The following is a 144,179-nucleotide window of genomic DNA, read 5'->3' as shown; positions in this document are numbered from 1 at the left end:
ATGCTTTTTGCTTTTCTTTCACATCTACACCAAGATTAAAAGATCACCTCCTGTTTCCCCAGTTATAACTTCAAAATTAAAAGCTCATCTGAGCCCAAATAGCCTTAAAGCACTTGGGATCTTAACCTGTTACTCAACCTTGAGCCAATAAGGAAGTATTCTAGCCCCATACGCTTATGCCCCTCAGCTAATTACTATACTCGAAGATCTCAAAGAATAGATCTGGAAGTAGAAGGAGCTGGTTCCCCAGAAAACACAATCATGAAACTCCTAACAAGTGGTCCCTCTGTTGACAGCCCATTCATGGTACCTATATTGTCCATTCCTTCTTAAAAATTTGCTACAGAGGATCTATCCAACAGGCTGGAGACTTGCCTCCAATTTTTCTCACCATCAGGAACTTCAGCACCATTACATTTGGTTGTAGTTTTGTATGTTCTGCTCTCTGCCACCACTTCAATAAATTTTTAAAGAATATCTTCTAATAAAAGTCTTTAGGGGGAAGGAAGTCTTGTGGACAGGTTTCCTCCTTTTCTTCTCAAGAGCACAGATGCTGAGTTACCACAGTTGCTTATTTGGAGAGACATTTGCCACCAAATGCAGTAATTGAAAGGAATAAGAGAAAGTAATCATTTCTACATTAAACAAACAAACGAAAACAAAAGAAAAACCTCCCCAAAGCCCTCATTCCAATTGCTTCAGTGACTCTAATTTTTATGTGGTCATATAGCAGGGTCCAGTGACCAAAGTGTTATCTCCCTCTATAATTCTTTCCTGACCACCAAAGGCCAAAAGTGATCTCTTGCTCCCTCCTCTGAACTCCTATAGTACTTTGGTTGCAGCAACCATATGGTATTTATGATTATAAGATAATTAATTGTTAGAGATGGAAGGAACCTAAGAGACCATCTGGCTCAATCTCTCTTTTTTCAAAGTTGCAGAAATTGAGACCCATCTAGAGAACAAGTCAGTGGCTTGTATTGTAGATATTTTTGTATGTGAGTAGTGAGTACATTCTGGCCCACTATCCAAAGGCAAGATGGCCACAATCTGCTCTGAGGGTTCTATATTACCCTGGGGCTTTAGTATAGTGTACTGGTCTCTTCCTTAATGCCATCGGCTCAAGCCCCCATTGGCTGGGTTCCTTCCATTGTTAGGGGGTCAATGACCAGCACTGTGTTTCATTTAATTATTTAACAACGGGTCACTTTTATAAATGGATATCTTCTGACTGTATGGAGATGTTTTACACGATTGCATATGTATAACCTATATCTGGTTGCTTACTGTCTCACTGATGGGGGAGTGAAGCAGGGATAGAATTTGGAACTCAAAAGTTTATTTAAAACGTTAAAAATTGTTTTAATATGTAATTGGGGAAAAATAAAATATATTAAATTTTTAATGGATATTTTCTTCAAAGATATAGCAAGCACAAAGTTCAGATATTTTCCCTCCAATACTGTGGGGGCCTACTCTCCCCTATATCACTTCAGTTTCTGGGAGAGAAAACTCAGCTTAATTCAGTTCCTACACAGCACTGATCCCACAAGCTCATGTCCATATGCACTTATCTGAATGAGTCCATAATTCAGTTCCTACTATTAGCCTGGGTCTCAAATGTCACTCCATTAGTCATTCCCTGCTTCTCATATCATCAACATTATACACCCTGGGATGCCAGGATGCAGAGTTGCCCTCTGGACCCTTGTAAATTCTCAAGGTTCTCTCTCTATTCACCTAGAACAGTGAAGAGCAATAAAGGCATTGTGAACTCACAGTCAAGGCATTTTCACTCACTAGATGCCTTAAGTGGAGTCACTGAGATCCAGGAAAAATCAACCACTTACTGTGTGACCCTGGGCAAGGCACTTAACCTCTGCCTCAGTTTCCTCATAGCACCTATCTTCCAGGGTTATCATGAAGACCAAATGAGCTCATATTTGCAAACCTTAAAGCACTACATAAATGCGAGCTATCATCATCATATGAATGTAAGATGATTATAGTACAAAAGAATTATGACGGTTTGTGGGATTCAGATGAAGAAAAATGTGAATTGACAATATGTCACTTTTCTAGATAAAATTGCTACCAGTCGTAAATAGCATGGGGAGGGGGCCAAGTTCTCCCTAACAGTTCACATACTTAAAGTTAATAACCAAGAACCGCTCACCCTCCTTCTCTCTCAGTGAGTTTGCCTCCTTCTTACAGGGGCACAAAGCTGTTATTGATGGCTTTCTTTTATAGGTCATGGCTCCCTGTGACTGCCTCAGTGTGTTTGTCCCTGAAGCCTTGGAAGCTGAAACAGTGAAAAAGAGTTTGGCAGGGTGAGTGGGGATGTGACAAAAGCATTTCGCCCTTGTTTCAAGCTTTATTTTGCTGTTACTTCCTTCTCCCCATCCTTCAAAGAAGCTGGAAGGCTGAGTATGCTAGCACAGTCTTGAGGCCAAAGAACTCTCCCAAGGTTTGATCCCATCCTACCCCCTATCCCTATCATCAAATACAGTTCAAGGATGGATGGAATCCTCCCATCTGCTGAATTCTACAGGAGGGAAAGCAGGAGCTGTTTCTGCCTATGATCTGGGAAGGGCATGTCCCTGGCATAAGTCTGGAACTGGAACCGGAACTGGAACTGGAAAAGGAAAAGTCTAGCTGCCTAGAATGGTTGTTTATTCCTACCTGAAAAAACATACGCGCGTGTGTGTGTGTGTGTGTGTGTGTGTGTGTGTGTGTGTGTGTGTGTATTCCTACAAGGGAGTCACTGAGTGAGTGAAAGTGGCTTTGAATCAGGCTTCTGAAATTTACTAGTTGATATGTTTTTTGGACAGTGAAATCACATGTTGCAATGGAAATCTCGAGTCAGAAAACTTGGGTTCAAATCTTACCTCTGATGCCTACTACTTGTGTAACCATGGAGAAATCACCTTCTCTCTCAGGACCTGTTTCCTCATCTGTAATATGACACGGTGGGGCTGGGCTGTCTCTGAGGGACCTCTCTAGCTCTAGACCAGTGATCTCACCCAGCCTCTGATTCCCCATTAGTACCTACTTCATGGTGTTATTGCAGGCTTCAAATGAGATAAAGCTTGTCAAGCACTTCAACCTGTATAAATATCAGTCAGCCAACCCAGCCGTGATGTGGTGGGAAGAGAGGGAGGGTTTATTATTATTGAATTCTTTACCCAGGAAGTTGTTTGGCAGAACAAACTTGCAAGCTGACCTCGTTCCAAAAGGCGAGGTAGCTAGGTCAGATGGGAACTTGAAGCCAAGACTTTGGTTTCAAAAAAATTAATCTGGGAGAAACTGTCAGGCTGCTGTAAAGCTGTCTTTTGGAGCCGATGCTAATGTTTGCTAAGCGGCTTAGTTCTATTATGCTTGATCTCCTTCCCCTCTTCCTCTCTCAGCTCCCTGGTCTATCCTCATGACAAACCCTCCTCCCATAACGATGCCGATGCCAAGATATTTCTAATCAAACTGCTAACATCTGAGCTTTGGGAATGAGACACTCATGGAGAAGGCTGGTGGTGGAGAATTTATGAATGGAACACACCTCATTCTGAACCATGTGCTTAACACAAGGGAGATGCTATTTACTATTCTTCCTTTCCTCTTCTTTTTGTTGTTCACTTGTGTCCAACTCTTCATGACCCTGTGGAACATACTGTCCATGGGGTTTTCTTGGAAAAAATACTGGAGTGGCTTGCCATTTCTTTCTCCTGTGGACTAAGGCAAACAGAGGTTAAATGACTTGCCCAGGGATACACAGCTAGTAAATATCTGCAGGATTTAAAGTCAGGTCGTCCTGACTCCAAACCTGGTGCTCAATCCACTGAACTACCTAGTTGCCTCCTAGGCAAACAGAGGTTAAGTGACTTGCCCAAGGTCACACAGCTAGTAAGTCTCTGAGGGATTTGAATTCAGGTCTTCCTGACTCCAGATACAGTGCCCTATCCACTGAGCCACCTAGCTGCCTCCTGGGCAAACAGATGTTAGATGACTTGCCCAGGGTCACAAGCTAGTAAGAGTCTGAGCCAGATCTGATCTCAGGTCCTCCTGACTCCAAGTCCAGTGCTCTATCCACTGAAACACCTAGCTTCCTCTAGTTCTCTCATCCTAGCTGTTGGCATTAGCTTTCCTGAAAAGCTCTAAGTTTAGGACATTGATGTATTCCTGCTCATTGTGTTTGCTCAGACAGGTCAGGGGGAAGTCAGACAAGTGATAAGGAAATTGATGTCTCTTTGACCAAGACTTGGGTGATCCAAGTCACCTACCCCAAGATGCTCATTATAATATAATCTCGATTCTCATTGTAATCTTCATTTTCTCATTAATTGCTAGCCAAGAAGAGTTGATTGCCACCTTCAGGAACATCTACTCTTCCAGGGGTATATAAACTGTGAGCCCACCACGATGAGGGATCTTTGCTGTAAGAGAGACAGCCAGATGACCTCTTTTATTAATAAACATGCTAGCCTTATTAATTAAATTATTAAACTACCCAGAAACTATGTCTCTTGTACTTTTTAAACACCACATGTTAGCACTGGAAGGGACATTAGGGACCATTTAGTATAAGCTTTTCATTTTACAGATGAGATAGCTAAAGCCTAGAGAGGGGAACGTCATTCTTCTACTCAAAAATCTTCAGTGTCTATAGGAAAAAAACAAACAAACAAACAAACTTTACTTGACTTCTACAATCTGGTTTACCCTCTGGCTTCTTGGCCAAATTTGATACTCCTTCCTTTTAGAAATGCTACATTGAAGTCTAAGTAAACTTTAATTCCTTGACAAAACTTGATTCTCCATCCCATATCTTCCTACATTTGCACTAACCATTCCCCATTATCCAGAACTCTGCCTTTCAGAGCCCTTGATTTCTTAAAGGGTCTGCTGAGGGTCTACCTCCTATGCAAAGACTTCTTTTATTTTTCCAGTTGTTGGTACTCTCAATCACTTCAATTTTTTTTGTACTATATTCATATACATTTTCGGTGTGTCGTTGTAGAGCTTGTCTCAGAGCCAGGAAGATCTGGGTTCAAATCTCACCTCTGACACATACTGGGTCTGTGACCTTGAACAAGCCTCAGTTGATCTAAGCAACTTCCTAAGACTATATAGTTGCAGTAAAGGTGCTGACCTGCTTTGGTAGAGGAAGTTTCTTTATCCAGGAATGACTAATGAAGTCATTGGTCCAATATGTTTATATTGAATAAATAGGTTCACCAACAAAGGATAATTGTTCATAGTGAGTGGAGATCCAAGACCTCATGGAAAGTGGTACTAAAGAAAACGGGGAATCCTTTTCTACTCACTTCAGATTCCATTATAAAAGCTGGAGAAAGAGGCAGTGACTAAGTTAGGATTGTAAGTAGTAGGGCTGAGTCCCAGGGGTTGTGGTAGTTGCGAGGGGAAGCCTAGCATAGCTTACCCAGCTATACAACCAATGTCCCTAAGGCAGGAATATGGAAGACTCTCATGGGAAAATCCTGTGAAAGACTGCCATTATGCTGTGACTTAGGGGCTAATGCAATAGCTTCCTTTAAATCCTTCTGAATGAAGAATGATGGGTTATTTCAGTAGAAACTAAAATAACCTAATTTTGTAGTTGTCTCTGATGCGATTGATTTTCTCCGTTACCTATAGTTTATCTAGTCAGGGAAAAACAGAGGGTAACGTAGTTTTTCTCAAGTCACCAAGGTATAGGGCTTTGGACAAAAAGCGAGGAGACCTAAGTTCTATTGCCTGCTGCCATTGAATCACTGTATGACCTTAGGCAAATCAGATTTTATGAACCTCCGTTTCCTTATCTGGCAAATATATAAATGTATATGTACATAAATATATATATATATACTACATATATGTGTATAGATATGTAAATCTCGTTTTGTTTCATTTTGTTCTAACCTATGAAATTCTCTATGTATATATGTGTGTGTAAATATGTGTGTGTATGTGTGTGTATGTATGTATCCCACCTGCATACCTTGCAGGGATATTCTGAAGATCAAATGAAATAATAGTTGTGAAAGTGTTTGAAAATGAATTAAAAGCCCTATACAACTCAAAGCTATTATTATTATAATTATAGGCACAGCCAGCATTAGGCTATTAGTTGAAAGGTTAGTGGTTAGAGACCGCCCAGGGACAGAAATAAGATATAACAGGTATTTAAAATAGGTGATTAATAGATATTTGCATAATATGAATTATTTAATTTAACCAAAGAGGAAGCATTGTAATAGAATATCTATATGAAATGAAATAAAGCATATGGAATATGCAATGAAACTTTAGAACCACGCCCACTTACAACTGAAATTAAGTAAGGCTGTCCACACTCACTATTATTTGTCTTAGAAAAACTAGCCTTGATAATAAGAAATTAAAGGAATACACATTGATAAGGAGTTTAAATATCTTCATTTGCAGAAAATATTAACTAGAAAACCAAAAAGAATCAACAAAAACATTAACAAAGCTAAATATCAGAAGCCTTTCATAGAATCTCAAAGTTAAAAGGGACATCATGATTATTGTTGTTCAGATGTTTTTCAGTTGTGTACAACTCTTTGTGACCCCATTTGGGGGTTTTCTTGGCAAAGATACTGGAGTGGTTGGCCATTTCCTTCCCCAACTCATTTTTATAGATGAGGAGCTAAGGCAGATAGGATTAAATGACTTGCCCAAGGCCACTCAGCTGGAAAGCATCTGAGGCCAGATTGAAACTCAGGAAGAGGAGTCTTTCTGACTCTAGGTCTGGCACTCTAACCATTTGCACCACCTATCTATCCCTAAAAAGGACATTAGACAACCCCAAACTGAACAAAAAAAAAATCTCCCCTAGGACATATTTAACAAATAGTCCTCTAGACTTAGCTTGGGGAACCTAGAGTAGGGACAAATTTATAGTAGTATTCATTACTACTAGCCCATTCCACTTTTTAGTAACTGCTAGAAAATTCTTTCTTATTCAAATACCCAAATGGATTTGTGCAGTCATGTCAATGCTGATCATTAGTGTTCATAGCATTCTATCTTTTCTACAACCTTCTATTCTATAAGTGTGAGGGGTGGGGTGGGGGTACAGAAGGCAAAAAGATGCAAGGAAATGCACAGTTAACAGTCTTGACTATAAAATGTGAATGGAATGACCTCTTCATAAAACAGAAAAGAAGAATGGATTAGAAAACAGAATCCAACAATATTTTTGTTTACAGGGAACATGCTTGAAACAGTTAAAATGAGGGGGTAAAGTAGAATTTATTATGCCTTAAGTGAACTCAGAAAAACAGGGGTGGCAATCATGATCTCCAGCAAGACTACAGTAAAAATAGGCATAGTTAAAAGGGATAAATAATAAAATAGGATTATGCTTAAAGGCATTATAGCCAATTTATAGTATCAGTTTATATATGTGTACACATATATAAACATGTATACATATTCATGCAATAAATAGCATAGCATTTAAGAACTTAAAGGAAAAGTTAATCAATCTACAGGTATTTATTAAGTTCCTAATACGATCCAGACACTGTGATAGGTACTTGGGATACAAATACAAGGAATGAAACAATCCCTACTCACAAAGAACATACAGAGAGAAATAGACAGCAGAATTATAATTGTCAGGAATCTCAATATACCCCTTTTAGATCTATATCTAACCAATCTAATAAAAAGATAAAAAAAAGAAGTTAAAAACCAGAACATAATTTTGGAAAAATTAGCTATAATAGTTTGCTGAATGGGAATAGGGAGGAGTACACATTATTCTCAATTGTGCAAAGATCCATTATAAAATTGACCACATTCAAGGGTATTGTAATCTCATAAATTCATTCACGAAATTAGAAACATTAAACATATGATTTCTGGCAGCAATGCAATAAAAATTATCAACCATAAAGAGCCTTGAAGAAATCATTCAAAATTCTAAAATAAATAATTTAATCTTAAGGAAGTGGTGGACCGAGCATGGTGGTGCATGCTGTAGTCCCTGCTGTTGGGAAGATTGACGCTGGTAGGTGGCTTGAGTATGGGAGTTCTGAGCTGCAAAAGGGCTAAAATAAATTTTGTGACTGCACTGAATACAAAATTATGTGATGAGGCCCCTGGAGTAGAAAACCAGTAGTTTGCTTAAGGAAGGGCAAACAAGCCTAGGTTGGAAAAATGAGCAGATTAAAATTTCTATATTGACTCAGTATTGTGACTGAGGCCATGGGTGGGCATTGAACTTTTAGCCTGGGTGAGATAGGGAGATCTAGTCTAAGAAAGGTAGACAAACAAATCATAGAAGCAAGAGATAATTTAGTGGTCCTTCTACTGGAGCTATATCCCACAGAGACTTTTGAAAGGAACAAAAGACATATCTTTGCAAAAATATTTGTAGCAGAACTATTGATAATAATATAAAACTAGAAACAAATCAAGTGTCAATTAAAAAAGGAATGGCTGAAGAAATAATGGTATATAAACGTCAGGGAATATTATTGTCCTTTAAGAAACAATAAATATAAAGAATTTAAAGGAACATGGGAAGATTCATATGAATTGGCATAACGAGAGAACCAAATGAAAAATATATAAGTATGTTGATGAAAAATAACAGCAAAAATTCATGTATACGTATACAGCAGATATATGTATATATGAATATATGTATATATTTAATTTTAAAAGTAAAAAAGAACAGGAAAGCAAGGGGAGCACAGATGCTACTGTGTTAAAGCCAAGATACAAACGTCTTTTGGGGGTAGTATTTTCTTGGTCCAGATCACGAGTTCAGTGATATATAGGACTTCCATTGTGGAAATTTTCTCTGGCATAGATATAGAAATATAGATATAGATAGATATATATACACACATACATGTGTGTGTACACACATATATGCACATATATTTGCAACTCATTTATAATTTATAGTCTTAGAGAATTCCTATGGCATTGAGAAGTTAAGTGTCTTGCCCAGGATCACACCAACAGCATATAGCAGGCCCTGAACCCAGGCCTTTGTATCTTAAGTAAACCTTTTTATCCACAACCCCACACTGCACCTTGTGGGAAGGGGGGATGTTAATTGCTAGTAAATAATGGAAGTCAGACAAATTCATAATCACTCATGATCTTTTATTACTTTTTATTTCAGCTTATTTGCTCGTTTTACTAATTTTCTTTTGTTCTCACTCATATATTTAAATAGCTGTATTTGTCAAAGAAAGTTGTGATGAAATTTAAATTTAAAAACACATTTGATGAATAAATGGGAAGTGGGCTAATAATCATTTAAAACCCTTGATATGCTTGTGAAATCCTCCAAACCATAATGTAACTGAAGCTAAATGATGCAAATATCTGTCTGAGGATGACAGAACTTTTTAAAAGGGATTCCCCTATGAAAAGAATATTCTTGGTGTGATGAAACAAAATTTATTTTTCGACAAGATAGCTCTATACAAAAACTGTTGGTTCATCAAATCCCAGGACCCTGCCATATCAATAAGCATTGTGTGGGAAGGAAAAGGGGTGGAAAAATACCAGTGATCTCATTGTGTGCCAAGAGGTGAGAGCCAACACAGCTGCAGAGAACCCAGCCAGACTGGGACTATCAGAGAAAATAAGCCACCAGTCCCTTTCACAGGACAATTGATGACAATTTTCCATCAATAGGCACTCATACTTATTTTTTATACTGAAGCTGTCATCGGAGTGAAAGGGGCCAAGAATACAGTCAAAGCCAAAAAGCTTAACTCCCAGTTCTGACAAGGCTGATGAGTACTACAGTAGTCTGCTTCCTCTGTGGGCTGCCAAAGCAAAGGAATAAGGTTCTGAAGAAAGATAAGCTAATCATCCTCATGCCTTTCATAGTAGAATGTGAAAGTATGTTTTATTATTATGGCCTAGAAACTGAGATTATACTTAATTACATAAATTATCACTGGTAGCTGATGGAGATGGCATAAGGAATTGCTAGCATAGATAATCAAAAGACACAAGACAATGCCTGAAATCCTTCTCATCGAGGTCTAATACAGCACCAAATGCCTAGATCCACAAACTGAATCATTGAGAATTGAGTAACAGAGCTATGGGACATGAGAGCATGTGGGGCCACGTGTATGCTTAGGCTCTGTGAGTACTCCCTTCAGCCCCTATCATACTGACTTCATAGATTTATAGGGTTTTAGAGGCAGAAAGGAGTTTAGAGGTCATCTACCTAGTCTAAACCTCTCATTTTACAAATGAGGAAACTAAAGCCCAGAGAGGTAAAATGATTGACCCAAACACAGAAGATATTAAACAAATATTTGTCAAATGAAAGATTATTTTGTGATGATGATCAACCCTTCAGGACTACAAATGAATTCTCTATTGTCCTCAGTTGAAGAAATTCATGGACATGTTCAGTAATGTGTCCCCACAAATATAACTTTTAAAGTATTCTGTAATATAGTATAGGTTTAATGCATCCCCTGCATGGAGTTGAAATGTAACAGCTATCCCATTCATCGCTAGAATTACATGTTATACAGGTTCCCATATGGGAGAGATATATGGTTTAAACCTCCATCCTGCACCTACTTTACTAATAGACCACTCAAAAACCATATATCAGACATAGAGTGTTTAACTAGAACAGAATAAAAAAGGAAATAGTTGGAAAAAATCATAAAGTAGGAACATTTTCAGCTTCTATTCACAAATGAATATAATCTCCCATATATATGTATATGTATATGTACATATATGAACATATATATATGTGTGTGTGTGTATTTGGGAAATTATATTCATTATGTAATAATGATCATATAAAATACTCTGGTGGGAAAGGTGAAAAAAAGCCCCTGGAAAACTTGTGCTCTGTGGTAAGGAAGGACTTCAATACTATCTGCCTTGTGTCATAGCTAGAGAAAAAAAAACAAAAACCAAAATAATAATTAAAAAAAAACCCTCTACTCTCTACTAAGTCTGTCTCCTGACAACCAGATATATTACCCTGCATCTGCTGCCTCTGCCTACCACAACTCCTTAGCATGATCATGAAATTCCCTTGTCACTGTTACTTCAGTAGTTATCTACTGAAGTTCTGCCTCCTGTTTCATTCTGCTATCTAAGTTTCTACTTATTAGTTCACCAGTGTGCCATTACTGCTTTTTCACAGAGATGTTATTTCTCTTTGGAGTGAGACCACCCTGGCCAGTATGTCTTTGGGCTAGTCAACACGTGTTCAACTCTATTATTGTTCAATCTCAAAGCTCTTCCATAGCTATCTACTCAAGAAGTTGTAATAATTCTTAGCCAGCCTTCTCAATAAGAGATCCCTATATTTTTTAGCTAAATTAAACATTTTGTGCTGCTTAGGAGTTATGTAGTTTTCACCTGGGGTTGCCAGTACCTCCCTCTGGATCTTTCTGAACCTAAAAATAAATACTCATATCCTTTTTCACTTGTGTTCTAAATTCCTGCCATATCTTCCATTACCTAAATATGCAAATTGTGTTGATGACCCTCAAGCAGGAATTAGAAAAATTAGGGGGAAAGGGAGTAAACAAGTAGCCTCTATTGTACTCCTGCAATAAATGAGAAGATGAACTCCCTCTAATGGAAAGAATGCTGATGTAAGCGTCTTTATGCCATTTCACTTTCACAACAAGAGCAGCAAGATAATCTGAATTTAAATCTATAATCTTGAATAAAGGGGGCATTTGAATAGCCTATATTCTGATCCTCTAAAGAACAGCTTCTCCCACAGTCTGCCTTCCTGTCTTTTCCTTTGATTCATATGAGAAATCATAATGACTCTCAGAATTCCTGTCTTTCCTTGCATCCAAAAACACACACCTTGCCCTCCTAGTGATCCCCTCCAGTTAAATAAACATAAGGTATCTTAATCTTCAATAGAAATGGCAGGTACCTAAGGGGAAACAAAAAGTAATTACATTCAGAGCTATACCTAGGAATTATAGCACCTAGAGCAAATTCAGGGGATAAAAGGAAGTACTATTTAAAGTATTACCTGTATTCTCACATGTACTACTCTAATAGCCTCCAAATGCATCTCCCTGCATCCAGCCTCTCTCTCCTCTACTTTATCTTTCACATACCTATGAAAATAGTCTTCCTAAGGCACATGTTAGACCATAACCGTCCCCAGCTCATGACGCTTCAGTAACTCCCTGTTACCATTGAGATAAAATAAAAACTTTTTTGTTTCTCTGTCATTTGAAGCTCTTCTGTATCTGGCTTCAACCTCTCTTTCAGGGCTGATTCCATATTACTTCACTACAAGTACTGTATGTTCAAAACAAACTGCCCTCCCCATTTGCTGGTCTTTGTATATGACATTCCATTTCCATATCACTGTTTTTGTTTTATCTGTCAGTCTCTTTTTTAAAAATTTTATTTTATTATGCATCCTATGTGTCTTAGAAATGCCAGTATTTAAAAAATACAGATAGTGTCCACTTTAAATCTTGTGCACTTAAATTATTTTTAAATACTCCCCATTCATTTCCAGTAATAGTAATATCAATAGCAATCCTACCTCATTAAGGCAGTGTATTAAAATATTTCTCTTTTTTAGCAGCAAGACGATGAAACATATTTTCTTTATCAGGGTGATTTAGTACCTACGTTTAATTCAGATCAACATCACTGCATAGCAAAGTTATACTGAAATATATGTAGCCCAAACATATTGTGGTTGTTGTGTTTTTTTAATTAATCTGTCTCTCACACTTAACCTTTCCCCTTTGAGTAGATGTTTTTAAAAAGAAAAAGAAAATCCTCTTTATATAACTGCATAGTCTGGCAAAACAAATTTCCACTCTGGTAATATTCAAAAATATATGCATCTTTCTGCATTTTAAGTTCATCACCTCTCAGTCAGGTGATGCATGGCAAGGCTCATCTTCATTCTTTTGGATTGTTAATTTATCACTGCATTGATTAGAGTTCTAAAGTCTTTCAAAATTATCTTTTAACATTGTTATCATTGTATAAATTGTTTTGGTTCTGCTCAGTTTGCTTCACAACAATTCATAAAGGTCTTCTCAATTTCCTCTGAAATTATTAATTTCATCATTTCTCACAACACAATATTCCATCATATACATACACTACAATCCACTCAGATGTTCCTCAATAGAACACCCCTTAGTTTCTAATCTCTGATCATCACAAGAAGAGGTGCTATAAATATCCCTGCAATATAGGTCCACTTCCTCTCTCCCTGACCCCCTTCAGGTATAGACCCAGCAGTGGTGCAGCTGAGTCAAAGGATATGTACAAGTCAAGTCAATAAGCATTTATTAAGCACCTACCTTGTGCCAGGCACTGTGCTAAGCTCTAGTGATGCAAGGGCAAACAACTATCCCTGCTCTCAAGGAGCTCATTCTAATAAGGGAGAAAACATGCAAACAAACAACTCTATACATCATGCGTACAGGAAAAACTGAAGATAATATCAGGGGAAAGGCACTAACACTAAAGTGGACCAGGAAAGACTTCTTGCAGAAGGTGGGGCTTTAGCTGAGACTCGAAGAAGCTAGAGGAGCCAGGAAGCAGAGATGAGGACAAAAAGATTACCAGACAGGGCAGAGAGCAGATGAAAATGCCCAGTCGGTAAATAGAGTTTTGAAAAACATCAAGGAGGCCAGTGTCACTGAATCTCAGAGTATGGGGAAAAGAGCAAGGTGTAAGAAGACTGGAATGGAAGGAAACAACAGTGCAGCAACCTTTTGGACACAGTTCCAAATTACTTTCCTGAACGGTTGGACCAATTTACAGCTCCACCAACAATGTACTCTTTTCCATTTTCCTGAAGCCCTCCAACATTTGTCATTCTCCCTTTTTGTCAGCCCAGTTAGGCTGCTGGATATGGGGCAAGATTTGAGCTCAAGTCCTCCTAACTCCAGGACCTGTGCTCTATCCACTACATCACCCAGCTCCGCACTGGGGCAGAACTTTAAGTTGCTCCAATTTGCATTTCTCCAGTCACTAGTGATTTAGCATTTGCCCATTTGGCCTAAATCATAACCCAAATCTCTTCTGCTGAAAACTGACCTCGTGTACCTTCTGACCATCAATCCATTGGGGAATGACTCTCAGGGACTCCCAGTGTAGGGAATCAATTCCCTACATATCTCGGACACAATACCCCCATTAGAGACACTTGCTGCAAGGATTCCCTCCAAGTTACCTGTTTCTTTTTCAATTTTTATTACATTCAATTTATTTGTGCAAAAGCTTATAAATTTAATATAATCAAAATGGTTCATTTTATTTTGTGTGATTCTTTATTGCTTGTTAAGTCATGAACTCTTTCTCCATGGATCCAAAAGGTAATTTCCTCCTTGATCATCTAAATTTGTTTATGATGTGACTTTCTAAATCTAGGTCAGGTTTCCACTTAAAGGTTATCTTTGAGCATGAGGTGTTGGTCCAAATCTAATTACTACCAGATTGTTGTCCTGTTTCATCAGCAGTTTTTGTCACGTAGTATACTTCCACGTCTTTGTGCCCAGTGTTCCCCATGCCCGTACATACTCTTCTTCATCATTTCCACCTCTTACAATCCCTAGCTCCCTTCAAGGTCCAGCTACCTCCTTCAAAAGACCTTTTCTGATTCCCCCAGACATTAGTGTCTAACACTTCAATATTTGTATTTATTTTAGTTTGTGTAATGGTTCTTAAACTCTCTCCTTGATTTGTATTTCAGGAGTTGTTTTTTATATGAGATAAATTACCTTTTTTAAAAGTCTTTTGACTTTCTTTTAATATTTTTTATTGCCTCATTAATTTCTGTTAGGTCCATTTTAATTTTCAAGGAACCTGTTGTATGGATAAGTTTTTGTATCTCTTGTGATAATCTCTTGTGATAAGCTGTTAATTCTCCTTCCTAATTTTTCTTCCATAGCTCTGATTTATTTTTTATTTTTATTTTTATCATGAAAACTCACCTTCTCCCTCTCCTACCTCATCCCACCTTTGTTCCCTAATTGAGAAAGAAAGAAAAACAAAACTCAAGTTACAAACTTGTATATTCAAGCAAAACTGATACTCCAATTGACCATACCCAAAAAGGAGTCTCAATCTGCATTCTGAGTCCATTACCTCTCTGTCAGGAGATGGGTAGTGTGTTTCATCATGAGTCCTTTGGAGTCATGGTTGTTCATTGTGTTGATCAAAGTTCTAAAATCTTTTGAAGTTCTTCACAGTGGATAGAGCATGCCCATTCCTTTTCCATTCTTCTTACACATTACACCCCACCCCACACCCAATGTACCCTGTGATCCTGTGATAGGATCATTTTTCCCTTACTAAGATGCTCCATTTCCTCACTCTGGGCACTTTCACTGGCTATCCCCATACCTGGAAAGCTCTCCATCCTTATCTTCATGTCCTGATTTCCCTGGTTTCCTTCAGGTCCCAGATAAAATCTTCCCTTCTACAGGAAGCCCCATTAATTCTAGTGCCTTCCCTCTGTTGATCATTTCCAATTTATTCTATATATATCTTATTTGTACATAGTTATTTGTATGTTGTCTCCCCATTAGACTAAGTTTCTTGAAATCAGGGACTATGTTTGCTTTAATTGCATCCCCATTGCTTAGTACAATGGCTAGCCCATAGTAGGTTCTTAATACCAGTTGATTCCCGGACATGTTTGTCGAGCCCTAGTTTTTTCCCCTGAACTTCAGTTGTACATCACCAACTACCTGTATGCCCTCTAGGCATCTAAAACTCAAACATGTACAAAACAGAGCTCATTATCTTTCCCCCCAAAATCCTCCCCTCTTTGAACTTCCCTATTGCTGTTGAGGGTACCAACATGCTTTCAGTTATCTGGGTTTGTAGCTTTGTTGTCCTCCTTAACTCTTCTCTGTCTCGCTCATTCCATCACTTAACATAGTGCCTGGGACATAGGAGGCACTTAATCAACATTTATTGATTGATTGATATCTAATCTCTAATTGGGATATTGCCAAATCTTGTGATTTCTTTCTCTGTAAGGTTCTTCTCATACATCTCCTTCTTTCTACTCACTCAAATGCTACTCTTGTATACACCTTCATTACCTCAGGACTAAACTATCGTAACAATCTTCTGAGTGGTATCCCAAACTTGTCTCTCCTCCCTCCAGCCATCTTCCACATAGCTACTAAAGGGATATTCTAAAAATATAGGACTGACCATGCCACACACTTCCCTCCTCTCCTCAATAAACTCCAGTGGCTCCCCATTACCTCCAGGTTCAAATATAAAGTCCTTTGTCATTGAAAATGCTTCACAACCTGGCCCCATCTTATCTTTACAGTTTTCTTATAGTCCCCTCTCCACCATGTATGCTACAACCTAGTCATACTGGCCCATTTGCTATTCTTTGCGCATGGGCTCTATCTCCCATCCAGATGCCTAGGCATTGGCTCTCCCACAGGGTCAGAATGCTCTCCTCAATCTCCAACTCTTGGAATCTCTAACTTTCAGCTAAAGTGTCACCTTCAGGAGGTCTTTCTTGGTCCCCTGATGGGGGCTACCAGTGCCATCTCCTCTAAAATCACCTTCCATCTGTTCTGTATTTAGCCTGATTATATATGTTGTCTCTCCCATCAGAATGTAAGCTTTTTGAGGGAAAGAATGGTGTTTACCTGAACTTAGCGCAAGTCTTATACATGCTTATGTATGTATGCTTAATACATGCCTTTTAAGTGATTGTTGATTCCAATACTATTTCATCTAATGTCTAGGACAGTCGCTTTTCCTGTTCACTTTAAATAAAAACTCTGAGTTCAGGAACTTCGTGGTTATTGCTGTTTTCTCTCTCTTAGCACAGTGGCTGACACAAAGAAAAGAGGGACCAGACCTGTGATCTTGGTCTAGGGAATTCTCGGCATGGAGAAAAATACCAATACCAGTGTAGGTAGGCATATTCTCTGTAACTTATGGTTTTAGAGAAGTGTCTAGCTGAGCCTTACTAGGGAGCGCTGTACCAGTCCTTGATAGCCAAAAGGTGAGGTGACTTGCTTAGGGTCACACAGCTAGTATGTGTGAGAAGACTTGAACACAGGTTTTTCCTAGATCCAAAGCATATACTAAGCACTTAATAAATGTTTACAGACTAATCTTTGCAACTAATTCACCTATCTTCCTTACTTGGAAGAAGATAATGGGAGCTTCCAAGCCAGCACAGTTTGTATTAGTTACAAGGTGAGGGATGTTTCATCACTCTGATGAGCCCACTTCTCCAAAGGTGATAAACGGGAATAAGGCACTTTCTTTCATTAAGTAACAGCAGTCTTTAAGAGCTAACCCAGCTGCTCCATCTCTTTGGAGCAGGGAGAAGAAGCCATTTGACTTAACTACATATCGCTGAAAAAAGCCGGTACAATAATTACAGTTTGTTTTCAATTCTCTCAGAGAGACAACATGGTCTGCTAAATAAAAGCTGGCCTTGAAGCCAAGAAAATCTGGGTTCAAGTCTTGCTTCTGACACAAACTGGCTATGTGACGTTAAGCAAATCACTTGGTCTCTCAGTGCTTTTAGCCACTCTAAGTTCTAGGGAAGGTGCCAACCTGCATTGGTGAAGAGACATTCCTCACCTGGGAGTTACCTATGCCAATTAAATCATAGGTCCAGTCCCCATCCCTTTAATTTATCCAATTAAAAAATAAAATTTGTACTTTCTTGATTCATTTTCCAAGTTTAGGAATAATTTGGGGTCTTGGGCACAGGCAAATCTGTCCACTCTACTTCCTTCTCCCTTCTCCCCCACCTGCAACTCAGGCCTGAAACATTCCCTTGTGAGCAGAAACAAAGGCCTTCCTGAGAGAGCATATTGAAAACTCTCCTCTTGAATCTTATAGCTCTCAAGGGCAGCGGAGGACACTTAGCCAATTCCCTAAATAGCTGGTGGGTTTGGGTCTATTTAAATCTCACAGTGCGGTTATCAAAACACAGAGATCATTTGCTTTCCTTTTGAAAACTGCTCACCACAATGGTTTCACCAAGATCTTTTCAGGTAAGGGGGCACACATGTCAGCTTGGAGTCCCAAGAGGTTCAGAATGAAGATGGATGGCTCCTGTCCTAACACCCTCCATAAATATAAACTCCCTCCATCACTCCCTCTCCCCTCCCCTGAGGGTAGAGAGGGAGATGTCAGATCATACACAGAGCTGGGTTGGATGGATGCTTGCTCATTTTTCCCACCTGATTACTGGAGAGACAAGCAGAATGGTGGTGAATTTTCACATTGGGGTCCTGAACAGCCCAGGGTCGCAGTGTGCATGGCTTCCGAGACAAAGTGCCCTGCAGCTGACGGGTGCTACACCTGCTCTTTCAGCTATACCCAGGTGCTAGATCCTGTTTAATTTACAAGGTAGTAATTACTTCAGGCACAGGGTTGTCTTCAGTCACATGGGGCTGGGAACATAGTATCGGCTGTATTCAACAATTAAGTTGTCTCAGTGGTTTCTTCTAGAAAAAGGTGACCTTGGACAAGGACTATTGATTTTCCATTCTTAATGTGGGGAGATCTGCTTCTTGAGTATGTAACTAACTTGACTGTATTCCTGACTGTAGAGGCTTATGCCAGGAAGATGGCTGTTGTCTACCCTCACACGATGGCACTTTGCCTCTAATAAGAAACAAAAAACACAGAAAGCTTGAAGAGTGTGCAAAGCACTTAGGCTCATTAGATCATTTGTCGAGAGTTCAGGGATCTCAAAGGCCTCATACCAAGCCTGTGAAGAAGGTACTAAAGCTATTATGATTCCCATTATAAATGGTACCAAAAAACCCCCCAAAACTGTGGCAGCTAGGTTTGGGGAAGCAAATAGAGCACCAGTCTTGGAGTCAGGAGGACCTGAGTTCTAATTTGACATCAGGTACTCACTAGCTGTATGACCCTAGGCAAGTCACTTAACCTCAGTTGTCTCAAAAAAAAAAAAAGACAAAAGAAAAAAACTGAGGCTTAGAGAGTTTCACAGAATCCTAGGACTATAGATCAAGAATTAGAAGGGACTTTAGAATCACAGATGAAGCCTGAGGTGGTTATGTGAATTGTGCAAATAGCAAGGCCAAGATTTGAACACAGGTCCTTTAATACCACATCCAGGAATCTTTTCACTGTTCAGGATTAACTGACTTGTCCATGGTTATGCAATACCAGAGGGGAGGATTCAAACCTTCCTGAGATCCAACCTCCCTGTGATTCAGTGATATTGGCTTCTTTGCTGCTGCTCACACAAAACATTTCCCAACTCTGCACTTTCACATCTGTTGTCTCCATGCTCCAAATGCTCTCCCTCTTCATCCCCATCTTCTGACTTTCTTTAGATCCCAGATAAAAACCTCACCTTCTGCAAGAAGCCTTTCTGGGTTCACTTTAGTGTTAGTGTCTTCCCTTTGTGAATTTCCCTCCATCTGTCCTGTATATATTTCATTTGTATATAGTGTCTCCCCATTAGACTGTGAGCTCCTTGAGAGCTCCAACTGTCTTCTGTCCTTTTTTGTATTCATAGTGGTCAGTACAGTGGTCAGAACACAGTGCCAAATTGTATTAAATGTGTTTCTTTGACTTCTTGACTCCAAGACCACTAAGCCATCCACTGCACCAAGCCATCTTTGTATCAAAGAGATCTGGATTCAGAGGGCTCTGTGTTGCCCGGGTCCACTGTCTTATGTTGGATGCATGAGTTCCTCCCACATTTTGCTACTAACTAGCTACATGAATGCCCTTCAGCATGATTTCCTCTTTCTGGAGCTTTTCATTTTTAATCTATAAAATGAAGAGTTGGACAGGATGCTTTCCAGAGCCCCTTTTGGCTCTATGATCCTGTTTCCCTTTTGGATTATTCAACACTACCTCTCAACCAAATATGTTTTTAAATGTTATCTCTTGCTATGGAATTGCTGAAACACTAAAACCAGGTACGACTGGGCCTTTTGTCTTTCTTGCTTCCCTTCCTCCATCAGTTTTCTTTAATATATCCCCAATTGCTCCTTACTGCAAAATTCCATCTAATACTGACATTCTTCATGTCACATAGTAGGAACTTAATAAATGCTAATTGGCTGTGAAGGGAATAATGTGATTTCAGAAGAATCAAAATATCAGGTAGTCCAAAAGGTAATATAGGCGCATGGGTAGGGCACAGATATCATACAGAATGAGACATCATGGATGGATTGCATTCTGTATGCTTGGAAGAACTATTCACATACATTTAAAGACTCACTGAAGGATTGAAAAATAGGACCAAGCATTAAGTATTCTCACTCATCTGCTGTGCAATCATGATCAAGTCTCCTAGCCACTCCCAGGTTTCATCTCATTTGTAAAAGGGAATTATATTTGCCTTACATTCTTCATAGAGTTCTTGTGGGAAATGCTCAGGTGACTGATATAGAAATCTGTTGTAGGGGAGATTCGTGTTTTAGATAAGGGTTAGATTACATGACCTCGAGAATCTCTTCTAACTCAAGAGATTACATTGCTCTATGGAGCATGAATTTCTTTGAAAACTACCCCCAGCAGGTGGACATTCCAACCTCAGCTTGAATATCTCTGTAGACCAGAACTTAATGCCTTTAGAAGAATCTGGCTCTACTCGACCTGCCCTTGGGAAGTTTTCTTAAACTGGGGCATTTGCATCTTCTGTGGGCTGTTTTTCCCTTTGCCATCTGGCAGCCTTCATGCAATCCCTCTTCCACATGCAGTGCTCGAGCAGTATGCACTGTGCTGCAGACATTTTATGCCACAAGTCCCATTCAGCCCCTATGATGTGCCATATAGTCCCCAGCCCCTGTTCTACCAAATGAAATATTGGCTCAAAAGAGAATTGTTTTCAGAATGAAGTCATCCATATATTAATGGTCCTCAGTTGCTTCAGCAGAACAGCAATGGAAATAGATGCCAACAGGATTTGAGGTGAAAACAATTGATTTTTGTCCCTTGTTATTCCAAAGTGCCATTCCCTCCCATGGGTAAGTGCTATTTCTGTCCATGAGCACCTCATTTAAAGGCAAATAGAATGCCTCTTCTAAAGGAGTTTGCCATTCACAAAATTGGGGTGGGGGGTTGGGGTTCAGCTTGCCACCTGGCAAGCCCTCAGCCCAGATGGGGTACGGTAATGATTTCTACAAGGTGTTTAATCAGCTCCTAGTGGAACACATGACTGCCATGTTTAATTATTCCAACTTAATGGAGCATTTAGTTAGACACTGCTTGGTATGCCATGATTGTGGTCATGGCTAAGCAGGGCAAGGATACAGAACATCTACACTCAATTTATTTTTATAAATAATGATAGAAGAAACCTTTGCCAAGGACTTAAATCTCCATCTGTAGATGCTTATTTATACAATTGCTCCTTCAGAGCCAGTAGTAATTTGGGAGCAGCAGATATTTATGAAAACGCCAGGATTGGATTTGACCCCTGCTCTTCCACACGCCCCTTCCCTCTTCAGTGATTTCACTAGACAGAAAGCTGTGATACCCAATACCAGTGCCAAAAACTTGATGGGTATTGATGGATGGGTCCATGGTTGTCTAACCTTTGAATCTGTTTCATTAACAACTGACACTCAGCCTTGCTGCCACATGGCATTTGCATGCCAAGGGGGCTCATTAGCCCCATTTACATTTGTTTCATAAAACAACAACAAAAAAACCCCCACCAAAATGGCTCTTTACAGATTTCAGGCAGTATGTGCTATAGTGAATGAAAACCAGACATCAACTTATACTCGGAGAACACAGATGTTAACAGCTGTATCGATGCTTTGATTACTCAGATCTCAAGAGCAGTAAAGTTTCTGACCTTAAAATAAATTCTGAAAAAAAACATGGTGAGGATCTGGAGTCCTTTTTATATGACTGGTGGGGCAGGGGTTGTTCAGTGTTTGGAACTCCAATGCAGGAATGTGACCTTCTGGGGCAGCTGTGCCCAGTCACTTGAGAACTCAATAGGATGCAACTGTCTTTTGTTTCTCAGTGTGCATCCAAGTCCTGTGATAAGAGGGCAAGAAGCTTGTCCTATGGAGTTGCTTGGATGTCAGCGGTCAGGAACTATATGGTGTTTATGCCATGGACTTTGGTAAATCATTTACTGTTCCCCTACCTGAGGACCACAAATGGATGTTTATCCCTTCCCTTATCTCTACATAGACCTTGAAGACAGTTGGGAGGCTCAGTAGCCATACCTAATTAGGCCAATTAAGTGCTTTTGGTCCCCCACAGTATGAGTTTGCAGCTCTGACCATACTAGAGATAATAATAATAGCTGGAATGTATACAGCTCTTTTATGTTTGCAAAGTGATTTTTGAATCTCATTTTATCCTCACAAAAGCCCTGCAAAGTGGCTGATATTATCACCCCCATTTTACAAATGAGGGAACTGAGGCGAAGAGAAGTTAAGGGACTTGCCCAGAGTCACACAGCTAGGAATTATTTCAGGTCATATTTGAATTCAGATTTTCCTGACCCCGGTCTAGTGCTCTGCCCGCTCCACTGCCTTTTTCATGTTGAAACTCCCAAGTGTTTTTTAAACTTGCTCTAGGCCTTTCCTGATTTCCCCCCAATGCCTCTCTGCTGAAATTACCTTCTATTTGTTTTCTCTGTCTCTATTTATCTGGCAACATGCTATCTTCCCTAGTACAACCTTAGCTTCTTGAAGACAGGGGATGTCTTCATTTCTGCATTGGTATTCCCAGCGCTAGGTGGATGGGAAGCACAGAGATGCTTTTTCATTCATGTGTTCATTAGCTTTTTATTTTCTCAGGATTGAGGAGATAGAATCAGGCAACAAGCCTCTCTAAGTCAGTCCATGACCAAGAACACTGGATCCTCTAGCAACACTACCTTGGTGGGCATGTCTCAAACGAAGAAACTAATGATCTCATCGGTCCTGGAAAGACTTACGTGAACTGATGCAAAGTGAAGTAAGCAGAACCAGGAGAACATTGTACACAGTAATAGCAATATTGTACAATGGACATCTGAGAATGACTTAGCTATTCTCAGAAATACAATGATCCAAGACAATTCCATGATGAAAAATACTACCAACCTCCAGAGAAAGAACTGATGGAGCCCCCTTAGGTCACTTCACCCTGCTTGCCTCAGTTTCTTCATCTGTCAAATTAGCTGGAGAAGGAAATGGCAACCCACTCTAGTATCTTTGCCAAGAAAACTCTGAATGGGGTCACAAAGAGTCGGACATGACTGAAATGACACCACCACCATCACCACAACAACAATAACAATAAAAAACAAGATGTCTGAGGAATAGACAATTCTGGCCCGAACGGGAAAATTAAAAAGTCAAGAGTCTGCACCCACTTGGGCATATTCATTTGTTGATTTTTTAAAACATTTATTAAAAAAGCAAAAGGTATGTTCCTCTCAAATAAAACAATTAAAAATGGTAAAGCAGTAACAAACAAATTGTATACTAGCAGCATCCAATTGTTAGAATTTTCTCTCAACTCCTCAAGTCGTCTTAGCAAGTTCAGTGATTTTCGAGCTTGCTGCTAACTGCCCTCATCATCATAGTGCAGATAAAATCAAACTTTATAAAATTAACATTTTAAGGTTAAATAAGCTTAAATAAGGATGTTAAATACAAGACACTTGATCAAAGCTTCTGTACAAAGATAAACAAATTTTGGCATTGGACAAGGGAATCTCACTGGCTCACACCATACATGAGTTTTTCATAAGTAAGTGGTATTGTACTTGTCTTTGTCCCCCCAGTGAAGCAATTATACAAAAGTGAGCTAAGAGCTGAAGCAGACTACCCAGTGAGCCATTTACAAGGCGTGTGTAGCTTTAAAAAAAAAAATCAAAACACTGTTAATATTCAGGCACCGTTTGTTCCTGCAAATAAATAAATCTCTAAATGTAACTGCATCCAACCTAGCGTTAAACACGTCAGTGCTAACTTCTGATTTTTCAACACAGCTTTTGTGACTATTCACTATACCTCCATTCTTATTGCTATGACAATGTGATTGTGGAAATTGAACTACTGTACAGCCAAAAAAATAGAGCACCTTTTAACTTTAAAGTATATGTCTGGTTATTTGTTTTTAATCTTTATCTTACAATACTGAAGCCCAAGTTACTGTAGATTGCTTTAACTTCTCCACCAGGTCATCTGAAATATAGTAAATCAAACCTAAACTGTCGTCCCTCTTGAGGTAAGCCCAAGCACCGTATTAGTAAATTTAAATGAGAGGTCTAAACTGACATCGGGAATTACATTCATCTTCAAGCCAGGAATTACATTCATCTCCACACTCATGTCTGCTGCTTTCTGTTGTCCTAAGATGGCTACCACGAACAAAGTCCATCCCTGCCCGCCCCCTCCCACCCCACCCCCATCCCCAAACTTTGCCTGGATGAATGGTGTTGGACAGAGCGGAAATAGCGGAAACATCTAAAAACTGATTGTAAGCACAGTTAAAAATCAGATTTTTGCTACTTCAATGGATAGGAGCGCCAACAGCGGTTCCTGGCTAGATATCTGGAAGTTAAGATTTCTTATCGATGGTGTTAAAAAACCATTCCGTAAATTTTCTCAGTTGAGCTGCTGCTGTTTGGGATTCTTCCTGAAGTCTCATGTTGTCCTGTCTCAAGTGCTGAACTTCGGCCTGGAGAACAGCTTTGTCCTGTTTTTCCTGTTGGTGGTAGAAAAGCAATCAAGTCAGCTGAAATAGCCAATAAGCCCAATATCCTGCTCTAGAGACTGCATTTGTGATGAATTATGGACCAAAGATTCGTCTTTCAAACTTCTGCTGGGAGGTGGCCTGACTCTTCCTGAAGACTGCACCAGCAAACAAGAAGAAGGAAGGGGGAAAGCCATTCTATTTCCTATAGTCTGCTTTGTCCATAGGAGTGGGGGGATATTTATGTATTTGGATTACTTTAAAAAATATTTGATTTTTGTTAAATTCCTTGAGGAGTAAAATGAGACTGTAATTAGAAGATTAAAGTATATATAATCTTAAAACTGTATGAGACTTTTTATACTGTGAATTATCTATTTAAACCTACAAAACTAGTAGCAATATAATTAGAATGATAGAATAGCTGGGCATTTCATTCCCGCTTTGCTAACTGGTTATACTTTGTTTTCATAATGACCTTACTAAAAGCATACAAACATACACACACACACACACACACACACACACACACACACACACAGAGGACTAAAACATTCAGGGTTTCAGAAGCTTCACCTTTAACCCTTTAAAAGCTGGTGTGTCAAGCAACACAAAGTGCCAACTGGCAACATTCTTTTTTTATACAGGAAACGGGATTAAGTCTTGACCTGGGGTGAGGCCCTTGGGAAGTGTGGGGAGGGGGTGGGACAAGACGTGGAGACACCAGCTGGTCCTAACCATGACCAAAAGAAATGAGTTCTAACTCTAATGTTAACATTTCCTTTATTTATATACAGGGGAAGGTAACTGCACACAGGGTGAAGCTCGAGGTGGGAGTGTTGAGGTTCTCAAAGATGCCAGCTGAGCATTCTCAAGCAGGCACCAGTGTATCTTCTGCCAGCTGACAAAAAGCAATCTCAATAAATACTTGTTGAATTGAGATGAAAAGTACTGGATGGGTGAAGAGGGTTGACTCATGCGCTGCTTTACTTATTCTCTTATGGAGGGGCCTTGGCTATACTCAGGTACTATCCCTATTTGGAGTCAAAGCCTCTAAGATTTAACCTTTATCTCCCTAAAAATAAATACTGGATGCCCTCTCCCTACCACCCTCAGAAATCCATCCACTCCCAAGGGAAAAAAATCTTAGTGTTGTGGTACACTTGGATATTGATCACTGCCGAGAATGAAAGGGGTTGCAGGAAAACCTAAAATATGAATTAATCCAATCCATGAAATGCTTATTGAGTATATGGCATGCACACTATACTATATACGTATTACAATCAGCATCACTGAGGATAACATGGGAGCTGACGAGAGAGATTGTTTTACCTTCCGGAGGTCAGTCTGAAGTTGTCGAAGAATCAGTTCTAGCTGATTAACCTTTCCAGTCAAAGTTGATGGAGAACGCTCCCTATCAAATGATACAATAGAGTAAGGAAGGATGAAGTCAAGTGTTAATATTCAATCTCTATTTTTTCTTTTCTTTAAAGCTTAATTGAAAATAATTTCTATGATTATAGTGCAGGTCAAAAAGAAAGAAAAAAAAGTGATTCTGAGCCAACCAGGCTGGTAAAGGAGAAACATACTGTTATTTTTTTTTTCCCCTAAAACTCTGCCCTGAGTTTCTATCTACTGAAGAAGCATTCATATTTTCTGCAGGTAGCATGTGTTTGGGAAGGAAGCTGAGAACTCAGTCAACTCTTAGCAGACTTAGAGGGGCCACTGAAGTTAGCCCTCTCTTTCTACAGAGGAAAATACTGAGATACAGAGAGGTGATTAATGTGACTTGCCCAGGGTCCCAAAGCTATTCAGTGTCTGAGGTAGGATTTGAACACAGACCTTCCTCCCTCCAAGTCCAGTCCCCTCTCCATTATGTCACTAAGGTCTCTCTGCCAAAGGATTTAAAGCAACACATTGCTAGACAGTTGTTTAAAAAAAAAAAAAGCTGCCCTGGGAACCAGACAATGGACTCAGCTCTTGTGACTCATCTCCTTTTTCACAGGAATACTCTGAGGACTCAGTAAGTTAAAAAAAATGCATATTCAGCTTGCCAGTGGCTCGAGTTCCCAGGAGACAGTATTAGGAGGGAGTGATGATAGCTGTCTTGGAGTATTTGAAAGACTGTCAAGCAGAAGAGGAGCCAGTATTATTCTTTTCGGCCCCTGGAGGGCAGAACCAGGACCAATGGCTAGAAGATGCAAATGAGAACTGCCCAGGAGCGAAATGGGTTTGCCTCAGAAAGTAGTGGATCCCTCTCACTGGGATCTGTCTGCTTGTTTATTCATTTAGCCTGACCAGGAATGATGTCAAAGGACTCCTGTCTGGGTGAGGGTCCGAGAAGATGACTTTCAGGTAATTGCGTGATAAGGAGGTAACGGATTTTTCCATGTGCCACAAACGCGGCTGGGGAAATGAGGAGGCTGGCTCTCCCACCCCAGTGCAGATTACACAATATAGAGTCATTAGGATCACAGGCTAAGGGTTATGGGAGGGAACTGGAGCCCTGGCTGGATTCGCCTACTCAGCAGTGAAGCCAGATGGAGAGCAGGCAAGTGAATGACTGAGACAGCAAGGCATTCGTTTCTGCCTGGTGCTAGGACGGTGATTTAGGCGGCAGGCTGACTCTCAGTGACGTCACTTGTCTCTGTCACTGAAGTTCTTCCCTTCAAAGACAGCCTACCAGAGGCGCCTCCTTAAATTCCCTGTACAAGTATATGCATCTCAGCAAGCAGTGGGCCTGCCGGCAGGGTGCGGCCAGGTGAGGAAGTAAACACTTATATGGCACCTGCCTGCTACGTCCCAGGTCCTGGGCTAAGCCTTTTAACAAACGGTATCTCACTGGATCCTCACGACAACCCTGTGAGGCACATGCTACCATTATTAATTATTATCATTATTATTCCCTCTTTAATTGAGGAAGCAGAGGAAAACAGGGGTTAGGTGACTTGCCCAAGGTAAAACCCATCTAAAAGTCACAATGTCAGGTGCTGGGTTAACCTAATTTGGTCTCTTATTTGGGTTCTTAAAGCCAGACAAATGGTATCTGTGTGAAAACTATCCTCTCTCCTGGACTGAGGTGCTTTATATCTATCCCAAACACTGGTTCCATCGATAGGAACTTAATGTCAATTCATTGGCAAAGGGATTCCACACACCTTCTGCATCGTGGACTCTCAGCTGTTTAAACTGGAACCTAGTGGAAGATGCTGAAGCCTTTCCAGGGGAACTTTTGAAGCAGTTGTTGCTGAGATGTTCTGTTCCTAAAGTCTAGCTGAAGTCTGTTGCTGGAAGATTTCCTATGCCAATGGGATGGGAGAAGGGGTGGCTTCCTAAACACTTAATAACTGGTTGGGGGGGGGGGCGCACACTTTTAAGTTTAATCTGCATTATTAACATTTTATCCAGCACTTTCTTAAGTTTAGACAACCAACAAAATAATACAATTAACAATAATAAAATAAATATAAATATAATAATAAAAATAAGAAAATCAAGCTCTGGTTTGTAACGTTTGTTGATTTCTGAGAGTTTTACCTCACTATGAAAATTTTAAAGGTGGCTCTCATGCACTGGTTCAAACTGGCTCCAGCAAATCCCTGGAGGGCGGAACACTCAGTATTGGTGTCTACTCCCCTGCTTTACTCAGGGACTTTATTGCCAGCGCTGTCCTCTTCCTTTCGGAGGATCTTGTGTATTATTTTGTAAATGAAAATTAGCTCTTCCTTATGGAAAGACTTGAGGACTCTTTTTTTGAATGAAAACTTTCCTCACTCTAGGAGATTTTGTTAAAAGAAGAAAATAAATTTACACCCAATGTTCTTTTTAGGCTACTGCTTTGCAAAGGGAATGTTCCAATATTTCCTTTAAGAATAGGAGGAGAAAACCAGCTGGGCTTACTTTAATTTAAAAAAAAAAATATGCTACCATGACTTCTAAACCAAAACAAAAATGGACCAACAACATAATAAAAGGATGCAGCTTCTCTCTCCCCTCTCCTCTTCCACCTAGTCCCTATTCCCTACAAAAGGTTACTTACCCTGGGGCAGCTAGGTGGACCAGTGTGCATTTAGGGTTAGTAGAGCACCAGCCCTGGAGTCAGGAGGACCTGAGTTCAAATCCTGGCTCAGACACTTGACACGCTTACTTGCTGTGTGACCTTGGGCAAGTCACTTAACCCCAATTGCCCTGCCTCCCCCACTCAAAAAACAACAACAACAAAAAAGGTTACTTACCCATCTGTATCCAGGAAATCTTTCCCATTGGCTGGGTCTACACATAAAGATAACTCCTGGGTTCCCTCCAAGCCCTGCATATGCTGCATATCTGTCAGGGTGCAGAAGGATGCTACTCTCTGATCTAGAGAGGGAAAGCACACACGCAAGGCTTTTAGTTAGCTACAATTAAATTAGGCAACATTTCCTATTGAAAATGAATCCACAGGCTAATGTTCAAACAGTTGGCCTTAAAAAAAAATAAAGCCCACAAACTAGTTCTGGTTAAACCCTGTTTTGGTTTTAACCAGGCAAGCCATCACACATCCTGAAAACATTATGGTTGGTTGTCCTTGCCAGCCAGGGCAGCATATGCATATCAGAGCTATGAGGACAGGGCTATTGCAGCCAAAATGCTTTCTTAAATCCCGAGTGCCCAAAGTGTTCAATTTTTCATGGAATGAGTCTGTTTGCTAATTTGTTCATGCTAATTTAAAAACTAGAAGATTGGTCTTCTTGAAATGCCTGATCCTATCTCTCCCCTCCCCTTCCCTGAAAAAAAAAAAAAACCAAAACCAAAAACCAAACCAACTGGAAGGAACATTTGAGCCACAAACGACAGGGCCCACCTTCCCTTTTGCTTCCCCAGCCCTCAGAGCTCGGATAACCATGCAGACGTGCAGACATAAGCAATACAAAGGAAAGTTTACGAAACATCATGAGCCAACGATCAACCCCAAACCATCACCTAGATAGGCCGTGTGGTGACAGACCAGACCAAGCTCTTCATCTGAGTCAAGACCTGTAATAAGATTTAGAATTTTCCTATGAACAAGATCTCTCTAAACTCAAGAATCTCTGGAGCCCATATGAGGCTCAGATAATTGTCACATCAATGCAAATTATGCTCATTAAAAAAAATCCAAGAAGACTTCAGTGCTTTCAAAGCCAACTTTTATGTAATGCTAACCATGGTGGTTATATCCCACATTTTGTACCTGGCTGCTCTGCTCTAGATATATGGTATAACACATACACACATAAAAGACAGTGGGAACACATACCACACTGTAAGGTTTATTTAAATGACTCACTTGGACATCTCACTCTATCAACATAGGAATTAGGATGATTGAGAGACAAGCTGTGCGATCCATATACTAAAATTTTAAAGAAATATCAAAGTGAATGAAATTTCCAATATTCAATATCTGTAACTGCTTTTATAGTATAATTTGATCACAAAACCCAATTTGTACTGACAAGTTATAAGATAACTCAGAGAAGCTAAAGTACATGGGGGAATATGATAAATATGACAACAGACGCTGGCACACCTGATGAGGACATTCATGGAAGGAGATTACCCTGAGGATACTGGAATGGTACGCAGAAAAGGGTGCACTTATGTGGAGAGGTAGGGGAAAAAGGCAGACAAGTAACTACTTAAGCCATTTTCCTTTTCTTACTTACTGATAATGCCTTTTCTTCTAGTCACCGCGTGCGCGCGCGTGTGTGTGTGCGCGCGTGTGTGTGCGTGCGCACAGACACACACACATTTTTACACAGGATTCAGGGAGAAGAAAGCAGGTGTATTTATGCTGCTGCAAATTTTCTTAGGTGATTTGATTAATGACCAAGAAAAGATATTTGGTTGCATGTCAGTAGTTCTCTGCTCTTAATTTATTCCCACTTCTACTTTCCTCCCTGGCTGCTGAATGAGCACTCCTAATGAGACCTCTGACTTGTTGGGTTTATGGAGGGTCACCAATTTTTAGTTAATTAAAATAGATGGCAATGTCAAAGGGTGCTTGTAGTCTGTGTGGCAAATCATGGACTCCAAAACTGCTAACACTGTGCTGTGAACCCAGCAGGCAGTAATACATGCCTGCTGACCAACAAAAAGTTGTGCAAAGGGCAGGCAGAACCATTAACAAAACAACAGATTTTCAAATAAAATATGATTTCCTTCTTCCTAAAAATGACTTACTAAAACCAGAACCCCATGTCTATTTTGGATATCTACATGTTTCAATCATTTCAAGTCAATTTCTATATTGTGAGAGCATCATACCAAGCTGTAATTTAAGAGTGGCTACTTTTACACATCAATTTCTTCGGAAAAAAGTAAATTGGGTTTTGTGGTTTCTAACTTGATACTGGAAGCCAGTGTGCTTTTATAGATCAGAGAATGATATTTATAGGTGAATAATAAATATACAATGTTTGTAATAACCATGGTAAAGGCTGATTATTTTATAATACATTGATAATAAAGCTGAAATTATTCTGTCATCAACAAATGTATTTTACATTTCAGAATGAATATAAATGAGGAGAAAAGGAAATGGTATCTAGCAGAGTGTGTGAATAAAGATGATTTTCAGGCCAATGTACCTCACTGCAATATATATTATTTAAAAAAAAAAGCATTTGACTGAATCACTCATGTTTTCTGCATCTCAATAATGAAAAGAGGCCCTTTTATTTGAGGTGTTTAAGAGATGTCCTAAAAGGGAAAGCCTTGTGGTTGAAATGAAGACATTAAAAAAAAAAAAAAACAAGAGATAGAATCAAAAAGGGAAGAATAATAGGGGACAGCCCAATGAGCTCCTCACACTTGGGCCAAGATGGGCCCCTCCAAACTGGGTGGGGCAGTCCCTGAACCCTCTTACAATAGGGTCTTCCAACCTTGGCATCCTTCATACTGGGGTCAGGATTAACACCTCCAAAGTGGGGTAGGGAAGGGACAAGGAAGGTATATGGCCATGGATGTTGCCGGGGAACCTCATCTGTAAGATAGTGTTCATGATTGTCTAGGACTCAGCTATGGGAAACTTAGGTAGTCCAAGGGTTAGGGCATTTGGCTAAGATCAAGGGTCATGACCACTCAGTTCACCTAAGGAGGTGATGGCCAGAAGGGTGAGTAGGGAGACAGAAGGAGAGATTCAGCTCAGGCAGGAAGATGGCTTCCATCCCTGAGGCTACAGGCAAGGAGAAAACAATGGAGTAGGAATGTGGAAGTCTCCTGCAAAGAATGTTTCAAGTATAAAAGTTTCTAGATATGAAGGATTTTAGAGAAGAAAGGAAAGGTTAGTAGCAGGTTGGAGGAGAAACCAAGAGTGGGGAATAGATGGCCTACTGGATAAAGAAAGACTACACCTGAAAAACCAGGTTTTTCCCTTCCCACAAAGAGAACAAAAATGAAGCACAGATCAAGCTATTCTATCATCACAGAATACATTTTATAACTCACTGTGAATACAAAGGAAGTAAAGGTGATGGCACATTGTAAAGAGAGACTGAATTAAGATGATCTGTGTGGATCATCTTAATATGTGTGGATGTGTGTGTGTATAAAATTTAAAAATTTTGACTGACTCATGTTTTCATCATGTCAATAATTACTTTACACATTAGTATATGTATTTGGGGCTCCAGGGATCACAGTAGGATCAAAGAGTTAAAGGTAAAGCTTGAAGAGACCCTAGAGGTCATCTATTCCAACCTCCTCCTCACATTTTACAAATGTAAAGGCCAACCTGTAAGTGAAAGATCTTTGCCACCCATTAAATAGGCCTCAGGTGAGGCCAACAAAGGGAGGCCTGATTAGAGGCAGGCCTGTACCCTTTCACTAACTAGATGTGAGGCCCCAGGCTCCACACCTTTGTGCTAAGTAGGCTCTGAGCCCTCAGGGTCCTGAACAGGGTATAAGAGCTCTGAGGTTGGTGTTTTGCCTTTGGGGGCACACTCATTGAAAGAGTGTTGGCAAGCTGTTGAAGCAGCCCCCCACACCCCCACCAGCTTTGAAAACCCAGATGTTGATGTTTCTCTCTCTGGTAACTATATATTACTATGGACAGATAGAAGTCTGTCTAATGATTTGTGTTTGTTCTGTTTATATAATGTATGTTTGTAATTTCTGTTTGTATTCTCTCCAAAGCTCAGGATGCTGGCTTTTCCCCCTGAACTAAGTGAATGATATATGTATGTTAATTCCTTAAAGTTGCTTTCCTTAGAAAAGCAGATTGAAGAATCTGTGCTGGCAGCCCTCCTGCATGCTGGTATTGTGGCAAGCAGCATTGTTGTTACAATAAATGAAACAGCTGCATTTCAGAGAGGTCAAGTAATTCACCCAAGGTCATGCAGGGTGTACTAAGTGGCAGACCCAGGATTCAAATCCAGGTCTCTAGCTCCAATCCTACATTTCTCAACATGTATCACAATGCCTCCCACGATTCAAAGTATGTGACCAAAAGGAAACAAAAAAGGCTTTATCTCCTTTACACTGTATGTACGCAACTTAGTCAACAGAGATGTTTCCTGGTGACAAACTAAAATTCAAACTGATAACTCCTCGAGCAAAAATGAGGCCTTCATGGACAAAAAACAGAGATCTAGAGAGATTACATTGTGTTTTTCCTTTGGGAGATTATGAGATTTTGGAAGAGAATTTTATTTTGGATGTGTCAGACTTGGTAAGTTAAAATGACAAAAAGATGTCTTACTTGATGAAGGGATAGAGTGAGTCTCTCATTGATACAAGTAATTCCTGGGTAAAGAGAGTCTCTCTACCAATGCAGATCAGCACCTTCTCTGTAATTTATATATTGAGACTATCCAGAGCCCTGAGAGAAACACAGCTAGGATGCGTCAGTGGCAGAAACCTGAATCCAGTTCTCTTATCTGCTAACATACTTTCCTTCCACTAAGCTGGCTTTGATAAAGGGAATATTTAACATAAGAACTTCTAAATTACTTTTTAAAACAAGTCTACTTTATCCTCAGATGCCAGTGGCTACAGGATATCTCATGGGTTCTATCTATGATGACCATTGTTTAGCAACATCTGACACTCACCTTCAGGACCGTCTAATGTACAGGATAAGCCAAAAAACACAAGTGAGGCATATGATCTTAATTCACAAGGTCACTCTCATTAGAGGTGCAACCATTCAATGAAAGTACAAATAATGCTCTGATTTGCAGCCTGCTCTACATCTTGCATGCATTGACTATCAAAGAGCCATCCAAGCCAATGACAGAAATTAGTTCAGTGTTGCAACAAATCCTTTAAAAGCATTTTTCTTCTCGAAAACCTTTTAAGACGTATCATGACAATTCATTTATTACCACAAAGCACTCCGCCCATAGGAGGTTCTTTTAATAAATGCTTGTTGAATTGGATTGAAAATGGACTATTTTTAATAGAAAATGATTTTTTTAACAGAAAATTATCTATCCTCTTTCAACCTAGATTAGGTTCATGCAAGAGCAAAGAACAGGCAAGACCAAAGGTAACGAAAAACAGTTTGTATTGCCTTCTATTTCCATAAATAGAGCATTTTATGTATGTATGCATCAAGATTTACAAATCAAAGAAAAGGTAGCTCTTTCTAGCCATATTTAGGAAACAACATATTAGTAATGAGTACAATTATCTGATGTTAATAAACAGGTCATAGCTGACTTCGACAACTATTTAGCAAAGAATAAAGGGGAGTTTCTGAATCAAGAAGTCAATGCAGATATATGTGTTTGTATATTATATATATATATATATGCATATACATATATTCTCATTTCTGTCATTAGTCAGCACTTATATAACACTTTGTGTCTAAAAAAAATTTTAAAGTAGGCATATTGGTTTTGTTTTATTTAATATATATTATATATTTAACATTAATAACAAATATAAATTATTATATTATTACATATATTACATGTAATAATATGTAATATAGCATATAAATATAGATGAGATATATAAGTAAAATCATAAATATGTTATTTAACATATAATAACATATACATATAATGTATACGAATAAATGTTCTCAAGATAACATGCAAGAAAACTCAACCTTTTGGAGTGTAGCTCCATAAGTAAGCAAAAAAGCTCATTTAAATAGCTATGACAAAACCTGCACACTTTATTTTTGAATGATGAATCAAAAACTTAGGCACAACACACTCTGTTTTTAAGTCAGGGAAAGACATCAGAAAGACTTCCACCAAAAATGGTAAAAACATTTTTAAAATTTTGTACTTAAAAAGAGGAACCTTCATTTATCCAGAAAGTTTATTTCTACAGAAAAAAAAAAATTCTCCCATAACGCCCAGAACCAGGCCACAATGCCATTTCCTGGACATGCCCAAATCATACCAGCACCGCCTGCCTTCCTTCCTACCTTCCATTTGTGCGTTGTCTTCCTGTCTTCCCACCGTAGAATCTAAGTGCTCTGAAGTCTGAGATTATCTCACTTGCTCCCATTTCTATGGCTAACACTTAGAGTGTCTGGTCTATAGTGAGTCCTTGGTAAATTCTTCATTCATTCATGTAGGTCAGATAAATAAAGTATTTGAAGGAGTTTCGAAAAGTCTAAGAACAATTTTAGGAAGAAAGTCATAATTCTCTTTCCTAAAACCTCCGACCAAACTTCTATTTCTCACCGTTAACTAAATAAAATCATTTAAGAATAGTACAGAATTTCCTCCTTTTCCCCGGTTTCACCGTGTCTTTTGATTTGACTTTCTCCTTGCTTGCCACATTGTAAAGAGTCACAATCTAATGAGAACAAGAATTAAAAACAATAGCATTGTAAAGAAGTTTATGGATATTATCACCTCATTTCATGCTCACAACCACCCTGGGAGGTAGGTGCTACTACTATCCCCATGTTACAGATGAGAAGACTGAGATTGTTCAGGATCAGACAGATAATGAGCATCTCCAGGCATGATCTGAATGCAGGCCTTTCTGACTCCAAGGATAGCAGTCTCTATTCATGGTAGCAGCTAGCTACCTCATAACAATAACAATAATAAAAATAATGAAAGCTAATTGAGTAGAGCTCATTAAAAGATATCAACTGACAATCATGGCAATAAATCTCCACAGTCTAGCCCAGGGGTGGGGAACGTGCGGCCCTTTGACTGACCTGACCTCTGAGCTAGCTAATCTGGTCTTCTTGCTCTTCCTCATAAACAACACACTCTCTTGTCTCCATGTCTTTGTGCTGCCTTTCTTACGTGCCTAGAAATACTCTATTCCCAATTCTGCCTCTTAGAATTCCTTGCTTTATTTAAGACACAGCCCAGGTGACACCTTGTAAAGGAAGCCTTTCCTCATTTCCCCAGCTGTTGCTGCAAGCTCCCAATTACTCTGTGGGTTTTTTTTAATGTTTTGTATGTATTTGTGGATGTCCATGCCACTTCCCTTGACAGAATATAAGCTTTTTGGAGCACAGGGTTTGTTTCATTTGTCTTCGTATTCCCATCTCCTAACACATGCTTGTTGACTGATACAAAAACTGGCACCAAGATTAAAGACCCAACACCAATGTTTATTTTTTTTTAAATCATAAGATTTAGATCTGGACCTTATAGGGTTCATCTAGTGTAACCTCATTTTACAGATGAGGAAAACAGAAAGGTTATCTGAGATCTAAACCTCAAACCTCTGGCTACAAGTCCAGTGGTCTTTCTGTCATAGCTCGTTTCTAAATAATTGACATTCTCCTATATAGGCTACACGGGTCACATGAAATATACAGGGTCCCAAATGCCTCCATACAGGTGTAAGCTTAGGAAAACAGGAAATGGGGTGTGGCATTTTCTGTATTTCTCTTTAAAAATCTGATACTAACCAAACCATTAAGATACTTGTCAACATCCAGACATGGACATATTTGAATCATATGGAAATCAAGTGCTATGGTATAATCTCAGATATAATTGGTATTGAAAAATTGACTACCCAAATATCTATAGTAAAGTCTCATCTGAATTTTCCTAAGAATATGATCCTAAGCTGGCATGTTGTAATAGTTAAGATCAGCGATGATTTCATATCTAGTTTTATCAGGTACCACTTTTTGTCCACAGGTAGCAACATTTGCTTTTTCCTTTAAATAATCATCTAAGATTTTTTTTTTATTAAGGAGCAGTTGGTGGCACAGTAGATAAGAGTGTTGGACCTGGATTCAGGAAGAATTATCTTCCTGAGTTCAAATCTGGATGCAGACACTTATTAGCTCTGTGACCCTGGATGAGTCACTTGTTACAAAATCGTAAGTAACTTTGCCTCAGGTTCATCATCTGTAAAATGAGCTGGTGAAGGAAATGGCAAACCACGTCAGTGTCTTTGTCAAGAAAGTCCCAAATGGGGTCACAAAGAGTCATACACAATTGAAAGGACTGAACAACAGCAACAATTTTTTTTTATCAATTCCCATTAAGATGACTTAGAACTTGAGAAGTATAAAAAGCAGACTGACCAATTCCTTTCCTCATAGCAAAAATACATTTTCCTCATTTCGAAAACAATCCTCGTAGGGCTCTTAGCAACCTAATAAGTACTCTGTTCTTTCATTGAGCTTAAGGTCAACCCATAAACCACAGTACAGCTCTAGCTTAAACTCTTTGGTCTCCATGGAACCCTAAAGATCTAGTCTAAAGCCCTCATTTTATAGATGAGAAAACTCAGGTCTAGGGAAATTAATTCACAATAAAATTCTCAAAAAGAAGGTGTAACAACAATGCTGCTTGCAGCTGCTGTGAAGGTCTAAGGCCAATAACACCAACACACAGGAGGGCTGATAGAACAGGTTCTTTGATCTGCTTTTCTAAGGAAAGCAACTTTAAGAGGCTTACAATCTCACTTTAATGAAATGTACATATGTTATTTACTTAGTTCAGGGGATAAAGTCAGCACCCTGAACTTCAGAGAAAACACAAATAAAATTATATAAACAAATCAGCAGACAGGGCTTCTGTCTGTTCGCAGCAATACATACATAGTTACCACAGAGAGAGAGGGAAGCATCAACATCTGGCTTTTCAACGTGGGGGTGGGGAGGATGGGGACTCACCAAAGTCTTGTCTGGTGAAATCGTAGGAACAATCTTCCAGTGAGTGAGCCCCTGAGCAAACCCTCTCCTCCTGCAGTTCTGAGAGTTCTGGCTTAACCTTTAGAGTATATATACCCTTTTTCAGGGCCTGAGGGCTTCATACCTCTAGACCCAGTTAGCAAAAGGGTGTGGGCCTTCCTACAAAGGCAAGACTCAATCAAAGGCACTTGATTGCCTTAGTGCTGAGAAGCTCTCCGAAACAAAAGAACAAAAGACAACAAAAAGTCCCACTTGGCTTGCCATTACAGAAGGTATAATGGGTTAATAACACCATCATCATCACTAACACCAAAGAACTCCAATGACAATTCATGACAGCCATGACCCTAGGTTCTTGGAGGCTATTCCAGAAGAGCTCAAGTTTGGGCAGGTGCTACCCATTCCAGAAAGATTTCAAATATCATGTTTAGTGATGGACTCCATGTTGTTTGTTATTCAATAATAAGCCTGAGTAGGCTGAGAAAGTCTCCATCAACAGGCTCACTGTAGGGCCTCTTACCTTTTCAGCTATGGCATTTCTCAAAATCATCTACTAAGATTAAGATGTATCTGATTCTTAAAAGATATTACTATAGCTAGTTATCAAATCAGTTCCCAAGGGTATCTGCATGAAAAAAAAATCTCAAAGGAAAAAAAAGTAATGGTATCATTTCATATAGTATGTTGGAGGTTGGGGGAACATGATTTCTGAGGCAGGGACCTCTGCCAGGGGCCCTCAAATCATAATGAGCAGGTATCTGATCACAAGACCTATCCATGGGACTTGAGATCTCAGACTCATAGATTTAGAGACGGAAAGGAACTTAATAGGTCAACTAGTCCAACTTCTTCATTTGGTAAATGACAAAACTGAGGCCCAGAGAAGGTTAAGTGATCTATCCAAGGTTACTCAGACGTAAGTGGCTGAGCCAGGATTTGAACTTGGGTCCTCTGACTCAAAAGCTCATGTTTTCCCCACTATACTATAATCTTCTCTAGGTGCATCATCCAAAAAGCATGGAGTAAGATGATAATAAGACCCAAGCTTTAAACAAGATCCAAGAGTTTATACAGTAAAGTACTCCCCAGTGGCTGATCCATGAATAATCAGTGATACTATTACTGTTCAAACCTCTACGGAAGAGACAACCTCATTCTATGCTCCCAAGCACATGCTCCCATGGGTACACACATACACATACACATACACACACACACACACACACACACACACACACACACACAGTGAAAATACCCTAGCTACAGTGCCTTGCACAGAGTAGATGTGTAATAAACATTCACTGAATTAAATTTGCTGAATTTGCTTCCTGGATCAGCTTTGAACTGAGGCTGGCAGAGCAACTCTGCCTTTCACTGGTCTCCAACTTCTAGGACTGCACAAAGGAAGGGTTACTGAAGGTAAGAGGATAGACTTAAGTAAACAGGCCTCAAGTCCTAGGTTTTTTTGTTTGTTTAGTTTAAAAAACAATAGAGACCTTGCGTTTGATCATGCCCAAGTTAAGGCCTCATTACAAGGCAGGCAGCTGCATCCTGAAGCTCCCGAGTAGGACAAAGACTCTGTAAGGCAATGAACCAGGGAATTCAGGGAAGGCTTGCTCCTTCTATCCAGGGAGCAGTTACAGCCCACATCCACTCTGCAGGGGTTTCGCTTGTCCTACCTGTGCTACATCTCAGCCTTGTCTGTCTTGAGTTAAAAGAGAGAAACTTTCAAATCAATAGCAGAGGGTGAGGGTCAGGAGGGCTGCCTTTCAGAATTCTGTGGAAAGCCCTTGGGGTTAAGCACCTTTAGTCTTCCCTGAGATGGTTCTCCGTAAATTTTGCATAATATACACCAGTATTCCAAATTCACCCTTGGGGCCTCAGAAGCAATTTTAAACATGGTAGGCAAGTTGGACTGCAGTTAAAACATCATCATTTATAATCATAGAATCTAAAGCATGGAAGACACTGTAGGGATTATCTAGTGTAATCCTCTCATTTTACAAATAAGGAGAGTGAAGCTCAGAAATGTAAAGTAATCTGCCTATATCATCGCTAGGATAGGAACTCGAGTCTCCTGATTCTAAGAGCACTGTATCCTTTCTACCAACCTGTGCTGCTCCTCTGATACACACCTCTAACTTGTGGGCCCTGCCTTTAGAGCAGGTGTTCTACTCTTCACATCTTGGAAGCCCTGGTATCTTACTGAGGGGAGGAGAGGTACGGAGAAGAGAGGTGGGCTGTAAACGAGATAAGGAGCTGGGCTGAATGGGTGGCATGGGTCCTTGGAGGTGAGCCATATTCCCCTTCCTGGTGGAAATTCTAGAAAATATGGTAATTTCCATTGGCTTAGGAATCTATCAAGCAAACCCTTCAAGGATATCTGCCTGAAATCAATCGACAAACATTTATGATCTGTGTGAGGCTCTGAGAATATAAAAACAAAAATCTCTGCTTTCAAAGAGCCTTGGGGAATCCATTATTTTAAGAGAAAGGAATGTACAAGTCCTCTCCAGTGGTTCTGTTCTTCCTTGCCACTTCTTCCTACAGAAAGGCTATCAACATTCTTTATTTTTATTTTTTTGGAGGAGGGAAGGCAGGGCAATTGGGGTTAAGTGACTTGCCCAAGGTCACACAGCTAGTAAGTATGTCAAGTGTCTGAGGCCAGATTTGAACTCAGGTCCTCCTGACTACAGGGCTGGTGCTCTACTCACTGCGTCACCTAGCTGCCCTTATCAACATTCTTTAAAAGAATCCTTAAGGACCTTTCACCAACTGACATGAAATTAGAAGCCAAAGGAAGCGTCTTATGCCACAATCACATCTTAATGATGGTGGATGAATGCCAGAATTTCCCTGTCAATGCTTATCTTCTTGACCAAAAAAAAAAGGGGGGGGGGGCGGAGTTCCCTTACTTACAAAAACAATAATTACAGGATGGATTTTACAAGAGACCTTAGGGACCATGAGTCCAAAGCACTCAACTTTTTAGATGAGGAAAGTTAGGAACAGAAGAGGAAGTGAGTTTTACAAGGTCATCTGGCATTAGAACCCTGGTCTTGAGTCTCATTCTAATACCCTTTCACTCTAATCTGCACAGGCTCCCTAAAGAAACAACACCACACACAAATTTTCCCCTCTGGGGCTAAAATACCCTAGAGCTCATCTAGACAACATAAGAGCTTGATTCTAAGAAAGGTACAGAAACACTCTGTGGCATTGAAAAAAAAAGCAGCGATCTTTGGGCCAGTTTAGTCTTTACCTTCAAATGCCCGTGCAGCATCCACAAGGTTGGACCAATCTAACCCTGTGGCAGTGTCTGGGAGGGGCATCAGACCTGGATCAGTGAATTTGGACTTATCCGATAAGGACCCATCGGAGAGCCAGAACTCATCTAAACAAAAAACAAAACCACAGTGTCAGTGATATCACAGAGAACTCTCTACAATATCATCCCCTTGGGAAATTCACCTGCAATGGCTCCTTTTCTTCCCCCTTAAAAGACATCTCCCTACCCTCATTTAAAAAAAAAATACAAAAATGTAAGTTGCTGATTACCCTAAGACACATACAGCTAAAAATAGCCTGAAAAAAGTTGGGGAAAAGCAGAAAACTGAAGGTTAACTAATTCAAGTGAAGTCACAGAAGAAATTACAGCAGAAAGGGAGTTAGCATTTAAACTATGTACAGCATCGACACTGAGCAATGATGTTTTCCCTTGGAATCATTTTCCTCTGAATGTGACCAAGCCCAACTACAGACATCAAGATTCTAGTACCATTTTCTTTCTTTTTCTATCTAGTGCTTTTAACATATAAAAAGCCTGGAAGGAAACATCTTCCAACGCTGATGACTTGAAAAAGCCTTATAGTAGAATCCATAGGTCTAAGATGGAGATTTGAACAATTTTTTCTTCTGCATTGAACCATGTTAATTTCACTTAATCATGTAAACATTTACTTGTTAATTCATTTGTTCATGTTAGTATGGATGGTAAGAGGACAATTTTATTGCTGAATTACATACAAAAGAGAGACGGAAAGTTATTTACTATATACAAAACCTGTGGTTTACTATGCTTTCCTCCATTTGTCCTGAATCAAGTGGCTCGACAATAACCAGTCATACCAGAAACACCTCCTACGTATAATACTTAATGATTTATCATTCTTCCTCTGTAGGAGTTGCAATTTCTTTAAAAATGATTCCACTGCTTTGTTTTTTTATTACTCACAAAGCTGAGTTGTATTTTTTTGAAGCATTCTTTGGGTATTTCCCAGCAAACTTTGGAAGGCCTTCAACTGGACTTTCTTTTGCCTCATAATTTCCATGCCCACCCAAATGAGTTACATGCAGATACCTGTGAATACATCTGACTAATTAGACCACTCAAAATAATGACCACCTGGCTGACTGAGCTTGCAATTAAGGAAACTCAGGGCATAATTAACAAACTACACCTGTAATTTCTGTACCCACAATTTTTGGGTAGATGAGAAATTCTGGCATCCGAACCAAGCTCGAGCATTTGGAAAATTGCCCTTATAAGAGCTTTATTAAAAGAGCAGTGAACCTTTGGAAATGAGCTTTGATGTCGTTTGTGTAAGGAGAGGCTGTTTGGGGCTAAAATTAACTTTTATCCTCATTCAAAAGTCATAGGCTCAGGCTTTCCTGACCTCTATCACATTTGTATCTAAAAGAACTGTCAAAGGGTAGCTGTTAAACTATTCACAACACGCTACCTTGCTAATCATCTTATTAACTTACTTATTTCTGCCCTTGCTCCACTGGCCCCCATTTGGAGAGGAATAACAAAGATAATATTTTTCTAGTGTGACCCTCCCTTCTCAGTTTTTTCTGCTTTGAATAAACAACCAATGCTCCGAGCAGAAGCTTCTAAAATGGGACATTCTTTGTCCTTGGCCAGGTCAAAGAGGACCTCAATTAAATCAGCAGCTGATTCCTACTTGCTGGGAATTGGGGGAGGGGGAAATCAGGTAGGAAGAGAAATGTTCACAGGATTTGCTACTTTGCTCTCACCCTTCTCCTTCCCTTAGAATGCAGGTTTAGGAATGTTCGATCCCACTTGTACATGCTTAATCCTTGTGACAGGACGGGGATCAGTGGAGTTGGGGCTGCCTGGTCCTTTCAGTTTTGAACCAAAAAAGCTCCTCTCTACCATATATCACAAGTATATGTTTAGCTTTATACCGATGTACATTGCATGTGCATGCACACACACATATACAACTAATAATGGAGAAAATGATACAAGAAAAGGAGATTTTAAATTATAATTTATTTTGTCACCAACTGCAGTATAACTCTGGACCATTCGCTCTAATTTAGTGAAAAGGTAGAATTCAGACATTCATATAACTGTCTCTCTTTCCTCATTAGATTGTAAGCTCATTCAGTTAAGTGGATGTCCCCACAAATAGTTCATTTTATTTTAAAATGTTCACTAAGAAATCCCAGTGTTCTCTTAAACTTAAATTTTATTTACTGCTAGGGAAGCTTCTTTAGATTAAAACCAAATTTGGTCACTTATGATGAAGAGATCACAGAGTGACTGTCAGAAAGGACTTAACTCTGCACCATAATAAGTTAACAAAGGGACACAAAGGGCAATACCCAACAAGTCTGTCAGTGGTGCTCTGGCTTTGTCATTAGATATTTCATCGATAATTTGCAAAAACTGCGTTACTGGTAAGTGTTTACAAAGGGCTCTAAGATCTCTGTAAGAGAGTTTTACAGACACTTTTGATGCACCACAGTTTTGAAAGGCAGAAACAAACAACTGTATGGCAGCCTTTCCTGAATACCCACTAGCAGGCTACCCTTCTGACTGCTTTCAGACTCCACAGGGCCTTAAGGAATACTAGTGGGAAATCATATCAAGTTCAAGGGGTCCATGATTCTCCTTCTATAAATTTGTCTGCTTCCTCCCAGTTATTGGCTGGGACCTCTACTGAGGTATTTCTCACTGGGTGACCACTGTAGGGTCTGTCTTCTTCTGCAGTCTCATCTGTCTGGTCCATTGTTGGAATTACAGCCAAGAGTTTCCCACCACTTCTGGCACAGAGAGGTTTAGCGATCTGCCACAGATCACAAAGCCAGTAAGTATTACAGGTGGAACTGTAACCCAGGTGTTCCCAGCTTTGACGCCAGCTCTCCATTTGCTAGGTCACAGTGACTCTCTGGAGGTATGGCAGGTAAGAAATCCTCACTTAATTGAAGGAAACTGAGAAACAGAAAGCATAATAAAGTGTGTTGCTTCTAGTTATAAAACTTGTCACTGACAATTCCAGCAGGTCTCCTGATTCTCAGTCTTGTGTTTGTTCAAGGGGAGGGGAGAGGACATTTATTAAGTGCCTACTATATTCTGAACTAAGTATTTCGTGTTGTAAAAATATTAACTCACTTGATAACAGCTCAACAAGGCTAGCGGTAAATCTCCTTTGGTTACAGACAGATGGTCAGTCTTCTGACCGTGGTGAATGCAGGGTGAATGGGAACTTTTGAGTCACCCTTACAATTTCGTAACACAAATCCCAGATTTTTCCATGACCATTCCAATTTCAAAAAATAAAAATAAAGTATGTTTTTAAAATGAGTCCTTACAAAAGGATTATCCTATGTTCTGATTTTTGACTTGGAAAAATGTTGCTTCCTGGGAAACAGGGATATTTGACTGGACAGCCTAGAGTTCATAAGAACTAAGGATGAGATTTGACGTTCCCACAGAAAATCAACAATAGTACGGTGACTGACCTAAGGCACTGGCACTTCGGAGACCTGAATGCCAAAGGAGGTCCAGAAGCACAGCCAGCCACTTGTTTAGGCCAATCATGACCTGATGCTTAGTGAGTGGAAAAAATGCTGACTCCAATGGTTTGCAATTCTGGACTTTCTGGGAGCTTTTGAATTGAGGAGTTCCTCCCTCAAACCCACCCCCCCTCACCCCCAAGGAGATTGGTACAACTCCAGAAAATGGAATAGTTAACTATTAAACCAACTGGCCAAGAGGAATGTAATCCCCTACTTTGGAAGGGTTGTTTCCTCTTCTCTCCCTTGCCTATTGTTTCTATTCATGTCTGGTATGGCTCCAGCTTGGAGTTCTGCTCAACAATTCACTGTTTTGGTTTTTTTTTTATTTTTAAGGAAATGTTAGTGTTTGTGCAGGTTTGCCAGATCTCTTTCCCCACTCTCCTGCCCTGCTTCTTGGCATAATGACATTGAGTCTGTGGCTTCCTGTCTATTTACAAAAGTCCCCACACTAATGTAATCCATCTTTATTAATTCTGATTTTATTATTATTATATTATTCTGATAACAAATACTGAGTAGTTTTCTTGACAGCATTTCCTGGTAGTCAAAAATCTCAAGGTTTACAATCACTCTTCAGAAACCACAGGATACTTATCATAAAGAAAATTAAGAACAGACAGAGGGGAGTGAGAAACACCAGATTAAAAAAGAGAAATGATCCAACCAGCCCAAAGCACTGTTCTCTGGTAGAAGCATTAGGGACATTTTTAGAAAGGTGTGGTTGTTGTCCTCGACACCAACCCTAAAGAGGAAGGATCTATTCCAAAACAACCTTGGTTTGTTTTGGTTTTAAAATAGCCAGCATCTATCATCAGTGAACTTACCTATAACTTAATTAAATATATTTATGTTTTTAGCCAGTAGCATCTCTCATATGTAACAAATTCCTTAAGTTCATTAGCCTCCAAATAAAGTGCATTTTTTTTTCAAATTCCTCTTCTGGAGGTGACTTCAGAGGTGCTAGTACCACAGAATTTGTTGAACAAGTCTATTCTTCCTGATAACAATGCTCTCTATATGCTTTTGATCCTGTCTCCTACATTCTGGTCTTTCAAAAATAAAAAAAAAACTGAAGGAACAGTATTCTTTTTTACTCTTCATACAAAAAAAAATAATAAAATCCCATTCAATTACTTAGGCTTAAGAGTACCATTATCATTTTCCCAGGGCTCAGCATTTCCTTCCCACACATACACTTTTTATATCACCTGTATCCGACTTGGTTTCTGAAACAAAGTCTCAATTCTCATTTTCATGATTTCTTGTGAGTGGCCCATTATGGAATTCCCTTATTATAATCTATCCAGGATACAGATCTTATGAGGAACAGACAAATACTGACCTAAATGCAATGATAAGAGCTAATGCAGAAAATTTCTGTGGATGGGTTGTGTCAAGAGTCTTTACATCTTAAAAAGTCATTTATAAACTCATCTGGCACATTTCAGTAACTCCAAAAAAATATGAATTAAAAGAATAAACTTAAAATGCCTTTAAATATAGGATTAATACCCAGGGTTCAAGAGATGGGAATGGCGTGAAGCAAATGAAAATTTGGAACTGTTAAGGTGTTATTATTTCTGTAAGCAAAGGCTCTGCCTGTGAAGAGAATGAGTAGAAATAGGCACAGGACAGTCCTTCTAGCAGTTACTGCTGGATTTTTTTCCCCTGGGTCAGAAAACCCATATATGAGCGGCTTGGTTTCTTACAGTTTGACTACCTGCCTCTGAGAAGACTTCATTCAGATTACTGTAAGCTATCTATCCTCCTGATTCCCTTTATATTGTGAAAGTAAGTGATTCCTGGGCACGTTTCAGTTCAGGAGTCTTAATATTCCATACAGGATCACAGATTTAAAGCTGGAAAGGACCCTAATGGCCATCTAGTCCAGTTCCTTTATCTTTCCGATGAGGAAATTAAAGCCCATAAGAGTTAACTGATTTGTTCTAGGTCACATGGAGAGTAGATGGTAGAGCTACCATTTGAACCTAGGTCCTTGGACTCCAAGTTATCTTATGTATATCGTTTGTAAACAGCTATTTGCATGTTGTCTCCCCTCCCCCCCCCTTAGACTGTGAGCTCCTTGAGGGCAGGGATGGTTTTTTACTTTCTCTGTATCCTTGGCACTTAGCATAGATCCTGGAACACAGTAGATATGGAAGGAATGCCTGTTGGCTATGACTTTGGATCCCTCACTCTTTCCAAGTATAGTCTTTAGGATGTTTGTAGGTTTGGTGATTTGAATTTCAACCAGCCAGTGCCAGGAAGTCTGGTGGAACCAACCTTCGGAAGGGTTACATGAAGCTAAAACCTTTAGGGTGAGCGTGTTACCTAAGTTTGAAATGCCAGATTCCCTTCCAGTCCCTGTTTGGAAACATATGCTAGGAATGCATCTTTGCAGACTTCTCCCATTTCAAAGTGTCTATTTGTTCCCAAAGAGTCCTGACTTCTCAGGAGTCTGTTTCATGGGCCTCTTCCAAGAATCTCTGCATGACCCATAACCAAGGAAAGCTCAAAGCCATTTAAACCTGCCTTGGTGGAGAGGAGACAGACTTTAGAAACCAGAGAGACTGCTGTGGCCACAAGACAGAGCTATAAATGTTTAGTTCAGTAAGTCAGGAACACATCAGGGGATGGGATTTGCCGTATCTTTTACAACACTACTGAATTTTTTTCCTGGATGCATCTTGGCATTCTATGCTGCCAGTTGAGGTTGAATCGTTTTGCCACAGGGGGCTGCCTACCAAAGACGGACAAAAAGGTCTAGTTGGGTAAATTTTGATGAATTCTTTGTTTTTGTTTCCTGGCTAAAAAAAGGAATAAAGAAGGCAGTTTATGATTTGGGACAGTGGCTAAGGACAGTAGTATTTTAGTGAAAAGCCTATTTCTCTGCCTCTGTGGTTTGGAAACAAGGTAGCATGAGAGTAGATCCAATAGCACATGGGTAATAATTTTATCACACACAGACACACACACACACACACGCTTTAAGGTTGGCAAAGAACTCCTCATAACAAGCCTCTGAGATAAACCCTACACACGGATGATGAGGATGAGGAATGGAAGGTTCACAGTAATTTGACCATAGCCAAAACAACTAGAAAATGTCAGAGCCGGGATCTGAACCCAGGTCTTCATGATTCTGACTCCAACACTCTTTCCACTACACCTGTAGCCTGCTGGCTAGTCTCCTTGCCTCAAGTCTCTCTCTACTACAGTCTATCTATTACTCAAATGTCAAACAATTTTCCTAAAGCACAAGTCTGATCATGCAATGGACTCCAGCGTATCCCTGTCACTGCCGTGATCACATATAAAATCAATTGTCTAGTGTTCAAAGACCTTCATACCTTGACCTCTTCCTACCTTTCTAGTCTTCCTACATTTTATCAAGTGATACTGGCTTCTGGCTGTCCCTTACAAAAGGACACTCCATTTTCCACCTCTGGGCATTTTCCCTGACTGTCCCCCATTCTGCAATTTCCACCCTCTTGGCTTCCTTCAAGTCCCAAATAAAATCTCCTTTTCTACAAGAAGCCTTTCTCTATCCCCTTTAATGCTAGCGACTTCTCTGTTGGTTTTCTCCAATTTATCCTGAATGTATCTCATTTGTATGTGGCTATTTACAAGTCATCTCCTCCCATTGGATTGTGAATTATAGGACAGGAGAGGCTGCCCTTTGCCTTCCTTTGTATCCCAGCACTTTTAGCATAGTGACTGGCAACTAGAAGGCACTTAATACATTCTCATTGACTAACATGACTGACCACGTTGCCTCTCCAACATGAAAGTTATTATTAAAAATTTTGAAATATCATCCCAAAGCTTCAGGCAATTTAGGAAACAAAGTAGCAGAATCTGGATCCAAGTTGTACATATATTGTATTCTTTATACCAGAAATTGGCCACCAGGCGATGAATTCCCTTTGGCTATACTAACTCATAAAATTTGTATATTAAAATGGCATACAGATAATTTATAGTGGGGTTTAAGATCTGTGATAGTGGAGGTAATGCCCTCGTGATGAAATAAAGAAATCTTTTGGAAATGCTGAAACATTGTGGTAAACTAAATGCAAGATGACATTAATGTTCATTTAAAAGCAAACTTCTTTGGAGAATATTAGAATATTTGACCCTCATTGTGTACCTTACTTTATTGTGATCAAGGAACAGTTGTGTTATTTCCATTTGCATAAATGAATTTTACAATAGTTAAAATATTATGTCTCTAAAAGTAATAGATTAGGAAATTTCAAAGGGAGACAGGGATTGTTTTCAATTCAAGCTTAGAATAATTAAAATAGCCAGTATTTATCTGGTTGCTTTAAAGTTTTGCGAAGTACTTTACATTTTATCTCATTTGATCCATACAGCAACCCTGGGAGGTAGGTGCTGTTATTATCTACATTTTTACAAATCAGGGAACTGAGGCAAACAGAGGTCAACTGACTTGCACAAGGTCATAGAGCTAGTAAGTGTTTGAGGCTGGATTTGAACTTAGCTCTTCCTAGGTCCTGGTTCAGTGCTACATCGGCTACAATACCTAGCTGCCTCAAAAACAAGTATATCATTTCATTGAGTCTAAGAGTTTGGATGCTTAACCAAAATATACTAAAAGCCATGAAATACAACCCTGATAATGAATACTTTCTTTAAAATTCCCATACCTCTGTAAAACAGAAATAGTTTTGCCTAGAAAAAAGGTGGTAAAATAATCTGGAAAAAAATCCAGTGTGTCTGAGGCTGGATTTGAACCTTCAAGATAACCTGGTTCAATTCCATCATCTTACAGATGAAGAAATGAAAAGCAAGAGAAGCTGTAGCTCTTGCTCAGGGTCACAGAGGGTAAAGACCAAACTAGGATGCCTGCCTTTGCCATATTCTTTTTCATGCTACACTATGTATTTACTTTAGAGGATAAGCAAAGGGATGATTAGGAGGGCACTTTTTCCCCTTTTCCTAGCTATTTTAATAAATACAGTTTTAGATACTTTTTCTTTACAGTTATAAAAGTTAAAGCCTGATACAGAGTTCATCCTAAAGGTTGAATGAATTTGACTTTTATCAGTATTTCTAGTAGGTTTTTCAGTTAAGCCATCGTTGGACAGTGTATACATTGCCAACTTACTTTGTCAAAAATGTCTCTTTTTTCATTTTTCGTGTTTTTGAAATAAAAGTCATGATATTAACTCACATTCCCATAGTGTTTTGAGATTCACAAGACATCTTCCTTACAATAATATTGTTTAATAGATGAAACAAAATCTGTCATTCCCATTTTAGAGATGAGGAAAATACTGGCTTGGAAAGATGAAAAAGCTTGTTCATGGTCCAATAGCTAGTAAGTGGGATTTTGGTCCCATGCCCCTTGATTTAAGTCCAATACTCTTTTTACCGCACTATATTGTCTTTCTTGGGGCAACTATGTGGTGATACAGTAGATAGTGCCAGGCCTGGAGTAAGGAAGACCTGAGTTCAAATTTGATCTCAGATACTTAGTAGTTGTGTGACTCTGGGCAGGTCACTTAAATCACTTTACCTTCGTTTCCTCATCTGTAAAATGAGCTAGAGAAGGAAATGGCAAACTATTCTAGTATCTTTGCCAAGAAAACCCCAAATGGGGTACATAACGAATCAACTGAAATGATTGAAAAACAACAACAAAATTGTCTTTCTATTAAAAGACCATAAAGGAGGGAGGGAGAGAATTCAGAACTGAAAATAAAAATTAAGAACAAAATTAAATTGAAAATAATTAATTTAATTAGGAAAAACCCTACAGGATTTAAAGCTAGCAGGTAGGAGGAAACATTTTAGAGCATGAAGAGCACTGGCTTTGGAATCAGTGGAGCTGGGATCAAAATCCACCTTTGTAATGACCTATGTGACCTTGGCCAAGACTTTTACCCTCCCCAGGCCTCAGTTTCCTCACCTGTAAAGTGAAGATGAAGGACTAGCTCTCATTTTGCAGATAAGGAAACTGTGTTCCAGAGAGAGGGAAGTGACTTTTTTTTTTTTAAGTTACATAGCTCGTGGGGAGCAGACCAGAGAGATTCAGACCCAGGTCTAATCAGATGAAACACACGATGTAGCATTAATAGAAGAAGCACTTCAGATGAGAAAATCCCAGAAGCCACAAGACACCAGCAGAATCGGAAACATGGTCATACATGCACTGTGACGCCACTTACTTCTCAGGCTTCCCATGCCTGGTGCCGGGTTGGTCCGAGGCGGGAGCGTGCTATGGTAGGGTGGGGTGGTGCTGAACAAAATGTCATTGGGCAAGGCTTGGTCAAGGATGGAACTCCGCGAGCTGCCGTAGGAAGATCCTCTGCGGTTACTGCAAATACTCTCATCAGAGAGTGTGCGGTACAGGGACCTTCTTGGAGACAGGTTCCCATAAAATGAAAACTACATGTTCAAAAAGAGGGAGGGGGAAAGGGGAGTTAGTAAACAAATGAAGACATGGAATAAACTCTATTTTAGATGCAATGGGCTGATGCAGCACCAAGAAAACTTTTTGTGAGCTCTTCCTCAGTAAGACACAAACACGCTAGCTTAGAAATGCTGAAGGAAATCCATTGACTTCCCCAGCCAAATGCCCTGGTGTTTCAGAGTAGTTATTCCATTTTAATGCTTCCTCCTCTGACATTCTGAAAAATATGGTCATGAATTAATTAGATGCTACACAGCTTTATTAATTCTGAAATGCTAAATGGAGCCTCCACAACCTTATGATGATGATGGCTCCGGGAAATAGAGAAGGTTACCATTTCAGGCAACATTTATTCACATGCATACATGAAGCTGCTGGATTTTAATTTCAAACGACTAGGTTTTTAATACCAGGCAATTTAGACACTGATCAACTGTATGTGAGGTTCAATCTAACCCACATGACAATAAAACTAATTTCAAATATCACAGCCTTGTAGGATAGCCAAATAAATCTAATGAAAATGGTAAAGTCTAGTGAAAAAAAAAAGAATTCCCCATGAAATTGTTTTAACTGTATTAAAGGTACCTTTTAGGAAAAAAAATTCTCACAATAGTGTTTACTAAAACACTTGATTCTGAAGAGATATACGCTACACACTTACACACACTTACACACACACACACACACACACACACACACACACACACACACACACACACACACACACCACCTTAAAACAAAATCAAACAAAACCCCGCATTTCCAACATGGTCTTTTACATCCTGAGGCATATCCCGTTGGATAAACAAGTATGATCGCCTGGCTGTCCTTAAACATTGTTTACATCAAATAAGCACAGAAATGGCCATTTAAGTTTGTGAATGCAGCAGAAGGGCTAAAAATATCCCTATTCTTCGTGTTCCTTCCATTCTGTCAACTCTTCCTAACTGATGAATGCTTACATAAATCATGTACGTGGTCTACAAAGTTAAACATACACCAGGAGAGGAAAATGTGGTTTTAAAAGAGGAATCTCTTGACGAAAAGGATATGCTATCAGAATTTATTTTTTGCAATAGCCTGCCTTCATAGCTGGAACTCATACTGCTCTGTTTTCTAATTTATATTATTTGTATAATATATTCTATGGATGCATAAAATATATGGACACATACATATATCTATACACTCATATATACATACACAGTGCCCCAAAAAATCTTAGTGCAATTTAAAGTTTAATGAGTTTGTGTTAGCAAACACACGTGTTAACATGTATATGTTAAGAACATGAGTTTCATTAGGATCCAGTTCTTAGGGGATTCCCTGTACACATACGACTAGCACATTCTTCAGCATGTTATTACGGGCAGAAGAGAATAAAGAGGTCTTGAGGTAGGATCTAATTTGTATTATTCCAAGGCTATAATTCAGTTAATTGGAGTACGATTCCACTTTAGGGAAGCCAGAATCTATGGCTGTTTGCTTTTTTTTTTGACTCACTGTCAATAACAAATGGAAATGATTGAACATTTTTTATTTCAATAAGGGATAGTATGGCACGATGGAAGAACACAGGCCTGGAAGCCCATGTTCCGGTCTTGGCTCCCCTACGTCTGACAGAAGACATCTAAACTCTGGGCCTTGGCTTTCTTATCTGTAAAAACTAGGGTCTAAAATAGGACCCCAGATGAAGAATAAGAAAAGACCTCGGAGACCCCCCCCATTTTACAGATAAGAAAACGGAGGCCCAGAAAGGGTAAGTGGCCAGGATTAACCAGATAGTATTAGAGACAGAGTTTGAGCCCCAAGTTCTCTAAAAGCCACCGCACTCTGCTGACTCCCCTGATTTCTAATGTCTCTTCTAGCTCTAAGATGCTCACGTGCTTCCAATTCGACTATCACGTATTTAGAGCTGGGAAGAATTTTAAGTTAGTCTCCTGCCCAGGCCTCTCTCTGCCTCTGGGCAGGCAACGTCCCACGTTCGACAAAAAAGACAATTGAGGCCAGACAAGGTTAAGTGATTTGTCCAATCTCAGTCAGCTGGAAAGTAACAGACTTCCATTTTCCTAACCTCTTCCAGTTTTAAATCTAATAGACCTGTCAGGGTAGCAGTCAATCTACTGACATTATTCTGTCTTTATAATTATTATATTTACTTTCATTTTTCTTCCCCCTCCCTTGCTATACTAGTCTCCATTTTGAAAGGGGCATTGGATACACTTCTTTTTTACAGCAAAACCCTTCCCTCCTGATCTTTCTGCTCTCATAAAATCATCATTGCTATCAGCAGAGGCTTCTAAAGGGAACATGTTCTCTCTTTGTCAGAGTAAATAGGAGTTGGAAAGGGAGCTGACCACTTGCTGGGGGAGAGGAGAAGGGATGGAAAGCTAATCAGCAGCATTCACTGCTTCTCTCCTTTTTCTGCCTCCCTCCTACCTTCCCAAAGCTGAGAGATAGAAGGATGTTAGTTCCCCAGCAGGTCCAATTTAGCTGAAAGGAGAGAGAGAGGTGAATTGAGGATACCTAGTTTTTTTCTCACTTTGAGACAAAAATGTGTTTACGCTACACAGCTGAAGTATGAAAAGGAAATCCTAAATGTAGACATAAACCTCTAATCACTTAAAAAATCCTGCTCTTCTAGGTCTTATCACTATCACAGCCAGGATCACCACCACCACCACCACCACCATCATCATCATTGTCACCACCACCACCATCATCACCATCGTTGTCATCACTGACATCTATATAGCACCTACCACATGCCAGTACTGTGCTAAAAGCTTTACAAATATCGTCTTATAACTTTACAACAACTCTGGGAGGAAGGTGCTATTATTATCCTCAATAGAAGAGGATAGATGAGGAAACTGAGGCAGACAGTGCTTAAGTGACTTGCTCAGGGTCACACAGCTAGAACAGCATATCTAAACTCATGTCTTCCAGACTCCAGACTCAACACTCTATCCACCGTACTGCCTCACTGACCCATGTTTACAGGTGCAGCTTTGCTTACTTAAGTAGTGAAGCTAGGCCTTGAACCCAGAGAGATATTCTAACATTCAATACTGGAGTGCCCACCTAAATTCCTTAAGGTTGTTCCAGATCAAACCTTTGAAGAATCACTTCTGCTTCTCTTTCATATGGCCAGTATTTTAAAAAACATAATGGCAACTCACTTTAAAAACAATGACAACAGCCATGTTTGAACATACTTTTCCTTTGCAATAATATACATTTTTCTTCTGGGGCTTCACGCCCAATATTCAGTAGAAGATGGGCAGGCTTTTAGTATCATTTGGGGTGAGGCCTTCATTATTATTATCACAATTACTAGAGTTCCTCAAACTGGCTTGAATCCACATTAACCCTACGCTCATACAATTCAATTTCCATTTATTTTAAGTCTCTGTGAAGAGGCTTAACCTACAAATGAAAAAAGACGCACAAATTGTTTAAGACTCCATTCATGGGCTCTTTCCACCTTTAGGTTTTAGTGTCCTTGTCTAACCATTTATTACTGCTCTTATTTCTGTCTCCTTCCTTTATGTACACTCAATTCACATGAAATAGTGGGTTCTCTTGGGATCCTTTTGGGGAACAACAGTATAGTGTAACTGTCTCTTGTAGGGACTGAAAATCCTTTTAAGTTGGCTAACCTTTCTTCGGCCCTCCTCCACCAAAGGGCTGCCGGGAAGCATTAACTTCAAAAAATCTTCTTTGGACAGGACATGTTGGGTTTCAGAAACGGCATCCTCAACCACAGTCTGATGTTGACTCGATGTGGACATGGCTTCCATATCACTATACATTCTGTTGGAACAGATCAGTATAAAAGAGAGAAGATCAGGGAGTCAACCTTCAAACTGCCTGTGATGTTATAAATTAAAATGCAGTAACTAGCGTTCAAAAACACATACACATATACACATGTGCATTACTTTATTATTAAGTCAGTTCAGTTTTGCTCCCCCTTCACTCCAAATCCCCAAGTCATTTCACATTTATGAACTAAGTTCAATTGCCAGACAAGATTTTTGAATAATTCAGAAACAAAGCAGATTCCCAGAGCACAATATATGGAAACAAGCTGCTGCTTCCTCCAATGAAGCCTGTTTCCTTTTTTCCTAGTTTGGATTTAGAAACAGAGTTTCAATAATTCATTAGAGATGAGCCAATGTTTTTAAATCAATGTGTGTGCTTCTCAAAAACTTGGAGGCTAAGGGATCAGACGCCTGGACCCCACGTCCCAATCCTATGGTGTCCAGAGGAGATGCCCAAGGTTCAAGAGTAACCATTTCTGGCATGTGCCAAGCATTTTTAATTATCAGCAATTTCATAAAGCTGTTTGGATAAATAAAACATCTGTCTCCCTTAATTATCAGTATATAGAAATGTATTTATGGTTAACAAAAGACTGTCAAACTGAATTACTGTCTTTCAGCTCTCTTCTAGGAGGGAAGCAAAGGAATGATCTTTAAAGAGTTTACTTTGGAAATGCAATTTGAGCAACCATAGATTTCCAAAGACACAGAGCATAAATTGGAGTCCAATTACTTCCCGCCAAATGCAGAGCAATCAGTGACTGTAGTAGCATCAGAAGAGGCAATGGCCTTTGCTATTGACCTGTAAGTCTAGGAATTATGCTGTGCCATGGCAGCTAAGTCTCCAGTAAATGAGCTGTTTAGGGCTCTCATCATTGGCACCTCGAAGGCATTTTGGTTCAAAGAGATGCCTGGGTTGCAACAAGCTAAGCAAAAGCTTCCAGAGAAAAATGTTTAAATACGAAACTTTCACTTACAAACGCGAAACTAATGACAATTTCCCTGGGGGGAGAAAATTCCATCATTTTGTTTGTAAGATGGTATAAATTTCTATGCACTTTCAAGTATTTCAAGGACTAACACATGAAAAACAGCAAAGAGGCAAGGAGGGAAAGCTTTGAAAATGATGAAAATCATCGTGGAAGATGGACTTGGTGAGTTTGCAGGCATGTACAAAGAGCCTCCTCAAGAGCCTTCTTATGAAATCTATGAGGGGTGTTGTAGTATTTTTACAAAGAGGAGCTCCGGCAGGACCAGTTTCTGTCAGCTGATCCAGATCTATATTCTGGGCCTTGCCACCAGCTTTTTTCAAAGCCATGTCCATGGGAGGGGGCTGATCTGTACTGGCAAACCTTATATGTATCGCTCAGGCAGCTAGGTAGGAAGACCTGGGTTCAAATCTGACCTCAGACACTGACTGTGTGACCCAGGGCAAGCCATTTAATCTCTGTCTGCCTCAGTTTCCTTGCCTACAAAAATGAGAATAATAATAGCACCTATCTTGCAGAGTTGTTGTGAGAATATTATTAACAACAACGACATCTATGTAGGGCTTTCTATGTGCCAAGCACTTTACAATTATTTGCACATTTGATCCTCACAACAACCCTGGGAAATAAGTGCTATTATTATCCCCATTTTACAAATGAGGAAACGGAGGCAGACAGAAGTTAAATAAGATATTATCTTTGAAGTGCTTTGCAAACCTTAAAGTGCTATAGAAGTGCTAGCTTCTATTATTTTTGCCATTGTCATCATCATTATTATTATTGTGGAAGATCTATGGGAAGTTGAGTCAGTTTGTGGGTCCAACATTTTTCAATATATTTATTGTGCCAGTTTCCTGGGACATTGAGGGACAGCAGTAGCTCAATGCTGCTAATTTCTCCTTCCATGTTTCTAAAGACCTGTGACGCTCTCTAGGGCATTAGGAAGTTAAATGACTTGTCCAGCATGGGTCAGAGATGAGACTTTCTTTGTGGTTTTAAGGCCAGCTCTCTAACCACTATACTACATTGCCTATAATGATATGAGAAGGTAAAAATACATTTTAGCCATGCATCTAAGAGATTATCTTACAAAATAGAAAATAAATTTTAAAAAAGATATCCTTTTTTTGATAAAGCTCCAGAAACTCTGCAAGGGCATCCTTAATATTCATCAAAGAATAAGTGCGTGCTTGAAAGCAATAGTATCTGATGCTATCATGGGGGCTAGTCCAATTGAAAATGTTAACACAACGACTGAAAGGTCTTTTAGGCCAGAATCTTTAAAAATCGACTAAACTGGTTTGGTTAGCCTTCTTCTGCACATCCTGAAATCTACCACTTTCATCAGAAATGCAACAATCACAAATATCATAAAAGATTTTGCTGAAGGCTCAATATGCGTTTTTTTCTTCTATACATAAGTATAAAACACTACCACTTTTCAAAGTCTAGGAAATAAAAAGGAAACCAAAGCAATGTTAAAATTAGGTTAAACAAATAAACACATTTTTTTGTTGTTATTTAAAGATCACTTAGCTCTACCACAAATTCAATGTGTTCACTCTCGACCCATGAATTTGTTCATTTCCCAAAGATTTAAACTTAAACAGTACTTTGCTGAAAGTATTTCTACTGAAAAAAAAATAGCTTTGGCCTTTAGGAAGAAAAAATTATTTTAAATTCTTTATACTGAAATTGGAAAATGGACACAAGAGTTTGAAGAAAAATAGCTAAGTTAAAATCTAAACAACTTTTGAAAAAAATTAAGTTCAAGATCATTACTTGAAGGAAGGATGTACTCCTTTGGAAGCTCATTTTCCTATTCTCCCTTTCCTTGCTGTTTTGCCAAGATAAAGGAAAAAGATGTTGCTTTACTTACCCCTGACATTCATTCACTTCAGACTCTTCGGGTGTGGGACTGCCTTCTGATTTCTTCCATCCAATAACATATTTGCTGACTGCTCCTTGCCTGTGGTAGGATTTGGACAATGACCCAGTAACCTGTTGGCCACTATTGTGTGATACTATATAGACTTTGGAGGTGTCTAAAGATCCACTATTTTTAGAACAGTGTGCTGAAGGGCTTCCTGAATGGTGCGAACCACTGAAGAAGCGGAAAAAAAAGAAACAAAAGCAGCATTACAATGATATCCCTAGAAGCTCTGGGACACTGCCAATCACAGCCATAATCGTTATGCTTTCCCCTCTCCCATAGCAAAATGGGGAAAAGGGACAAATGTACGGTGTAATTGCTTACACATGCAAACTGTTAATGTCTCCACATTTTATACCCAACTCAGGGACACATGTAGGCCAAAAACCTTAAAAAGTGAGCTTTGGGGAAACCTACAAGTCACAATGGCATGACCTGGGTTAAGAACAGTGACCACATTGTGCCAGATTTTAGGTGAATCAGTGAGACAATGAAGCCATACCATCGACCAACATGTAACTTAAGGGTTAAGAACTACTGATATTTTGAATCCTCCACTAACTCAGGGGTCCTCTAACGTGGTTCTCAAAGATCTTTTATCTCCATTTTTCTCATGTAACAGTTCAAATTATATAGGGATTTAAGGTTTGCAAAGCTCTTTATGTATATTCGCATTTGATCTACAAAATGGGAGCCATGACACAGAACTAATTCACAAGAATGACTGCACAGAAATTAATGAATAGAATCACAAAACAACTTATACCACTTTACAAACAAAAACACTCTGCAAATGCCTTAAAATTATAGCTTCTAATACAAGGGGTCCTCAGTTCTGGTGCATTTTGCATTCATAAAACATGATCTATGGAAAGCTAAGCTTACAAAGCAGATAAGTTATAAAGTGATTATTCACAGTACAGTACTGTTGCTTTACAAAAGGATTTATTATGGGTCCCCCTAAATAGCAAAGTTCCCTCATGCATCGAAAATATGATTTGATTTACAAAATCAGAGCTTTTAAGGATTAGACTTATAATATTAGTAGCCCATATTTAGAAAGTGTGTTCTTTGGCTTACTAAATTGATTTGCACACTTTTCAGGAGCGTATCTATAGCACAAGAACATTCAGTTAGAAATATGTCATCCTCAGCTTTAGAGAGATAAGGAGAGGGAGTCTGGGCATGGACTGATGGGTGTCCATAAGTTTGAGGAGTTTGGAGAGAGGCTGGGTAGAATCTCATGGCCTGGAATTGCCTCCAGTGGGATGGGACGCTCTGGGGAACAAGATTTTGGCAATGAAATTATCAGAATCAACTGTGATTAACAGGGGAAGGTATCCAAGGAAACTGAAGGGGATGAACAGGGAACTAAGATTTTTAAAATGGCAAATACTTTAAAATGAAATAAGGGCTGGTACCTAAAGGCAAACACAAAAAAGACCAAGCTCTCTAAGAAAATTATCATGAAGACAAAGACCTAGCATAAGCTGAAGTTTGAAATAATGGTTAAACACAATAGAAAAGGCTTTTCTTTGGGGGGAAAGGTGGATACACAGGAAGGGTGAAAGAAGTACTTGATTCAAAATGATAATATAATAATAGAAAAAAGGAAGGTGAAACTATTCAACTCCTATTTTTCCATCTATTAATTCTGTGGGAGGAGAATGATCTCCATACAATAGGGAGGAGAGAATGGAAGTGTTTAACAGGGAAGTGAAACTCAAGGCAATTATGCCTGAGCACCTCGCTACTTTCAAGGAATTTAAATGGCTGGCCCAGAACCAACTATATCCCCAGGGCCCTGAAAGAACCTGGAGAGGAGAATATGACAATTTTAACTCAAGTCTCCTCTGCAGGATCTACTTTAGGCTTATGAAATAAATATAATTTTGGGCCTTTTCTCCTGAAACATTCCTAAATTTAGGGCACTGTCATTTTTTGCAACCCAACCCCCTTTCTCATCAGAACTATTCACCCTTATGATGAGAAGCTCTAGCATCTCCAAAACACCAAAGAAAGTTGGGAAGGGGATGGTGCATATGCAAGGGAGATGGGGGCAGTAGAGAGAGACTAGTAACATAGTAGGAGGGAGGACTGGGATGTTCTAAAGTACTAAGATAGCTGATATCACAAGTTAAACTGGATTTGACCTTAAACTTTCGGCAGCATCTGTAGACTTTAAAAATCCAGCTGCCAGCCCTTTCACTAGTGATCCTGCTTGAAATGAGACAGTGTGTGTAAAGAGGTTTCTAGGAGGGGTGACGGAATAAGTAAGGTCAAATCCCCTCTTCTTCAGCATGTGCCATAGCTGCCCAGTCTAATGGCTGCTATTTATATATGCAAAATCTGTAGCTCCTTACACTTCCAAAGCTAGTTTACCAAAAAAGAAGCTTTTTTACTAACTTAATAATTTGTTTCCTTCTATTGCACACTTTGTGCACTCACACATGTGTGTGTGTATCTGTGTATGAATTAGTCACTACTTTTCAGGGAGTAAGTATCCAAATGTTAGATATAACCAATTATAACTTTTATAAAAATTAAACACAAAATAAACACAAAAAAAAAAACACAAAATAGGAAGTTTTGAGTTTTATCAACTTTATTTTTTCCAGGGATTTTTTTTTTATTTCTCATACCAGGACAAAAATTTTTTTTCTACTAAAGTCTTGTTCCTATGTTCCCTGGAAGCATGAAAGCCTGGATTCTCTATTCAATCACCAAAAATCATAGAGAGCTATGTGGCAGGCACTGTAAGTTACGAATATAAAAATGACATAGTTCTTGCCCTCAGGGAACCTACATTCTATTGAGGAAAACAACATGTAGATATTATTCAATGTAAACATGGGAATTTATGGGGAGGTGGGAATCCCAGCAGCTGGAAGGAGAAGGAGATGGATGTGGAGCTGAGCTCTGAAGGAAGAATTGGGAAGGGGCTAAGCTAGCAAGGAGGAATCTTGAGGTTGCTGTTCCACGACGAAAAAGCTTAAAGTGTGGGCCTAATGATGAAAAAGCTTAAAGCCTGGGCCTAATGATTAGCTTTATGTCCATATGAGATCATTGGCAGAAGAATGTCTATGAGGTGATGAATTTTAGGAGCCAAGTATATCAATGATAACTAAAACCAACCACAAAGTTGAGGAAGGATTGTAATCTGTGTGAGCAAGAGCGAGTAACCAAACTGATGAAATCTTAGGGCACTCAAAGTCACCTCCTCCCCCACCCAGTACATACTTAATGTACATGTCATCTCTATGTTTATATGTCTGTCTGAAATGAATACAAAGCACAAGAACACAAATCTGGCACGTGGAATGCATATCTATTTTCTCCTCATCTGGACTCTACAGAGTTTTCTCAAAGTTTATAGAATCAAAATAGCTTAAGATAGATCCCATGTGTTTGAGTGATTCAAGTATATATTCCTTTTCTATCAGGTTAAATCAAAACAAGTTATCTTATACCTCAGTCTTTTTCATGTTTCTGTCCAGGAAGGAAGAAAAGGTATACAAAATTGTATTCTGAAATTTCATGATCGAATCCCATATTAAGATGCAGAGATGGCTCTCATTCTGGTACTAGCTGGACAGAGCTTCCTTGAAGCTCTGAGTGTGGGTGATGGTGAAAGCAAAAACCCACAGTATTAAGTTGGAAATGGAGTTCAAAGTCATCATCAACTGTGAATTATGAGTAAAAGGAAGCCAAATTGCAAAAGATTCAACTCTCACAACGCAGTTCACTATCTACAACAGATGTGCACACATGCAATTTAAAGGGATGGAAGGAAAACAAAACCAATCAGAAATTCAATCTAGCACTTGTATTCACTTGCCAGCAGTATAACCCATGCTAATTTAAACAAGAGTTAAGGTATGCAAAAAAGCCCACTTCACTTTTGCATAAATATCTATATCCCTCTCACTAAGAGATGCTTCCATACAGAGATGCACCTCACAAGCAAAGATGACCACCCAAACAATATTTGACTGCAATATAAAATTCTATTTATCATGCCAACTACAGTAGCCTAACAAGGTATTATAAAGGTGTTTTTCTCAACTGCTGAGCTCTGCATAAGACATTAATATGGGAACAAGATGCCAAGATACTTTAGGTATTAAAATAAGTCAACTCTCAATGAAAATGGGTAGGGAGAATTTAGATAAATGACATCAGGTTAATCCTAACATCTCACTTTAGCTATTCATTGTTAGCTTTCCCCTAAATCAAAATATGGGCAGTGAGGGGGCAGAGTGGATAGATTACCACGTCTGGAGTCAGGAAGACCCATCTTCCCACGTTCAAATCTGGCTTCAGACACTAATTAGAGTGACCCTGGAAAAGTCACGTAATCCTATTTGCCTCAGGTTCCTCATCTGTAAAATGAGCTGGAGAAGTAAAGGGCAAACCTCTCCAGTACCTTCGCCAAGGAAACCCCAAATAGGGTCACAAAGAGTCGAACATGACTGAAAAGCGACCGAACAATAAAATCAAAATATTCTAGGGCTAATAACAAGAAGCACAACTATCTAGACTGAGTGCCTCTACAACTTCCCTAATTTCTCAACTGGAAGTGACAATTAATGAAATGGTAAAATCATATGTAGCAGAAATAGGTTTTGTTTTTGTTTCTTAAAGAAGCAAAAGGGTACAAATAACCCGCACACTGAGAAATTCCCCAAGAATTGGAGTTTACCTCAAATCTGAGAAAGCTGTCTACACTGGGTGCTATAACTTTCTTTCCTACCACTTCTTTCTAAACCCTCTACAATCTGGTTTATGACCCCATAATTCATATGAAACCAACCTTCCCCAAAATTTCCAGTGATTTCTTACTGGCCACCTCCATTGACTTGTTCTTAATGCTCAGCCTTCTTGACCTCTGTGGAGCCTCTGATGCTGATGATCACCTTCTCCTGGATATTCTCTCCTCTCTAGGTTTCTACAACACTGCTCTTTCTCTGTCTTCCTTTGCTGGTTCTCCCACTACATGTTCTGACTGATCCTTCTCAATCTCCTTTGCCTTTCTTCATCCATGTCACGCCCACTAAATTTAAGAGTTCTCTGAGGATCTGTCCAGGATCCTCTTTTCTTCTCCCTTTTTAATATTTCATTTGATAATCTCCTTAGCTCCCATAGGTTTAATTACAATCTTTATGCACATGATTCCCAGATCTATATACCTATCACTAGTCTCATGTCCTATGCTACATTATTGCTAACTACCTCTTGGACATCTCAAGTTTCGACACAAATATCTAGGTACAAAGACGATATATACAGAATATGGGAAGGTAATCTGAAAGAGAAAGGCATTAGTAACTGGGGGAGCCAGGAAAGGCCTCCTGGAGAAGGTAGGACTTGAGCTCAATCTTAAAGGAAGCTGGAGAAGCTAAGGAGCTCCTCATTCAGGGTGATGGGGTGTTGTGTTTGAGGAACTGCATGTAGGCCAGCGTAGCTTTGATAAGTCATGTGAAAATGTTTAGCAGCCATCTCACCAAGAAGTAATGTCCCCCCACCAAACTACCCAGCACAGTCCATAAACCATTGGCTCCATATCGACTTCCTCCCGGTGAGCACAATGGGAATAGAAACAAGCATAAACCCAGTCTCCTACACTTCATTTCCCAGCTCTACAGATATTTCCATTCCTGCCCAAAGGCTGCCTTCTTTTGGGCCGGGATTAATTTCTTTCTGGACAGTTGGATGGCGCAGGGGATAGAGTGCCAGGCCTGGAGTCAGGAAGACTCATGTTCCCAAGTTCAAATCTGGCCTCAGACACTTACTTACCAGGTAACCCTGGGCAAGTCACTTAACCCTCTTTGCCTCAGTTTCCCCATCTGTAAAATGAGGTGGAGAAAGAAATGGCAACCCACTCCAGTATCTTTGCCAAAAAAAACCCAAAAGGGGTCACAACTGAAACGACTCAACAACAACAATAAAATTTCTTTCTGGCTCTGAGCCAGATCTTGTGCCAATCAGCACAGCTGGGTTATGTATCACACCACAGAAAATGGCGCTCGCTGATCCTGTGAGCAGGTGGTGCTTACTCACTTGGGCACCGGATTATGTACCTGGAATGAGAAGATATTTCACTGAGGTCACCCATGCTGCCTTCCGCGGTATTACTGACAGAGATGGCAGATGGATAGCTGTGAACGGCATAGAGCTTAGCCTGCTCCTCCTCAGAGCCGGGCACTTCTGCAGAGTCAGCCCACTGCTCCGCCCGACTGTGCATCATGGACCTGCTGCCCGTCAGATGCAGAGGGCCCATCATTGAGGTTGACATGCAGGGGGTTGTGTCGATGCCACTATCGGTGGAGGCCCCTTTGATATAGGTTAATCCCAGCAACTCAGGGTCCATGAGGTCTCCAGAGCCAAAGTGCTTATCATCACTGTTGCTGGATGTGTTACTTGAGAGGGTATTACTGCTAGAATGACTGGAACAATTTTTGTCTCCAATCTTGAAGAGGAAAGAGAGAGAGAGTATTTTTAACAGACTTTTATTCCATTAATCTATAAATTCTATTAGTGTCACACATACCCCTGGTCGTTGCCCATTGCCAGGAGAGACACATGATTTAAAAGCACTAACAGTAACTACGACAACAGTGGACAAAGAACATCAGGTATCAGGCAGATCATTCAGTTGATAAACATTTATTAAGCACCTACTGCGTGTCAGGAACCATGCTAAACAAATGGTGAGTGTTACAACACAGGGAATAATACATGCAGCCAAAACAGCAGAAAAAAGTAAAACAAGCTTATTTTAAACAGTGGTTCTGGGGAAGAATAGGCCCTCTCAACCTCGCCACACCTCCCCCCTTCTCCCTCACTTAGTTTGGCATGAAATAAATGAGTACCACCTTCTTCAGGCAGAATACAGTCATCTGAGCACAAAGTAGAGACATGCTGTCACTATCCAAAAGCCCATAAAATCAGTAACAGATATAAGAGCTAGGGACAGCATACATGCAACAGAAGTAGGTAGATGATTTACAGAAGGGACAAGGATTGATTTTATTGGGAAAGTACTTCCATGATTTATATGGTGAAGACAGTAGTAGGAGCAGAATATTTAGGTAGTTTTAACGCTCTTTTGCAGAGGAAGGCCAGAATTCTGGCTCTGCTCCATCAGGAGCACTATGAATACAGCGGCAGGTCAACAGAACCTTAACCATCCGGATGAGCTCATTACCCTCACTTTACTAATGAGGAGACAAGTTTAGAGGAGTTAAGTGACCTGCCCAATGTTACTCAGTTAGTACTTGACTGAGGAGGGATTTGAACCTGGGTCTTCCCAAGTTTAAATCAAGCACTCTATCTGTGAAATCACATTGTCTCCAGAGGAACTGCAACAATGCTCATACAGCTATGGACTCCATCTCCAAGGCCCAGGTAACGTAATAGGACTGGAAGCCAATTAGCAAATGATAGTCAAAACTGGAAAGAGGTCCTGTCCCTAATCTATTTTAAAGTACCTTGCCCTTTATTCCTGCTAGATCCTTTTTTTAATTACTATTTTCCCCCTAATTACATGTGAAAACAATGTTTAACATTCATTTAAAAAATTTTGAGTTCCAAATTCTCTTCTTCCCTTCCTCCCCTCCTCCACTCCCTGAGAAGGCGAGCAATTTGATATAGGTTATCCATGTTCCTGCCAGACCCTTAAGTTAAGTCTCACTGATCTTTTTAGCAGACGTCATTATCCCTAGCACTCTGCCAATGCTTAAACTACAGCTAGGGGTTTATAGATTTAGAGTCTGTAGAAAACAAAACAAAACTGGACAGATTGAGGTTCTGTCTTCCATTCCAGCAACCAGGTGAAGAAACGTGCAATGCGGTTGGCTAGTGAACATCGACACTATTCTTAAATGTCAAGAAGACAAATCAGACAGTAATGGGTAGCCTTTCCGATTTTTAATTAATGTAATTTGTGGCATAATGAATAGTGTGGGAGACTTGAAAGTTATGACTTGGGTTCAAATCCTTCCCGTGATATTTACTAGCTATCTGAGCATGGTGAAGTCACTTGGTGGAAATGTGCCTCAGGCAACTCCCCAGGACTGACCTACTAAATTTTAATCTGTCCATGGAGAATAAGTTTATTCATCCTGATGTAATCACAACTATGTTGTGCAGTTATTCATGTGATACTTTTATTTTAAAATTTGTTTCTGGAAATACCAGAATAACTAAGAATGGACAGATTCTTGTTTTATGTTTAATTAGAAGTATCGTTCCTGTAAGCTGGAATACATTTGTGTTAATTTTGCCTTCATATCAAGATTTTTCTTGTCATGCACTGATTTTAAATACAGATTATCTGACCCCAAGTCGCACTAGAGAACTTTCTATTATTTATTTTGGTCTTTTTTTCCGTAGTTAAAAAGTGTTTGCATTAAAAGGGTGGGGGGAGTATTAGGGGAGAATAATTTGATCCGGTAATAAGAACCAGAAGGCTGGAATTCTATTTTTAGCTCTGTCCCTGATTTTCATGACCTTGGGCAAGTCATTTACTTCTCTCTGAAGCCTAGCATTTTCCTCTGTAAAATCAGAATAAAAGAGCCTACTTCTGGTTTTCCTCACCTTCAAGGCAATCTGTGAAGATGAAGAGTGACCCTTAAAGAACCTGGTCTAATACATCATTGGCTCTGACACGGGTTCACACAGACAAGTAACTAATCTATGCATAAGACTTACATGAGAAAGCTTATTCGGGGAATCTTTGCAACTTCCATCTTTCTGCAGGGCTCTCTCTTTATAGGAGCTCAAGACTTTGGAAGGTGGTCCATGCCACTTGGTTTCTGCCACAAATGGAGAGAAGATTTGAGTTCCCAATCTCTAAGGTTAGGAAAATTCTCAAGGGAAAGAAAGATACCTGTAGAACAAATGATCAGTTGGGAACACAGAGGAATGTGATTCAAGGACTTCCTGATCTTACCAAAATGCACACTCTTAGTTAAGCATTTATTGTTACTGGAGCAGCTTCTAGTTACAACACTACCCCTGCAGCCAACAATTACTATCCATAGTTACCCTACTTAGTACTCTGGACGGCAGAAGTCATGTCTCATTCAGCTTTATAACCCCCTTGGTGCCTTGCACATAGTATCACCCACCTCACTAGGGTGTTGGGAGGAAAATGCTTGGTAGCCCTAAAGTGAAGTGCTAGAAAATGGGAAGACTAGTGGCAGTTTGTAAATGCTTGGTTAACAGCTATTGGATGAATGGAAGTCCTTAATGAACCCCATGGTGTATATAATTACCAGAAAGTCTAGTTCCTTCCATAATTTCTTCTCGTTCCCTGGCTCCTTCACACTCCAGTGGACCGGAACTCTGGTGTTCATGAAGTAGAGGAGACTGGCACCTAAAGAGAAATAGGGAAATTAAGGTTCTTGTTTTTAAACCAAATCAACCCGTAATCACGACCATTCTTTACATCTCGAATTTCCGAAAGAGAAATGAAAAGGAAACCCTATTTAGAAGCCATTTCCTCGTAAAAAGGTAGGTGCCTTTCAGCTCAAGCCCAGCACTGGAGCTGAGTGTGTCTTGAAGTCTGCAGAACTTAACTGAATTCACCAAATGGTCAGTCAGTAAGGCCACATGGGAGTTATAAAAGGTTAAATAACTATAGTTGGACTATGAATCTGTGGCAAAATACAGCCAGATCCATCCAGTGTGCATTCTCTGTTTACCTCTCTTGACTTTGTTGCTTCTGTTAGAATTAATCATTTTTAAAGGCAGTGGTAAAAAACAGCAACAACCAAACATCTGACTGACTTTTAGGCAATAGAGAAGGGCCCCAGCTAAGAAAACCCTAGACAAAATCCAAACTTATGTTTTTTAAATTCAGAATGAAAAAGGCTATGAAAAAAAAGTTTTTTGTTAAATTTTGTCAAATGAGCTATTTGTAAAGCATTTTGCAAACCTTTAAATGCTATGTAAATGCTTGCTATTGTTACTAGTTAGGAAAACTATTACTGCAAAATGTTCATTTATACAAATAATTTGTTTACAATTTTTAGGAAATTTCTAGGAAAAAAATAAACATTCTTAAAATACAAATATCTAATTTTACATAAAATAGAAAGATGCAAAAGAAATAGGTGCAAGTTTTCTTTTGTAAATGTTAATATAGTAACATAAAACCTTTGCTCATTCTCTAAATCATTCCTTTAAAATGGCAGAGATTGGATTCTGTTGCAAAGCAACATGCCAATACAGTTACTAGCAGCAATTACTACTCTGCAGAAAAGTCTGACTAGACGAGCATTTTTTTCCCATTTTCTTCCCATGAAATTTATTAATGTTTTCTCTGTTATTAGCATCAATCAATTCAACTGTCACAATGCTCACAATGAACCATATGACTTTGCTCCGGTCTGCTCCTAGACACTATGCATATACGACCAGGGATATTTTATAGCAAAACGTGTCAAGGCAACAATATTCTGCCGCTTGGATAACATGTTAAATGGTAGGGGGTCTGTCACACACCAAGGTTATGAATAAAAAAATGCTTTTTGTTAAATTTTGTCAAATGAGTTATTTGTAAAGCATTTTGCAAATCTCTAAAAGCTATTTAAATGCTTGCTATTATAATTAATTAAAAATTACTACTTTAAAATGTTCATCTATTTATACAATTATTATTTACTATTTATCCTTTAACTTTGAGCAGTCTCTTAAAGGGGAAAAAAAATGGCATTAAAGAAGGTTGGGAGTTCACCCCTCTTTAGCATTTAAAGAAAAAGCTACCAAAGGCTGGTCTTTATAGTTTCCCTAAAGGCTTAATGTTCAATTTTATGTTTTATTTTACTGAAATGAAAAAAAAAAGTCAACAATAACAAGCAAAAAGCCAAACCATTGCTCCCACAGCAGTGAAATGATGTGATTTTTAAAAAAAAAACCTGGTTAAATCCTATACAGAAAATAGGGGACTAGAGTGCAATAGAAAATCATCAATACCCGTCATATCCCACTTGCTGTCTCCAGTGGCTACTCCCGCTGGGTCCTGGGTCACTGGAAGATGACTGGTTGCTTGGTGAACTTCTGTAATGTTGACTAGAATCATTAACAGTGCACTGAGGTATTTGTGGAGTTTCAACATCTTGACCTGGCCTGTTTTGTTTTACAAATAAATTCATTTTTTTACAATTACAAAGAAAAGAAAGAAACATGTTGAGATGAAGAAAAAAAAACACTGAACCATTCAGAACAGGATAATTAAGCTATAAGCAATTAAGAGTTGATTATAATGAGATATGTCAGTTGCTTTATAGTTGGGAATGTTACAGTGAAAAGAAATATGTGTAGAAACAAAACCACACTTAATCACCTACAGAACTCAATATAAAGATTCATGTGGAATGTAGCACGTAGGAAAATAGGAACAGAGGAAAAGAAAAGATTGTAGAATTGGGATAAGAACAGCACCAATAGGTTTTTCATTATACTTCATGGCATTCTGGTGAGCTCTATTCATTTTCAAATGATCATCATTTTTCATTGTAATCCTGTTTCACTGAGAGTACAATTTGCTCGTGAAACACAAAAATGAGTTAATGTTGGGGGCAGGCAGAAAAATAGCTCTCAAATTCTTTTGCTACAAGATCTTTTCTGGATATTATTTTATTTAATATTTTTTACTGCATACCATCTTAACACAGAAAATATCTTTGAGGAATTTTTCCTTCATTTAAGCTTCGATATAGGACTTCAATTTGTTTATGCACATCAAACTATTATGATGGGTCTCTATCCTGGACTGTCTACTTGCATCTTTATTGCTATGGAATAGTCACTAAATTCACTGTGTCTTTAATTGAACTAGATTAAATGCTCTTCCTTGGGCAGAGAGTGGAATTCGAGTCTCTTGAAATTTAATGAATAAAGAAAGGGAAAAGAAAAGTAAGAGAACATTTGGCAAATCAACATGTATAAGGCTCTCTTATCAATTACCGCATTTCATACACAGCCTGTCAACCTTGTTTGGAGAAACAGTATACTTTAATGAGAAGAGGCACAGGGAAGAAACACTTCTAAGCTTCAAGAATAATAAACATTAAAAATGGGAGTTAGAAAGAACTGATTGGGTCTGGATGCAAACTGAAGCATATTTTTTTTTTAAACTTTCTTTTTCTTTTTTTTTTGTGGGGGGGAACCTATGTTTTCTTTCACAACACGACTAACATGGAAATATTTTGCATGACTGCATATGTGTAACCTATATCAAATTGCTTGTCTTCTCATGGTGGAGGTGGGGGTGGGGTGGGGGTGGTGGGATATGGAAGGGAAGAAGAGAATTTGGAATTCAAAATCTAAAAAAATGAGTTTTAAAAATTGCTTTTACGTTTAATTGGAAAACATTAAATATTTGGAAAAAAAGAGTAAGAGCTGATCAGGTCCTTCACAAATAAATAATTTTATTTTGCCATCTAGGGAAGTGCCCGCATGCATTTATACAAATGAATTAATATGGTATGTAGACACATACACACACACGCACATGCACATGCAAGACTGTGTGAATGTACATATTTGTGTGTGTATATATGTGCGTATGTGTATACCTGTAGCTATAGATATACAATAAAAATTTAAGTTATACAGGTTAGAAATGCTAACCACTCCTTAAGCATTTAATGAATACTGTTAACAAGCTTTAAATTCATGCTTTCCCATTCATTGACAGTAATTTGCTTCAAATAATTTCTTTTAAACCTTACTACGCTACATTTAAGGGAGGAAAGGAAAGCATAAGGCCTCCTAATGATCACAGAACTTCTTGCAATGGTGCCCATGTTATGATAATGGAATTTAATCATTAATTTTGCAGAGGATCGTTTTGTTTTATTTATGCTCATTACTTGTCTACATAGGCTCCCGTCACAGAGTTTCCAGTGTTATCTTACCCAGGATGCTTAGAGCACAAATTACCTAGCAGCTTCTGTTTCACGATGGGGAAAGAGGAGACACTGTTTACTCTGCTGTGGAGAACCGTCTGCTCCTTGGGCAGTTTCCGGTTCTCTCCCATGGAACCACTCAAATGAGAGAGGGATGACCTACTCCCTGCCTTGCCAACTCCCTGCTTTTCCCCCAAGCTCCTTCTGACCTTAGCCCAAATGTCTGGACACCACTGTTTAGAACAAGCTAATTTATGAGTGACTGAGCCAAAGAAAAGTACCATCCGAAGACAGCAAATCCTAAAACCCAAGGGGCTTATAAGGAGAGCCCACAGGAAAAAAAGAAAGGGGAGAAATTCAAGAATGAAGGAGTTTACCTTGTGCCATCTGGCAACTTTCTGTCAAAGGACGTGCTGCGAGGAATAGCTGTCTGAGCCTGTTGGAGAAGCTGCTGGCAGGGCAGCCGGTCAGATGTTCCCAGGATTGGGGAGGCACGAGACAGAGGCTGCCCAGCAGGAGTAGGGACCCGATGCCAAGTCGTATTCCTCCTGAAAGGGGTTTTGTACTCACAGGGGGTACCTTCACTGTCCAGTTTATATTCCACCATGGGGATTCGGCAGAGCTCAGAACAACCCCTGCGGAACCAAGAAGAGAAACCGAGTCATCCAGCCTGGTCACACACATCGACACACTCATATACCTAAAAAGTCTCACAATTTCTTTCCAGGGCTCCTCCTCTGCTCAAGAGGAAACACCTTATGGTGGCGCATTGCAGGTGGTTTTACAAACCTCACCCAAATGGAATCAGAAGGGTCTAAATTCCTTATTTGTGTCTAGTTTCAATTATCCATGCTTAGGCTTAGGGATGTGATGGGATAATTCCTCAACAAAATAAAAACCACCCAACCATTAGTAATATAAAATAATTACCATAAAATAAGTACAGAGAGGCACACGCATCCTCACCCCCTCCCATGACTAGCTCTGATCGTTTACTGACCTCTTGCCATAATAATAATATAATATAATAATAATTAATAATACTAATAACAATAATAAAGCCAAGAAACATTTACATAGCACTTCCTAAGTGTCACGTACTGTGCTAAGTGTTTTATAATTATCATCTCATTTGACCTTCACAATAACCCTGGAAAGTAGGTGCTATTATTGTTATTCTCATTTTACAGATAAAGAAATAGAGGCAAAGAGAAGTTAAGTGACTTGCCCAGGGTCATACAGCTATTAGATGTATGAGGCTGGATTTGAACTCGGGTCTTCCTGACGGTATTCCTGGCCCTCTATTCACTGTGCTACCTAGTTTCCTCTCTTATTGACAATCTAAAACCCAGCTAGTTACTTGGGGCAGTGGAGGTAATGTGGGATAATGAAAAACGGAAGTCAGAAGGCTGCATTTGAACTCAGGTCCTCCTGACTCCAGGGCTGGTGCTCTACTCACTGAACCACCTGGCAGCCCCTATATTATGTATTTCAGTGATTTGTGTTTATACTCTCATCTAAGTAGGCTAAAAGCTTCAGGGGGACAAGGACTGTGTTATGTAAACTAGTTATTACCACCACCCCTTATCTGTGTATAATAGCCACTTAATTGTTTTTGTTGTTGAAGGATAGGTGATGTTAGTCAGTCATTCTTTTAATTCACAAAAAAATGATGACATTAAAAAAATGAAGAATCCACCAACAGAATTTGGGAATCTTAGAAAATAATTGGATTAGTTTGCAAATTTCTCATCCCTCTCACATAATTTATGAGAATATCCCATACTGGCTTCCTTTGCTTCCTTTCAGTCTCAGCTAAAGATCCACCTTCTGAAAAAAAAAAAAGAGTATTTCCCAGTCCTCCTTAATCTGAGTGTCTTTCCTCTTAGATGACCCTCAACTGATCTTATATTTATCTCGTTTGTATCTTACTGACACACTTTCTGTGAATTTCTTCGGAGATGGGAGTTGTTTTTTTTCTTTCTTTGTTTCCCTAGCACTTAGTAGGTGCTTAATAATTAATTGGTGGTTGATAGAGTACTTACGATATTGTATAATAATGATTCCAGGTTTTAGTAAGATATCTTAGACTTTTTCTTTTAATCACACATCTCTACAAAAAGTTTACATGGACCATCCATCCAGTCAAAATCAACACCCACTTTCCATTGAAATGTCATTCAGGTTTTTCCAAGAAGGCTTCTGGACTGCATGTTTGTCTTGGAAGGTCCTTGGAAGGCTCTTTCAATGATTAGATGACAGGATAAAACACTCTCAATCCCTTCAAATAGCAGGGGAAAAGAGAATGCGGAGAACTCTCTATTCTCTTTGTGGCTTGTCTCCTCCTTTTCCTTGGCCTCCTGGGAAACCACCCTGACCTCTAAAGTTTCCTTGGCCTCTGCCACTAAGGCCCCCAACCTCCTCTATCACCTTTTCAACCACTGAAGTCTCTACAACCACCACCTCCATGACTGCCACCAGGGCCTCCAAAGCCAATGAGCTTGGCCCACTCCAGAGTTATATGATTCCATCAATCTCTGCATCTTCCATGACCTCTTTGCAGCTTTTGCATCTTCTGAGTTGAAGTCTATAAAACTGGACCCTTCCGATGACCCTGTCTCCCTGTCAGGGACTAACTATCCTGGCATCGACAGAGCCATGAAATAAATCTTCCAGTATTTCTTTGTCATGTCTCTGGACAGATGAACAACGTTTTGTAGGACTGGCTCCTTGGTGCTGCCCCCAAGATAAAATATAGTCGCTTTACCGTGACATTTATAAGTCCTCCACCATTCGGCTCCGACCTGCCTGCTTCTAAGGCTTATTACACATTATATCCCTTTAGATGTTCTATTGTCTGGCCAAAAGGACCTACTTACTGCTACTGATACATAGAATTCCGTCCCCTGTTTTCATGCCTATGTCCAGTCTATTATTTCACCTTGTTCTGACAATCGAGTCTCTAACTCCATTCAGAGTTCAATCCAAGGGCCATCTCCTATACAAGGCCTTACCCAATTCCTCCAGCAATGAGTGGTTCCTTGAAATGGTTTTGCATGTACCTGGTAGTTGCTAACAAATGACCTGCCATTTCCCTTGTTAAAATGCAAGATCCTTGAAAGCAAGGGATTTGCTTGATTTTTATTTTTTTAGCCCCAGCATCTAACATGACTGACTTGGACTGAGCTGATGATGGTAAGGTATGTAAAAAAAAAAAATAAGTCACAATCAATGAAAAAATTTAGGGCTAACTCACATCCAACTCTTGCGTACTTCTAAGCCATCAGAAGTACATTTTTTTACCCAGCTTGATGGCTCCCAGAGAGGCAATCTCTCCATGTTCTCTTTCCTATATTCAATAGATCAGTAAGGTACTTAAGTTCTTTTAGGCTGGAAAAATATATTTTATGTCATTTACAGTCACCCTTGGGTCTCCACTAACAAGTTACACACCACAAATAGCACCATTAACAAGTTCAGAGTCAGCTCACAAAGCCAATTACTCTAGTTTGTCATTCCAAGATGAAGCCCGGGGAAGTTTTGATATTGGTGTGTTCAAGGCAAGCCTTTTCAGTTTTAATATGCCTATATATGAAGCAGTCAGCTTTAAAAGCCCTGAGACCTTTCTGTACTCATTCTAGAGTTAACAAAGGACTTTCTAAGATGTTCTACCTTTAATGAACTACATGATGCTTTTAAAAAGTTGGAGTATAATACTCCCGAGGAAAGCTGAGGGGCTTTTGTACATACCGATTAAGAACCAGCTGCCTCAATAGCCACATAAAAACCCTGCCTTTAAATGCAACACGATGACATCTCTCTCAGCCTATCTGTTGAACTTTCATTTACAACAAGCACACATATCCACTGTAAATGGGAATGCCTCTATAGCTTAACCATATCGTGACTATTTTTCTCCTCTGTGCTAAAAAAAAAAAAAAAAAAAAAAAAAAAAAAAAAAAAGCCTTTGTACAGGAAGCCTAATTACAGAAAGGAGCAGCAAGAAATAAAGAATAAATGATCCTCAAGGGTTTTGTGAGCACAAAAAGATATGCATATGCATACAAAGAATCTCGTCTTAAAATTAACCCCCTCTCCTTCCCATTAACCTATGAGCCTGAATGAAAGTCTAAACATATTGTTTTGTAATGGTGTGAAGGTGACCCTTTATTCTTGAAAGTTATCAGCTGTTTGGGGAAGTTTATCACCAGAAGGTTGGCCATTAGGTGAAGAACTATTTTTTGCTATGGCAACTCATGAAGGACCATCCGTTAAAGCAGGGAGGAGCTGATATCTAACTAGGTAGAAGGAATGCCCACACCAACTAAGTCATGCATCCTTCTCAATTATGGAAAAATTTCCTCAAAAGTAATTTCTCTCTCAACACTCAAGTATGCAGGACAATATAGAGGGATCAATGGCTTGATTTCCCAAAACCTTAAAATAACATCTATTTGGCTTTGGAATATGAGATGTGTTATATGTTTCTTTCTGCGTTCTCTCCTTGTAATTTTTGTCATCTTATCCAGTCCTGCAAGAATCAATTCTCTCTATAAAACTGACTCCCAGAAGCATCCATATTTAACCCATTCTCTCTCTTGGACCTTAGCACAAAAATGTATCTGTATGACCTTGAGCAAATCATTAATCTCCGTGGGCCTCAGTTTCCTCATCTGTAAATTAAGGGGTCTGGGCTAGATTTGTCTGTTTCTTCATTTACTAGTCTTTTCAAGCTCTAGATTTATGATCTGATAATTTCCAAATGCCTGTAAGGTATCTCCACCTAGAAATCCCATGGGTACCCTACACACAACATATCCAAAACTTGGTCATTTATCCACTTCAAACATCCCTATTTCTGCTCAGCATCAATCCCTCCAAAACAAAACTTCCTGAGCTTAAAAACCTGAAGTTATTTTTGAATCTTCCCTTGCTCTCACTGCAGCCCCCACATCCAAACATTGCTTTAGTGTGGTCAATCCCACCTCCAAAACATCTCTTGCATCTGTGCTCCTTCTCATCCCTCATGGTTAGTCGTTAGTTTAATTTATACTTTCTTTACCCCTCACATGGATCACTACAATAGTCATCTAATTGATCCCCCCACCTCCACACTCTCTACTTTTGAATCCGTCCTTACAGAGCTTCCAAAATTATTTTCTTAGTGTACAGTATGCATGACTCTCCTAGGCTAAAAAAAACCTTTAGGATTTCCCTATAGCCCACAGAATAAAATATAAATTACTTTCTCTAACATGAAGTTCCTCTACGATTTGGCTCCAACCTTTATGTCCCAGTCTTATTTCACATTACTCCCCCATATTCCAGCCAAACTCAACCAATAGATATTTCATATTTTCCACACCTCTGTATGTTGGCAGAAGCTATATCCCCATCCTGTTCTCAGAATGCATCCTCTACTTTTCCTTGTCTTTTAGAATTCTTAATCTCCCTTTATGGGGTTGGCCAAGGTGCTACCTCTTCTATGAAGATTTCCCTGATCCCCTCAGAAGTTAGTATTGTTTTCCTCCTCAATTTTTCCTAAAACATTTAATTTGATTTCTCCCTTGCTCTACACTTATGTGTATACTGACAATCTGCTCCCTTGCTACACAGTTGAATGTAAGCTCCTTGAGGGTCAGAACTATTGCCCAGTTTAGAAAGATATCCTGTACATATCAGGTGCTGAATACACATCTGTTCAATGGAGTTTGTTTATCTTAAAAGATAATGTCATTATTTTGCATTCCCCCACCCCACCAACACACACCAAGAACAAACCTGCTTGATGGCAAATCTGAAACAGGATTTGGTATGGATTTAGAATCTAGTCCCTCGAATGCATTCAATTTTTATTTATTGTTTTTTAATATTTGTTAAATGTATAAATAGTGGAGATCATTAAGAATACTGAATAGATACAATTCAATGTGTTTGTATGTGTGCGTGTGTGTGTCTGTCTGTGTGTGTATGTATGTTCTGCTGTTCTGTCCACTATCCACAAAATATTTAACTTTTATATCAATCTCATTTCTTAATTCAGAAGATAGGGCAAGATGAAGCTTCCATTTTCTGCACAAAATGGGAAAGCATGGCATATTCATTTCCTTTCCAAGCCCATGAAAGTTAAGGATGCTGGGAGGGTTTGGTGGGCTCACAATACCCTTCCCATTCCAAATACTGACCTACTGACCTAGGCCTGGGTTTTCTTGCTGCGCTGTTTGGTGTGTGTGTGTGTGTGTGTGTGTGTGTTAGAAAGCAAGGCTGGGCTGTTTGAGCTTTTGTTTGTAAAATATTTCTCTCAGAGCTGTCATGAGAACAGTAGTCTTTAGCAAGGCATTCTCAAAGTTTGATATTTATAGGAAAAATCTTATAAAAATGCAGTCATGACCTGAGGCTTCTGCTGAATGCCTGAGTACTGTATTATGTTGAAGACAGAATACAGACAGAACGAAGCAATTTCCAATATCTCAGCTATGCCAAACATACATGTAAATTCTCTTTTCCATTTCTCTAATTGGTCCCCTGCTGTCCTCCAAAGAACTCTTCTCAAAAATCATTTCATCTAAAAACAGCTAATCTTATTATATTACTACTCGAAGTACAAGCATGTATTCTGACGCTCAATTTAATATGACTTATAACTAAATGGTGCAGGGGATAGAGTGCTGGGCTTGGAATCAAGAAGAATCATCTTCCTGAGTTCAAATCTGTCCCTGGATACTTCCTAACTGTGTGACCCTCGGCAAGTCAGTGAACCCTGTTTGCCTCAGTTCCCCATCTGTAAAACGAGCCAGAGAAGGAAATGGCAAAACCACTGCAATATCTTTGCCAAGAAAACCCTAAATGGAGTCACAGAGTTGGACACGACTGAAAATGACTGAACAAAAATCGTTACCAACTAATCCTAGCCATTATAGTGCTTGCTTAGCAATTTCCCTGACATTATTTTCCACAAACACAATCTTCTAGTCAGACTATCGAGACTTAGCTTCATATATACCAGGCTCTGACCAGATATAGCAGAATCTCCTTTAAGGCTAGCTACGTACAGCAAATTTCCAAAGGAACCATTCTTTTGGTGAAATGAGGAAGCAGATTTAAAGAAAGCCCAGAAGACTAATCTCTGCAGTATATATGTCACTGCATGCTGCTCGAGCTGCTCCACATCTCAATTTGCATGAGTTCTTCTGTCTTCCCCATGGGTGTTTGTCATATGTCCTGTACCAAAAACACCACCAAGAGGCAATGTGGCATTGTGGAAAGAGTCAAAAGATCCGAGTTCAAACTCAGGCTCTGTCACTTGATCCCTGATGCCTGTGTGATTATGGGCACATCATTAGACCTCTCTTATTCTTTCTTTTTCCATTGTAGGGGTAGGAGGAGAGAATACACAAAGTCCTTGGTTGTTCAGTCATCTCCCACTCTTCATAACCCCATTTGGGGTTTTCTTGGCAGGGATACTGGAGTAGTTTGCCATTTGCTTCTCCAGCTCACTTTAGATCTGAGGAAACTGAAGCAAACAGGGTTAAGTGACTTGCCCAGGGTCACACATAGCCAGTAAGTATCTGAGGACAGATTTGAATTCAGGAAGATGAGTCTTCTTGACTCCAGACCCGGCACTTTATCCACTGTGCCACCTACAATCCTATGGCCTTTGCTGTCAAGTGTGATGGATATTCAGAGACCCTTGGGGAGACCTATTTGAAGTAATGCAAGACCAACGATGCAGAACCAAAGGATGCACATGATGACTGTGACATAAACACCACCAACCAGTAACAAAGCTCAGGTCAAATACAAAGAGCAAAGCTGGTAAACATTAAAAGGAAAGCACCCATATTTCTTTTGTGTTAAATAACAAACAACAACAAAAAAAAAAACAAGAAAGCCATGTTTTATCCTTTGTAACCACTCTACTCAACGATTGTCAGTGAATGCATTTGGGATTGGTGTGTTTGCCAGGACACACCCACTCTGTCAAATCGAAATGTGTCCAACGAAAATGAATACCCTCCAAAAAGGAAAAATATCATCTTCTAATTCTATTGCTAGCCTGCTGCAGCTGATGCATTGCAGTGTTTTTAATTGACAAAGAATAGATGATCCTGTCTCCTGGGAAACTTCCACTGCAACCAATGGGAAGAGGGGGAAAAAAACCAAGCTTTAAAGATTTTTACCCCTTCCACATCAACGGAAACTCAAACTTCATTGATAAATGTATTTGGCTTCCTCTGAGATACTAGATACAAGTCAAGGGACTCGAGTTGTATTTATAGCATCTGGCACATTTTCTGTAGTTGGCTTGCCAAAAGGAAATACTCAGAAATTTTAGATAAGGCTGCAAGATCAATTACATGCAAGCATTTTGATTTCCTCTTTGGTTAACAATAAATGTACATATCATCTGCTTATAGTTGAGTATCTTAATTACCATGCTGGAAGGAAAATAACACAAACTGGGACAGATTCAGCTTTAGGGTTAAAAAGAAATCTAATTGCTAAATCTGTAGTTCAGCTCCGAAAACTTTTCCATTTAATCTTTCACTACCACAGCCTGGAAGGCAATACATTTTGCAAAGACAAGCTTAGGTCATCAAAGTCTGTTAGGTAATTACGTCAAAATCCAAAACAAAACTGGTGACAAGTAGAAGCATTATCTGGAACTCTCCTATGGTTTCATGATGCTGTGCTATTCAGATAAACATATCTCTTGTTGGAGTATGTGATCATTTAAAATATATCCCAGGCAACCTGGGGAGGGTCTATTCTTGATTTTAATCACCGTTATCATGTTATTCTAGGCCTTCTGAACCCATTGATTTTGCTATTATTTAAAGGTGGGCTCCTCAGTGAGTTCATCACAGTTAGTCAGAGAGAATAAAAGTGCAACCTAGTCTGTTGCGGGAAGCCAAGTGGGCAGGCTAATGGTAGGGAAACAAAGAGCTGCATTATTCCTGCATCCCGAAGGCATCTGGGCCAATCCGTCCCTGAACAAGATACCTTCATAAATGGCCTTCACCGAAAATGTCTCCACTCCTTTCTGAAGCAGTCTGTTTTACTTTTGGATCGCTCTAATTCTTAAGAAGTTATTACTGTGTTATAAAAAATGATGAAAATGATGGATCCAGAGAAGCATGGAAAAACTTTATATGAAACAATGTGAAGTGAAGGAAGCAGAACCAGGAAAACAAGATACACAATGACCACAACAATGTAAACGGAAAGAAACGGAAGAAAACAAGTGAAACCGAACATTGTGTAATTACAAAGAATAAGCATGGCCTTTGAGGATGAGGAAAAGCCTTCTCTCTGCAATTCCATGGCAGAGTTTGGGGTCCATGGATGTAGAACATGGCATATAACATGAGATTTTTTTAAAAAAAATATGCTTTGGTCAGTTTTGCTGATTTCTTTTTCTTTTTTTTTTTTTTTTCGTTTAAAAAAATTCTTTGTCATAAGTGAGGTCTTTCTGGGAGAAGATAGTGGGAGGGATACTGGAGAAATCTAGGCAATGCAAAAACAAAGTTATTAAAATCTAATTAAAAAGAAAGTTTTTCTTTGTACCAAGCTTAAGTCTTCCTCTCAACAATCTCTACTCAATGCTCCTAGTTCTGTCCTGTAGGGCCAAGCAGAAGAAGCGAATTTTCTTGGCTTTAAATGTTCCTCACTGTTTAGTATTACCTATACGGTATAATACAATGGGCAATGCCTGGCCCATAGTAGGAGTTTAATATATTTTAGCTGTTTGTTTAGTAAGTGGCCTTGTTTTACAGCTAGCAAAAACAAAGGTGTGGAACACAAACATATATCTTCTACCCACTCACAAGCACTTTGTGGAAGATTTTGGTGTCTGAGTAATAATCTAAGCTGCTAAAGGGTGTGGATATTGATTTGGCTAGATAACTAGGAACCAACCATATAATATTTTCATATTACAGAACAATGGAGGAACAACAATTTAATCTCTAGCTATTAGGAAATATTTTTTTGATTCTTCTACTCCACCCTAATTAGTTCCTTATTTCACTCCCCATCAAAATTATTTCAAATCTCCCCTTTTCTCTTTAACTGTCCCTCATTTCCTTGTCCCTGCATGCTCTTGGATAAGGATTTCAACTCTTAATTTACTGAGAAAAATTGAGGTCATTTAGTGTGAGCTCCCTTTATTCTATCTTGTTCAACTTAAAATCCCTTGACATCATTTCCCACTCTCTCCTCTCCTCTAGTTTCTGATCATTAAGGTGGCTTTTTTTTGCTTGCCAAGGCTAACACCTTTACTTATACTCTTGACTCCATATCCACCTCTCCTCTCAAGCATCTCATTACTCTAATCGTCATTCTCTCCCTCTCTCTACTGGTTCCTTCCTTATTGCCTTCAAATAAACCCAAGTCTATCGCATCCTTAAAAATCTTCTCCACCATCTTCTCAGGCTACCGTTGTATATTTCTCCTCCTTTTTTCACCCACATTTCTAAGGAAAAAAATATCTACACTTGCTGCCTCTATTTTCTTTCCTTTCCCTCACTTGTCAACCCTTTGCAATTTGGCTTCCTAACTTAACACTCAAAAGAAACCACTCTCTCCAAAGTAACCAAGGATCCTGCCATTGCCACATGTGACAGTCTTTCTCAGTCTCGGATCTTATATTTTTACCCCAAGAGTTAAAGTAGTAGAAATTACCAAAGAGTTCGCATCCTATATAGCTTATCCCTTCAACTTATCCCTAACAGTTTTCTTTTCCTGCTACATTTTAGCATATGTAGATTTGGTTCTCATCCCAATATTTTGGGAGTTACAAATCTATATCATACATAAGAATAAGACCATTGTATAAAGTAACCTTCCTAATAAATGGCTTAATGCTTACTGGAATGGGGTTTTTTGATTATGAGGCAATTTTGGTATCTCAGCCCTATAACCAATACCTACTTTACTAAAAATTTCTTTTTCACTTTTAACAATTTTCAAAATTCATGTACATACCATGAGTATTGAAAATCAAGGAAAAGGGATTCCTCCCTCCCCCCTCCCCAAATTTACTAGACACCATGAATATAAAAACAATGGCTCCAGAGCTCAGACAGTAAATATTGCTGTCTTGTTGTCATAAGCACTTCTATTTCCTAATTAGGCCCAAAAGACCTGTTTTTCATTTAAGGTAACATTATGCTAAAGGGAAGCTACAGCATTTGCCAATTTTAACATACCAAAAGTTACCAGAGCAGTAATCAGTTATTAACAAGCAAACGTTAGAAGATAATCATACTTCACGAACAAAATATAAATCAATGAACTGACTAGAAGCCTCCTCTGCCAAGAGTATGAAGCAGTCTGATGATAAATTGTGTAACATTTATTAATATCATCTTTCTCAAAGAACATGCCAAAGAGAATGACAATTGTGTGATAATTGTAAAATCATATCCTCCTTGGAAGGGAGGAATAGATGAGGAAGGAAACTTATATAAACAGAAATGAAAAAATTACACCTTCCTGCTCAAAATCTATGCTCCTATGTAATGCAGTATTACACCCTAATCTGAAAAGGATGGCTCTTCTAGACTGGCTTTTTTAATTCCCATGGCTCTACACTTCTTTCATGTTTCAGCATGATTTTTAACTAGAAGTGTAAAAAAAATAGTTTTCATGATAGAAAAAGAGGCAATGCCTATGTTCTTATGTCCTTACTTTCACTAAGGTATTTTTTCTACATTTACTTCTTTTAGGAGAAAAAAAAAAATAAGATCTGAGATTCACCAATCATGCAGCCTCTTTTCCGAAATTTAGACCTACTTAATGTAATTCTACTCATTTTACTTTAGTGTTCTAGAGAATGAGTCACTTCCCAGTTCCATTCAGTGCTTCAATGTCCCTTCTATGAAAAGCAGATACTGATTTTTTCTATCTCATGTTTACAGTGACCTCATCAAGCAAAAAAAGAATTCCAGGATTCTTTTAATTTTTAATTTTAAATGCAGGAAAAGGTCTCTTGCCTGCCAAAGGCTAAACTACCATCAAGAAAAAATCTGCTACTAGAAAAAAGATAAAAGAGAATAAAAATATAGCAGAGCACTGATTTTTTTTTCTTATCACAGTTAAGATTTATATAGGTCTTTTAAGGCTTACAAAGTGCTTTATGTATTTTATTTGGATTTTTATAAAGAAAATTCATTCTCTCTGACCTTCAGTTTATTTTTCCTCTCAGTTTTTATGTGGTACATTTCCCAGTATAAGTATTTTATATGATACATTTCAAATAATATATACACACATAGATCTGTATACTCACACCAACAATAGATAGAGATTGGAGCACTGGGCAGAGAGTCAAGAAAATTTGAGTTCAAATCTGGCAACAGACACTTACTAGCTGTGTGACCTCAGACAAGTCACTTACACCTGCGTCTTCAATTTTGAATGTAAAATGAAGATGATAATAGCACCCACCTCCAAGGAGGTTGTGAGGATCAAATGAGAAAATATCTGTAAAGCGCTTAGCGCAGCAGCTGACACATAGTAGGCATTTAATAAAGACTTGTTCCTTTTCTCCCTTTCCCATTAAATCACTTAGTGGATTACGTTCTAAAATTTCCTGCATGGTAATTAAATTAAACCTAAATTGATCTAATGGCCACAATCCAACTAATTTTTTTTAAAGACACAACACAGCATTTCTTGAAAGCCTTGATAAATATGGTAAAGGGTAGCTACATGTTACAAGCAGCAAGAGAACCAAACAATTCACACCCAGGAATGTGCGGCCTGGACTCTTGGTTTCTTACCTTCTGGGAGATCCATCTTCATGAGGCTGAATGATGACTACCTTGACTGTCACAGAAGTACGTAACAGATCAATCATCTGCTCGTGAGTCAGGGTGGCTACGGCTACTTTGCAGATCTCGACGAGGCGGCTGCCTTGGCGTAGGCCAGCCTTCCAAGCAAAGCCAAAGGGTTCCACATCTGCTACAATTCCTTCAAAGTTGACATGGAAGCCCAGTTGGCCCAGCCCATTCCTCCGCAATGTCATTTCCACGGTTTCACATCCTCGGGTCACTATCTAAAGAAGTATGAGATGGTTAAAAAAGCAAAATAAAAAATGACTATCCCCCTCAGTAGCTTCCTTGAACTTGTGGAGAAACTAATTTTTAGAGCTGTTTATTATTATGGAACATGGCACCCATCACATACAAATATAGGGTCATCGTTGCCTCAGCATTGGTGAATGACAAAGGTTTTCCTCTGTAAAATTAATATTGTAGGGATTTTTTCAGATATCTAAAATCTGATATTTCTCCTCCCTTTCCTAGAGGGGAGAGCCAGCTGTCTACTTTCTGTAATAAAGACAATGACAGATGTATCATTTTACCATAATTGGAGTATCAAATACACAAAAGAGGAAGTCAAAGCACATCAAAAATTTACTGCTTTCTAAGTAGATAAATATCTCACAGAGAAGTTGTGTTTCCTTATAATTCATTAACCCAGAACTTGAAAATATTTATGATGAGCTAACAAGACAATTCTCACTCTTTCTTTTCTATATCAATTTTACAGACATGTAAGGTTTTATAAAGAAGTAAATTTAGGTGTGATATACGAAGGGGGGGTGGGGTTTCTTAGCCAAAAGTAGGACAGGTTGTCTGGAGAGGTAGTAAATCTTCCTCCCACACCAAGGATGTCTCTAAGCAAAGATTGGAGGATCACTTGCTGGGCATGTTTCATAGGTGTTTCTCATCAAGGTATGGATAAGAATAGATCGCCTCTGACACCCCTTCCAACTCTTACTTCTTTGTGATCTACTTGGCTTTCCAAAATAAAATCCTCTATCACCAAAGTACTAATGAAATGTAAAAGTAGAGCATTTCTTCAAAAAATGCTATATTACTGAGAAAATGTTGACAGAAAACACACCATCCTTTCACATAGCTTTTTAACCATCCATTTAGTACAATCAGGCTAAAGATAAACTTACATCCATGCCAGGTGGTTAATTTTTTAAAAAAATTGCTTCTCTCACCCACCTTGCTTTCTCTTTTTCTATAATCCTATTGCTGCTGACTGACATAGTATAGTTGACCACCAGTATGCTGGTTAGTATGGGAAAGGTTGGTGAGAATCATGGTGGGCTGATAGAACTTACTTTGTGGCAATCTATCTACAAAGGAGGTCTCTGTAGACCACTCGTCTATACTCACAGATTACCCATCACCCCTCACACCCCCATTCCAATAAATCACTAAAAAGATCCCCCAAGGAAAGAGACTAATTCTGGATCCAGAACTAATGGGATGGAAAAGATCTGTGTCCTCTTCCCTTCCTCCCTTTTCTTTCTTTTCCCAAGTTCAAGAATTCCAAAGTTGTCAATATTATAAAAATAGACAGTAAAATCTAAAAGCCCATTTTGGGTCTCATTAAGAGAACTAAAAAACTAATGACGCAATCCAGTTAGTTTAAATTCTGGCAAATTCTATTCATTTGATTTTAATTTTGCAGAGATTGCTGTCACTGCAAAGTTTCCTTCAGTACTTCACTGTTCCTTCTATGACAAGCAGATATTGATTTCTTCGACCTCTCGTTTATTATCTAAGAGGGCAAAAGTATTGAGAAACTGCTGCTCATTAAGTAACATTTGATGATGATGATGATGGCATTAAGGTATCTGTAAGAAGCTCAAAGCTAAAAAAAAAACACAACAAAACATCATGAATATATGCCCAGGTCTGAACCACTGAATGAAGTTTCAGTTTAATAAGCATACATCTCCATGAGGCATGCTCTGAATGCCTATAGAGTTATTTTAATAAAAGCTACATCTGTATGGACAGCTGTGGAAAAGGGGCTCCCATGTATCACCATTGTGTTCGCTGTTTCTATAGTTACCACTCTTCTATACATTATGAGTCACCTTCTCACACCTAGAAGTGATGGCTTCAGCATTAAAGAACTCTGGAGAGGAATTGCTACTCCTAGTTAGTGACTGAATTTTAAAAGGCTGAGGATTCCTGTCTTTAAACAGAACTAATATAAAAGACATCTGTAGCACTCTCATGACAAAGGCACAGAACACATTCTGCACTTCAACTACATTCTTCTATTTTATTCCTTCCCTACCGATTGCAATTCTAATGGCAATACCCTCCTATAAAAATATGTAATGATGCCATTTTAACGTGAGATGAATTATTCTCATGGAGCCACTTCCCCCAAGAGGTCAGTTACAAAGTCTTTAAGAGGACCATAAAATGAAAAATCTGCATGGAGACCGAGTGCATCTGGGAAAACACATCCGGAATTACAAGTTGGTGAAGCCCCTATGTCAGTGATAATGCTGAGACTATAGAAGTCTCAACATTTGATATTATCTATGGTGAAATTTCTTGACACTAGTGTTATATTAGATTCACAGTGGAAAATACTAGCTTCATTTCACAGATCAAAATACTGATGCACAGAGGAGAAAAGACAAATTTAAGTAAGTTTCTCAATTGGTCAACTTTACTGAATACCACCATCACGGTGAAGAAGCTCCTTTTGGTTTTTAACTATACCATGTTCTTCTAATTTTTTTCTGGTCTCTGAAAACTCTCTCCTTTGCCTTTTCTTTTCCTCCAATCTATGAATTCTTGTCATTAGGCTCATCCAGCCCCTAGGCATGTCTCCCTTTCATTCTTTAATCTCTCATTGTTGCTGTTAAGTCGTTTTCAGTCATGTCCAACTCTTGGGGACCCTATTTGGGATTTTCTTGGCAAAGACACTGGAAAACTTTGCTGTTTCCTTCTCCCAGTTTACAGATGAGGAAATTGAGACAAACAGGGTTACATGACTTGCCCAAGGTTACACAGCTAGTAACTGTCTGAGGTCAGATTTGAGCACAGCAAGATGAGTCTTCCTGACTCCAGGCCTGGCACTCTATCCATTGAGTCACCTAGCTGCCTTTAGTCCTTCAGGGGACCTCAACCACCACATATACATCCTACTAGCCCTACTGGTCCCCATATTTCTATCTGCCCACAGGAGGTCTCCATTCAAATATTGTATAAATGCCTCAATCTTCAGTGAAAAATTAGGTGCTTTGAGTTCCTGTGCCAATGAAACATTCCTTTCCAATTATTATAGTTTCATCACTCTTATTGGAACTACAAGCTCAAATCTCAACCTTTCTCTTGATCTCATACTGGTTAACAAAGTCTGCTATTTTAGTTCTCCACAATGTCCCTTAAGTTTCACATCTTTTTTCCCTTATCTATAGTTACCATAGGTAGTGGCAAGATTGTTTGATTTGGAATCAAAAGACCTGGGATCAGATTGTGCTCTGAAAACTTAATAGCTACATGTTCCACGGGCAAGACCCTGGGCATCTGTAAGCCTTACGTTCCTTATCTGTACAATGGAGATATCACCTGTCCCCCCTCCCCCGTTACTTCACAGGATTGTTGGAATGATCTGATTACAAAATGGTTTGTAACACATTAAAGTGCTATATAAACATCAGTGTTACCACAAACTACCCAAATTTGGGTAACCCAGCTACTCAAATTTCCATTACCTACATTCATGATAATCTAAATTTTTCCTTGTCTTAATTTTCAGGTTCGGCCTGATGCAATAGATATTAAAAACAAATGGTAGCATTACCTTTGATCTATTATGTTCCAAGACAGCATCTCTCTCCCATACAAGCAAGGAAGGAAGTCTAGAAAACTATGAAATAGGATCCAGGGGACAGTAAGTACATGCGTTATAATGTAACCCTCTGGTGGCCAGTGTTAGTGAGATAAGTGTTGTCAGCAAGAATGTGCACCTTAGACATATATATGAGATAGATTCTGTCCAGGACAAAAGCCATTTCCTTGGCTTTTGGACACGAGAATTTTTGTGCAATGAGGCTGGAATGGGTCTTTCAAGCCAAGATTTCTTTGCGACTCATAGAAGAACAAAAGTAGGAAGGTCGAAGGAGAAAGGGAAAAAAGAAAAGAAAAAGTGAGGAAGAGAAAAATTTATACACTCCCTGTCCCCTAAACTGTTTGGATCTTGGTCTATATAATGAAAACCTACATAGCTTTGGGGATAGGAATTAGACATGAGAAATATTATGCCTATAAGCTTTTTAAAAAATTTCTCAAACTGAAAAAAGGGGCAAATAGTAACAATTACTTCACTCTCTACTGTCATTATTCTCTTCCTACTCAAGACCCAAACCAGAACACTTTAATTAGGTAAAAATGGAGTACAGCAATGAAAGTCTTATAGCACATGGGCAACTTTTTTTTATAACTAGTACATGAATTAACAATGAGTCTTTTGAACATATACTTCAATTTACTGACTTACAGGAATACTTTTCTAAGACCTTCTTAAAGTATTGTCACTTAATGATTAATAATACATTAAATCTAGTAGATGGGACACAAATAGATCTGCTGGATAAACATAAATAGGTAGTAAGGCATATGTATTGATGTAGTCAAAGTAGTCTCTGAGACTATTAATTACTTTCTGTGGGAGACACAGTCGTAATAGGCCTCTGGAACTGACACGATTTCCAAACAATTCCCTTGTTCTTTCTTGAAAAGATCTCAAAGTTTTCTCGGTGATTGCTCTTCCAATTTGGCTCCACCTAATCTGTGGAACTCACTAAGCAAACAAATTTCCTTGATTATCCTAAATGTAGAGCTTGGATTTATCCATCATTTTAGTCATTTGGGTCAGTGTGAATAAATGTCCCATCATCATTGGGAAGTGAAAGCGTATTGTAGTTTCATGTTTCTCTGGCAACAGTGCATATTATTTTCAAATTATCAGACTGTAGTGTTGAGAGTCCTGTATTTTGGATTTCTATTTTGCTGTGGAATTTTGCATTTGGAGTTTGAGGACTGAGGCTCAAATTCTAGGTCTATCGCTTCCTACTTCTGTGCCCTTGGGGAAATCATTTTACCATCCCATGCTTGGGTTTTTTCATCTGCAAAATGACCAGTGTAGAAACAATCTATGAAGTTTCTCCCAAATTTCAATCTTTTGAACAAAAACAAACAAAAATAAAAACAAAAAAAAAAACTTAGGCCTGCCAGGATCTTGGAAATCACTCTGTCCAATTCTCTCATTTTACAACAGAGGAAGCAATCTCCCAAAGGTTAGGTGTCCACGCCCTCAGTGAGTGGCAGAATTCCAACGAGGCTCAAGATTGCCTAATTTCCCATTCAGTGCTCATCTCACTGTACAAAAAATGGATCCGCATAACATGATAATAAAATTATCTGTTCCCTGCTACTCTAGAGAGACAACTATAACAATTGGACAACTATAAAGACTGGGACGAGGAAAGGTCATCTGGGGCAAAAGACTGAGTGACTTGATTAAGAAGGAAATCTTACACATAAGGACACAAGATACAGCTGTTTAAGATCCCTAGGACTACTCATATGGTGCAGGTTTATATTAGGGTTGGTCTAATCTTGCCAGAGACCCATGGAATACTGAGCAAAGGAAGAAGAGGATAGTTCCTTGCAAGCCCGAGGAATCTAAGGGGCAATAAGAGTACTTTAGACTAAACTGCTTCTCCTAAGACCTTGATGCCGACAAGTAAGTGGCTTGGGAGTTCCCAAAAGTCCTCAAATTTCCTTTAGTGGGATTCAGCTCAGCCCAGAGATAACTCTCATATGGAGTATACAGATATGCTGAACCCCCAAAACGCCAACCAGCAATCCTCAAGGAGACTGAAAAGATGCTTCAGCGTCCTTCGAAATAGAAGCTAGTGTTCACTCCCTTCCCCCGACTCCTTCACAAAGTACCATATTGTGCTATTTGCTCTCTAGATATCTAAAAACCTGAAACATTAAAAGAATTAAGTCCTAGGGCCAGAGGAGAAGGATACCAGGAAATTCCTGGAAAGCAATTTATGATTGATCTACATAGAGAGATGAGGTGAGAATAAATGCAAAAGAAAATTTTGAGCTCTTTGGAAGAAGAGTTGTTCTATAAATAGTATTACTGTGATTACTACTATGAAGGGAAAATCATGACAACTTCATCTTGTGATTGTCTTCTGAACATTCTGGGGAAACAAAAACTTACTCAATAAACTGTATGAATTGTTATTACAATTTCAAGGTAAACACCATGGCTATTTCATATAATTTTTTTCCTCTTTGACTATGTCCCCTTATTCACATGGGGACAATGTCTTAGTAATAGCAGTGTCTAGGTATTTGAGTATTCTTGGTTTAAGAGGTACTGTTAGCACTCTGAGATAAGAAGTGGGGTTGTCTTTCTGGAGACCCAAATGATAATTGGCAAGTTAGGCCCAAAGTTAACCCTGAAAGTATGCAGAAAAAATTTTATTACTCTCAAAATGTTAGTCTTGAGTAGCATGGTAGGAAGTCCTTTTCCAGCCCTCACTAGAGATGAAACAGGGCTATGAGGAAATCTGGAATGCCATAGTTAATTTACTGAAAGCCACTGAACAGTGGCTAAACACTATTGATCCCTCAATGGCAGAAGTTGGAAGATAGATCTGAACCTTTCTTTCTTTCCCACATTAGTGTGAACCCAGGGACTTTGTAACTATTTGGGTTCCATGAAAACTATCTATACCAGGTAAATGCTACTGATATCCTAGTGGAGAGTAGTTAAGCACAAATTGAGCTGGCATGAGTAACCTCATTTCATTTATAGCCTCAGGGCCAAGTTAGATTAGCATGAAAGAGGTAACTGATCACTCTGCCATAGCCTGAGGTGCTGAGGGCACATAAAGTTGTAGTTCAGAACTGTCCTGAATCAAGACAGCATTGGTTGGAGTTGAGGCTGATAGATCTGAATGTGTGTGTGTGTGTCATTTTCTTTTCAGACACCCTGACAGCCAAAAAAATTACAATCTTCATGAAAAATTACCGAAGGCAGTTGTTCATGCTGAATCATTTTGAACCAAGAAAATTGTCTTGTCCAATCAGTCTATGAGCTGTGCCCCTCCCTGCCTCCATTTACTCAGCCACTGCTCAAAATGGTACAATGTCTGACAGCTTTGCTTCTACGAGAAAATAGTAACTACCTCCTTCTAAAAATTTTGTACAGTGGAGAATTCCCTGATTGGTCAAGACTGATTCTAGTAGTGGAGGAATAAAGGTGAAGAAAAGCCTACCACATCATGACATGTACTTACTCCTAATCTCTGAACAATTTCCCTTATGTCGTCAGTACAATTATCCACTGTAGACAGAAGAATACATTCTCCTCTTTCGTAAAACACTTTGATGCTCATTAATCCAGATGTCCATCCAATAACATCTCTGCAGGAACAGTTAAACACAACGTTCTTGGACTCCTTTTCAATCAACATGATAAATTCATTGGAGATTCCTAGGAGACATTCAATGTCTGCAGACCGGCCAAAGTCTCGTGCTATGACATTCCACATGATAGCCCCAACGCTGTATAAATGAGCATCCTTCCTTGGTTTTACTTTCTCCTTTTTCTTCGCGCCCAATGTAATGAAACTGAACTTAACGGAGGTATCCACTGTAGCTGTAGTAACAAAGTTTTCTGCCAGATCTTTCAAGTATTCCTGCCTTGTTCGGGTGGCCATAGCTCGAAACTTTTCTGACTTGTGGGCTGAATTTTCAGCATTGATAACTTTGGCTAATAGGAAGTCCCTAAAAACTGCTGATTTTGGAAAAGTCACGCCTTTGGGAATGGGTGGACCGAATGGTGGCACATCTTTTGATCTTGAAACTCCAACACTGTAGGGCAGGGAAAAACAGAAAAGAAATTTAGTATCAAAGCTTTCCATAGACTCATTTTCAAGTTAGCCCATCTGATTCTCAAGCTCTTCCTCTACCAATTTCTGGACACACCAAATTTTTCAGTGTTAAGTTCTTTATCAAAACTAGTCATAAGATAACCAGGCTACTCTTGGATCACTTCACTTGTGACTCAAAATAGGAAGGCTATTCTTTTCGGTGTTCCTCCCATTCCAAGTGTGGCTGTCACCTGTAAAAGGAGGCCTCAAGAGTCAAGGAGAAAGATTGTAAGTACACTGGTTGGTTGGGGATTGAGAATTCAAGCATGGGCTTTAGGGGACACTTAACAAGGAACACATCTGTTTGATCACTGGATGTATTCATGGGGAACTTGTGCCATTTAAAGTCATATAATGATAAGCTGGGGCAGACACCCCCCAAACCTGGGTTGCACAAGCATAGATTCTGCCATCAAAGGTCTATGTCATCCATTAAGCTTATTCTAAGGAAACGTCTCATTTCATGCTAATAGAGAAGTCAATTAAAAATATTTCTGCCAGCCATCTATATTCATAAGCTGACTAGGAAAAACATTAACAAGAAAACAAAACACTTCAGTAGTAAGAATAGTACTGTAGTCTTCAAATTTGGAAGAAAGTTAAAGGAAACTTTTAGAGACAGAAGTTTTAGCAACCCAATTGGCTATTAGGTGGTGGGTGGTACTGTATTAACTTACAGGTATTACACCTGTAATGTAATATTTACCTGTAATATAAAATACCTGTATTTTACCTGTAATGTATTTTACTAGTGAAATTCTATATTACCCAAACTCACTCCCCACATCACCAATGACAGTTGTCAATACAGCAAATATTTATTGATGCTATAAACTACATGAGTTAGTGGAGTGACCTCCAAAGAATTTGAAATCTAGTTGGGTTGGAGGAATGGAAAGAAATTATATATGTAAACAAATGACTACAATATAAGGAAGAATATGATGTGTTCTAAGAACAATTCTAATAAGCGTTAAGGTAATGCAGAGAGATCAATCTTGGTCGGAAGACATATAAAAGTGTCACAGAAGACACAGTATTTGAATTAGACTTTGAAAAAAATGGTAGGATTATAAAGGGTTTAAATGAAGGGAGGGAATGGCAATGAGCAAAGACATGGAGGTAGGAAACCACGGCAGATGTGAAGGGAGAGGTTCATGTAATGAAGTAACATGAGACAGAAAGGATGCTTTGTGATCAAACTGTGGAAGGCCTTGAAGGTCACAGTGAGGTATTTTGACTTTACGGTGTAGACAGAAAATAGCATCTATTTTGTCCAAATAGCATTTAACAAACACTGCATGCTTATCATTTCTAGCCTTTTGGTTGGTCAAGTCTCTCCCTGCTTGTGTCCACTCATTTTTAAACCTATCTTCCTAAAGTGCAGGTCTGACCATGCCACTCAATTCAATAAATTCCAGTGTCTCTATCGCCTCTAGGAGAAAATGTAAAATCCTGTGGTATTCAAATCCATTTTTAACCTTCTCCTTCCTACCTTTCCAGTTTTTTTATACTTTACTCATGCCCAGATAATCTGAGATCCAGTGACACTGGCTTCCTTGCTATTCCTGAAAAAAGACACTCCATTTCTCTATTGTAGGCATTTTTATTGGCTGTCTCCCATTCTTTTAATGCTCTCTCTCCTCTTCTCTGCCTCATAGAATCCTTCAAATCCCAGCCAAAATCCCTCCCTCAAGAAGCCTTTCCAAATCTCCCTTAATGCTAGTGCCTTCCCTCTGCTTATTATCTCCAACTTATCCTGCATATATCTTGTTTATACATAGATAGCTTTATATTGTCTCCCCCATTAGACTCTGAGCTCCTGGAGAACTGTAGCTGTCTTGCCTTTCTGTGAAACTCCAGCACTTAGCGTAATACCGAGTACACAGGCAGTATCTAACAAATGCTTGTTGACTGAATGATTCTTTCCAGCTTGTCTCTTTCTGTTACCAATTCATTACTTTGTGAAAAACAAAAACAAACTTCAAACTATGTCTTCCTCCATTTTCATCATCATGGAAATGCTAGAAAGGGTGTTTGGTTTTGACAGATGGGTAATCATGGACTGAAAACCTTTGAGTAACTTTTAACATGGTAGGTATGACGATCTTTATGAATTATTTCTTGGTTAAAATTATGTTCTATCACATTGTCTGCTTAAGTAACTTTGAAAACATGGCCTCAAACCAAAGTTGGAGATTGATACATGTACTGAACTTCAAAGAAAACTATCTGTTTGTTGAATGACATGAGTAAAGTTGCATTTGTTTGATAAGTGATCGATATGAATGTTAGGTAGAATCTGTATTTTTTCCTACATGTACTTTGGGGGCTAGTTCTGGGTATTTTAGATTTAAGTTCTTTTTTAGGCTATAAAATGCATGCGCTAGTATTTTATCATTCATTTCTGATGAAAGGATGAGTAAGACTGAATTTTGCTCAGGGCTATACCAATATAATCTTGTCTGTGATTCTGAACAAGCTGCCTGGTCTTTATATTTAATTTGATGACTCTTCCAAGTGTGTGTCAAGCTATCACACAGGAGTTTTCATGAACAGTGAGTTGCTTCCCACATCCTCGGACTTATGTCAAAGTTATGTGTGATAGATGCAATACAGTTGCTTATCCTAATTAATCACCCAATTGCATATTTTAAAGGGCTGAAACTAGGAGGAAAAGAAGTAGGAAGAGGAACAATTATGAAAGGATAAAAAGAAGAGGCATGTGTATCTGTGTGTTCCTTTTAAAATATTTTACTTTCTTAAGTGGCAACAAATGACAGAAAAGAATCTATAATTAGGAACCAAGTAGGAATTTGGAAAAGGAAAGAGGAACAGATGGTGAAAGATACAACACTGAAACCAAACTAACCAAATAAATTAGGGCATATAGACTCACCTATAACACACATTTTCAGTGCAAGGATTGTGCACCTTGACAATAACAAAGACGTGCTGAAACTGAGATCGGATATTTTTTGGAGTAAAAGGAAGCGCTCCAGGCTCTTGGAAGACAATGGTAACGATGTCATTTCCTATGTGCCTTTTCCTTAGGAGCTATACACAAGAAATGGACACACAAAGAAAAGCGAATTATGAATGGAAAGATTTCTTCATACATTTTTTTTGAAAATTGCACAATTCATTGATGTTGATTTCAAAAACATTATTCAGAAAATAGAGCTATTCTTTAGAAGCTAATTGCCACAAGCTTAGCATTACCACAAGGAACTGGGTTGAAACCAGAGGTCTATGGAAAAGAACGGACAGAAGTATTCAAGTTTATACCTTTAACTTTTGAGCTCAGCCTAAGCAATCTGCCCCTGTGGTGTTCCACTCAGTTTCTTCTCATGTTTTATAACCCTTATGGGTGATGTAAGCTCCTTGAGCAAAGGCAGTTTTTGTTTTGCCGTTGTACCTCATAGCTTTTAGCACAGTTCACGAAAGCACTTAATAAACGCTTATAGAACTGAATTTTTAAAAAAATTTTTTTAGCAGGAGTTCCTGTGATTTCCTAATTTTTACTAGAAGCTAAAAAGTGAGACTAATTTTCATTTTTACATCTAATATTTACATACATATCTAATATTTGCATTTTGTTTATTTTCCCCCATGCAAATTTCAACTTCCTCTCATCCTCTGTTCCATTATTTAATATCAACTCATTAGTACGAAAATGACTAAGAGGCAAAGAGACCAGTCTTTCATCCCTATTTTTGTTGAGGGTATCAGCATCCTTCTAATCATGTAGGATTTACTCTCTTCTTTTTAATCTCCTCACCTCCCATATCCAAGTGGTCTCCAAGTCTTACAGAGACTTCAACATAAAGAAATCAACATTTCTCACATCTGTAGTCTTTGTTCTACTTCAAAAGCCAACACAGCTTAGGTCCTTAGCACCTTTCCCTAGGCTACTATAATAGCCTCCTAATTGGTCTCCCTGTCTCCAGCCTCTACCCTCTCCACTCTATCTTCCACACAGCTATAAAATTGATGTTCTGAAAGTATGACTGTCATTCTCTTGCTCAAAAAAAAAACAACCCCATCAGTTGTTGTGAACTTTCTCTAGGATAAACTACACAAACTCCTGTTTGGCCCTTCACAGTCTGGCTTACCCACATTCACTGCATTTTATTTTCCTCCATGAACTGCATTCCAGCCAAAATGGCTGTCTTCCATATACGACATTCCCTCCCACATTCTCTATACCTTTCCATGGGCTTCTTCCCATACCTGGAGTGTATTCCCTCCTTACAAGAGATCTCATAGAACCTCTAGGCTTTTTTTAAGGGTCAGTTCAGGAGCCACTTCTTAAATGCAGCCAATATTGATGCCTCTAGAAATTCCTTTGTATATATTTATTTACTTCTTGCTATTTCTCCCTAATAGAATGTAAGCTCCTTGAGGGCCTCAGGGGATATATTAATTTTGCCTTTTTACTACCAGAATCTAGCACAGTGCTAACCCAGCACATAGTTAAAATATTTGTTGAATGCATCTCTATTTGCCTAATATTTAACAATATGTTTCTAAAGTGATTAACTTTTGTTTTTGTAATAAAAAAAAAGTTGTTCTCTCATCACAGACTTCTGGGAAGCTTAATGCAAATACTTATGAAAACAAAGTTGCCACAGAATTCGCCATGATTAAGACAATGAACATGAGAAAATGGCTTCACTGTTTGGGGGCAGAGTTTGAGATTTTTAAAGCAGAGGTCATAAAACACAGATCCAAATAAGTAAGAGAACTCATAAGGAACACAGCTTTCAATCTCTACCTAGAAAATTAAAATTAAACTTAGTAGCAAATCAGGTCTCACACCTCATAGAATCAGTCAATCTACAGTACTGTCAGATAATGGATATACAGAAGAAAAATAATTCTGCCACAAACACTCAGGCATTTAAGTAAACAAAACTCTTCTGAGATCCCTGTCCCACCCCTCACCTCCCCTTACCAAGTCAGCCAAATGATCCAGACATCCTATAAGTGGACAAGAGAAACTGAGTTCCAGGTATGACAAATGAACGGCTTCATGATAATAAAAATCAGACCTTTAAATATATACTTATTAGGTACTTTTTTAACCAAAGCCAATTTCTATAGCCACTCATTCTGTCCTCCACCCAGTAAATTTAACACAAATGAATTATCAACCTGGAGAGGAAAGAATGAGCTTATAGCTGTCAGGGCCAAGAAGCAAATTGGGGGGGGTTCCACCTTATAGGCTGACAGTTGTGTTGTTGTTCCACATCTGGCAGCCCTTTCAATTAAACAAAGATCGCAGGAAAACCAACTCATTAGGATATACATTATTGCTATTCCTATCCAATTACTCTTCCTCATTAAGGTAGCACTTGTGCCCAACTCTGTACTGCTCCACAGGGGTATTTAAATTGCAAGGTAGAGGAAATGGTAAGGCCGGTTACCTTGACAACATACTGAATCCATATTTCTCTCTCTCCAAGTACGTTATTTTCCTTTGTAAAATGGGACAAAGGATGTCTTGAAGAGGTTCTACCTTAACTAACTGTAGGCACAGGGCACTTCTGAAGGAGAGAGAGCTAATTCATAAAGACAGGTAAATCGAAAGCTCTCATGGGGATTAGCAAGGAAAACTGAGACATTGTGTGTTGCCCACATACCCACATAGGGCAGGCGGTACTTTGGAGGCAACTTGAGGAACTGCTTGATGTTTTAAAGACTGGAGCACCTGCAGTGACTCTTGGGCTTTTCAAATGCAGGCAAACAGTTTCATCAGACCAAAGAATAGTCTCCTATATTCTGCCCAGTTAAAGAGAAAACAGAGGGAGGAATGTGGTTATCCATACCTATAGGCACTCAGGAAAACTAAGAAGAATTAATCCTTCATGTACTTTCGGAAAGTGATTAAGCAACCTTCTGCAATAATTTCTTTGAGACAATAGATAAAGAGCACTGTCTTGTTTTCCCTTTGTGGCCTAGGTATCATCCATAAAACTTCACCATAATAAGGAGTTCCATTAATTTCCATACAAACCCAGGCACACTGAAAGGGTAAACTCGATAAACCTTATTTGACATCTGAGAGGTAGCTGAGATGTTGGAGAAAGAATGCTAGACTTGGAATCGGGGGATGTGGGTTCCAGAGCTGCTACAATGAATTGTCAACTACAGATCTAGGCATATCAACCTCTCTGAAACTCAGTTTCCTCTTCTCAGACTCCTTTCTAGCTCCAGTGTTCTATGATTGTACAGAATCTATCCAGTTACATTTCAGAAATTTTTTAAATTATGAAGCAAGAACAAGGCCCGGTGGTTAGGAACAAAGTAAAAATATTATTCTTTATTCAAATCTATATTGAAAGTATTCAGACACTATATAGATGATAACATCCAGACTAATTTTAGGAACAGTTGGATCCTAATGTAGAAAAGCTTCACAGGAAGCTAGGAAACCAGACCCTGTTAAAAAAAAAAAAGTTTAAAGCTTATAAAGGCAAAAAAACCCCCACCAAACCCTATGTAATTCTTTTTTTTAATCATTATTACTTATGAGGGTGTGTGCATACGTGTGTGTTAACAGACCTGATTCGAGGCACAAAAGTAAACCACAAGGATATAAAGAGTAGGATTATGATTAATAATGTGATTTATGTAAGATGCAAGCCTTATTTTAAAATTAGGGAGAAATTCCATGAAGGTAAATGAAATTGATAACAGTGAAGATGTTCTTTCAGTAAGCAATGATTATCTGGCAGAGAATATCTAGCCTGACTTTTGTCTAAATTAAAATTAGTTCATGTACAGGGTCTACCGTAGGTGCTGAGATCTAAAGGGATGTCCTTAGAATCGATCAAAAATACCATGTTATTTCCTTCTGGAGGAGATGATAGATGATAGATGATTCAACTGTGCCCAATTTGTGGACTCGTTCACTGCTTCCTCAACTGTTTCCTGATCTTGTTACTGTCAGAGAGAGGCTGTCCCTTTTAGATTCAAAGACTCAGTTGAATGGGCCTCAGAGAACACTAGTACAATGAGCCATCGGGAAGCATAAATCCTCTGTACTTTGCCAGTGAGTCACCCATCCTCCAATTCCATTCCTGAACAATTCTAATAGTCAAAAAAAGATTTTCAGTTCAAACCTGCTTCTCTCAATTCATTGCTCCTAGTTCTGCCCTATGGGCCTAAAGCCAACTAGACATGATCCCTTTTCTATATGACAAGGCTTCAAATATTAATATAACATTCCCAGGTTTTGTCTATATATCCCTAGTTCCTTCAGCCAATCCTCATATATGGAAAGGTTTCTAGCCAGCTCAAATACTGATTTCTCTTCTCCAGATACATACTAGCCCCTTGTATGATGTAAAGCTATCAAAAAGACAAAAAACACCAAGAAAAAAAACTGGAACTGGTTTGATCAGTGTCCTCCAGAGATACTTTTAACCTCTCTCACTCTACTTAATATTCTTTTATTAATGTAGCATAATATCTCAGATTTAAAAAAAAAATCCCATTGTTGATTCAATAGAAAAGACATCAAGAAGATGCGTTACAATCTGCTTTGTCAATGGTGAGGAACTCTGGGTCTTTCTATCTGACTTGCAGCTACAAATTTCTATATGTGTTGTCTTTCTGCATTGGATGTGTGATTTCCTTGAAACAAAGGTTGTCTTGCTTTTCTATTTGTATCAACACTTAGTATTCTGCTTTGCACAAAGTAAATGCTTAATAGATTCTTTTATTTTATTAACTAGCTAATTAATTAATTCTGAACTTAGTCCACTAAAACTCAATAAGCATTTATTAAGGGCTTACTATGTATGCCAGGTACTACTCTAAGCACCCTGGATACCAAAAAAGTTAAAAAATACACAGTGCCTGCCCTCAACAAGGCTCCCATTCCAAAGACAGAGACAACATGTAAAAAACTCTGCAAAATATATATAACGTAAATGGTAGGTGATTTCAAAGAGAAGACACTAGAAATATGGAGGGGAGGAGGGGAGATCTGGAATTCCCTCTTCAAAGACCAGGATTCTTTTCTCCTGAAGTGTTATTTATCTATCTATATCTATCCAGCTATCTATCTAGATAAAGAGGATTAAAGAAGGGATAGGACCTTTGGGTGGGGTGGATGGAACAATGATAACTGTCAGTGGAGAAAAAGCAGTTTCTAATTCTTTCTTTTTTTGCCAAAGACAAAAAAATAAATGACAAGGAGTAGCCATCCAAGATAAGTAAGGTTAGAGAAAAAGAGCACCTTGTTGCCCTTGATAAAATCAAGTAACTGGTATAATGAGCATGACAGTCAATAAACATTTATTAAACATCTACTATGTGCCAGGCACTGTGCTAAGTGCCAGGGATACAAAAAGGGGCAAAAGACAGTCCCTGCCCTTCAAGAGCTCACAATCTAATGGGGGAAGAGAACGAGCAAATGAATATATATATAAACAGACAATATACAAGATAAACAGGAAATAATTAACAGGGGTAAGACACTAGAAGTTAGAGAGGCTGAGAAAAGCTTCCTGTAGAAGATGGGATTTCAGTTGAGACTTAAAGGAAACCAGAAACTCTTAAATAGAGATAAGGAAAGAGAGAATGCTAGGCATGGGGGGAAGGAGGGGGTGTTTATTTAAGGTTTACATTCAATGAACTTTATATACATTATTTCATTTGTTCCCTATAACCCTGTGAGATAAGTAACTGAAATGTTATTTTTGCCATTTTACCTATCTAGAAACTGAGGATGAAAAGCTCTGAACATATGATTTACTTAAGCAATATCCATGAGTTAATGGGAGAGTCAAGATAGAAGCAGAGTTTGTCTTGAGTACCAGGGCAATTATCAAATCCTACTATAAATAACACTCTTTTATTATATTACAGCTGATTCAAATACATCTCCCTTTCTACACAGAACCACAGAATGAGATCAGTCATGTAATAAAGGACACGCATTTTATCTGTTCAAAATATTATGCATCAATATAGGTGAACCCAAAGTAAACTCAAGTACTGCTTTCCTCACAAAGTCACCTACTGGTTCTATCCTTACTCTCTCAAGTTTTGGATAAATCTCAAAGCAGAGTTCTTGAAAAGTATGTATGTATATATTTTATAAATTATATATAGGTAAATGTTCTTCATGTGAACGAACACTAGTTACTGTTATTACCTTGCTAACAGATAGCATTACTGCCGTAAGGTTCTCCATTGGAACCATTATTAGTGAAGAACATGGTTTATTTGATTGTCTCTAGTGCCCTTTCAGATTAGATCTGCATTCCAGAAAAGTTATGGCTCCTCCAGATGCTATTCACAGAAGGCACTGCATTAAATGAACTGAACCCTAAAATAATACATAGCCTCCAGAATTAGGTCTACAGCAATGAGAGGAAGATAAAACTAACCATCCATAAGAAAAATGAAGTAGATAAAAATAGCATATTGCCTAGATATGCAACATGTAACCATTCAAATCATAGTCAAATCATATTTCAGATGGATGATGAACTGGGCCAAACAATAAGCAGAAGAAGATAGCACTGGATTGCATTTGGGGAACTCGACAGAGCTTTCAATGATCCCAAAATGCTTGTTGTCACAAAAACCTATCTCTAATTGTCTCTAGTATCTTGGAAAAATTAGAAATGTGAATAACTTGAAAGGTAATGGAAACTCCATGGTGATCATCAGGAGGATAAATTATGTTGTTAACAGTAACTTGCACCCAAGATACAGTAGAAGATCAATTACTGAAGGCTGGTAATGTGGTGGAGGGATGGACAATCCAAATAATAACAATAATAATGGCTGACTTTTCTACAGTATTCAATATTTACCAAACATTGCACATGTCTGATCTTGCTGAGAAATTAAAAAAAAAAAAAAGAGGAAGATGCTTTCCCCCATCCTGTCTACTAAGTAGATCCTTTTTTGAGGATTTCTGAGAAAACATGTCAAAAATAGCACTGTGATGAAATCACAGATCCACAGCAACATCAGAGAGGCATGATACGGTCCACTTAGACCAGAGGTTGGCAAACTAAGATCTACAGACCAAATGCAGTCCCCGGTATATGGTTACTCTAAACAAAACATTCTCAAATGGCAATGCAAATGTTACTTAAGTAGCAAATACACAACTACTAATCTAAACACTTATATAGTTTAATTTGGCTACCATATCACCATTCCTATTTAATTTAAAAAAAAAGAGATCAGAGAAAGAAAACATACCTGTTGCCTATTATTGGGCATATAGGGTAGCATAGTGGACACATGAAACATTACTTCATAATCTTTATAGGTGGTATAGAGAGAATGGGTTCCTGTGGAATCAGCTGAAAATAAAATTCGATTACAAAACAAAGTCAGGAGAATACAAAATCTGTATCATATATTATTTAATACTGAGTATCACCATTGGCTGGAACTCCTTAGTTTTGAAACTTAGAAAATAGCATAATGCAATTAAACTGCTGACCACCTATCAAAAGACTCAGTTTCTCCATCTACTGTGCCTGTAGGCTCTGCCTTCTTCCCATTCAATCTCTACTTATCTATCTTGTATTTTTCTTGAACTTATGACTGGGGCATAGATAGGATATAGTAGGACAGTAGAGGGCTTTGGTGAGTGTGGAACCATGGGCACTGTTCTTCAAATGTACAAAAGGGTTAGGGACCCTTTCATGTGGCTAGGAGTCCCTAATACACTCAATACCTATTAAGACTGGCCTTTGCTATATAACTCTATTTATGATGAGTTCCCGACTGAAGGGTGGCTTATCCAAAGCTCAAGACGATGAATGAGGACTCCAAGTTATTCTAAATTATTTCATTGTGCAGTAAATGTTGTTACTCTTAAGATTGTTTTACCCTAGCCTCAGAATGAGTATGATAGTTATAACTAGTAGTAAATCAACAAGTCAAGATGGGGAAAATTAATTCAATATTTTGTACAAGAAACATGTGTGTGGGTATGTGTATGTATATTCAATAAACTGTGGTTTCTGGATTAATCATGATCATTTAATTCATCTCATCTGACTAATTCTATTGTTGTTCAGTTGTGTCCAACTCTTCATGACCCATGGACCATACTGTCCATGGAGTTTCTTTGCAAAGATATTAGAGTGGTTTGCTATTCCCTTCTCCAGTGGGTTAATTATGGGACTTGATAAAAATGAAAATACAAGGTAATCTATGACCCACTAGGACCATTTTAGAGACAAGTAAATGAAGGTATGGCCACTTTGCCCAAGAGCAGGCTGGGGAGAAAACAGAAACTAAATCTAAGAAATCTCCCTCTCATTCCTATTTTACCCACAACCTCCTATTCTCTACTTTTTTTGACAACAAGAAAGAAGCTGCTTTAACAATTGTTATTCAGCACCACCTGAAACAAAGACATTCTTTGTAAAGGCACTCAAGATACCAATCATCATAGATACAGATTACTTAAACATTCATGTAACCTTAATATTTTTTCTATTGTGTTCTCTATTATTCCATTGCAAAAGAACCATTTCTATGTTCACTTTTAAAATTTGTATAGAAATATATCTTGTACAATCTTTAGAGACTATGAAAATTATTCAAACGAGATGATTCATTGGCTAAAGGTTAGGGCTCAAAACAGAGGGATATTGATAAATCAGCTTCCAGATTGACATACATGCTATTTAATAATCTGCGCTATTGTCTAACTTTTAAAACCAGAAAGTATTTTCATCCTTAACTACTCATTAAATGGGAACAGCATATTTCTTACCTTTCATTGAAGTTCTTAGGAAGTAATATTCCATTTGGATTCTCTTGGCTAAGAGCTTTGAAATTGAACATTGGTTTGGAAGTGAGCAAGTACATTTATACTACAAAGATAAAAGCCCCTTCAATGAGGAATTGAATTACTTGGCTCACTCATAAATATGCTGAAGGTCACTGACGAGAATGGCCCAGGTATATTCAATTACTCCAACCACAACAGCCTCTTATTACAAAGGCTAAAATTTAGTAGGAGAATTACTGATGACAATTTAATAGTTTATGGTGAAAATTTTAGGCTCAAAAAATGGCAAAGAATGGAAAAATGTCCATTTTTAGAAAACCCAGTTTTATAATGTGGTTCCAAATGGTCTACCCAATGCATTATTGCAAAAAGAATTTCCCAAAGCTAAATATTCATGAAGTTTCTAGGGGAGAAAAAAGTGACATACTCTATTTGTAAACCCCATTGTCTGAATATTTCTATGCTGAGACATAACATACCGTGATTCAGTTTTGACAACCTGCCCGCTTTGCTGTTTTTAGAAGCTACATAACCTCCCTAATGGTCTATCTAGTTCAGACCCTTCCTTAGGAAGCAAAGCATATCTGTATCTTGGCATTGTGGTTAGAGTACAGGACTGGAAATGAGGAGGAATTGTGTTAGAATTCCATATCAGATACTCTGCACAATGCCTGGCACATATTTTCATTCTCTTACGTTTAATCTTATTAGAGAAACTTAAGATTTTTAAGTTACCTTCAGCTTTGTCAAGTCTGTTCTCATTTTACAGAGTAAAACAAGACTCAGACAAGTTAAATGACTAATTTAAGCAAGGACTAGAATCTAAGTCTATTTACTGTCAGGAGTCAGGTTTCTGTTATTCTTTGGACACATATTAGAAGTCATTATTCCAGGAATTATACTGTCACAATTTTTCTGCAATATATAGTTTCTCGAAGGAAGGATTATGTGTCACACTTTTCTGCATCACTGGTAATACCTAATGTGGTACATATATTTAGTGGGAGCTCAAAAATGTTCCTGGATTAGCTAATATAATAGCATTATGAAATTATGTTAAGATTTCAGGTTCATCCATAGCTATCAGGAGATTTCTTGGACCTCTACGGTAAAAGCGCATTCGGGCAATATGCTAAACTAACCTCACAGACCAGGGTGTTGAAATGATCTTTTGACCATTTTAGTGGTATCTTAATTTTAATTAAAAGTATTTTAATACCCACACTATTGGGTAGAGATGTATGGTGGAGTAGAAAGACACCAAAACTGTCAGAAAAAAAATTTTTAAATGTCTAAATTGATTAAAAGTGGAACTTTAATGATAGCCACATATCTTGCTACATTCAGCAATAGAGAATAAAGTACATTTGCTGCTTAATCTAGGAAGAGAATAGAAATAATTAATCATCATTAGCTGAACTTCTAGAATAAATAATGTTTAGAGGAAAAATGGAGCAGAGGAAAATAATAATAATAATGATAAATTAACTTTCCATCAAGATTTGCAAAGTGCTTTACATATATAATCATGTCATTTAAGCCTCACAAAAACCCTGAGAGGCAGGTGACATTATTATCATCCCCATTTTACAGATGAGGAAAGTAAGGATGAAAGAGGATTTGCCCAGGGTCAGAGAGGCAGAAAGTGACTAACATGAGATTTGAATCTAAGGCCTCCCTGTACCAGATTCAGTACTCTGTCTACACTATGCCATTCTGCTTCTCAAAAAACTAGCAGACTAGGAACTGGGAGACCTGGTTTAGTGCTTCCTTAGCAGCATGGCCTTGGAAAGAAGTCACTCTATATCTCCAGGTATCCATTTCCTACTGTGTAAAGCGGTGGTATCAAACTCTACTAAAAATGGGGCCCCTAGCCCATGTGGAAGGATTCCAACACATAACATATTGTCTTAGAAAACCACATAACAGCATTATCTATATTCTATTGTATTTTTATTTATTTTATTAAATATTTCCCAATTGCATCTTAATCTGGTTCTGGCCCAGTTCAGGAGTATCCTAGGCCCCAGTGCATGTGTTTGACACCTCTGAAGTAAATAAATTGGGTTACATGGTCTCTAAGGTGTCTCCTAGCTCTAAAAAGCTATGTGATTTGTTTGTACACATAGATGTTTCCATGTCATCTCTCTCATTAGACTATGAGATTTTAGAGAATAGGGACTTTTTTTTTGGTTTTGGTTTTCTCTTGTTGTTGTTGCCTTTCTTTGCATCCCTAGACCTTAGAACCACTAGCAAGTGCTCAATAAATGCTCATTGTTTTAGCTTTATTCAATGTTTGACTTTACTTGATTGCAATTTCTTTAATCCATGAACTGCTGTCTGTGGAATGTGTAAACAACCTAGAATCTTGGATAGGAAGGGACTCTAGATATAATCTGGTATCATCCATTTTTTTACTTGGTGAGGTCATAGAGGACTTTATAACTAGCATCTTTTTTGTTGTTGGTATGGAATCATTTCAGTCATGTCTAAACCACCCCCATTTGGGGTTTTCTCAGCAAACTGGAAAGGTTTGCCATTTCCTTCTCTAGGTCATTTTCCAGATGAGGAACAGGGGCTAACAGGGTTAAGTGACTTGCTCAGGGTCACATAGCTAGTAAGTGTCTGAGGTCAGATTTGAACTCCGGAAGGAGTCATCCTGATTCCAAGCTTACAGCTCTAGCTACTGCTCAACCTATCTGCCCATATCAAGCATCTGCACTGTGTTTTAATCTGATTATTCTAAGTGAAATAATTCCTGTAAAAACAGGCAAAAGAAAAACATGGTAGGGTGACTACAGCAAATAATTCTGTCCTAATGGAAACATTAGAAGAGTCTATCCAAAAAACCAACAATTCCTCGTCTTAAATAGGCTACTTCTTCAACAATACATGCTCTGAACAATAACAAAAAAATCTGTCATAGTTCACACTACAGCATGATCCAACTGCCTTATCATTACTTTACCCCCTCCCCCAATGCAAATGCAATTCCATGAAGAGAAACATTTACAGGGCTATGCATGTTAAACATTTTACAACCAGGAAGTAAATGTCCTACTTTTCCTTGTTACACATTTAATGGAAGTACAAGAGAAGAGATTTAAGACAAAGAAAGAGAATATTAAAACAGTTTTCACCAAACACAGAGATTTGGTCTGTTTGTAATGATGATATGCAGCCCAATCCCCTGAGGAATGGACTTTTTTTTTTTTGGCTCATCTAAGGAAATTTACACTCTTAAGCCTCCTCCTGTACTTCTGGGGTCAAGAACATAGGGCCATATGCTCCCAAGTGATGATTTATAAATGTGTCTAGTCCTGGAGACTTAAACTTTCACACATTCAAAACAACTTACTTTTAGTATCTAGCTGAGCTCGGTATTTGCTAAAACCTTTCAGCCGTACTCTTTGGCCCAGGAGATCCAGGAATTCTTCAAAAGCAGGTCCTGCTGTCTCATTGTTATACATCTCTTCCTCAGTGCCCTGGCCTGCTTTGCAATAAAGGATCCCAATCTTGTGTTGAAAGCTCAGCTGAAATGAAAAGAATTATAAAAAAAAGCAATTACTTGGCAAAGAGTGTCAGGCAGAATCTCAGAGTAAAATTAAAGCCACAGAAGCTTAGAATTATGTTTTCAGAAAAGCTAGCCAGAACAATCCCCAGAGGTAAGATGATAATCGGCTGTTAACGGACATGATGCTCCAGAAAAACACCATGAGAAAAAAATTCACGAGACAAAGACTGGAGGAGTATATTTTTTAAAGAGATAAAGAATATAATTGATGGCTACCTATGAGAATAGAAATGATGGCCACTTGTGATTAGCCACTTTCTCAAAAGGGATAGGCAGTTCATTTTGAGGCACCCAACCAACCATTCAGCATTCACAACTGTAGAAATAGTCATGCATACTCTGTGCTATAATTAGCACTATCTAATTGTCTTTTCTTTCAGGTCAAAACACAGGCTAGAAAGTATTTTCATAGACTATTAGCTTTGAAAAGCTTCTTGTACTTAGTCCTTAATGCTTTCTATGTCAGATTTTACACATGCACACACACAGATACACACACACATTGTGTGTGCCTGTATACAAGTGTGTGTGTGTGTGTGTGTGTGTGTGTGTGTGTGTGTGTGTGTATGTGTAAATTTAGGCCAGTATCACAAAACAGCAAACATCTAATCCATCCCCATTGCTTTTAACTTGTGAGAAAACTACAGGATTTGAGATAGAGAATGTCTTTCTACTAAGTTACACACCAAGGAAGAGTATTACTAAGTTTGGAACAAGATCCTCTGAGTTCAAATTCTGTGTTCTTTCCATTATACCAGGTTTCTATTGGTCTATGTTTGTGTGTGCCCAAACAAGCATAAAGCTGTAACAACTTCCATCGGGACAAAATATAGGGGTGTGTGTGTGTGTGTGTGTGTGTGTGTGTGTGTGTGTGTGTGTGTGTTTGTGTGTGTAACGGGGATGGCAGTGCAGAAAGAATAGCAAATCTTTTTTAACCTCCTAAAAATACCTTTGGTTACACAATAGCAATCATTCCTTATGTTTTTCAAAATCTTGAAAAGAAAACATTTGTTAAAGTATACAATATGTTACCAAGAAATTCAACTTTAATTGAAGAGTTCCTGCTGTAGATTTTTCAAACAGCCAATATTATGCCACGGTAGTAGTAACTATTTTCCTTAAGATAAGTAAGTGGCTCAAAATTTTTCTATAAGCATTCATTCTCTCTCTCTCTCTCTCTCTCTCTCTCTCTCTCTCTCTCTCTCTCTCTCTCTCTCTCTCCTCTCTCTCTCTCCCCCTCCCTCCCTCCCTCCCTCCCTCATTACGACTATAAATTTTGCTACCTGAACATCAGATTATCAATCATTACCAATTCCCATCAGATATCTATCCACAAAAACTCACATTTATTTTCAATCTATACAACATATCTTGGTTTAAAATTCACACTGAATAATACCAACAAAATATCTTAGTATGTTACTCATACCATTGAGCAACAAGATGATAAAAGCCTTTTTACCTACTTCATTACTTAGCAGTGGTAATGCATGGGAACTGTAGATATATATGTCTGAATAATTAGGAAAGTTCTACACAGAATAACCTTTGGCATATGGGACCCTATCCTAGGTCTTATGGGAAGATAGCATGTCTCCCTCTGCAGCACCCCCCCCTCGGAGAAAAAAAAGACATCTAGTCCTTACTATTATTTAAGGAGCTATAGTCAAAGCAGATTAAAAGCAATCCTTAAGAAACCTTCAGTCTGATCAGTATAACATAGTAAGTTCCCATTAACAGTCAAGGAACAGAGGTTGTCTGGGTGATTGATATTTTAATGAATTGAAAGTAACCAAGCTATGCAAGCTACCATGCAATAAAACATGTACCATACAGAGCTGACCACTACTGAGGAAACTGGGTGGTACAGCGGATAGGGTAGGAGTCAGAAAAATTTGAGTTCAAATCTAGCCTCAGACACTTACTAGATATATGACCTTGGGCAAGTCACTTAACCCCCATCTTCCTCAGTTTCCTTATCTTAAAAACGGGGATGATAACAGCACACTTATCCCAGGGTTGTTTTGAGGATTGAGATAAAATTTGTAAAGTACTTTGCAAACATCAAAGAGTTAAATAAATGCTAGCTATTTATTATTGTTACCACAGTACCTAAATACATATTAAACACTAACTTTCATAGAATTAAAATTTGATAACATATATTTTAGGTAAGAAATTATAGTACCACAGTTTTGGAGCTGGACATGGTGTTAGAGGTCATCTAGTCTAATCCTCAGCTAGATGGTGCAGTGGATAAAGGTCTGGGCCTGGAGTCAGGAAGACCTGAGTTCAAATCCAGCTTCGGATACTTGCTAGCTTTGTGACCCTGGGAAGTCACTTAACTCTGTTTGCCTCAGTTTCCTCATCTGTAAAACGAGTTGGAGAAGGAAATGACCAACCACTCCAGTATCTCTGGCAAAAAAAAACCCAAATGGGGTCATGAAGAGTCAGTTATAACTGAAAATGACTGAACAAGGGCAAAAAATGTCTAATCCTCTCATTTTATATAAAGTGAGGAAGCAGGGGCCCTAAGTGGTTAAGTCATTTCCCCAAGATCATAAAGGTAGTAAGTGTCAAGACTGAGTTTCGAATGATAATCTAATAATTTCAATAATCTAAACTCTCTTTGATGGCTTAAAACGCCCCAAGAAGGAAGTGAAGAAACTCAGGTTCTAATTCTGAGTTTCAATCAAGGAATTAAGAACTCTTAAGTCCCAACTATGTGCGAAGTTATGTTAAAACACTGAGGGTGCAAATACAAAGAATGAAACAAACCCCACTCACAAAAAACAACAAGTATTTATAAAACACATATAACCTAAGTCTACTCAGCGAATAAATACAAACATGTATGGGGTAGTTCAGGAGAGAAGGCACTAGCATTTGGGGAGAACAGGAAAAGTTTCATGCAGAAAATGGTGCCAGTGTCAAAACCAAAAAGTCAGTTCCATTTTCTTTGATGCCCTCTATCCCCTGTTTGGCCATGAATTGCTCTACTATCCATAGTCTGAAAGGTAATTTATTCCTTGCTCCTCTGATTTGTTTCTGCTATCATCCTGTAGGTCTCAATCGTGTATCCTTTGAAGCTTATCTTAGTATGAGGTATGATTTGTTGGTTTAGAGTTAGTTTCTAGCAGACCAAAATGCTTAAAGAGAGAAACTCTGCGAGTCAGAGGTAATGAGAAAGTACATTGTAGGCATGGGCGATAGGCACTGAGTAGCAGCATGACTATGACCATGTTATTAAAAAAAGAAAAGTTGAAGGAATTGATATGTTTAGGTTGGAGAAGAGATGATTTAAGAAGGACGTTATGGTTGTGTTTGAAGGGTTGTCTCATGGAGAAGGGAGTAGACCTGTCCTGCTTGGCCTGACAAGGCAGAAATAGGACCCAATGGGTAGAAAACGCAAAGAGTTAAGTAAATTTAGGCTTAATGTAAAGAGAAATGAACAATCAGAGGGAGCCAAGAGTTGAATGTGCTGCCTTGGGAGAAGCAGCGAATGCCTCACCCTGAATCTTCAAAGGCTGGATAACCAATAAGAGGGCAAATGGCAGAAGGCATTACTAGGATGGTGTGAGTGGGGCTGGAGGGCCTCTTACATCTCTCCCAATAGGGATTACGTGACATTGGATGTGTCATTTTTTCCCCTCTTAACTTCAGTTTCTTTCTCTATAAAATAAAGGAGTTGACCTAAATAATTTCTAAGGTCCAGTTCTAATATCCTAGGACTTATTTCATGATCTTGCAAATCCCTCAAGAGATTCTTATAATTTTCCATTAACTCTGACATAATGTTGATGTAGAATGTATGAAGGGAAACTGGATAAAAAAAAAATCCCCGATATTCATTTGTATGGGTTTCCACCTTCTTAGGAGTGGAGAAAATGACAAGTAAATACTACCTATACTCACTGTGCAGTTATCAAGATCATAGATAAAAGGGATTTATATCTACTGACGAATATGATTGAGGTAGATGCCTAACAATAATTAAATGGGATGTCATAAATTGCATATGTAACATGGAAACTTAAAATAAGAGTTAAAATCACATTTCTTTGGACAGAATTGGGTTTCTCAGACAAGTAATGCAAAAGCAATTCATTGCAACTAACGTTAAGTGCTGACTGTGTGCAAAGCACAATGCTAGACAGAGGGAGAAATACAATATGCCATGTTGGCAATCCACTACAATGACCTATCTCACAGTTATAATTTGGCAGAAATGGCTGCTAAAACTCTTCACGAAAAAATATGAATCCGGTCCATGAAATAAAATAGAGGCTCCCCCTAAGCACTTTTCTAAACCTTTTGGAAGTAATCCAATCTAGTATAATCAATGACTCAACTGCCTCTCTGGCACATCAGAGGGCAGCACCCTGCCTTTCCTGTTTCCATTCACCATCGGAGGCTACCACCCAGAGATTCTGGTTCTACTGGCTATCCATTGAGTAAGAGACTCAATTCAAGGCCCGACTTCCTAAGGCTAATAAACCTCAGGCTGAGCCTGAACATCTGAATATATGGGAGAAAAGCAAGGCTCACCCTTTTGCACTGACCTTTTAACGAGTTTTAAATGAATCATAGTGATTCCCACAGTCTTGGTGTGGGAGTAGCCTAAGGCTTATTGTACTGTTTCATAATAGAACAGCTTGATTGTCAAAATGCCAAAGTCCCTCCGTATTAAGTGCTATATGCACACAATGAGATGCATGGACAGAATGACCATCCAGTTCCATCTATTGCCTATGGTGGGGGAGGGGTGAGACAGGAAGGGGCACAAATTTGACATTATCATTAAGTTCTACTCCTAGGAAGAGAAGCAATTTCAGCTGGTCATATGGACAAGAAAGGAGAAAAAGATTATGAAAAGCTTCCTATATAAATACAAACCTGCTTTCATTCTTGGTTCAATCTCCTAAATGTTCCTTGCTCTTATATTTGTGTCCGGCTCACTTTCCATCTGCAGTGTCCATCCAACAAATATATACTGATGCACTCAATTGAGATTCTGTCAGTCTAAATACACGTCACAAACCGAATACAATGCATCCTTCCAGCACTTGATTCTTAGTGTGAATGACTAAAATGAGGTTTCAGATTGTTTTGCCTTATTGAGGTGGACTTTTACTAGTTTAATATATGCACAAGAAACAGCTTCCTTAAGGAGAAACTTCAAGGCTGCATTTTGATGTTGATATTACTAACTTTATTGTTAACAGAGTACTTTATATTAATAATCATTACCCTTTTCCTAACTCGCGCTGCATGGGCTGGAAGCAATAACCATATTTTATATCATTTTAACTGCAATTCAAATATATTCCACCACTTCATGGGATTCCTAATTCTCATTAATTTGGCCTTGAACCTGTAGGAGGCAACAGCAGCTAGCATTTATCTAGCATTAAGTTTTGCAAAGCACATCACATGTATCATCTCATTTGTTCCTCACAACCCTCTGGGGATAAGTGATATTATTATCCCCACTTTACAGATGAGGAAACAGAGGCTAAAAGAGGTTAAGTGACCTGCTCAGGAAAACACAGCTGAGACAAGTTTAGAACTCGAGTCTTTCTCACTCAAAATACAGTACTTTATCCACAGACTTCTAATGAATAAAATGCTTTTTAGTTGATTCATAATAACTACAGTATGAGCTTATATTCTCTAAATCTCTCAGTCAATTATATTATCAGGATGTAGTCTACTGAGGAAAGCAATTTGGGAAAACATGATGTCACTTTTGCAAGGATCCCCTCACCGTATGTGTATGACCCACCATTCTTTTGTTTTGTTTTGTTTTACCATGTACTTTCTTTTTTTCCCCAATTTTTAAAAACATTTTTATTTAAAGTTTTAAGTTCTAAATTCTATCCTTTCTTCTCTCCCTTCCCTCTCCACCTCCCTGAGATGGTAAGCAATCAGATATAGGTTATACACAGGCAATTGCGTAACACATTTCCACATTAGTCATTTTCTACAAGACAACTCAAATAAAAGAAAAAAAAAATGAAAAAAAGTGAAAAACAGCATGCTTCGGTCGTCCTGACTTATATTTTGCCATTAGACCCACATGGCTCTGGAGGAGAAAGTGAGGCTGGTGACTTTGCACAGCCCCCCTTCATTTAAATCCAATTCATTTGCAAGGTCTTCTTTGAGAATGAAGGACAGGTAGCAACAACAACAATTAACATTGGTTCTTTCTCTGGAGGTAGAGAGTATGCTTCATCACTAATCCTTTGGGATTGTCTTAGATCATTATATTGTTGAGAATTACTAAGTCACTCGTAATTCTCCATTGAGCAATATTGCTGTTACTGTGTACAATGTTCTCCTGGTTCTGTTCGCTTCACTATGCATCTAGTTCATGTAAGTCTTTCCAGGTTTTTTTGAAATCATCCTGCTTATCATTTCTTATAGCACAAAATATTCCATTACAATCATATACCACACCTTGCTTAGCCATTCCCCAATCCATGGGCTTCCCTTCGATTTCTGATTCTTAGCCACCACAAAAAGAATTGCTAGAAAAATAGGTCGTTTTACCTTTTTTTGCATGTCTTTGGGATGCAGACCTAACAGTGGTATTGCTGAATCAAAGGGTAGGCACAATGTTATAGCCCTTTGGGCATAGCTTCAAATTGCTCTCCAGAATGGTTGGATCAGTTTTTAACTCTACCAACAGTACATTAGTATTTTGGTAGAACATTTAAATATCTATCTTTAAAGTAACTTTTTTAAAAAAGTAACTTTTAAAGTAGATTTTTAAAAATAGTGATGAAAGTAATTAATAAGCCATGATATAAATACATTTTATATTGTAGACTGAAGAATTACATATACACACATATGTACATACACATATATGTAACTTTTAGCATAATGAGGTAGAGTCAATAGATGTTTTATTTATCTGCTATATTATCTGGGTTGGGAGGACAAGGCATGCAAACTTCTTGCATAAGTAAAACAAAACATGTTGCACTGGCCAGAGATATACTATGTTAGATCATGTTAACCAAAGAACATGAGAAGTCATAGACATTCAAGGAAACAAAAATATGTGAAGTTCTTAAAGAACGAACCAGTGATTACATAGAAAGCTTTTAAGTATTTCATGCCAATGCTACATAAGTCTTACAAATATATCAAAAGGAAAAGCACGTTAAACTCATCTAACCCAATCTAATCCAACCTACTTCAAAATTGAGCCCTATGTTCAACAATAATTCCTTGAATTTGGAGTTATAGTGGAGTAATTCTTAGAAATGCTTTGATGATCGAGTTCAAAGTTTCTGTGCTTAACCTAGCATAAAATAGTTGGGCACCTTTATTCTAAGCTGATCTAAAAATCCCACCGCTTTTGATTTTACCCATGGTTCTTTACTACAGTAGTTGGCCCAATAGCATTTCATTTCCAAAAGATAAAATCAACTAGACCAACTGGCCAAATGTTGTCCTTTCAATACTCCGAAGGGCAGGCCATGTGCCATCAAGCAGAGTCACAGGGGCCCCATGACTCATGGTTGGGGAAAATGGAACTGTCTCCAAAAGTCTGCTACTAAGGCAACAAGAACAGAAGCACACAATCTGAGGCATAAAAACCAGTGTGGTTTCTGTTACTTTCTACCCTTTGAACACAGAATCTAAGACACAAACCTTAAGTACTTTACAAGTCTGTCTTAAAAGATTGCTTCAAACTCATGCTCATGTCAGACAAAAAGCAAACGTATTTCATTATTCACGCTTTGTTAAAATATTTTACTCAATTGTTTCATGGAAATTTTATACAGTTTAGATGACTACCAGTGACAAAGAAACAAGAAAAACAAACAATAATACAGCTCTCTAATAGTATTTACAAGGCACTCAGATGATCATCTAAACTAGTCTTTCAGTATTTGAGTAACAAATAGGTTTGTTTCTGAAAGCTAAGTTACCTTCTTGACCTCAACAGATCACTGTATAGATTCACTCTGAATCTTAAGGTGCCTGCATCTAGTTTGCTCATAATAAATTGTTAACTCATTAGTCCAATTAGAATAATCAGTTTTAAAAATTCAGCCCATTTAAAACACCAAACATTCTGTGGTCCCAAAATTAGCTCTATGGCACCACACATGAATAAAGGAGTGTCAAATAATGAATACAACTTATTCTATTATAAAAGTGCACAAAGAATGTTACTTGTTTATCCTCTCATAGAAATTCTGAAAGTACTCACAACTGTAATCTTTTATGCTGCATTAATTTTTTTTTTAAAAAGAAGACAGTTAATTAAAAATACATTGAATATTTAGGCCAATACTTCAGGTACATAAGGTGCCTGGTCTGGAACATTAAAACCAGCCACTTCTCCTTTCCCATTATCCCCATTCTAGGTTCTCTTCACCTTTCCCAGAAACTATTACAAAAACTTCCTGTCCAGCTTCCAGTCTCTTCATTCCTTCTGACTACCACAGAATGATCAATCTTAAGCCTACCTTCCCCTTCTATTTTTAATGTCCCTAATATTCTTGCTAAACTATACTATTTGCTATTTGTTAAAATTTCTCTATGCTAACATTCTATGTTCAAAAGTTTGCTAATGCTGCTCCTCCAATCTCTTGCCCAATCTCTCCCTGTCAACATTTTATCCAGACTTGGAAGCTCATCTCAAATATCACCTCTTTCATATTACTTCTGAGGATTTCTCAAATATATCCTCGGAGACATAGGCTGAAGTCTCAGCTTGCTTTGCTTTGGACTAGGTCAATAACAGTATCAATATTAATAATGATGATGATGGGATTTATACAGTGCTTTAAGGTTTGCAAAGTGCTTTACAAATATCTCATTTGAAACAGCCTTTCATTATAGATTCCTTTTCTGATAAAGGGGAGGGGAGATGGGAATAAGCATTTATATAGCACCTACTGTATGTACCAGGCACTGTGCTAAGCCATTATCTCATTTGACCCTCACAACAACTCGGGGGTGTAGAGGCCATTTTACTTTTGAGGAAACTGAGGCAAATGTAAGTTAGATGACTTGCCCAGGGTCACGTGGCTACTAAGTATCTGAGACCAAATTTGAACCCAGGTCTTCCTGTCTCCACTCCCAGTGCTCTATCCACTATGCTATCTAGCTACCTACTTGCCCTCTGTAGACTTAGATATACACTGAGCTCCAGGGCAGAGAAAAAAGAAAATACAAGTTGCCTAGGTCAAAGGAAGATGAGGAGATAAAGATAAGCTAGAATTGAACCATCCCCCGTCCCACCCCCCAAGTCCCCTTTGCTCTTGCTTTCCCAGCAGGTTAACACACTGGTAGAGTCCATATGAAACACCCGTCAGACATGGCACTGGGTCCCCCACACAGCTCCTTCTGTACTTATTCCTGCTTGCCGAAGGAAACCTAGGACAGATCCACTTGTTGCCAATCCTAACTGCAGTCCTATTGGACTGTGCAGCCCAGCTCATCTCTTCCACTATTAGACACCACCCTCCTTTTCTCCTTACTACACTCTCAACTGAAGGCCAGTTCTAGACTCTAGAAATGGCACAATTCCTGATTAAAAACAGCTCTGGCTATTTCGCCACACCCTTCTTTTTCATGGCTCCTCTGAGTTCCCTACCACCCCAGAACCAAGGGTAGATTCTGACAGATTCTAACCCTGAACACCCTGCAGGGTGACCAGAATGCCTCTTTGACATTCTCTAGGCACCCATTCTCCTGCATATAAGACACAAGAAATCTTTCCCAATCTCAGTAACTGGACAGGACCTCTTCCTCAAATGAACTCCTATTCACATATATTCATTCTTTTATAGAATTAAGTACAACAATAGTGGTACCTAGCATTTATATAAGCATTTTAAGTTTGAAAAGTGCTTTACAAACATTATCTCATTTTGTCCTCACAACAACTCTAAGAGGGAGGTACTATTTATTATTATCCACATTTTACAGAATACTCTGAAGTTCATAGATTGGACCACAATAGGTCCCTACCCAAGCTCCACTTAATGGCTGTATTTTGGGCCCTCCTGGCTTAGAGTGAAAGTCAATGGTAACTGTTTCTCTTTGCTACTGCAACCCTAAGGGTCTTCACCTCCCAGCTAGATATATTTTTTCTTTTTTTTCTAATTAAAAGGGCCATCTCTTCACTCACTTCTTAAAGAGGCCTATTCATTGAACGGTCATTACCTCACTCTAGGTGAGTACATGAAAAGACTTTAGCCTAAAAGGGCCAGGATCTCCCACTGTATCCTGGGCCATCTCTAGTCATCTTGATGAATATCTGGTCACTGGATGCAGATGGCTCTGGAGGAGAAAGTGAGGCTAGTGACCTTGTACTGCCCTCCCTCACATCAAAATCAACTGTAAGTTATGTCATCATTTCCCTGATGCCATGGTCCTATTCAAAAATGCAGGACAAACACAACATTTTACAGATAAGGAAACAGGGATTAAGTGATTTGATTCAAACTCAGGTATTCCTAAGTCCAGGTCCTATCCTCTATCCAAGCCTATTTAAACATTTACACTGGTGATCCCTTCAGCATTTCTTAAACTGTGGGTGGTGACCAATAGTTTAAGGAGCACTGCACAGTGTACCACCTGAGTTCATGGAGGGAGAAAAAAAGACCACTGCATTTTTATCTTTGCAGTCTGAGCACCTAGCATGGTAACACTACACAAAGTAAATGAATGTCTACACATGTTCACCAAATTAGATGTGTACACTTGCTGTAACTTTCAAACTGGATTATAAGCTTCCTCAGGTCAGTGTCTGTCACTGTCATTATTTTTGCTATTCCTGTCCAACACAGTTCCTTATACATAGTGGGAAAAAATTTAATGAATGAATTTAAGAAAGTCAATCTCAATAAGTTCAGAACTGCAAGGCGCAGACCACATTCTCATCAGTGGAAACTGGCTGACCTCCCAGCAACCTGTATGAAGGGACATATGCCACCATACAGCAGCAGAAGGTGTCCTAGACTGTGATCGTAGCATGTCCGTGTATTAAAATGACAAAATATTTAGGAGGCAGCAGGAGGAGGGAGGGAGGAGAAAGAAAAACAAACCATGACTGACTTACCCCTTGTTCATCAAGCTTGAGTAGCTGTTCAGAGACTTTGGGGGAGTTCAAAGCCTGCCTCAGGCACTGAATGCTCAGCTCCGGGACGACATACTCGAGAACCTCTTTGAGAGGCAGCCCTCGTGCTGTGCCATGTCTTGCCGTGGAAGGTATGGCATCTTCTAAAATTGCTCCTCGAAGAGTTGTAAGCTGTGGGGGGACAGCGTGAGACTTTATTGAATATTTATAGCAGTAACACTTGGCCAGCCATCACTTTTAAAGTATAATTTTAGTCCTACATACACATCAAAAGTATCGGTAGAGAAAGGCTGTCATTACTTGGAAGGGGACAGGAGTGCGTAAAGCATCTCCCAGCTCCTTTCCCCCACATCCCTTGGAGCAAGAGAAAAGTCAACAACCAAAACAGCACATTAAGACAGCAATAGCAAATGTCTAAGGAGAGTAAGTCAGGCTAATCAGCAGCAGCAGGCAGGAGGGATGAAGTGGGAGGCGGAGGAGACCTGGTTCAGGCACAATTCTGTGCTTCCTTATGAAGCACCTGGGGCAACTACCAACCCCGTGTCTCCTCCATAATTTATCTTTCTCCCCTCTCCTCTTTTTCTCAGTAACTCTTCCTATTCTTTAGATCTACTTGAGATTTCCAGTGGCACCTGCTAGCTGGTTACACACAGAGCTAAAGAGATTAGTGAAACCCATCTTATAAAATCTGATCCCAAATATACAGTAATAGCCATATTTCAAACTAATCTCTAATCGGAATATATCTTCTTGTTATAAAGCAACATAAAAGAAAGAGTACTAGATTGGGAGTCAGGAGAAACTGAATTGCAACTTCCTATCTCAGGCACAAACTAGCTATGTGACCTTAGACAAGTTACTTAAACTTTCTTCATTTAAATGTCATTTGTAAAATGAAAGGACTGAATTAGTTGACTGTGAATCTACTAGTATGTAGAAGATGGGAACAGGCTTATGATCTCATTGATATAGGGAACTCTAGATGAGGTCGCAGCCTTCATCTACCAATTCAGGGGAGCTTTTTTACTGAAACAGCACCACAGTGTTGCCTAGGGAACAGAGAGGTTAAGGATCTTGCCCAGGGTTCAAAAGCCAATAGGGGTCAAAGGTTGTACCTTAAACTCACGTCTTCTTCCTAGCTCCAAGGCCAGTTCTCTACTATGCCATCTCTCAATAATATACATATCACTTGTAATATGAGTCTTTACAGAAAAGGAGCTGTATGTTATGATCACAAGAGGGCTTAGAACAATGGGGATCCGAAATATATAGTGTGGCAATATATGTATGTACTAATGCTGCATGAGACTACAAAAGGATACCACAAAATTATTTCACATGTAGATTTCTAAATTTAGCTCATTCCATTCCAAAATCTCACCACTAAAATTAAATTAAATAGATCTTAGATTGCCCTATGAGAACAGGACCCAATGCAGGGAGCAGGTCTAATTCTTAACTAATAAATACAAACTCACTGTAAGGTCATTGTATGGTATTATTTCTGTAGTAACTGTAGTAATAATCACTAAAAGTGTGAGACACATTTGGGTTCTTACATAAAAATATATAGTTGGAATGACCGCTCTGGCAAAACCCTCTGAGAATATGGTTTTCACTATTGTGGGCTACCTATTTTCACCTGCTGTGGTTTAAAATCATCTTAATCCGGTTTTTGCATATATCCTGTCTCTTTAGCATGTCCCAAATCCTCTCTGCCTTTTGTTCTGTCCTACCACATAAGGCAGCAATCAAAATCGTTATTCCTTAACACCCATGGAGTTATACACATGTAATAGTTGTTAAAATTATTCCTTTCAACTACTGTGTGAAATAGGTGAGTGGTGTAACAGAGACTGTGTAAGCACAAAATCTTTGAATAATTTAAGAATAGAGAAGAGACTACAATTCAAGAACACTACAGGGTGTCCCTAAAGTCTGGACACAGGCAAAAATGCATATTTTGAAATATTTGGAATATTAACAGGCCTCAGCCCCCTTGACTTCTTTTTCTGGGGTATGCTAAAGGAGAAGGTGTATTCAATGAAAATCAAGGATGCAACACACTTGATTGAACGCATAAAAATTGAATGTGCTAAAATTGATGGCAATGTGGAGTTATTGCATCGAGTTCATGTGAATCTTGCAAAGCTCATCAACCTTTGCATCACAAATGATAGAAATCACATTGAAGATGTTATTTGTTAACATTCCAACTAAATAAAATGTTGTTGAAAATTTCATTCATTTCATTTCTTGAAAATATGCATTTTTGCCTATGTGTCCAGACTTTGGGAACGCCCTGTAGAATTCCCTTTGGGATAAAGGCCTAAGAGGTTTTTTTATTTGTTTTTCATTTTTTTTTAAACAGCCTCTCAACCCAAAGATAATATATGGAGAACAGAAATACCTCACTGGTCCTGAAAGCTACCCGATAGTTGAATTGGGACCCTTCTTTTTCCTTAGTTTCTTCAAGCTTCTCTCTCCGGATGCTTACTGCGACAGGGCCCAGATTTTCATCTATTCCAAAGTAGTTTTGGTGCTCTGTAACAGAAGAGAGCAGGTGTTCAAAAGAAACCAAAAAGAATGAAGAGGCAGGCCATTGGGCTATCTCTGCAACCAGCAACCTCTTTGGTAGCTGCCTTGGGTATGCAGTGGCTGTCCAACATGTAGAAGATTAAGTTCGTAGGCTTACAACAGAGATATGCAAACACAAACTACCTAAGACTTCCTTTGTAGGAAGCAGGGAATCATCAGCAGGAGTTCCACAACCAATTCTTTTTTATTGAGATTTAAAATTGAAACTCAGTACATCATTCATCATTAACAGGCACCCTATATTCCAGGCCTGCACAACCTGCATCCCACCGGCTGCTTACAGCCTATGGGAACACCAAAGGATTTCAGGTGGCCTGTGAAAAATGTAGGGGATGTCTTCCTCTACATTTTTTGAGGGCTGCCCAAAATCCTTTGGTATGCTGCAGGTTGTATAGGTCTGCCATATTCTAAAGATTTAAGAACAGACAAAAATAATTAATAAAAAATTGTCCTAGCAAGAAGTTTAAAATAAAGAGTAGCAAAATTACCTACAACATAGTAAAATGAATTAAATGGGCCTCTTTATGAGCCAGTCCTCTCTTTGGCAGAAACTGCTAGACCATTAAGTCTCTGAATCACAAAATCTTATTCTGGAAGGGATCTTTAACAGTCAGCTTGTCCAACTTCCCACCGGGGCAGGAACCACCTCTATAGCATTCCTGGTAAATGGTTATCCAATCTCTCTTTGAACATTACCTGAGAAAGGGAGTTTACCTTAAGGAAGCCACCTCAAGGTAGCCTCTTGAATTTTTAGAGCACTTTAAGAAATTAGAAAGTTTTCTCTTATATTGCAGTTCAAACAATTAGTTAAAAACCGATTTAGGAGCCATTTGGTACCAGGTACCACGACAGGCACTCGGGGTACAAAGGTGAAATAAATTAGTGCTTAACCTAGAGGAGCTTTCAATATAATGGGATAAGACAGGTGACCCAAACAACTGGGATATAGGGCAGATGCAGTAAGTACAAAGAAGATGTATAAAGGGCTTTAATGTGAGAAGAGAGAAACCATTTTTTTCCCTTTTGGGGTGAGAGGAATTGGGAAAGGTTATTTATATAGCAAGTGTTACGTGAGCTGGGCCTTAAAAAGAGGAGAACTCAAACATGGGAATGAGACAGGAGCAGGGAGAGGAGACTGAATTCACCATATCATATTGAATGGAGGTGAAGGGTGGGTTAACAGAGAACTGTGAACAGTCTAGTTTGGCTGCAAGGCAGAGCATATGAAGGGGAGAAGTTTGAAATAAACCTGTGAAGATAGCCTTGAACCAAATTCTGCTGAGTCACGAATGCCAGAATAAGAAGTTGGTCCTATATGGGGTATAAGCAGTAGAGAACCACTGAGAGTTTTCATGCAGAGGAACTAAGTGATCAGTACATTAAACAGGCAGCTTTATGAAGGATAGACTGCAGAGGAGAAAGAAAAGCACCAGTTGGGTGCAATACACCCAGATCCTGAAGGCTACCTTCCTGTACCTTCAACTCACTGGCCCTGCAGGAAGCAGCAACATGGTCTTGTCTGTCTTCAATACCACAGCCTCTGAAACATTCAAAGTCAAGAATCACCTTTTCCCTAAGAAATTCTTTGTCCAAGTTTAATATCCTCAGTTTTCTCTTCTGCTTCTCATTTTCTGTAATTTCTAAAACTTCTCCATCCTGGTCAACCTCCTCTAAGTACATTTTAGTTTGTTAATATGTGTCCCACTTAAAATGTGTTACAGAAAAATCAGCAAGGTATTCCAGACTTGGCCTATGACTGAAAACAATGGGACCATCATCACCTTGGCTCGTAATGAATTTGTAGTCAATTAAAACCCCCCAAGGTCTTTTCATATGAACTGTTGCCATACCAGTTCAGTCTCATATGTGTGTATATGTATATATACATATATGAATTGATTTTTTTAACCTAAGCATAGAACTTCACATTTATACATGCCGAAATTTTTCTTATTGATCTATCATTCCAGCTGAGATGTTTTTAATTTTAAAAATGGAAAAAAAACAGATTATTTTGAAGATAATACTTGTTACAAAATTTCCTGGTTATGCTAATGGTTTTCCTCTCTCAATCTCTGAAGGAATGATCAAATTATTAAGAAAAAAAAAAACAAAAGATTCATTTCAGAAAAATAACATCTACACAAATTCAAGTAGACATTATTTGTGGCAGCTAATGAATAAAGACTAGAAATTCTTAAAAAAGCAATTAATTTACTTAATACTTTCAACAAAGTGGAATTAATATTGGCATTATTTTCTAGGAATGAAATTAGGCCTAGATATAAGAACCATGTAAATTATTTCAAGAACTGAAAAATAAATTACCTACTTAGTAAAGGTTTGGCCTTATATAGCATATAACCCAAAAGTCCTTTTAAAAAATGGGTGAAGGGCCAAGATGGTAGAGCAGAGGAAGGAACTCACCCACACTCTCCTCAAGTACCCTTCAAACAACTTTAAAATAATGCCTTAAGTAGAATCCTGGAGCGGCAGAGCCAACAAAAAGTCAGGGTGAAACAATTTTCTAGACTATGGCAACTTAGAAGGTTGGCAGGAAAGGTCTGTCACACTAGGATGGTGGTCGGGCCCAGAGCACAGCTTGGGCTGCACCGTGGCAATGCCAGCTGCAGGCCTTAGAGGTGGCTGCATCAGCTTCAGGAGCTCTCAGCCTATGGACAGTAAGGAAGTAAGGCAACTGGTCACAGAGAGATTTGCAGGGGACCCTTTGCCAGTTCTGGGTTCAAGACCCTGTTCCATTGCCCACACACAGTGCCAGCCTGCAGTTCCAGGGTGAAGTAAAGCACTAGCCTCTGCAGCTACAAGGTAGCAGGGACACTGGTCACAGTTCCACGGTGGAGGAGAGTGTTTATGGTCACTCACAAGGAAGCAGAGGGCCTGGTCTCAGTTCCAAGACAGAAAGGAGCAGCAGTACTTCTGGCTGGCCATGGGAGAGCAAAGGCTGAGTCACAGTCACCAGGTTCAAAAGGAGAGATAACACATGTGGCTGGAGGGGAAAAAGGTCCTTTCCTGGGTAAAGTTCAATGCAGGAGAACAGTAACCACACCTCTCCTTAGATTATACCACCTTGGAAGCACTTAAAACTTACAGTGCCCCGCCCCCCACCCCCAAACTAGCTCTGAAAACAGCAGTACGAAAAACCTAATGCTTAAGACAAGTGACCCGTACCTGTCCTCTCCTTAAAGAGGAGTCTAACTTTAACACAAAATTGAAAGTCAAGAAATAAACTGGAAAATTGAGCAAAGAAAAACAACAGCAAAGAATTTGACTCTTTCCAAAAAGTTATTATGATAACAGGGAAGATCAAAACAGAAACTTAGAAAATGACGAGGTAAAACAATCACAAGCAAGGCCTCAAAGAAAAAGAATTGGAATTGGATTAGAAACAAGCCCAGCATGAAGTCCTAGAAGAGCTCAAAAAGGAATCTGAAAAATCAGAGAGGTAGAAGAAAAATTGGGAAAAGAAATGAGAGTGATGCAAGAAAATTACAGAGAATTAACAGCTTGGTAAACACACACACACTCACACAAATACCAAAGTCAATAACAGCTTATAAAACAGAATTGGCCAAATAGGCAAAGAGGTACAAAAATCCATTGAAGAGAAGAACTCCTTAAAAAGCAGAACTGGTAAAATGAAAAAAGAGGTACAAAAATTCACTGAAGAAAAGAACTCCTTAAAAAGTAGAACTGGTTAAACAGGAAAAGTGGTACAAAAACTCACTAAAGAAAATAATTCCTTAAAAATTAGAAGTGGGCAAGTGGAAGCTAATGACCCCACAGGACACCAATAAACAATAAAAGAAAGTCAAAAGAATAGGAAAAAATGGAAGAAAATGTAAAATACCTTACTGGAAAAACAAGTGACCTGGGAAATAGATCAAAAAGAGGTAATTTAAAAACTACTGGATTACCTGAAAGCCATGATCAAGAAAAAAGCCTAGGCATCATATTTCAAGAAATTGTCAAAGAAAACTGACCTGATACCCCAGAACCAGAGGGTCATATAGAAACTGAAAGAATCCACTAATCACCTTCTGAAAGAAATCCCAAAATGAAAACTCCCAGGAATATTATAGCCAAATTCCAGAGTTCTCAGATAAAGGAGGAAATATTACAAACAGCCAGAAAGAAACCCTTCAAATTCCATAAGATCACACAAGATTTAGCAGCTTCCACATTAAAGGAATGGAACATTCCAAAAGGCAAAGGAGGTAGGATTACAACCAAGAATGACCTATCAAGCAAAACTGAGTATAATTCTTCAGGGGAAGAAAATTGATATTTAATGAAATAGAGGACTTTCAAACATTTCTAGTGAAAAGGCCAGAGCTGAACAGAAAATTCAACTTTCAAATGCAAGATTCAAAAGATGCATAAAAAGATAAACAGGAATATGGAAATCATAAGTGATTTAATGAGGCTAGGCCGTTTACATATGCATGTACATGTATATTTCAGTCATTTCAGTCACATCCAACTCTTCAAAACCTCATTTGGGGTTTTCTTAGCAAAGACACTAGAATGGTTCGCCATTTCCTTCTCCAGCTCACTTTTACGGATGAGAGAACTGAGGCAAACAGGGTTAAGTGACTTGCCCAAAGAAAACCAGAAAATAGTATAGAGGAAACTAGGCATGGACCAACATTTCACGTCATATATGAAAATAAGATCAAAATGGGTACATGATTTAGACATAAAGGGTGATACCATAAGCAAATTAGGAAAGCAAGGAATAGTTTACCTGTCAGACCTATGGAGAAGGGAAGAATTTGTGATCAAACAAGACATAGAGAACACTGTAAAATACAAAATGGATAATTTTGATTACAATAAATTAAAAAGGTTTTGCACAAACAAAGCCAATGCAACCAAGACTAGAAGGGAAGCTGAAAGCCGGGATATAATTTTTATAAACAGTTTTTCTCACAAAAGCTTCATTTTTCAAATGTATAGAGAACTGAATCAAATTTATAAGAATACAAGCCATTCCTCAATTGATAAATGGTCAAACTATATGAACAGGCAGTTTTCAGAAGCAGAAATCAAAGCTATCAAGTCATGAAAAAAATGTTCTAAATCGCTATTGATCAGAGAAATAGAAATTAAAGCAACACTGAGGTACCAGTTCATACCTATCAGATTGGGTAGTATGAAAGAAAAGGAAAATGATAAATCCTGGAAAATGAGGCAAAATTGGAATACTAATGTACTACTGGTGGAGTTGTAAACTTATCTAACCATTCTAGATAGTAATTTGGAACTATGTCCAAAAAGCAATCAAACTTTTGTTTCAACAAAACTACTTACTAGGTCTATATACCAAAGAGATCATAAAAAAGGGAAAAGGGCTTACATGTACAAAAAGTTTATAGCAAATCTTTTTGTGATGACAAAGATGGAGGGGATACTCAAAAATTGGGGAATAGCTGAACAAGTTGTGGCATATGATTGAGATGGAACATTACTGTGCTTTAAGAAACGACAGGCAGGATGCTTTCGGAAAAACCTGGAAAGACTTATACGAACTGATGCAAAGTGAAGTAAGCAGAGCCAGGAGAACATTGTATATAGTAACAACAATACTGTAAGATGCTCAGCTGTGAATAACTTAGCTATTCTGAGCAACACAATGATCCAAGTCTAATTTCAAAGGACTTAAGATGAAAAATGCTATCCAGGAAAAGAAATGGTGGAGTCTGAGTGCAGATCATGGCATACTGTTTAAATTTGCTTTGTTTTCTTTGTCTGTTTTTACAAAGGTAACACGGCTAATATGGAAATATGTTTTATCTACAGCAAACTGGTTGCCTTCTCAATGAGGAGGTAGAGGAATGAGGAAGAGAAAGAATAAAAAAAACTTTAAAAATTTTACATGTAATTGAAAAAAATTTTTTTTAAATTTTAAAAAATGAGTAAAGGCTACTCCAGAGCATATGATGGATTGTCTAGAGTGTTAATTTACTTCTTACATAAATGAATGCAAATTAAATTTGGAAGTAACAAGGGAAGGAAAAAAATGAAGCAGGGCTGGGGTCTAGTATTATTATCTCTTACGACTAAGATTACTTGCATCTTTAAACCAATTAAGTTTCCAAATTTGAAAGATACATTAAGAACAGAGAATTATATAGGCCTAAAAGTCATTCAATGATTTTTTAAATGTACCTTTTAAGAATGTACTAAATGACCACTTGGTAAATAATTACATTAAGTCCTAATGGGAATACCTTTCTTGAACAATCTGCTTGAACCATATCTGCAGTGAAGTTAACACTCCTGACATGTCTGAGTGTTCACCACAAGTCGGATACATTAAGAATAATATAATGGAGAACCAGAAAAAATCATAGATACGATGACTATAACAATGTAAACAGAAAAACAACAAATGAAACAGCATTGAAAGTAATGTGATTCTATTGACCAAGCTGGGTCAAAAGGAAGAATTTTTAAAATGTACTTCCCTCTCTCTTTTTAGAGGTGAGACTCTAAGAAGTTGTGGAATATTGCAAATATTGTCAGACAGTTAAGTATTGGTTCACTAAATTGCTTTTTCCTTCTCTTTGTTTTAGAATCTTTATTAGAAACTGTGGCTTGCTGAATAGAGAAGGAAAGGATATATTAGAAGATAAAGGTGATAAAAAACACAAGATAGCAACAAAAATAAGATTTTTAAAAAGTGAGATGTTGAAAGAAAACACCTTAAGAAAAGATGTTAAAAGAAAATGGAATTTTCTGCAATCAGGATTTGAACTGAGATTAGGTTGTATGTGAGAATACCTTATAATGAAGTGCTTTGAACACTTCATTACCCAAATCCATTTGGACCAGGGCCCAAGAAAGTGTTTATTTACACCAAATTCTTCTTTCTGTATCTAGCTAATTGTGTTGTAGTGTGGTTTTAGTGTATTTCTACTAGTAATATTCCCCAGGAAGAACAAAAAGACCCATGATAAGCTGACTTTTATGTGGAGATTTAAAATTTACAAGGCACTTTGTATATATTACCTCAGTTAATCCTTTCAAGAACCCTATCAGACAGATAATATTGTACCTACTTTACACATGGGAAAATTGGTGGCCCAAGTTTAAGTGACTTGCCCATGGTCACAAAACTAGTCCAAGCCAGGATTTAAACCAGGTTTTCTTAGATTCCAAGCCCAACAGGTGATCTACTTGATAAAGCACACCAATTGGTGTATTTTAATCTCATGTGTTCTTAGAGCTTGATTAAATAATTATTTTTAGATTAGTATTAGCTTAGGCAGCTGGTGGCTCAGTGGATAGAGCACTGGGCCTAGAGTCAGAAGACCCGAATTCAAATCCTGACTAAGACATTTACTAGCTGTGCCACCCTGTGAGCAAGTCACTTAATCTCTTTCTGTCTCAGTTTTCTCAAATGTAAAAAGGGGATAATAATAGCATATGACCCTGGGTAAGTCACTCAATCTCTTTTTGCCTCAGTTTCCTCAAGTATAACATGGGGATAATAATAGTACTTACATCACAGGTTGTTGTGAAAATCAAATATTTGTAAAAAGCACATAGGCACTATATAAACATGTACTCCCTTTCCCTTCCCCTTATTAGGCTTAGTCATTTTCTTTTTGAAGTTGAGTTATAAAGCAGTTAGATTGCTTATGATCTGAATTGGGTGAGGTTTGAGAAACAAGTTATACTTTCTGAAAAGGATTCTGAAAGTCAATTTTGAAGGTGTCTATAAGGGTTCAGAACATACAGGTATATGTGAAATTACAGTACAGTAATTTATTATGTAATGGTAACACAACCTTTTATATTCTTTCCTAAATATTAAGAGGAAGCATATGCTTCTCATTCCTTATTTCCCAATGCCCAAAGCAATTTATATACTACAAACTCTCAACTGCCTTCATTATTAGAAGGTCCCCTTAGCCCAGGCAATCCAAGACAAGAAACCCTTGTGGCTCTTCCTCTGACTTCCTACTTCCTAACACAGCCTAAGCCAATGCCACCACTGCCCAAATACTTCAAATACTTCATGGGATGGTAAGATGCTGTCCAAAAATGACTTTAATTTACCCTCATTAGGAAGGGGCTATAATAGAATGTAGGAAATGAAATTAGAATTAGGAGATAGAGAACCAGTCCTGGAGGGAGGGGGAAACTGATCAGGACACATATGGGTTACCTGTGAGTTGATGGTCTAATAAAAACTCATTTACTCCAAGAACTACTTACTGAGCAGCATCAACTATCTAGAGAAGAGTTAGGACCCAAAATTATGTAAAATAAATGGCACAAAGTGTAGATCAACATTTTAAATCATATGAGCAGTGAGGTGGTACAAAATATATCATGTGGGACTGGAGGTCAGGAAGGCCTGAATTCAGATCCTACCTGCAGACATTTGTTAACTTTATAAACCTAGGCAAGTATCTTAACTGCTCTCAGACTCACTTTTTTGCATCTTTCAAATGGGATAACAGAACCTATCTCACAGGGCTTCAATGAAAGTCAAATGAGATAAGGTAGGTAAATTACTTTGCAAACCTTAAAGCAACATAGAAATGCTAACTACTGTGCCATCAATAAGTTCCAAATGGATAAGCCACATAAACCTGAAAGGTCGCATTAAAACAAAATGAGGAGATCTGAAAGTTCTATCTTTCCAAACTATAGCTAAGGGGTAAATTTTTAAATAAGGAATAGAGTCAAGCATGAAATAAAACAATTTCAATAAGTTTAAAAATTTTGGATAATCAAAATAAACGCAGCCAGAATAAGAGAATCATGGGGGAAGTGGAGAAATCTTTGTTCTGTAAAACTTGGATTCAGTCAAAAGGTTGCACCCAAGGACCTATAAGGCTACATGTGGCCTCAAGGCCATAGGTTCCCCACCATTCTAGGGAACTGACAAAAATACATAAAACCAAGAGTCATTCACCAAAAGATAAGAGATCAAAGCATAGAGTATTCATCCCATATGAGAAAATGTTCCTAATCACTAATAAAAGAAATGCAAATTAAAATTCTCAGCCTGAGAAAAGAGAAGCCATCAAGTATGGAAAATAGGAGATAATAACCATGCTTACATAGTCTAATTATTACACTATTATTATCCATGCAATGCAAAGAATTCCAACTATGTTGGGTAATCAATTTTAGGAGGACATAATACAGAATGAGAGGGAATGGGTTGGTTATAATCTTTATCCCTGAAAGAAGTAGCCAGATGAAACAGAACAAAGACAGATCAAAATATTGATGCTTAAACTTTAGCTGCCTGCAAAATTAACTTCTGTGGAACAGTTCATTCTGAATCATACTGGATAAATGGAACATTGCTGTTATTTCTATTTTTCCCCCTCTTGTCCCCAGCTATCTTATAGGGATGAAAATGTATGGATACTCTTCCTCTCCTTGGCTACTTTGCACTTGGATTATAGTCTGATCACTATAATAAAACAAAAAAAAAAATCTACAAAGTTTTATGCTGCAGTAGCTGTTTTCTATGAGAGCTGCCCAAGTTTTCAAATCCACTAAAGAATACAAGATGTTAACTAAATTTATTACAAATTCGAATTTTGCTACTAAGCAATGTCATACTTACTCTTGCATTTATAAAGGATCTCTGCATACCCTGTTTAAAAAGTGAACACTGCCTACAACTTCCTCAGCACCTTCATAAGAGAAGTTCACCCTTTAGGAACATCTTTCACAAAAGATCAGTTTGTTAATCTGTATAGCAAGAACGTTTCTCCAAGAGAAGATGATAAGAAGGGCTGATAAGAAAGCCTTAATGGGGTCTGTGCATTTAGACCCCCTGCCCACCTAAAGCTCTTCATTCCTTTAAGCAGATGATTTCCATCAAATTGCTAAGGACAAAAAGAATCAAATCTTTCTAAAGCAGAATGGAAGCTTCGATATAGGCATACCATGAAATGAGTGTTGAGATGCTGAATGAAGGTCCATAAATTATGCAAATATAACATGACAAGATAAAAAAAAAAACTGGTTAGCAGAGCCAATCAAAAGGCTATAGCTACATCTGAATAGCCTCTCTCATAGAAAGTCAAGAGACAGACTATAAGCTTCTGGAGCACAGAATTGCTTCCTTTCTCTTTATGTCCTTATTATTGTTAGTCCTTTATTTTGGAAGAAAACCAGGATTATCACCTGTGTGACCAGCAAGTGAACTGGATTTAAGTGAGGCTCTGAGTCAGTCTCACAATCTCCTTTGTTTTTATACTCCCGAGCCAGGTCAACAATTTAACCAACGCTTACCAAATGCCTAACACCAGCAAGGAAGGGTGCTTAGACCATAGGGATACAACCATCTTTAACCTCAAGAAGTTTACATTCCACTGGTGGGGGGAGAGAGGGGAGAATGCAACAGGTACAAAGATAAGTCAATAGAAAGTGCCTTCTAGGGAAAGAGAACACTAATAACCGGAGGAAGTCAGGAAAGATTTCATATTTCAAGTGGTAGCTAAGCTCAGACTAAAACTAGGGAACTAGGGATTCCAAAATGTGAAGGAGAGGGAGAAATAGATTATTTACAGACAGGCGGGAGAGAGGGGGTATTGAGATAGTTCAAGAGAAAGAGCAGAGATAGGAGAGAAAATGTCCAATTTGAAGACCAGCTAATAGGATGGTTTGGCTGGAACGTGGAGTGTATGAAAGGGAATAATATGGAATCTATATAAGTCAGATTGTGAAGGACTATAAAATTGCAAGTTGAAAAGTGTGTGTATATGTGTGTGTGTGTGGTGTGTGTGTGTGTGTGTGTGTGTGTATGCATACATAACACACATATCCTGTAGGCAATGAGGAACCACTGAAAAAATTTTTAGTGTAAAAGTCACACAGGCAGGATTGCTTTAGAGGGCTATTAATCTGATAGCTGGGAGGAGGATGGATTACAGAGGGGAGAAGAGGAAGACCAATTAAGAAGCTATTACAGTAGTCCAAATAAAAGGTGATAAAAGCCTGAACTAGGGAGATAGCTGGGTGGAGAAAAGGGGACAGAGGCTAGAGATGCCATAGAGGTGGAATTTTAAGTTCTGGTGATATGAGAGCAAAGGGGGGAAGGAGAGCAAAGAGAGTCAAGGCTGACTTTGAAGCTGTAAATCTCAGTGACCAGGAAGGCAGTGGCTTCAAAAATAGGGAAGTTTGGAGGAAGGTAGAGTTTGAGAGAGAAATTAGTTCTGTTTTAGGCATGTCGAATTTAAGATGCTAAAAGGACATACAAGAGATTCCTATGTATGGCATGAACTCAAGGAAATTAGGGCTAGTTGTGGAGACTTGGTAGTTATCTGTATAGAAATAGTTAAACTCAAAGGAAAAAGGAGATCATCAAAAAAAAAAAGAAATGAAAAAATGTCAGAATTCAGAGCCTTCAAAGCCACCTATGTTTAATAGGTAGGAGATGAACGATGATCTTGCAAAACATACTGAGGAGCACTCAGATAGATGAGAAAATCAAAAGGGAGAAGTGTTACAGAAGCCAAAGCTGGCCAGAGGCCAAGGATAAGGAGGACTGAGAAAAGTCATTGGATTTAGAAGTTAAGAAATCACTGTTAACCTTGAAGGTCTGGACTACTTATGTTGCAGCAATGGGATTGAGGTTTCAAGACATTGAGGGATGAGAAAGAGATGAGGAGAGGCTCAGTGGATCGAGTGCTGGGCCTGGAGTCAGGAAAGGTTCATCTTCCAGAGTTCAAATCTGGCCTATGACACTTACCACCTGTGTGAGCCTGGGCAAGTCACCCCTGTTTGCCTCAGTTCTCTCATCTATTACATGAGCTGGAGAAGAAAGTGACAAACCGTTCTAATATCTTTGCCAAGAAAACCCCAACCAGGATCATGAAGAATCAGACATGACTAAAAAACGACTGAACTGAAAGGAGATGAAGAAATGACAGACAATACCTTTTAGGACCTTCCTAGAATGGTGCTGATGAAGACCAAAATTCATTAATATTCATTGAAAAAACTGGATAGCTTACCATAAAAATGCAGTTAATGCTATTTTTTAAGTTGATCGTTTAACTGCTCACCATAACTCTGAAAATATGAGCTCCTTGTAAAGGCTGTCTCATTATTCATACTTGGAAGCCCCAGAGCCTAGAACACTGCCTGGCACCTAGGAGGTCTTTATTTAATATGTGTTGATTGATAGGATGCTTAACATTCTTGGTTGTAAGAAGTATGAGGGAGGAAGAAATGAGCAGTTGGAAAACCAAACAAGACTAATGATTTATTCATGTTGTGTTTGCCAAGTTGCCACACAATTCAGTGAGGTAGGCAAGCATCACTATTCCCATTTTACAGGTGTGCAAAGTGGGTCTCAGTGTTTAAATAATTTGCCCAAGTAAGATACATAGTACCAAGTCAGATGGGAGACTCATATATACATACATACATATATATATATATACATATATATGTAAGTCTGTCCTGAATACAAAGTCCAGAGCTATGTAAAAATGAAGAAATTTAATACAGAATGAACGTTTATTTGGGTACTACTTCTAAAGGAGAGACAAGGGTGATAAATACTGTCTAGATCCAAGGATAAATCTGGGTTTTTCCCTTCAGTTCACCTTTCTGGATACCCTAGAATTGTATTTCTTAGGTGCTGAGTGTGCAAAGATGGAACTGCCCAAATTGAAGGGAGAACAATTAGCAAGAATTGCTCAAAGTGGTACAGGGGATAGAGGGTGGAACCTGGAATCAAGAAGACCCAAATTCAAATCCTGCCTCAGAGATCTCCCAGCTTTATGATCCTGAGTAAGCCACTTAACCACTCTCTGTCTGTTTCCCAATCTGTAAAGTGAAGCTAATGATAGCACCTACCTGTCAGGACTGTGAGGATCAAATGCGATAATATTTGTAAAGTACTTTTCAAACCTTAAAGTGCTGTATAAATGCTGCCACCACCACCACTATTATTATTATTACAGTACCAAGAAATCTTCCCACCGAAGATAAAGGCAATCTGCTTTCCTGAGACAAATGATCAAAATGTTTAAAAAATGAAGTAATCCCTCAAACAGGAGGCTTTTGGTTAAGGTTTATAAAATCACCTTTCCCCTTATGGGAAAAGGGCTCCTAAAGCATGCATACACACAAGACCAGAACAATCTGCTTCCAACATTTTTTTCTCTACTTTCTGCCACAGGGAACTAATACAATGATGATTCACACTATCTATATTCCCAGCTAGAGCTGGGCAGTTGCTCTCTGCTCAGAGCTGCTTTGGAATGCAATAGTTGCTGTGTGGGAGAGGCATGATGGTGTAAAAAGGGCAAGAATCAAGTCAGTTACATCTACCAAAAAAGGAATTTATGTGTTAGAATAGTACTATTGTGAGATGGTGCTCCATTCACCCATGTGAATTTAATAGTATGCAACTCCATATTAATTATCTTCAGACATCGCATAAAAACCCCAAAGAAAAGTTACCTATAAAATACCACTGGGCATGAAATTGAAAGCAAATGCAACCAAGCCTCCTCCCGCAGTAAGTTACATCTGATATGTAAAAGTATACTCTAGTTTGCAACTGTCATATTATCTAAGTCTAAGTGAATGACTTTAAAATTTTGTGGCAGACTAGATAACTCTCCCGAGGGACTTCCCTGACATATGATGTTCTCTGTTTCTGCTTCTCCCCATCTTTTAGCCATTAAAAACAAGCACTACCCTTTCAGTTCTGGACCACCAGTGTGGACACACGTTTTCTTTTAGAAAATCAAGTCTTATTTATAAACTACTCCTAGCCCGCCCAAAGGCCAGACGGCTAATGTGACTTGCCTTTTGCGACAAATGTAATGAAAAGAGGCTGGTAGTCATTGCCTGATGATTAAAAATCATCTTGAGAGATGATATGGTAAAAGTAGTCAGAACCAAGAAAAAAATGAGTTTTAGATTTCTTTTTTCTCAGGGTGGGGGTGGTGGGACGGTGGCGGTGCAGAGAGGGGAGAGGAGAGAATAGTCAATGGTATAATATTCTCCATCTTTGTCTCCAGTGGAACTACACCATTCCATGTTGAAAAGTCAAAAGTTGCCAAGAACTTTTCTCATGCTACCATGAGGAAGATAATGCAAATATTATCCCCACTTTACAGAGGAGGAAAACAGCTCCAAAAAGTTCAATGACTTGTCCACGATCAAACAGATTAGCCGTAAATGATAGAACTGGGAGTGAACCAGAGTGTGATATGAGGCTTAAGAAAAATCAAGGACAATGGCTAATTAACCAATGGCTCCATAATGAAAAATGTTTAGAGAAATTGTAAAGACTGCTAAACATATTAAACAGGCACTGGATGTCAAGCCACATTTGAGGCTTTGGGTTTCCTCATCAAGAGGATACAAACAAATATCTATTTCCTATGAATTTTTTGACCTGTAATCTGGTAACATCTGTACTATTGCATAGTGACCCTGCTACATAATAACATCCAAGGCCAGAGGACAAAAAGCCTGCTTCCCTGGTAAAAAAAATTAGGGAAAATGTGAATAGACTTGTTCAAGAGCAGATGGCGTTGTGTGTGTGTGTGTGTGTATGTGTATGTGTATGTATGTGTGCATGTGTATGTGTATATGTGTGTATATATATGTACATATACATACATGTGTGTATATATACACATATGTGTGTATCTATGTATGTGTGTGTATCCAGTAATTAAATTCAAATCAACAAGACATCTGCTGAGTATTTGCTATGGTGCTAGGTACAAAGGAGATAGACAAAGATATATAAGACATATTTTCTGCCCTTAAAGGAGAAAAAGATGTCTTGCTAAAATAAACCTACAGTGGAAAAGCATGGAGATTTTAATGTACTACCGGAGTTTACAGAAGGGATGCATCTCTTGTAGGGAAAGAAGGAAGACATCGTTGGAGGAGGGAGAATTTTGTCTGAGCCTTGAAGGACAGATGGGACCTTTTAAGTGGCAGAGAATACAATGAGGGAAGAGAGAAACAAAGAGTATTACAGACAAAGACTCAGTCAAATGTGGGAGATCTCTGGGAAATAGCCACTAGACCAGCTTAGATATGACACTGGAGGAGAAGAATTAAGCCTTACCATAGAGAGCCTCAAATGCCAAGGTGAGTTTAACTTCATTAGTAGCTAAGAGAGAGGGGCAGCTAGGTGGCGCAGTGAATAGAGCACTGGCCCTGCAGTCAGGAGGACCTGTGTACAAATTCAGCCTCACACACTTGACACGTACTAGCTGTGTGACCTTGGGCAAGTCACTTAATGCCAATTGCCCTGCCTTCCTCCCTCCAAATAAAAAAAAAGTAGCTAAGAGAAAGCCACTGAAAGTTTCAGAACATGGAAAATGCATGATGAGATTTATATACTAGGAAATGTTAGCTGACCTAAAGGCTGCACTCAGAGATTATTGCAATAACCTCAACAGGTAGGATGCATGCCCACTGATTGCTCAATAAACTGTGGCACAAGAATGTAATGCAATATTACTATGTTCAAACCAAAAATGAATATTAAGAATTCAGAGAAGTGTAGGAAGACTTACAGGAACTGATAGTGAAGTAACCAAGTAAACAGAACCAGGAAAACAATGACTACAACCATGTAAATGAAAAGAAGAACAAACACAACAAAACTGAAGGCAGTGAAACATATTGAGAAATCTAGTTTGGCCCTAGAGCAGAGATGAGAAAAAAAAATCTATTTCCCTTCCTTATGGATAGTTGGTTGTTGGTATACAGAATACTGTATATACTATTAGCCATGGTTGAGGAGGTAGTTGCTTCTGCTGAACTGCTTTTTAAAAAAATCTTTGTTACAACAGACACGTGGGGAAAAAAAAACCCTAAAGATAAGCTTAGAGTCATACAAGTGATTTTGAAGCACAGATTAATGTAGCAAATCATTCCTCTTTCATCAGTCCCAGTACAAAATCACTGCAGAAGCGTTGTGATTACATTTGTCCTAAGATGATATTTCAGCAAAAACAGTCTTCTGATATTTAACTGCCTAATAAACCACATCATGTTTTTTCCCCCAAGTCTGCCAGTTTCAATATTTTCCTATGATTAGAAATTCTTCTTCTCCTTGCCTGAAAATGAAGGCTAAGGCTTCACTAAGAGATCCATCCTGAGAAGTGCCACCAAATTCCAGCTAGACTTACCTGTCAGCCATCCAGCAGCACTCCTCACCTGGGGGGGTGTTAGCACAAAAGTGCCAGTCAAAACCTTCTAAGGCTCCGCCAGGCTGTGCCTGACTTCATGTTGTAAGACAACAGCGCCACAACTTGTGAGTGTTGATAGTAAAAGGGCTTGTGGGGTTAGGGAGGATCTCCCATTTCCTTCCCTTCTTGCCCTCATCCTACTACTTACCACCCATTCAAGAATCTGGGCTGCCCCCTCTGCCCTCCCTGCTTCCAGGGAAATCAGGAAGAGCTGCAACCAATTTCATTTTCATCCCCACTGGGCCACTGGGGAAGAGCTATATATAGAAGAAACAGGGGCAGAGTTCCATCAGCTACACTGGAAGAGGAAGTAGAGGGATGAGGCACAGCTTGCTGCAGTCTGCTCACCCCCCACCCCCTCTTCTCCTCCTCAGACCAGCTGGTGCAGAGTGCTAACCTCTGAGGCCCGGCAGAAAGAGAAGGATCCCAGAAAGGATGCCACTGGATCTCCCTGCTAGTGAACAGAAGAAGCTCCATGAAGCAGGTTAGGCTTTCACAGGAGGGCTACAGAAGACTAACATGGAAAGAAGTGTGGGAAAAGGAATGGGGGAGGGAGGAAGCCAGAAAAGGGGGAAAGGAAATGAGAGAAAGCGAAAGGGAAGAGATAAGAAAGGGAGAGGAGGAAGAAGGGAAAAAAGAAAGAAGAGAGGAGGAAAGGAAAGAAGGGGGAAACCAAAGGAAAAGGGGGAGGAGGGAGGAAAGGGAAGTGAGGAAGAGAAATGTAGAAAAGGAAAAGAGGTAAAGACAAGGAGCAGCTGAGAGGTTACCAAGGACAAACACTGTAAACAAAAGGAAATATTAGTCCAGTGACAGTCTATTGCTCTAATCAAGGGAGAATTTGTTTGGATCTGATGTAAGCCTAGAAGGAATGAAATTCCTGAAGAGAAACCAGTCTGTTCTTCCATGTGCTCAGGTAAGCGCTACCATGCAACTCAATAACCTCACCTAGTTACAAAGGAAGGAGTTAGGACAGCATGGGGTCCCAAAGCTCTTCAGGTATCTAGATTATGACCCCATGTACATTCCCGGGAATGGTCAGGAATGAATTAGAAATGTGGACAGCAGAGAGGATGCAAACTGTGAAAATCATGGGCTCCAGATTGGTAAGAGCCCTTAGAAACCACCTGGCCCCCAGGCCCTGAGAAAAGTAGGAAGCACAAATTTAACTGCGTGACCTAATAATGCCCACCACGACCACCCCCACCACTAATCACTTGTACATAGCACTCGTGAAGCTTGTATGGTGTCTCACATACATTTGATCCTCACAACAACGCCATGAAGTAGGTGTAACAGGTATTACTATGTCCTCTGTACCTAAAGAGGTTAAGTGACTTGCCCATGATCACAGAGCTAAGAAGATCAGATTTAGGGTTAAAACCTAAGAACTCTAGCTCCAAATCCATTATTCTTTCAAGGATACCATTCATGGCCTTCTGACCTTGCTGGCTTGCTTTATCTTCACTTGCCTATAATAGATCTGGTTCTTTAAAAATAAATAAATAACAGCCCCACATCCAGGATTCCAAGACTCTGCCCCATCTAGCAATCGATCAAAGTGGCTTGACACAAGTAAGGGTTGGCCAACCAATCTGATTTTAAGATGAGAAGACCAATTCTCTGAACTACCGGTGCAAACTAACCAAGAATGTGTTTCTCTAAATGTAATTCAATTCTCAAACAAAACAATTTGGTATACTTTAATACATTTGCTACCTAGTTAGATTAAAAAAACCACCATCCACTGGGTGGTACAGGCCCTGATTGGGACAACCCACACCCTAAATTCAAGAGCCTTGGGAGTATCAAGGCTTAGCTACTTGGAAGTAGCCAGTGCCCTCAAGCCATCATCTTGGAAGCATTCCTTTGGAAATGCGGCTCAGCATCTCTTCCTTCAGGGGCTACAACCGCATCAGTCAAGATCCATAAAGGAAAGCTCCTACCCGTCCAAAGGTTGGTGTATCGACAAAATTGTTCAACATCAGAAACTGATATAATTTTATTTGTGAAAGTGACGTTAAAGAAGAAGCTTTAGCTTTCGCTTTGCGCTGTACCCTAAAGACCAAGGGACTTTTCCATCTGACTTACAGCTGAACCCTCCTATTTCTGTGGTCTCCATCATTAGAATGTGAGCTCCCTGAGACCTCACCAACTCCTGCTTTTCTACCTGTTTACCCAGAGCTCAGCACAGTGCTTTGCATGTGACAAAAGTATTTAGTAAGTGCTTTATTCATTCATTCATCAAAGGTAGTCAACTTTCATTTCTTCTACCAGGCTAGAGAGAACTACTTTCTGCTTTAGTGAAAGAAACAAAAAATAGAGCATAACATAGGGAACGTGAGCATGTAATGGTAATAAGAAAAACCTTTTAAGGAGAAATAACTTTAGATCATATCTTAACATTAATGATGGATGCACATTGGCAGAAGAAGGGCAGGATAGTACAAGGGACAGAAAGATGCTCTAGGAATCAGGACAACCTAGCCCAGAGGTGGGGATCCTGTGGCCTCAAGGGCACATGTGGCCCTCTGGTCCTCATGTTCTGTGAAGTTTGGATTCAATCAAAGGGTCACACTTGAGGACCTAGAGGACCACATGTAGCCTCCAGGCCACAGGTTCCCTACCCCTGGCCTAGATTTAAATCCCACTTTGTATATTCACAAAAAAGTCTCTTAAGCCTCTCTGAGTTTCCATTGTTTCAGCCTTGAAATGGCATAATAACACCAATTGTATCTGGCTCACAGAATCGTTTAAGGCCCACAGACATACGAATGTAACCCGTTTTATAGACGTTAAATCACTATGTCAGTTGTTATGGTTGTTGTTATTGCTAGAAAGGAGAGGAAACGTCCATGTAGCCCATTACAGAATGGACAAAAAGCAGATCGAATCTCCATGTAGGGATTAGCCCAAAGATGATTTTAGAGAGATCTGGAAGAGCCAAATTAACGGATAGCTTTGAACAGTTAGCACTCTAGCACCATGATGCTACTAACAAATATAACAAAAATTAGATACCTAAATGAAACAAAAGGGGTTTTATTTCAACCACACAATAAAGTCCAGCCTTACCTTTCCCAAAGAAAATTTACGGTAATAGTAGGCTCCAAGGTCAATGTGTTCTATGATGTAACGTTTTACTTTCTCCCTGTGAATTGGCTGGTTTTCTCTTGGCACCTCCAAAACCGAAACACCTGCATTTGTGCAGTGGGAGCTGAGGGAGGACTCAAAGGAACAGCTTTCGCCTGTAGTGGAAGAAGCTGAGCTCGCCCTAGAAAGTGCAATCCTTCTGTCTCCCTCCCCACCTGTTTCATTCCTGAAATAGGGACAACTCAGCACAAGGTCATTGCTTTTCCCATCCCCCTCATCAGCATCGAGGTTCTTGGAGTTGAGATCCTCCTTGCTTCCCAAAGGAGATTCACAGTTTCCTGCCTGGCCTGTTGTCATCTGAGTCTGCGAGGCTGCTGAAGCGCCAGTGGTTATGTTTTTTCTTTTCCCCACATTAACCCTTGTAGCCATGGCTTCATTGATATTAAACAAAATGCTCTGGACATCATAATGTGCAAACACTTCTGACAATTCCACGGGCGAATGCTCCTCTCAAGCCGACTCTCCTCCAGATCGGACGTGAATTTGAAAGTTTCATGCTCACTTTTGACAGTTCGCAGCTTCCGGAAAAGGGATGTTTCCACTGATTCTGATTTTAATCTCCGCTTGAAATTCTTTTCCCTGTCTCTTCCCATCAGCAGGGCATTGTCCATGTATTCTAACCCCGAGATACGGACAAATTCTCCTCTAGAAATCTGTGCCGCAGCATGAAGGCTAGGAGAGATTGTAGGATCACAGTGGAAGAACTCAGGAAACCCAAATGGGGTGAGAGCTTTGTGTTCATAATTGTCTACTCTGTACCCTCTGAGCATCGCAAAAAAGTTTTCCCCCGATAAGCCTTGCCTATCGATAGAAGAAGTGCTTCCATATTCCCTATGTAGGGCTGCCCCAGTATTCGGGTTAACAGCATTCTGGTCTAAGACGTCTTCAGCGTCAATGTCACTGATGGTGACATCACTATTGCTTCTCTGCCTTATGGGGTGAAGTCCTCCTCGCTGTGGAGAATGAATAAAGATATCCCCTATGGTGTACTTGGTCTCTGCAAATTCTATATCAAGCTGTTCCTCTTGCTGCCCATCCCCCTGGTCATTTTGTCCATTCTGCATGGCCGCCGCCGCCACCGCAGTTTCATAACTGGCTTGTGATCGGCTCTCCCATAATGCCTTGCAACTCATCTCCTTAGAGCAGTCCTTCTTGGGTGGCCATTCAGATACCCTTGCTCTAACGCCCATTTTGGGCATAGCTGGTGTGCCGTTAGCTGGACCCCCACTTTCACTGACATTCGAAACATTCAAAGATGTCGGAGGACCCATGTTGCCATTCAAGGCCTTAAATTTTCGAGCAAAATAATCATCCGACTGCATGGTGCGTGGAGAATCCTTAAACTTTGAAGAGGCTCTGGTGAACTGGTGCGTCTCTTCCTGGGACTGACGTGGATCACTCATGTCCACTCACAGGCAAGCAGTGACAAGCCTTACCAGGAAGCCTGGTGCTGTTGTTGTAATTACATTTTTTTTATTTATGGCAGAAACAACCAGAGAGAGGTTGCTACCACATTAGATGCAGAAAGGAGAACTTCTTGTATAGTTTTGTATTCCTTTATTATCTGTTTGTCTATCTGTCTGTGTGTATACATACACAGATTTTTTTTTACGCTAAGAGAGAAGAGTTTGAAGAATATCGATTCTTCAAAGGCAAGAAAGAGTCTCATCAACGCCACTTGTGATGATTTTTAAAATTTCCTTCCTGTTCGCCAATGTTTGGCATGACATCTGTGCAAGAGTTTCTTTTATCTAAAATGAAAAGGAGAAAAATTACCATTAGCAATGTACATGCTTCAGGTTGAGCAAATATTATAGTACTGCAAAAGCGTTTTTTGATAAAAGGGAGACAAAAACAATATAATGATTGATCACCTCATAGAATCAAAATAAAAGTGCCAGTCTTGCAAACCTCCCCAGACATTTCTGCCAGGGACCCACCATAAAATCTTTTAGGCCCATGCCTCAGTTTTTCTCCTTCCAAAGTGGGTACAGTTTTCAACAGAACTGCAGAGTTGGAAGAGACCTCAGGAGTGACCTAGTTCAATCTCCCTGTATTGCCACCTTTCTATCACCACCATATTTTACGAGTTCATGAGTTTGTACTTGTGAATCATTTTGTGCCTTAGCATGTTAGAGAAATTAATCCAAAATAGCAAATTCCCTTATTTTCTGGGGCAGTTCTCAGTTCCTGTGTCTGAAATGCTAGCTCAAAAGATTGATGCGATCGTTCCTTGGTTTATAAATCTGCTTCATTTGTATAGGAGATCCCAGAGATCTATACTCTACTGAAGCCCATTCACTCCCAATTCTAAAAAGAAAAAAAGATAATAATCTCAGACACTTGGATAACAATTTAAAGTCTGCAAAGTGCTATCTGGACTTTCTCATCAGACTGTTATGATACTACAAGTTTTTTTATTCCAATTTTACACATGAAGAAGTAGAGAGGAGAGATGAAGCGACTTGTGTATGGTTAAACAACTGGGAAGAGTCAGTGGTAGAATTCAAATTTAAGTCTTATTCCCAAATCCAGATCTGTGCTCTTTCCCTTACATCGTATTATCATTATTCAGTCATTTCAGTTGCGTCTGACTCTCTTATGACCCCATTTGGGGTTTTCTTGGCAGAGAAACTGAAGTGGTTTGCCATCGTCTTCTCTGGCTCATTTTACAGATGAAGAAACTGAGGCAAACAAGGTTAAAGTGACTTGCTGAGGGTCACACAGCTAGTAAGTGTTGGAGACCAGGTTTAAATTGAGGCAGATGAGTCTTCCTCACTCCAGGCCTGGCACCTTATCCACTGTGCCACCTAGCTGCCCATTATACCATACAGACTATTCCCCCTGCCACAAAAAAGCAAAGCCTCAATGGAATTAGTAGGTGAAATCATAGTTTGATAATAAACCAAGATAAAGCACAGATTCATATTTGAAATGAAATTATAGACATTGTCATATTATACTCATCTCAAGTCTGGTATAGAGAGAGGAACTGTACACTCAATGGGGAATTTGAATTAAACAGCCTCTAAATCTAAGATTCTATGATTCACATCAGTATTTCAGAGTAGAAAGAGGCTACTTGTAATCTACAGCAATTTAAGAAGAATGCTCTCCATAACATTCAAGTGGCCATCAAACCTTTCCTTAAAATCCTTAAGGAAGAGGTATCTACTTCTTCCCAAAGCAGCCCATTTCACTTTTTTTGGGGGGGTGGGGGTTGCTTTTAACTTCTGGGGAGATTTTTCCTTACATCAAACCTAACATCTGTGAACCTTACTTTCCTCACCTATAAAATGGATATAATTTCTGCCCTGCCTACCTCAGAGAGCTATTTTGAGAATCAAATGAGGTAAGTAAACCTTTGAAATTCAACACTCTATAATTAAAGCAGGTAACTAACCATATAGGCAGGTGCACAACATTTGTACACAGCATATCTTTTGGTCACTAAAGGTAGAGAGAAACTTGACATCATGGTATCTCTAACTTCTTCACCCCAAATACATTAGTCTTCTAATCATTCTGATAATTTTAGCTGAGGTTAAAACAAAAAGACTGAGTAGAACACATTTTCCCAGTTGGTGACAGTCTGCATATTTTATTTGTTGGCTTGTGAACAAAAGAAAAAACTGCAGTTTCTCTGGTGATGGTGACGGTAGTGGTAGTGGTACAAGTATTCTTCCTCAACTCTCTGTCACAAGGAAACGACACCTTAGTTGGAAAAATTTCAAAATCTTAACTGTCTTAACAGTCTAAGAATTGCCTCTGATTGGCTCTGAAAGGCTTTAGGACAAATGTACTGGGGGTGGGGATGGGGGAAGGGAGGAGATACTTTGTAGTAAGAGTTTCTTGCCTTCTCTACCCTCCCCTACCCATCAGGAAAATGTAGCACTGAGTCTGGACAAGGTCTACATGCTGTTGGATCCCATAGAAGCTTTTCTTCCTTCAGCAATCAGGGAAATGATGATCTTTTAGGATGTGGCAAACAAAGATGAATGAATAGTCAGAAGCTGTTACACAGAATAAGAAGAAGTCAATCTAGATGAACAATCTCATGGTTTACTGTGGGGCAAGGAAGAGGGGAGGAGGATAACTGCACACTCTCCATCTGGCTTAGCTCTATTGTAATGAAGGAACTGCTGATATTTAAAAGGTTCAGGGATGATTTTGAAATCAAAAAGTGCTTTCCT

At 38.8% G+C, this 144,179-nt stretch overlaps 1 protein-coding gene across 1 annotated transcript; it reads right to left on the bottom strand.

Moving 5' to 3' along the window:
• Positions 1-24,421: 24,421 nt before the first annotated feature.
• On the bottom strand, positions 24,422-141,729 carry SIPA1L2 (signal induced proliferation associated 1 like 2). Its single transcript, XM_036756506.1, is given in 23 exon segments — positions 24,422-24,699; positions 26,023-26,104; positions 28,926-29,049; positions 29,653-29,706; positions 41,061-41,192; positions 50,824-51,043; positions 54,734-54,887; positions 57,767-57,991; positions 63,901-64,289; positions 66,533-66,636; positions 67,099-67,199; positions 68,801-68,884; positions 71,115-71,372; positions 83,523-83,797; positions 90,896-91,472; positions 94,431-94,588; positions 101,765-101,868; positions 106,675-106,849; positions 117,983-118,171; positions 120,411-120,544; position 138,933; positions 139,909-140,402; positions 140,405-141,729. Coding segments are annotated over 23 exon segments (5,166 nt in total). The 5' UTR covers positions 141,390-141,729; the 3' UTR covers positions 24,422-24,552.
• Between the last annotated feature and the right edge of the window lie 2,450 nt (positions 141,730-144,179).

The sequence above is a fragment of the Trichosurus vulpecula genome, chromosome 4, assembly GCF_011100635.1.
Source record: "Trichosurus vulpecula isolate mTriVul1 chromosome 4, mTriVul1.pri, whole genome shotgun sequence".
Classification (NCBI taxonomy): Eukaryota; Metazoa; Chordata; class Mammalia; order Diprotodontia; family Phalangeridae; genus Trichosurus; species Trichosurus vulpecula.
The sequence above is the reverse complement of the archived record's forward strand: the minus strand, read 5'-3'. Positions and strand labels throughout refer to the sequence as shown.